Source organism: Cetorhinus maximus, chromosome 5 (genome assembly GCF_964194155.1).
Source record: "Cetorhinus maximus chromosome 5, sCetMax3.hap1.1, whole genome shotgun sequence".
Classification (NCBI taxonomy): domain Eukaryota; kingdom Metazoa; phylum Chordata; class Chondrichthyes; order Lamniformes; family Cetorhinidae; genus Cetorhinus; species Cetorhinus maximus.
Window position 1 is genome coordinate 78544604 of NC_135883.1, and position 124470 is coordinate 78669073.

The 124470-nt window shown below is 43.7% G+C and overlaps 1 protein-coding gene and 1 long non-coding RNA gene across 3 annotated transcripts; one reads left to right on the forward strand and one right to left on the reverse strand.

Moving 5' to 3' along the window:
• Window positions 1–58036: 58036 nt before the first annotated feature.
• LOC144680748 (uncharacterized) lies at window positions 58037–63233 on the reverse strand. Its single transcript, XR_013576619.1, has 4 exons — window positions 63173–63233; window positions 60631–60730; window positions 60268–60421; window positions 58037–58952 (listed from the first exon to the last, which is right to left on the reverse strand). It is a non-coding gene; the product is annotated as an uncharacterized LOC144680748 (long non-coding RNA).
• Window positions 62666–121333, forward strand: LOC144680747 (syntaxin-7-like). Of its 2 annotated transcripts, none has more exons than XM_078542084.1 (10): window positions 62666–62771; window positions 82600–82818; window positions 88597–88666; window positions 93186–93276; window positions 93904–94041; window positions 106804–106847; window positions 108879–108972; window positions 111633–111705; window positions 119596–119678; window positions 120404–121333. In XM_078542084.1, exons 2-10 carry the CDS (start codon window positions 82707–82709, stop codon window positions 120497–120499), a joined length of 801 nt encoding a protein of 266 aa, XP_078398210.1. In that variant the 5' UTR covers window positions 62666–62771; window positions 82600–82706; the 3' UTR covers window positions 120500–121333. The 2 variants fall into 2 exon arrangements, with proteins under 2 accessions (XP_078398210.1, XP_078398209.1); XM_078542083.1 differs by having other exon boundaries at window positions 62710–62749; window positions 82595–82818.
• The last annotated feature ends 3137 nt before the right edge of the window (window positions 121334–124470 follow it).

A 124470-nucleotide genomic window follows, 5' to 3' on the forward strand; every position in this document is an offset into this window, starting at 1 on the left:
TTCCCAACTGATGCTGCTTTGAGAGAAGAGGAAGGGATATACAAATAGACAAGTTACCTGACTCTGCCAGCGCTTTTTCCAGCTGTGTTTTGTGTGTCGATTACCCCCACCTTGTAATGTATGGCTGTCCCCTCCTCCTCCTCCATTATCTGCTGCAGGGCTGCCCTCCCTTTCCCCAGCTGTGCCACTTTCTGCCCCGACTTTGCAATCTCCTTTTGCGTGTTTCCACAGCACAAGAAGGTCAAGAGCAACGGTAGAGATGCCTAACAGCCATGCGGGAGTTTATGAATCTAGCCATGGAAGCTGAGTTACAGATTATTGATTGCTGAAATCTCCCCCTCTCTCCCAGAGCAGACACCATGTGAACACTGCTCCCAATGCAGCCTACTCTACATTGGAGAGACCAAACACAACTGGGTGACCGCTTTGCGGAACACCTTTGGTCTGTCTGCAAGCATGACCCAGACTTTCCTGTCGCTTGCCATTTCAAAACACCGTCCTGTTCTCATACCCACATGTCCGTCCTTGGCCTGCTGCAATGTGCCAGTGAAGCCCAACGCAAACTGGAGGAACAGCACCTCATCTTCTGATTAGGCACTTTACAGCCTTCCGGACTTAACACTGAGTTCAACAACTTCAGACCATGAACTCTCTCCTCCATCCTCATCCCCTTTTTTCAATATTCATTTTTATTTTTTATCCACTTATTTTTATTTATTTTCATTTTTATTCGTTGTTTTATCCCCACCTTTTATCCTATTTTCGATCTTTTTTCCCACCACCGTCCCCTCCCCCCACCCCAACCCATCCCCGCTGGGGTCATCTGTCACTTGTTCATGTTGTTCTTTTCAGAGTGCTTACCCTTGTCCTGCTATTATCACATTCTGCTTTCTGACCTTAACGCCACCATCAGCACCTCCTTTAGCTAGTACCACTATCATTAACACCCCTTTGCCCTTTTGTCTATGACATCTTTTGCAATCTCTCCTTTGCCCCCACCTATCGCTGGCTTTCTATCCAGCTTCACCTGCTCCACTCCCCCCCCCTCCCCCCTCCTTAAACGGTATAAATTTCATCACATTTTTACTTCTCTTTAGCTCTGAAGAAGAGTCATACGGAATGAAACATTAGCTCTGTTTTTCTCTCCACAGATGCTGTTTGAACTGCTGAGCTTTTCCAGCATTTTCTGTTTTTGTTTCAGATTTCCAGCATCCGCCTAATTTTGCTTTTACCATGTCTGACAGCACCTGTGAAGAGGAAGGCAGAGTTAACGTTTCGAGTCTGTATGACTCTTCATCAGAACTAAAAAGAAATAGAAATGAGGTGAAATATAAGCTGTTTGAGGGGGGGGTGCGTGGAACAGGTGGAGCTGGATAGAAGGCCAGTGATAGGTGGAGGCAAAGAAGAGATTGCCAAAGGTGTCATAGACAAAAAGATAAAGGGGTGTTGACGGTGGTGATATTAGCTAAGGAATGTGCTAGTGGTGACATTAAGGGTAGAAAGCAGAACGAGCAAGTGACAGAAGGCCCTAGTGGAGGTGGGGTAGGAGGAAGGGATCGAAATAGGCTAAAAGGTGGAGATAAAACAATGGATAGAAATAAATTTAAAAATAATAATAGAAATAGGTGGGAAAAGAAAATTATATTAAAAAATTATAAATTATTTGAAAAAAGAGGGGATCGGAAAGGGGGTGGGGATGGAGGAGAGAGTAAGTGCTGGAAGGGTGGAAATTGGAAGCAAAATTAATAAATTTTTCCAGGTCCAGACGCGAGCATGAAGCGGCACCGAAGCTCCTTTCAGGTGAAGCAGCATTTCACTTGCACTTCCCTCAATTTAGTCTACTGCATTCACTGCTCCCAATGCGGTCTCCTCTACATTGGAAAGGCCAAACGCAGACCGGATGACCGCTTTGCAGAACACCTTCGGTCTGTCTGCAAGCGTGACCCAGACCTCCCTGTCGCTTGCCATTTCAACACACCACCCTGCTCTCATGCCCACATGTCCGTCCTTGGCCTGCTGCAATATTCCAGTGAAGCTCAACGCAGACTGGAGGAACAGCACCTCATCTTCCGACTAGGCACTTTACAGCCTGCCGGACTTAACATTGAGTTCAACAACTTCAGATCATGGACTCTTTCCTCCATCCTCACCCCCTTTCCGATCCCCCCCTTTTTCTAATAATTTATAAAATTTTTAAATATATTTTTCTTTTCCCACCTATTTCTATTATTTTTAAATTTATTTCCATCCATTGTTTTATCTCCACCTTTTAGTCTATTTCGATCCCTTCCCCCTACCCCACCCCCACTAGGGCCAACTGTCACTTGCTCGTTCTGCTTTCTACCCTTAATGTCACCATTAGCACATTCCTTAGCTAATATCACCACCTTCAACACCTCTTTGTCCTTTTGTCTATGACATCTTTTGGTTATCACTGGCCTTCTATCCAGCTCTACCCGTCCCACCCCCCTCAACCAGCTTATATTTCACCTCATTTCTATTTTTCTTTAGTTCTGATGAAGAATCATACGGACTCGAAATGTTAACTGTGTTCCTCTCCGTAGATGCTGTCAGACCTGCTGAGTTTTTCCAGCTATTTTTGTTTTTGTTTCAGATTTCCAGCATCCGCAGTATTTTGCCTTTATTTTTGCTTTTACCATGTTACTTGCAGGCTGCAGATTCAAACTGCCCACCTCTGCTGAATGACATCCACAGTGGCCAATCAGATGCAAGATTTGCTGAGATCTGGCCAATCATCATGATGCAGGGGCGGGAGCTCCGATTTCCAGGTTTGGGGGCGGGGTCGAGAGGCGCGAGGCGAGGGAGCACGGTTATCAAACTCAACAAAGTCAAGCGCTGAGCTTCATGTTAGACCCTGGCTTCTCTCCGCGCCTACGCCACTTACCCCGGCCTCCCGCCCACTTCTCCCCGGCTCACCATGTGTCTCCCACCCCTTGCCGGCCACTGCAACCCCTCTGGCTCTGCCGCTTCCCCCGGCTCTCTTCCCGCTTCGCCCGCGACCGGGTGCCGCCAGGCCTCAGGCCTCTCATCAGTCGCACCCCTGAGTGAGTGAGGATGAGTTGAGTCAGTGTGTGAGCGAGTGAGGCTGAGTGAAGCTGTGAGGGTGAGTTAGTGTGAGTGAGTGAGTTGTGGGTGAGTGAATAGTGAGTGACGGTGAATGCAAGAGTGAGGGTAAGTGCAAGGAGTGAGTGTGAGGGGGAGAGAGTGGGTGTGAGGGGGAGAGAGTGGGTGAGGGTGCACAGATGCAGCAGGCCCATCAAGGCGACATTTCAGTGCGTGCTGGGGGCATCGCCACCTTCACCTTTTCCTCTGCCACCTCAATGTCTTCCTCTCCGCCGCCTCCACCTCTTTCTTTCCATCGATCTTGTCACGACTTTCCATATTAACCAGCTTTCAGTAACATTAAGCAGAGGTGCTGGTCACTAGCTGCTTGCTTTCCCAATGCTGAATAGCCCTTTTCACCAGTACCATTCCCATAGACTCGAGGCTGATCAGGTGCCCAAAACTCACATTTATATCAGAGATATAGGGACACATGAGAGTCCCGGTGTGGCTCTATTGGGGCACAGGCAATACTCGACTTCAGCCAGTCCCAAGTTGAAGCTCCCTGTAAATCAGAACAGGACGTAGCCTAAAGTCGACTGACAATATTGGGAGCGAAATGCTTTCTGGTTGGTTTATGGTTGGTCTTGTTGACCGTAGATAGATGCCGGTTATTCTGGTTAAAATATGACCTGATTACAGTTGTCTTTCCTTCTGGGAAACCAGCCTATGATTAAGTGAGCAGCAAAGACTGGGAAGGTTAAGTTTTGAAGGTAAGTTCCATGGCCCGTAGCGCAAGGTCGCAAGAGCAGTGGGGCCCAGGCGGGCTGGAGTGGAGCACAAGGCAGCCAGAGCAGGGCCCAGTCAAGAGTTTGAGGGGAGAGATAGTTTAGGGGTGGTGCAGGGAGGGGGGGAAAAGTGAGGTGCTTGGGGGAGAGATTGCTGGGAGAGAGAATGATTCACGTTAATTCCTTGGCTGTGATGGCCTGAGGATGTGAAACACGGTATAGCGTTTATATTCACTGCTGGCAGCTTTGCATGGAATTTACAACACACAAACAGGCCATTTGACCCACCCCATCTACGCTGGTGTTTATGTTCCACACAAGCCTCCTCCCACCCTTCTTGATCACACCTTTAGCTTCTTTCTTCCTCAGTGTGTTTATCGACTTCCTTGAATGTCGCTATACTAGAATCATAGAATGGTTACAACACAGGAGGCCATTCAGCACATTGTTTCTGTGCCAGGTCTCTGCAACAGCAACTCAGCTAGACCCGTTTCTCAGCCTTTACTCTGCAGCCCTGTAAAATCTTTGACTCAGATAATTATCCAGTTCCCTTTAGAAAACCGCAGTTGAATATCTCCACTCACTCTCAGGCAGTCCAGATCCAAACCACACGTTGCATAAAGAAGTTTTTCCTCATGTCGCCTCTGGTTCTTTTGTTATTCACCTTAGGGTTCTCAACCTTCTGCCAATGGGAACAGTTTCTCCCCATTTATTTTATCCAGACCCTTCATGATTTTGAACAGGTCCAAACAAATCTCCTTTCAACCTTCTCTCCTCCAAGGAGAACAGCCCCAGCTTTGCCAATCTATCTAAGTAACTGAAGCCATCCTCAGAACCATTCTTGAAAATTTTTCTAAAACCTTCACATCCTTCCTGTTGAGGCTGAACCAGTGATTTATGAAGTTTCTTAACTCACTTGCTTTTGTACTCTATGCCCCTATTTATAAAACCCAGAATTCAGTATAATTTTTTAACCGCTTTCACAACCTGCCCTGCGACCTTCAATGGTTATTCACATATACACCCAGGTCCCTCTGCACCTGTATTCCCTTTACAATTGTACCCTTTATTTTATGTCACCTCTCCTCGTTGTTCTGACCAAAACGTATCACTTCACACTTCTCTACATTAAATTTCATCTGCCAAGTGTCATGCCCATTCCACCAGCCTGTCTATATCCTTTTGAAGTCTATTATTATCCTCCTCACAGATCACAATACTTCCAAGTCTTGCATCATCTTCAAATTTTGAAATTGTGTCCTGTACACCCAGGTTATTAATATAAATCAAGTAAAACAGTATTCCCTCTAAATACTATCTTCCAATCAGAATTAAGTAAAGCTTTCTGTAATTCATTATTTTATTAGGCTTGAATTAAATAACTAAACTGTTTTATAATGAAGTTCTAGCGATGCTAAAGACTAGTGATTCCAAATACCACACGATTCAAAATAAAATGCCTACCAGTATTAATATTTTTCACTTAAAAAGCATAGTTTACTGACTTTTGGGGTCTCAACCGATTAACACATAGGAAAACAATGTAATAGATTTAGAAATGACATGGCCAATACATTTTCTTAGAACTCCTGCGCCTCAATAATTGCCACTACACCACTGCTCCAGTTGACTTCAGATAAATATTGACTGATTGAAATAATGTTTTAATTTATTTCCAGTTAAAAAAAATCTCTGCTGTAGTCATCATAAAAGTAATAAGATCTTACTAATTACAGTTTGAAAATTGTATTTTATTTTAATTTGACATGTGAGGAGACAAATTGTTCAGAGTCATATCAAGAACCTTTTCTTCTATGACTAGCATTGCTACAGAGTGACAGTGGAACTCCGGAGTCAGGTCTGGTGCATTTATAACTTTGTATAGTGTCAAGGCTGAATGTAAAAAGTGATCATTGGACATCCATAGCACTCCTTGAGTTCTGTCAGAGCTTAACTACAAGCACTGAGTGTGTGGGTGCTCTGAAGAATTATTTCAAAGTATTTAAAATCCAATAAATTGGAACAAAGCTACAGACGCTTGGGTGAAACCTATACTGTATTGGGCAGTTTCAGACCATTAGCTGCATCTTAAATACATCATCATGTTAGTAATAGTTAAACCTTTTTATAAGCTCCCTCAATGACCCACTTGCTGGAGTTTACACAATGATTAGATGGATCACATGGACCAACATCTTGCAAATATGATATTTGAATACATTTGTCTCAGCTATGACCAAATCACCTGAACTGGGTATTATAAATGAACCTTGAATCATATCCACTGAGCGAGTGACTATAGGATTCATAGCATCTGGCAAATAGTCATATTGAATTGTACTCAATGCGCCTTTTCACAGGAGTCAATTTCCAATACGGGAGGTTTTAGCACTAGATCGAGATTACTGCAAACTCGTTTTATGAATTATCTCACTCCTATCTCAAGATTTTACTGAAAAAAGAAAATGAATTCAGCACAACTGCAGGATATGGGGGCCATACAATATTGCTTTGAATTTGTCAACGATTCCTGACAACAGGTTGACAGCAGTTCCTGTAGCATTATACACCCTCTTTGTAGTTATCATAATAATTGCAATTTTAGGCAACATGCTGGTGGTGATTTCAATCTTATAGTTTAAGAAACTACAGACACCCACTAATTTTCTTGTTCTTTCACTTGCTATAACTGATTTTCTAGTGGGGCTGATAGTTTTGCCCTATAGTATGATTAGTTCTGTTGACAAATATTATTTTGGAGATATATTTTGTAAAACCCATTCAGGTCTGGACATGGTGCTGACAATGACATCTATTCATCATCTGTGTTTTATTGCCAGTGACCGTTACAGTGCTAAAAACAAAAAGCTAAAAGCTACTGCGGATGCTGGAAATCCAAAACAAAAACAGAATTACCTGGAAACAACCGTTACAGTGCTGTGTGTGAACCTTTACACTACTTTTCACTCCACCTGCAATTGATATATTTGTTACATTTAGCTGGGCATTTTCTACAGTTTATGGATTTGCTTTAATTTTCTCACATGCTAATGTGCATGGAATAGAGGATTATATCAGTGCCATTTCTTGTCATTGATGCTGTGTGCTCATATTTAATAAATTATGGGGCCATCTGGATCCATTGTTTTTGTTCCTGTTTCAGTTATTGTGTATAAATATATATATATATATACCTCAAGATATTTTTTGTAGCAAGACAGCATGCCCGAGCAATTGGAAATATAATGCACAGAATAAATTCAAAATAGCAAAATATTACAGGGAGTTCCAACAAAAAAGAATGCAAGACTGCTGTAAAACTGGGGGTTGTAATCGGAGTCTTCATTTTCTGCTGGTTGCCATTTTTCATAATTGTGATTGTTGATCCTTACATTGATCTTCCCATACCACCTGCTGTATTTGAAATGTTTGTATGGTTTGGTTAGTTTAATCCTACTTGCAATCCAATGCTTTATGCCTTTTTCCCCCTGTTTTCGCAAAGTATTAAAAATGATAATTTCTTGTAAGATATCTGAAGATGAGTCTCTAATGATGAATATGTCCCCAGAATAATCCCATTTTACAAAAATAAGGATTGTTTTGTGACAACAATGAGCTGCATACCCAATGATTGCAATTATAGTTTGCTATTCTTAGAAAGATATATTTAATACATCTGACTGTAAACCTGTGATTGTTATCATTAATTCTGTCCAATGTCACGACTCACTGGGGATAGTGCGCTGCAATATCAAGCCTCACTGCTCCCTGAGCCGTGACAAATGTGAAAAAAGTTTGATCAACCCACCTAATTGTTTAATTTAGGAATACAACAGAATACAAGCACCAGGTTTGTAAACTTAATAAGTAAATAACTGTGTATTGAACAAATTGTCTTTAACCAGTGGCAAAAGAAATATGAACTGCTAATTTCTAAATCTATAACCTAAACTCTACCCCTTTTTAAATCCCTATACACACACATGCAAGACACACAAAAACATAGATTTTAAGGGTGGGATAGAACAGTTAAGTAGCGCCAATTCTGGAGTACAGGATTCGATGGGTTGAACTTCATCGATATTTTCCAAATTCCCTTCAGTTCTTTGTTGATGTCACAAGGTGGTCTTCCAGAACTTTCAGTCTTTAGTTCACTGATTGAGCACTTGCCTTTCAATGTCTCTAACGGTAATTTTCCCCTTTGCCTCTTGGCAGGGGTTTCAGAGAGAAAGAGCAGGTTATAGAGATATGAGGAGAAAAAGTCAGCGAGCTATTATTGTGGAAATACTGGAATCTTATATACACAGGAGAAGAGGCTTATGGTCTTTTTCCTTTCAGGCTAGGAGCTATTCTGCTGCACTGCTCTCACACAAACCCTGGTCACCTAGTCAGGAGCCAATTAAAGCGTTGTTACCAGGCAGTTCACCATTAGACCAGGCTCCTCCGTGGTACCATACTGTCTTTCATGGCACACACTGTTCCAGGACAGCATTAACTTTTTAAAAATTAAAATGTTTTGACAGCACTTTTACTATGTCTTTGTTCATGTGACAATCCTATGTGGGGACACGTTTTTCACATTCTCAAAATCTTTATTCTTGATTTTGCAATTCTTCAGCTCCCTGAGGCAGCTCTCTGCCTTCAGGGAGCTTTCAGTGCGTGCTCCCCTGCGCATGTGCAGGCTTTTATGCTCGCACTCCTCCCGCCCCCACCCTGGCAGCGCTGAGCTTCTCAGTGCATCTTTCATGCTGGCTGGCCATTAATTGGCCATCCAGTGTGAAATTGCAGTCAGGGGCCAATCGTGGGCGGTGGACCATTTCCCAGCCGTTCCCGGGCCTACCTGACAACCCAAAATCCTGCCCAATGGCCTGAATTTTCAGCTCAGTGGGCAGGCCCAATCTGCGGGCCTGGGATCGGCAAGGAAATGGACTAAGGCCAGCCAGCGTGAAATCCACACTGAAAAGCTCAGTGCTGCTGGGGTGGGGGCAGGAAGAGGGTGGGCGATGATGTCAACACGGGCGCGGGCCAGTGCTGACAGAAAGCTCCCTGATGGCCTGCCTCAGGGAGCTGAAGACCTGAAACAGCAAAAATAAAGGTTTCAAAAGCTGAAAAAAAGCGTCCATGGGCCATAATCAGTCACCTGAAAATTTATCTTCTGAAAATGATGTTCACTGAAATTTATTTATATTTTAATTCATCACAGAAATCTCATCCCAACTGTGGATGAGTTTGGTTGAAAAATGCAAAGGCCGTCTGGCCGATTTGCCCTTCAGCCATAAATGGGCTTAATTGCCCCCTTAATTGTCAGCAGGTGCGCTTCCAACTTTTGTGCATACCCACCGACCAAAATAGCGCACGAGCACGAGATGACATCAGGATGCTCGCCCGCGTTTGCATCCCACCACAGCAGATGGTGAAATTTAAATTCAATAAAAAATCTGGAATTAAAAATCTAATGATGACCATGAAACCATTGCTGATTGTCAGAAAAACCCATCTGGTTCAATAATGCCCTTTAGGGAAGGAAACCTGCCATCCTTAACTGGTCTGGCCTACATGTGACTCCAGATCCACAGCAATGTGGTTGACTCTTAACTGCCCTCTGAAGTGGCCTAGCAAGCCTCTAAGTTGTATCAAACCACTAAAAAGAATGGAGCCGGACGGACCACCTGGCATTGACCTAGTCACCAGAAATGACAACAGCGACTGTGGCCCTGCTACTAATCGAGCTGGATGAGTCCTAAAGGACATAGCTACTAGACTGGATCTGTGGCCTCAGGTGAGGGAACCAACAAGAGGGAGAAACATACTTGACCTCATCCTCACCAAACTGCCTGCCCCAGATTCATCTCTCCATGACAGTATCAATAGGACTGGCCACTGCACAGTCCTTGTGGAGATGAAGTCCCATCTTCACATTAAGGATACTCTCCATCGTGTGTGGCACCACCACCGTGCTAAATGGAATAGGTTCAACCAGATCTAGCACCTCAAGACTAGCCAGCCATGAGGCGCTGTGGGCCATCATCAGCAGCAGAATTGTACTCAGCCATAATCAGTAACCCAATGGCCCGGCATTTCCCCCACTCTATCATGACCACCAAGCGAGGGCATCAACCCTGGTTCAATGAAGAGTGCAGGAGGGATGAAGGAGCAGCACCAGGCATATCTAAAAACGAGGTGTCAACTTGGTGAATTTGCAAAGCAGGACGACTTGCGTGCCAAACAGCAGAAGCAGAAAGTATTAGACAGAGCTAAGCAATTCCACAACCAACAGATCATATCTAAGCCCTGGAGTCCTGCCACATCCAGTCGTAGATCATGGTGGACAATTAAATAACTAACTGGAGGAGAAGGCTCCACAATTATCCCCATTCTCAATGATGGGGGAGCCCAGCACATCAGCGCAAAAGATAAGGCGGAAGTATTCGCAACAATCTTCAGCTAGAAGTGCTGAGTGGATGATCCATCTCTGCCTCTTCCAGAGGTCCCCAACATCACAGATGCCAGACTTCAAACAATTTGATTCACTCCACGTGACATCAAGAAATGGCTGAAGGCACTGAATGCTGCAAAGGCTATGGGCCCTGACAGCATTCTGGCAATTATACTGAAGACTCGTGCTCCAGAACTTGCAACGCCCCAAGCCAGACTGCTCCAGTACAGCTACAACTCTGGCATCTGCCCAGCTATGTGGAAAATTGCCCAGGTATGTCCTGTACACAAAAAGTAGGACAAATCCAACCCAGCCAATTACCGCCACATCAGTCTACTCTCAATTGTCAGTAAAGTAATGGAAGAAACATAGAAACTAGGAGCAGGAGTAGGCCATTCAGCCCTTTGAGCCTGCTCCACCATTCAATATGATCATAGCTGATCCTCTATCTCAATGTCATATTCCTGCTTTCTCTCCATACCTCTTGATGCCCCTAATGTCCAAAAATTTATCAATTTCTTTCTTGAATATACTCAGTGATCCCATCTCCACAACCTTCCATGGTAGAGAATTCCACAGGTTGACCAGCCTCTGAGTGAAGAAATCTTGCCTCATCTCAGTCCATAATGGCCTGCCCTGTAACCTGAGACTGTGGCCCTGGTTCTAGGCTCCCCAATCAGGGGAAAACACCCTCCCTGTATCCAGCCTGCCTAGCCCTGTTAGAATTTTATACATTTCAATCAGATCTCCTCTCATTCTTCTAAACTCTAGTGAATACAGGCCCAGTCGAACCAATCTCTCCTTATACGACAGTCCTGCCATCCCCGGTATCAGCCTAGTGAACCTTCGCTGCACTCCCTCTATGGCAAGTATATCCTTTCTTAGGTAGGGGGACCAAAACTGCACGCAATACTCCAGGTGTGGTCTCACCAAGGCCCCTTATAATTACGGTAAGACATCCCTACTTCTGAACTCAAATCCTTTTGCAATGAAGGCCAACATACTGTTTGCCTTCCTAATTGCTTGCTGCACCTACCTGTTTACTTTCATTGACTGGTGTACAAGAACACTCAGATCCCTTTGTACATCCAAATTTCCCATTATATCACCATTTAAATAATACTCTGCCTTTCTGTTTTTCACACCAAAGCATATAACTTCACATTTATCCATGTTATACTGCATCTGCCATGTGATTGCCCACACACACAACTGGCCTATATTGCCCTGAGCTCGCCTTGCATCCTCCTCACAACTCACCACCCCTCCCAGTTTTGTGTCTTCAGTAAACTTGGAAATTTTGCTTTTGGTTTCCTCATCCAAGTCATTTATATATATCGTGAATAGCTGGGGCCCAAGCACTGATCCCTGCGGTACATCACTAGTCACCACCTGCCACCCAAAAAAAAACATTTATTCCCACTCTCTGTTTCCGGTCTCTCCACCAATTCTCAATCTATGCCAGTATATTACCTCCGATCCCATGTGCTTTAAATTTGCCCACTAGCCTGTTTTGTGGGACCTTATCAAAAGCATTCTTGAAATCTAAATACACCACATCCACTGGTTCTCCCTTATCTATTCTATGAGTTACATCCTCAAAAAGCTCCAGTAGATTAGTTAAGCATAATTTCCCTTTCATAAACCCATGCTGACTTGTCTAATCCCATTAATGCTTTCCAAGTGTTCTGTTACCACATCTTTTATAATAGACTCTAGCATTTTCCCCACTACTGAGGTTAGGCTTACTAGTCTGTACTTGTCTGTTTTGCTCTCCATCTTTTTTTTTAAATAGTGGGGTTACATTTGCCACCCTCCAATCTATAGGAACTGCTCCAGAGTCTATAGAATTTTGGAAGATGACCACCAATGCATCTAACATTTCCAGCACCACTTCCTTTAGTGCTCTGGGACGTAGATTATCAGGCCCTGGGGATGTTTCAGCCTTTAACCCCATTAATTTCTCTAGCAATATTTTTTTACTAACACTGATTTTCTTCAATTCCACCCTCTCACTAGACCCTTGGTTCCCTAACATTTCTTGGAAATAATTTGTGTCCCCTCTTGTGAAGACAGAACCAAAATATGTGTTCAATTCTTCTGCCATTTCTTTCTGCCTATTATAATTTCCCCCATTTCTGACTGTAAGGGACCTACATTTGTCTTTGCCAATCTTTTTATCTTCACATATTTATAGTAGCTCTTACAGTCAGTTTTTATGTTCCCTACAAGTTTACTCTCATACTCCATTTTCCCCTTCTTGATCAATCTTTTTGTCCAGTTTGCTGAATTCTAAACTGTTCCCAATCCTCAGGCTTGCTGCTTTTCTGGCAATTTTATATGTCACCTCTTTGGATCTAATACTATCCCTAATTTCTTTTGTAATCCATGGTTGAGCCACTTTTCATGTTTTATTTTTGCGCCAGACAGGAATAAATAATTGTTGTAATTCGTGTATACGTTCCTTAAATATTAGCCATTGCCTATCCACCGTAAACCCTTTTAGTAAGGTTCCCCAATCCATCATTGTCAACTTGTGCCTCAAACCCTTGTAGTTCCCTTTATTTAGATACAGGACCCTAGTTTCGGATTCAACTTCTTCACCCTCCATCTTAATGCACAATTCTATTATTTTATGGTTGCTCTTCCCCAACGGTCCCTGCACAACAAGATTGTTAGTTAACCCTTTCTCATTGCACAATACCCAGTCTAGGATAGCCTGCTCTCTAGTTGGTTCCTCAACGCATTGGTCTAAAAAACCATCACGTACACACTCCAGGAAATCCTCCTGCACAGTATTCTATATGTAGATTAAAGTCACCCATGATTACAGTTGTACCCTTATTGCATGCATCTCTAATTTCCTGTTTAATGCCTTCCCTTACATCTCCTTTACTGTTTGGGGGCCTATATAAAATATCTACCAATGTTTTCTGCCCCCTGGTGTTTCTTATCTCCACCCAAACAGATTCCACATCTTGATTTTCCGAGCCAATATCCTTCCTCACTATTGCATTGATTTCCTCCTTTACTAACTTACCCCATCTCCTTTCCGTATTTGTCTGTCCTTCCTAAATATTGAATACACCTGGATGTTCAATTTTTATCCTTGGTCACCCTGCAGCCATGTGTCCATAATTGCAACTATATCAGAACCATTTATATCTATTTGCGCTGTTAATTCATCTACCTTATTGTGAATGCTTCGCATCTTAAGATACAATGCCTTTAGACTTTTCTTTTTAACCTTGTTAGTCATCTTAGCTTTATTTTATACTATGATCCAGTTTGTTTCCCCACCTTGTTTTTTCTGCCTTCCACTTAAGCTTCTTACTTTTCTGTCTTTCATTTTTATCCTCGTTTTCCCCCTCCTCTGTCTCCCTGCTCAGGTTCCCATCCCCCTGCCATTCTAGTTTAAGCCCTCGCCAACAGGACTAGCAAACACCACCCCTGCATCGCCCCCCCCCACCTCCACCCCCAAAGGACATTGGTCCTGGTCCTGCCCAGATGCAACCCATCCTGTTTGTACTGGTCTCACCTTCCCCAGAACCAGTCCCACTGTCCCAGGAATCTGAATCCCTCCCCTCCACACCATTTTTTTCAGCCATGTATTCATCCAATATATCCTGTTATTTCTACTCTTGCTAGCACATGGCACTGGTAGTAATCCTGAGATTATTACCTTTGAAGTCCTACTTTTAATTTACATCCTAATTCCCTATATTCAGCTTGTAGGGCCTCATCCCTTTATTTACCTATGTTGGTACCAATATGTACCATGACCACTGGCTGTTCGCCTTCTCCCTTCAGAATGCCCTCTGAGACATCCTTGACCCTGGCACCAGAGAGGCAACATACCATCCTGGAGTCTCTTTTGTGGCTGCAGAAATGCCCATTTGTTCCCCTTACTATTGAGTCCCCTATCACTATAGCCCTGCCACTCTTCTTCCTCCCCTCTTGTGCAGCAGAGCTACCCATGATGCCATGGACTTGGTTCCTGCTGCTTTCCCCCGAGAAGTTGTCTTCCAGAATCCAAAACAATATATCTGTTAGAGAGGGGGATGCCACAGGGGACTCCTGTACTACCTGCCTCCCTCTACTCTGCCTGGTGGTCACCCATCCCCTTTCTGCCTGTTCAGTCTTTACCTGTGGTGTGACCACCTCACTGAATGTGCTGTCCATGATAATCTCAGCATCACGGATGCTCCACAGTGAACCCACCCCCAGCTCTAGCTCCGAAATGTGGTTAGCCCATAGCTGCAGCTGGACACACTTCCTGCACACATGGTTGCCAGAGACACTGGAAATGTCCATGGCTTCCCACATAGTGCAGGAGGGGCATATTGCAGATCCAAGCTCTGCTGCCATGACTTCCCTTTAGATTAAGTTCGTTAGTTACTCACTTTAAAGAATACTAACTACGCTAGGGGCCTTATTCCATTCCAAACACTCCCACTACAGTCCAAAGTCCCCACCTTATTTTGTTTAATCCAATGGATTGCAACAGTTTATTTAGTAGATAAAGTAGTAGCAGAAGTACTCACCTGACCCTACTTACCAATCAGCTGCCTCCCCTGCATCGTGTCACTTTTTGAATCGTGACATCACTTCGAACTCCACCGCTTGAAGGTCCTGAGGGTTCACCTTTCCTCTCCAGTCTTGGCCTGTTTATCATGCCCTTTTATGCCGCTCTCGCTGGCCTCTCCTCTCCGGTCTCAGCCTCTGTTTTTTGCACCTTTTTAATACCACTCTCACTGGCCTCTCCAATCTAAAACTCACCTTCTTCCAACCCTAACAGCAACTTTTAGTTAATTGCAGAATTAAAGAAAGACTAGACTTTAGATAGAATTTAACCCTTAATTTAGCCCTTAAACTCCCTCAGTCACCAATCTCCAACTGAAGCTCTCTACTGCAGCCAAACACAGCATTCCTGCGCCCTTGTTCTCCCTTTTAGGTTGACCAGCAGGCACTCACTCTGCGGACCCCAAAGGGCCACCCCTGACACCAGAGAACCACCAATCTTCTGTTACACCTGCGTCACACCACTCTTGGAAGCAGGCACCAGCGCAGACACCAGCACCTCGGTGGGCATTAGTTTGGCAGCTAGTATCTCGGTGCACATTCGCTTGAGGTTCAGGCAGAGGCAGAGAGTGCCCAGGGGGCCATCAGTCAGAGGACCGCTGGGAACCAGGACAATGCTCAGCTGAAGGCTGATGATGAGCCTCTGGAGTCATCCATTAGGCGGTAGATGCTGGATGTCCAGGAAGATTTGCGGAAGGATCTGGCAGAGATCCATGAGGGTATGCATGACTTGGTCTCCGTTTTGGAGGAGTCCATGTGGAGCATCAGCTCTGCGTTGACCCTCATGGTGGAGCGCACTGCCTCCTCCATTAAGAGAGTGGTGACTCTCATGGAGAGGCAACTCCAACAACAAAATTAGGGATTCCTGAGGTTGCGCTCAGACCTGCAAGCCCTCACACAGACACTGACCACAAGTGATCAGTGCCAGTGTGAGAGATAGATGAGACACCCAGTATCCCAGCTAGGTGCCCGTCCATCACTGATGAGCAGGGAGGTCCAGAGCAACCTTACATTGGTGCACGAGCTGCTTGTCATCTCTGTGGTGCTCTGGATGATGGTGGCAGCTCCTGTGCCCCTCTGCCAATGACGATGGCATCTGATGAGGCTGTGATGACTGGGGAGATGCCAGTCATGGCACTGGCCACTCCCTCTCAGGTTGGGCCAGCACACTGGCCAGAGGATGACCGCCAGATAGCGTGTGACCACAGGATGCCAACAAGGCCAACAAGACAGCACAGTCAGCAGGCTGTCTTCAATGCCTGTGCCAGCAATGGGGGCACCAAGATGTAGCACTCGGAAACGTAAATTAAAGGCACCATGAGCATAAGAGGGACAGGTCACGGGTGATTTTATGTTCATTTATGTTTACTTTATCTTTACTGGTCTGGGAATGAAAGCCAGAGAAGTTTATGTAAATAGTTTGGAATTGTCAAAATGAGATAAATTTTGTTTCTGTCACCATGGCCTGAGTATGCTTCACCTTTTTATTTTATTGATGCAGGGTGCATCAATATGTAATACTGGGCTTACGTGGCTCTGAACTTTATCGCACAGGCACTGAGTGTTCTTTGTGTTCAAATGAAAGGGTCCTTTCAGACATCCGGGATGGAGATGGCAGCCCTGGCATGGAGTTGAAGCTGGTCTTTGGTAGCCTAGCTGAAGGAGCATTGGATCGAGGCTTCCATAGTGTTCCTGCCTCCCTAGAGGTTACCAAGATCTGCCTCCACGCCCTCAGCATTCTCCTCACCGTGCTCCTCTTCTGACTCACTACTGGGCTCATCCTCTGTGGCCTGTGCAGCTGCATCAAGATCCTCTTCCTCCAGTAGGCCCCCTTTGCCTGTGCCAGATTGTGGAGGGTGCAGCACGCAACCACGAAGAGTGACACCTGCTCTCGAGAGTATTGTAGTGCACCCCTGAATGGTCCAGGCATCGGAAGCGCATCTTGAGAAGACCTATGGTCCTCTCTATCACCGCCCTTGTGGAAGCATGACTCATATGGTAGCTTTTCTCTGCCTTTGTTCTTGGGTGGCAGAGAGGCGTCATAAGCCACCTCTTCAACGGATAAGCCTTGTCATCCAGAAGCCATCTATCCACTCGGGCTGGAGCACTGAAGAGCCTTGGCACCTGGGAGTGTCACAGGATGTAAGAATCGTGGCAGCTGCCTGGGTACCTTGCACAGACTTGCAGAATCTGAGTCTTGTGGTCACACACTATCTGCATGTTCATGGAGTGGAAGCCCTTCCTGTTGATGAAGGCACCCGGCTGCCCCACTGGTGCCTTGATGGCCACATGTGTGCAGTCAATGGCACCCTGGACACGGGGGAACCCAGCAATCGCTGCAAAGCCTCTGGCTCGCTCAGCATGGCTGGCCTCGTCCATATGGTAAAGGGTAAAGGTCAGTACCCGCCTGAACAGAGCTTATGTCACCAGTTTGACGCAACTGTGGGCAGCTGATTGGGAGACTCCCCACTGACCCCTGAAACGTCTGATATGTGGAAGGGTCTACATGGTCTGAATCCTCCGGGAGCCTTGCAGATACCAAGGAACCCTGAAATGAAGCCTGGAAATGCTAACAATGAAGACCCGAACAGAGATGAAGCTGCCAAGTACCGATAAGTCACCAGCAGCCACTAGCCACTAGATACCAAACTGCTCACTACTCACACTGGCAATGATGCTGACCCTTTTTATCCTGCCCTTGAATGAGGTTTTTGAAAATGTCGGATGGCCGCCTGCTCGTTTTGCACATGCGACAAGAATGAAATCGCACGGGCAACGAAAAATCAACGTCAATTGGACTGTTAATGGCCTTAAGTGACCTATTAATTATTGGTGGGTGCGGCTCTGGCACCTGCGCGTGCCCACTGAGTGGAGTATCGCATGAGTGAGTGATGATGTCAGGACGTTCGCCTGACGTCATCGTGCACTATTTTACTCCCAATCGGGTTGGGCGCGTGCCCACCCGCGGGACGTAAAATCCTGCCCAGAAGTTGCTATCAGTGAGTCTACGATCCTCCATACTATGCGCTGTCAAGGTTCCCGCAAATTACTATCTCCCTTGGAATCATGAATTGAAGAGAACTTCTGCTTCTTCTTTTGCTTTGATTTGTCAACACCACAGACTAATATCTGTATTCCACCAACATTTATATTGATAGCACTAGTTAAATCAGACATGACCTGCTGAGATGGTAGTCCTAATAATGTAAACTTTTAAATGGAAATAATCTAAAGATGGGTCTTGAAGATTTCAAGTGATGGGCCTGTGACTATTTCCATTGGCAGCTTGTTCCATTGTGGGATTGTCCTTGGGAAGAAAGGTTGTTGATATTGGAAACAAATGGTCTTTGTAGTTTGTGTGGACGGCTGCCACGATTTTTGACACTGCGAGAGGGCACCAGGCACTTGTTTCTGTCAATTCCCAACAGTCCGTTCCATATTTTATAGAACAAGGTCAGTCTATTTTTCTCCCTCCTTTGTTGTTGTGATTCCATTCCAAATCTCTGATTGAGGACATGAGACACTGGTGTATTTCTGTTATATTTTACTTTGGGGTCGCTTTGCTTGTGAACCAGTTGCACGCTTATCTCTTGGCAGGTGAGTCGATTACAATAAACTGCAGATGCAGAGACCAATATGAAATGAAGCACATACTATTTATTTACACAGACACCAGAGCATTAACATGACCAACCAGACCCTACTCTAGACTAACATGGTAGTCTACGCTACACAGCTATTGGGTCTTGCAGTCACGTGATCAATCTGCTCACATTCTCTTAAAGATGTATTACACCTTAGATTACCACATCCCTCCACTTTTACTTGAAAGTACATTTTACAATATATTAGCTAGTTACAAAAATGAACTATTTACAAATTCAGTTTCTGAGGAGGCTTTTTCAAATGCCAACCTCCATAGTTCTATGACTTCTGATGATTTATCTGAGGCCTCCTTCTCAGGAGTTATCTGTCCACTAGGCTCCCTAGTAGGAACCTGTAAGTTTGCCTCTTCGACTCTCTCAGGCCCAATGGGTTCTACAGGTACTTCCAAAGCAGGAGGAGTTCCTTCTACCTGTGGTGTAGGCTCCAACAGGAATGTTTGGCTCACCTTTTCTCATGGATCTGTTTCCTTTTCCCTGAGGTGATCTACATGTCTCCTGATTTACATGTCTGCTGACCTTCAACCGATATATACAGTAGGACAGGGGTCCTGTCACTGCACTGACTTCACCTGATAGCCATTTGGGCCCATCTCCAAAGTTCTTTGCAAAAACTGCTTCTCCTACAGTGAAGTTTCTTTCACAACTGTGGTAATTCTGTTCATTTTTCTGGGTCTCCTGACTTCTCTCTACCCTCCCCTCTAAATTTGGCCTTATGAGGCTCAACCATGTCCTGAGACGTCTCTTCATTAATAACTCTGCGAGGGCAATAGCTGAGCAGGGAGTGTGATAGCTTCGTCGCTATAAAGTCCTCCTCTAGTTTTTTCATTCCGTCCTTGAAGATCTGGACTGAACTCTCGGCCAACCCATTGGATGCAGGGTGGTATGGCGAGGTCTTGACATGTGTTATGCCATTTTGAATTGTAAATCTTCGGAATTGCCCGCTAGTGAATGCCATTCCATTATCAAACACTATATCTCTGGTAAACCGTGTATTGCAAAATTCTGATGCAATCTGTCTATGGTGGCAGCAGTTGTGGGCGATCACACCTCGTATACATCCATCTATTTGGAGTGAGCGTCGATAATTAAGAGGAACATTGTGCCCAAAAAGGGTCCCACATAATCAATGTGGAGGCGGACCCATGGCCTTCCTGGCCATTCCCAGGCATGCAGTGGAGCAGAAGGCAATTTCTGCACCTGCTGGCACTGCATGCAGCTCTTGACCATGTTTTCAATTTCAATGTCCATCCCTGGCCACCATAAGTAGCTGCGTGCCAACTATTTAATTCTGGAAATGCCAGGGTGAGCGATATGCAATTCTATCAATAATAGTTGTCATCCTCTGGGAGGCACAATGACTTTCGCTCCCCGCAGTAAGATGCTATCCTGGCAGGTGAGCTCGAATTTCCTATTAAAGCAAGGCTTCATTTCGTCCGACTTTGGCTCGTTAGACCATCCCTGCAATACTTGTTCCCTGACGTGAAACAAAACTGGATCGTAGTCTATCCATTCTCGGATCTGTTTGGCATTCACTGGTGATAAATCCAGAAAGTTTAATAACAAGACAAGTTCTTGAGGAATTGGGATGTTCACATTACTGTCCTTTAGAGGTAATCAGCTCAATGGCATTGGCAATCTGGCTTCCTGGCTGATGGATAAAAGTTTATTTGTTAGCAGCTAGAATCAGTGCCCACCTTTGGATGCATGCCAAGGCAATTGGGGGTATTGCCTTATCTTCCTCAAACAAGCCGAGTAGTGGCTTGTGATCAGATGCGATGGTGAAGTGGCGACCATGGATGTATTGGTGGAATTTCTTAAAGCCAAATACAATGGATAAGCTTTCTTTCTCCATTTGTCATTATCTTCGTTCTGTCACACTGAGTGTTCTTAAGATGTTGACAATGGGCCATTTGGAGCCATCTGCCATCCAGTGGGAGAGTTCTGCCCCTACTCCATAAGGGGATGCATCGCAGGTTAAAATCAATTCTTTCTTTGGGTGGAAATGTACCAACAGGGCCGATGAATGTAGTAACTGCTTTACTGCTGTAAAGGCCTCTGGTTGTGGCGCTAGCCAAGTCCACTTGTGGTTTTTCTTGAGTAACCTGTATAATGGAGCCAGTACTGTCAACAAATTTGGGTGAAGACGAATGTATTGGTTAACCATTCTCAAGAAGGACTTGAGTTCTGTGGCGTTTTTCGGGGCTGGTGCTTCACAAATAGCTCTTATCTTGTCTTCTAATGGGTGAAGGCCCTGCAAGTTGACCCTATGACCCAGGTAAAACACTTCTTTTGCTTGGGAGATACATTTTACCCTTTTCAAGTGTAATCCAGCTTGTGAAAAACATTTCAATACCTCTTCCAAGTTAGCCAGGTGTTCTTCATCAGTTAGTCCTGTTATCATGACATCATCGAGATAAACCATCACATGGGGTAGAGATTGGAGCAAATTTTCCAATGTCCTTTGGAAAATGGCACAAGCCAATGAGGCTCCAAAGGGCAACCTGGTATACTGGTATAACCCCCTTGGTGTGTTGGTAGTCACAAAATCCTGAGAGGCCTTTTCTAGCTTGTCTTGCTGGTAAGTGTGGCTTATGTTGAGTTTCGTATAAACAGTTCCCCCTGCCAGCTTGGAGTACAATTCATCAATTTTCAGTATAGGGTGACTATCTAGTCTGGCCACTTTGTTAATGGTCAACTTGCAGTCCCTGCATATTCACACACTCTGGTCAGGCTTTAGTACTGGAACTATGGGTGCTGCCCATTCGGAAAATTGTACAGGTTGTAAGACTCCCAACCTTTCCAACCTGTCCAATTCAATATCCACTTTTTCTCGTAATGCAGAGGGGACTGGCCTCGCCTTCAAATATCTGGGGGTTGCTCCAGGACCCACGTGGATTTTAGTTTGCAGCCCCTGAATCTCCCCGAGTTCTTCCCTGAACACAGGCATTCTGTGTAATTCTGTAATAATTCTTGCAGATCTTTCATTCTGAGTTGAAAAATCTCAGTTTACAGCAACTTTATTTCCTTAAACCAGTTCTGGCCAAGTAGAGCTGGACCCTCCCCTGCCACCACTATCAGGGGTAGGTTAGCAGACTGGCTTCTATATTCTATATTGTACTGGAACCTTGCCTTTTACTCGTATGTTTTTGCCAGTATGTGTCTTTAGTCTGGCATCTGAGTTCTGCAGCTTTAGCGAGTGGCCTTCTCCATTCAGATACTTAAATGTGTGTTCCGCTATGACTGTCGTGGATGAGCCTCTATCCACCTCCATTCGAAGGAGTTTTCTGTTGACTTCTACTGTCACATAGATTGGCTCTGTTTAACCCATTTTTAAGCTGTGCAGTGAGTAAATATCTGACTGTTTTTTCTGGTTCCTCCATTATATAAATTTCACGACTTCTGCCTTTTTGTTTGAAATTTTCCCTCAATCTCTCTTTACAATGTCACATAATGTGCCCATTGCGATGACAGTAGAAACATTCGGTTCTTTTAAATTGTCATGCGTTTGTAGGCTGTCTGGTTCCAAGTCTGCTATTATGAATGTGGTTTTTATCTGTTAAGCCGTTGCTTTTTTCTGCTCTGTTAGTGGCAGCTGCTTCCTGCCTTGGCGTGGAGCCCTGTACTTCCACACCATTTCTAGCCGGTGCCTCCCTCCCAACGTGAAGAACGGCGCCATTTTGTGCTCCCTTGATTGCTTCTGAATCCCTCTCTGCGCTCTCCATTGCGAGCGCCAACTCCAGCGCCTTGCTGAAGTCTAAATTCATTTCTGACAACAACCTTTTTCGAATGGCGACTTCGTCAATCCCATACACTAATCAGTCTCTTAACATGTCATTGACTGACGTACTGAACACACAGTGCTCTGTCAGTTGATTTAAGTCTGCTACATAGGAAGTGACTGTCTCTCCAGGGGTGCGACACCTCAAATTGAATTTAAAATGCTGTATTGTTACCAAGGGTTTTGGCTGAAAGTAGCTTTTCACAACATTTACCAACTCATCAAAGCTCTTGGAATCTGGGGCGTTGGGTGCCATTAGACTACGAATTAGGCCGTTTATTTTACTGCCACATGTTGACAAGAGGATCACCCGGTCTCTTCTCCTCCCCCAATATGTCATTGGCCAAAAAGAAAAACGTTCAGTATAATGTGACCAGTCATCGGTGGTCTGATCAAACGGTTTGACGCAGCCAAATTGTTGTGGCATACTAGAGAGAGATAGCTTCAACGACTATTGTGAGGGCTGTACTCACAATTGACCTGCAAGGCACGGCTGGCTCACTACAGTTGAATTTTTGCAGCTTTCCTTAGTGTCGTCGACTAGTCATGTTTTGCCTTGTCGCCAGTTATGTTCTACTACAGGGTTGCTTTGCTTGCAAACCGGTTGCATGCTTATCTGTCCGCAGGTGAGTTGATTACAATATACTGCAGACGCAGAGACCAATATGAAATTAAGCACATACTATTTATTTACACAAACAACAGAGCACTAACATGGTGTGTGCTTCTCCAACCAGAATTGTTATGTTCTTGAGTTTTCCCTGATGTGTAAACCACACAGTCATCTACAAATAGCCACACCCTGTTTTTTTAATTTGTTGGGAGGGAAGTTCATTTATGTATGTCCTAACACAGTTCACTGAGGCACTGTGGAGAGGACATCTCCAGGAAAGGATGATTCCCCATCACACACCACTCCCTGTCTTCTGCTGGTTCGGAAGCCCTGTTAAGACCTGGATCCAAGTTAATAATGTCACCCTGATTCCATAGTGGTGAAGTTGGAATGAGAGATTTTTTATAATTCATTCATGGGATGCAGGCTTTGCTGGCCGGGCCAGCATTTGTTGCCCATCCCTAGTTACCCTTGAGAAGGTGGTGCTGAACTACCTTCTTGAACCACTGCAGTCCATGTGGTGTTGCTACACCCACGGCGCTGTTAGGAAGCGAGTCTCAGGATTTTGACCCAGCAACAGAGAAGGAATGGCGATATATTTCCAAGTCAGGATAGTCAGTAGCTTGGAGGGGAACTTCCAAGTGGTGGTGTTCCCATCTATCTGCTGCCCTTTTCCTTCTAGATGGTAGTGGTCTTGGGTTTGGAAGGTGCTGTGTCAGGAACCTCAGTGAATTCCTGCAGTGCATCTTGTGTATAGTACACTCTGCTGCTACTGTGCATCGGTGATGGACGGAGTGAATGTTGGTGGATGTGGTGCCAATCAAGTAGGCTGCTTTGTCCTGGATGGTGTCAAGCTCCTTGATTGTTGTGGGAGTTGCACTCATCCAGGCAAGTGGAGAGTATTCCATCACACTCCTGACTTGTGCCTTGAAGATGGTGAACAGGCATTGGAGAGTCAGGAGGTAAGTTACTCATCGCAGGATTCCTAGCCTCTGACCTGCTCTTGTAGCCACAGTATTTATATGGTTAATCCAGTTCAGTTTTTGGTCAAGGGTAACCCCCAGGATGTTGGATTTGTCTTGCTTTTTGTATACAGGACATATCATTGGTGGGTAGCTGCCCGTGTTGTAGTTGTACTGGAACAGCTTGGCTATGGGCAAAAGTCTTCAGTACCATTGCTGGAATGTTGTCATGAGGAAATTAGTTGAAGTATTTTGAGAAATCCAGTATTGCCATCTCTTACAGGCTTGAAGCTAGGTCGTTAATAATCTGCAAAGGCTGTGCTTTGGTAGATATTTTCGACTGAAAACCATGCTGACTATCTACCAGCATATTGTGGCCTTCAAAGTGCTTCATGGCATGAGAATGAACAATATGTTCAAGTAATGTGCAAATGACGCTGGTGTGCGGTACCAGTCTGTCATTTTCTGGTTGACTTATATTCCCTTTTTTGAATACGCCACAGACGTTAGCTTGTGTACAATGATCTGGTAAGTAGCCGGTGTTGATTCACTCTTGAAAGAGATTGGTCAACATTGGAGCCAGTTCCTTAGCTGCTAACTTTAAGATCCAGGAAGGGATTTCATCTGGACCCAGAGCTTTATTTGAATTTATTTCTTGCAATAATTTCAAAACATTCGCTTTACTTATAATGAGGTTTTGTCCGGTAAGTAGTCACTGTCTCAGTTGGGTATGTGTGTTAAATCTTCCCTGAAAAACACGCTGGAAAATTGATCAGTTACTGCTTCTGCTTTACCTTTAGGATCATATATAACTCTATTATCTATTTTGATATCTAAAACTCACACTTCCTCCTTTTTGATTTTCTTAATAAATGACCGGAAGTTCTTTGGACTTTCCTTAACAGAGGTTGCTGAGATACGCAGGCTGGAATTTTCCAGCCCCGTTGGCGTCAGGCATCATGGAGGCCTGGGGGGGCAATATGGTGAGATGGCCAAAAATTGGTTTTATGCTGTCGTGAAAGCAGTTTGCAATTGCGCACTCCAGCCATCATTGGCAGGCCGCGTTTCCTGCCACTGCAGGTCAGCAACGTCATTTTAATACATTTACATCTAATTATAAGCCCTGCTCACCAGAATCATGGCAGCCCAGACTGACTGAAGGAAATACTCAAGCACATGCCAGGTTGGGGGGATGGAGTTGGGGGGGTGGGGTGTGGTGGGACCGGCGAGGGAAGCGGCGGTGAGGGAAGCAGCCACGCACTTGGAAAAGCTTGTCAAAAGTGAGCGTTCTTCCGCAGCTGAGACCGTTCAGCTGCAGCTCCATTGACATGCTTGGAGTCGCACCTTTGAAGCTTTTCTGCTACTCAAACAACGCAAAAGCATGAAAGTGTCACCAAATTCTCCAGAACTTTTCACCCCTCAGGCGCAGACTGCAAATTAATGTGCATTTTAGGGGCAGCAAAGCAATTGGCCGACTAGGCAAGTTCTAGAATCCCTTTACGAAAGCTGGCCATGGCGCAGTTACTGGTGGAGGTGCTCATAGCCCCTTGCAATGCTTTTTTCAAGGTTTGGACCAGTATCCATTATGGTTCAGGCTAACAGTGCAGCCTTGCAGTACGGGTTAGGAGAATGTCTGCGCCTGAGCTGAGAGCACAGCAGGCAGTCTAATGGCTGAAGCTGCTGCCAACCGGTCAAGTGGAGTGGGACGGAGGTGAGTGGGATTTCGGACAGCCAATGAGCGCACTAACACTGGCCATCAAAGTAGTAGCCAGCACTCTCCTGCATGCATGAAAGGGTCTTCAGACATAACCAAGAGAAGTTCTTAGTACACCCAAGCTAACCCATGCATCTCTCTCTTTGATCCTGCAGGAGAACACCAGGATCATTGAGCCTTTAACGGTATTCCTTATGGTTTACAGAGACCAGAGAAGAAGAAGAAGAGTGCGGTGGAGGCACCTGGCTTGGTGAAGGGAGGAACGCCTCCCTCAAGATGAAGGGGCGGCAGGGCCTGCTGCGCACTCAGCTGAAGATCCACAGAGAACCGTTGCTCGTAGTTGGCTCACTAGACCCAGGGTCTATAGGTGACACCGGTCATTCCTCCAGATGACTATGAACCAGTGTCACCAAAGACTGCGCATGTCTAGGGAACTGGTCGGGCACGTATCACACCTGCTGCCATCCTACCAGTGTTGACCTCAGTGCATTGGCATGCCAGCACCTCATCATCACCTCATAGTGAAGGTGGACCGACTCCTCCATTGTGCCTTACAATCGGAGGAGCGCAGTGGACATCACTCCCTGATGCTCCTGAGCTTGCCTTTGCAGCTCCAGCAACTTGAGGTATGACTGAATCCAGAGGCTCGGACTCAGCAGATTTCTGGTCTCCAGCAGTCCTCTGAGTCCCAGAAGCTTGCTAAGTCCCTGCTGCCAACTGCCGTGGATCAGACAATCTGGTGAGCACATCGCACTCTGACCCTAAGGTTACTGTAGAACTAGGTCCCACCGAGGCATTTGGAGGGTGTGGGTGAGTGCTGTGACGGGTCTTCACTTAGGGTGTCATCAGATTCTTCTTCCAAGGTGCCTTCGGGGCTTGAGTCGAAGACCTGGCTCATGGACACCCTCGGCTGATTTCCAGATGTGCCTGCGAAAACAAGTAGAGATAATTAGTGCATGACAGGGGACTGCAGAACAGGGGAACTGACTCACAGCATGGTTGTCTGAAGGATTTTGCGCTGCTGGATCCTCACTTGGTTGAGCATCGCTGACTTCACCGTCAGCACAGGAACGGTCCAAATCATCGCTGGCCTGCTGGATGACTCCATTTTCAAAGTCTGTGAGGACCTTGATTTCAGACATTCCTCCACCAGTCTGCGACCTCTCCCTTTTGTTTTGTGCCAGCTGGTCCTGCATGAATACAGATGGAGAGAGTGTAAGCAGGATGCCTGTCAGGCCAGATGATAAGGATGCTTGGCATGTGTAGGTGGTGAATTGAGAAGTTCTAACCTACGGGTTATGCTGTGAGATGCCCACTTCAACAAAATCTGGGCTGCACGGTATATGGATGAGGACATGATCCTCAGGGCACATGAAGGTGTGTATGAGAGAGTGATTGGTGATGTACCTTGAACTGGCAGTGAGTGAGGGCCCTATGGATGTGTGATGGGTTTGTGCATGTGTAAGTTGAGAGTGATGAGAAGAGTGACTTACCCTGGCGGAACAGAGAAAATCATTCATCCTCTTTCGGCATTGGGTAGCTGTCCTCATTTGCAGGGCGTTGGCGCTGACCACCACTGCCACTGCCTCCCATGCTGGATTGGTGACCTTGCTTGCTGGTCTTTGCCCAGAGCGGGGTTAGAGGACTTCATGGCGGGCCTCTACTGCATCCAGCAGGCATCCGATGGAGGCGTCGCTAAGTTTGGGGGCAGCATGTTTCTTCCCTCTGGCAGCCATGACTTTGCAGCAGCTTCCGATGTCTTAGTGAGTTCTAGCTCTGTGCAGGGACAGCCTTTAAATGTGGCGCCAGGATTACTGAAGGCCTGAGGTGACCCGAGGTGTTTCCCGGGAATGCATTATTAATGAGGCAGTTCGCACCAGGAATGGGACGATATGGTGTGAAAAGCCGCCATTGTGGCCTGTGGGTAAATCGTTCTTTTTCCCACCCACTACTGCACTTTGTGCAAATCTGGGATGATTCAGCCCTCAAAATCATAACCGTTCCTTGCTTTGTTGAGAGCTCTCTTCACTTTCCTCTGGCAGGTTTTGAATTCTTTCCAGTCCTCCTTGTCCCTGGACTTCTTAGCCTTGTTTTCAAGACACTGTTTTTTTTCTGCATCGCCTACGGTGTTCTCTGTAGAACCATGGGAGGTTTCTCCTGTTGGATGAAAACTTGGATGGTACATATTTACCTATGGCTTCTGTCAAGGCATTTTTCAGTTTGTCCCATTTTTTTTGCACTGACAACAAAATCAAATTAATAATTCCTCCCTTCTTGGCCTTTTCTCTAATGAAGCTTTTCTTCTTGACTTTTTCTTATATTTGCCAAAGAGGTGCAGGTCACGCACAATGACTGTGTGATCACTCATCCCTGGTTCTACATTCTTGTGAAAAGACTCGTACTGTTGGTGAGCTCGAGGTCCAGGAGATTATTCCCTTTTGTTGGTTTTTCAACCGGCTGCTTCACTCCGCTATCAGCAGTTACATCTAAGAAATCGTTTGTGGTCTTTCCACAAGCATAGTGATTTGGGATAGTGTTCTCTTTCCTCCTCAGTCCTTCCTCTGTTTCCTTCTCAATCCATAAATCTCATTGGCTAAGGAGATAGACTGTTGGTCCTGCCGTTCACCAAGGTTCAAAATGTTGCATTGTCTTTGCCATCTTCCTGTCAGTTTGCACTTCAGCAATTTGCAGGGATTTTTTTTTAATGAATGGAGAAGTTCTAACCTATTGGGGTACGCTGTGAGATGCCCACTCCAGCAAAATCTGGGCTACAAAGTATGTGGATTTTCAGAAGCTGTTTGATGAGGTGTCTTCACTTGAAACTTAATAGAATCTAGGATGGGGAGATTTCTTTCTGTATTTAATTCTAATTACAATGATGCACCATGCAGCCATTAAACAGTTTATCTTCATGACCACTTAACCCTTAGACTTTCAATGGCCTTTTTAATATTTTATCACACAGAGTGAGCTCAAATATCACTAATATTATTATAATGGGGCTGATCTTTTGGTCAGCATCGATGCAGAGGTGCACGCTGCTGACCACATTGGAAACTGCAGCCTCACCTTTCCATGGCTGGAGCAGTCACAACTTTCTCTCCCAGCTGCAGGACACAGCAATCAACAAAGGGAACAAGGGCTTGTGGGGTGATGATTACGTGCCACGGTCATGCTCTGTTTAGCGTCATTGGAGGAAGGAATGGCCCTTAAGGTCCAGCAGAAGCTGAATATGAAAAGCTTTTTTCTCATACAAAATAGTCAAAATAGAATTGCTGAACATTCACCCATTCCATCCCCCCCACCCTCCACCTCCCTGATCCATTCCCCCACCTCCCCAGACACCACACACCACTTCCCCCTCCCACCTCATCATCGGATCCACCCCAAACAAAAGACTATTCCCCATCGGTATCAGGGATTTGACCCCTCCCCACGGGATCTGACCCTAACCCCTCCTCTGGTTGGGGATCTGACCCTCCAGTATCAGTGGTTTAACTCCAACACATTCTAACCTGTCCCCTGGGATTGGGGATCTGACCTGTCCCCAGGATTGAGTTATAAATGGAATAAGTGTGACCAATCGAAACAAATGTATCAAAATTATTAGAGTGCTGAAATTGTTCTGTGGAAAAATAGTAATGTTTATGGTGAAAACCAGACAGTAGATCATAGAGACTCCTATTACTATTTCCAATTTTTAGAAGCCTTGTGTTCTTTCTTATGAAAAATGTATGTATTCTCTTCCTCTTTACGCTGGGTTTTCATTGTCATGTTTCCAATTACTAAAGCATGTTTTCTTGCCACAAGAAAGATGTTGATGTAAATAATTAAAATGGTAAAAATGGGGCCAAGAAATCCAAGCAGTGGATTCAAATGCCCCCACTGCTTGTTAAATATCAGCACACAGCTGCCCCTTTATTCCTTGCATAATAATGTCAGAAAAAAACTGAAGTAAAACCAAATAAATGAAATAAAGGCAAAATTTCAGGCAGTGTGATTTGGATAAAGTAGAGCAAAGGAACACACAGCATAATAACAGTCAACTTTGATAGACCATTTTACACTGAGCCTGACTGATCTCGCCATTGCCCTCATGTTGCCTGGGGAGATGGGGGATGGGTGAAAGAAAGAAAGCAGCCATGTTGTCTGCTCCTGGTCACTATCCAGTGTCCCTGCTGGAAACCGAGGGTGTGTGACAGTCAAGTGAGGAAAAAGAACCCTCATCTGATCCCCCCCACATAGGAGAATAGCAGACTGGCACTCACCGTAGAACAGTCTCTAACTGAGGAGCCAGCCCCTTCAGCAAAGGAGGAGAGGGTGTTGGAGGAAATCATGTTTCCTTTTCCTGTTTTACAGAAGGATTGCATCGTATTACACCAGAGAATACAAAGAGAACAGACACCGCAGATAGATCCTGACCATCACCCAAGGAACAACTGCACAACTGTGGGAAGACATCCAATCCCTTTGGAGCATTACTCAACATAGAGAAGGTTGGGCAGTGAAACCATCATCTGAAAATCTGTCAGGTCGGGGAGCTTTGACATTTCATCAGATCTGAAACTGGTCAGCGGTGTGGAGCCTTCCACCAGAACCAACCTTTCCGAAGGTTCAGCTGTGGGCAATCGGTCAGGGTGAGGCTGGGAAGAAGCGTGAGTGGGCTCCAAGTATGGTGAAAGCTTCAATCATTCATTGAGCTTCATGAGCCACTGGCTCATTGCTACAGGAAGGGGTTGTTGAAGTGTGAGGTGTGTGAGGAGGACTCCACAGGCTCATAGGATCTCCTAACACACAAGGTGCATCTGTTGTACTACTATTAATACAACGGCAGCCACATGGAAGAGAAATCATTCAATTGTGAGGTGTGTGACCGAGATTGGAAATGTTGTCAACTGTGGCGGGGATAGTTTTGAACTTCAAAAGGACAGAGACGTGTTGGCGGATTGGGCAGACAAGTGGCAGATGAAGTTCAATGCAGAGAAGTGTGAGGCAATTTGTTTTGGCAGGAAAGATATGGTAAGACAATATAAAATAAAGGAAGAGCCTCAAAAGGAGGTGCAGAAACAAGGGACCTCGATTTATACGCACATAGGTCATTGACAATGGCAGGGCATGTTGAGAAAGCAGTTAGTATAGCATCTTAGGCTTTATTAATAGGAGCATTGTGTACAAGAGTAAGGAGGTCATGTTAAACTTGTATAAGGCACTAGTTAGGCCTCATTTGGAGTACTGCATCCAGTTCTGGGTGCCATACTTGAGGAAGGGTGTGAAGGCATTGGAGAGAGTACAGAGGAGATTCGCAAGAATGATTCACGAATGAAGAACTGCAGCTATGAGGATAGATTGGAGAGGTTGGGACTGTTTTCCTTGGAGAAAAGAAAGCTAAGAGAAAACTTGATAGAGGTATTCAAGATCCTGATGGGTATGGACAAGGTAAATAGTGAGAAACTGTTCCCACTCATGGGAGGATCAAGAACTAGAGGACACAGGTTCAAAATAATTGGCAAAAGGGGTAAATGTGATGTGAGGAAAACATTTTTCACTCAGGGGATGGTTTGGGGTCTGGAACAAACTTCCTGAAAGGGTGGTGGAGTCAGGTTCAATCGAGGTATTCAAAAGGGAATTGGATTGCTACCTGAAAAGAGGGAATGTGCAAGGTTACGGGGATAAGGCAGGGGAATGGGACTAGGTGGAATGCTCTTTCGGAGAGCCAGTGCAGACTTGATGGGCCAAATGGCCTCCTTCTGCACTGTAAAGATACTGTGATACTGTGAACTGCAATAAAACACACGTGGTAAATTGATGATAATGTCAAAATGATATCTAAACTTGAACGAATTTTACACAAAAAATCCCCAACATACGAAAGAGATACAACAGATTTAACCAAGCCGTAAGGCAACACAATAAGGCCCACTAGAAAACCAGTAACAGTCATCAAAAGAATGAAAAAATTGTGGGAGTTTGGGGTTGTTTGAAATGTAAAATTGAAATAATCACTCTCAAGTTTCCAAAGACTGTAATTAATGTAGCAGTTGCAAAGAAGAAATATATTGCTGAATGGGCTACTGTTGATCTAATAATGGTAGGAATAATATATGGCAGGAAGTTTTGACAAATTCAAAGCAGAACTTTACATCTTCAAAAGTGTCTGGATGTGCTGAATTCATTTCATTTACTCTTCTCAGATTTATCTGTTCCACTGGGATGAGATAGAAGAGATTCCTGTGGAAAATGTACCAAGCCAAAGTTAAATTCAAAAATTGTGAAGCCCACAATGTTTCAACACATCCTGTGGCTGAAACAACAATTTGTAATTATGTGGTCTCTTTAACGTAGATAAACATCCCAATCTATTTGACACAGGCATAAACAAAAGAATGGGATTTAAAACACCGGGGGCGGAATTTGCTGAGCCTGCTGACTGAGGTCATGATAGGTGGCCTACACAGAAAATATGGCGCAACCTGTTTCACAATGGCTTGAAGGCAGGTCGTGATCGTCCGCTCAGCCCGCCAGTGTTTCCCACCATCGGATGGTGAGGAGCTAATTTTAATATATTAGCATATAATTAAAAGGCCATCCCGCCAGGCTCTTGGAATCCCGCCGTATCATCCGTCCACGTCGGCGGGAAAGCACGCCAACATGTTTCATAACAGCACGCAGACGGCTTTCACTTTGGAGGAACTGAGGTGAGTGAGCAGCAGCATTCTCCACAGCTCGCTTGTTGTTTACAGGCCTCAGGGGCGCCGAGGGCAGGGGCAATTGATGCCCGCCCCCGGAGGCAACTGCTAAGGCGGGGGGGTGTCTGTGGACACATATTGGCCAACCTTGGAGGTGACCATAACAGTCGGAGGTGGGATGGTGGGGTGGGGCAAGTGCTGCCCTGGTGCTACATCCCACATGCAGTCAATCAAGGCGGGGTCAGGGTTAGCGAGGGAAGCGGCCATGCGTTAGGGATACCTGCATAAACTGACCATGCTTCTGCAACTGAGAGAGATCAGACGCAGCCACAGTGATATGATTGGGGTGGAGTTCCTAGTCTGTCCGCCCATGCAAGCAACCTGGCGGCACCAATGGGCCATCAAGCGCTCCATACCTCACCCCTCCACCAGTCCCCCAGCCCACCGGCACAGACATTGAGTCCGCCACCACTTTATTGGACCGCGGAGCAGTTGGACTGCACACGTTGTACAATCTCCTCGCCAACACTGGCCATGTAACAGTCACTGCTGGAGGCGCTCACAGCCCCTTGTGATCTCAGCATCCCGGTTTGGATCAATGTCCCCCATGTCACAGGCTGACAAGGCAGCCATGCAGCGCACTCATCTCTGGCCATCCGAGGGATGACCAGCACTCTACGGGAAGCATTAAGGGCGGTCACACAGGGCCAGGAAAGGTGTTAAGTACAGCCATGATAACCAGGTCTCTCTCTCTCTCTCTTTCGTGCTGCAGGAGGACCACGTCAGGATGATGGATCCTGGTGACCTATTTGTGTCCCTGATGGGTTACAGAGACCATAGAAGACAGAGGAGAGAGTGACTGAGGCTCCTGGCTGCACAAAGAGAGGAACAGAACCTCATGAAGAAGGGGCAGCAGGGGCTCCCGCACACGCTGCCCAGGAGCGACAGTGAGTCGTGGCTGGTCGGCGCCTAGTGACACCCAGGACCTATAGATGCCGCCTGCCATTCCTGCAGATGACTGAGAACCAGTGTTGCCAACAACTGTGCATGTCTAGGGAGCTGGTGGCTCACATCTGCCACTTACTGCAGGACTTGGCGTCAAGGAGACATGGAGGGTATCCACTGCCAGTGGCTGTGCAAGTGACCAGAGCGCTCAATTTCTATGCCAGTGGCTCCTTTCAGGGCTCCTCCGTGGGATTTCACAATCCACCACCCACAAATGCATCCATGTGGTCACGGATGCCATCTTCTCCATGGCACACAACTTTGTACATTTCACCTGGGACCGGGACAGCCAGGATGCAAGGGCCATTGGATTTGCTCTGATCTCAGGATTCCCACAGGTGCAGGGTATGATTGGCTGCACTCATGTGGCGCTCAGGTCTCCATCGCTACACTCAGGGGGACTTCATCAACCACGAGGGCTTCCAGACACTGAACATGCAGCTGGTATGTGACCACCAGAAACGCTTCCTACAGGTGTGCGCACGGTTTACAGGGAGTATGCATGACGCCTACATCCTGAGTCACTTGCAGATCCCTACAGTCTTCCAAGGTCCACAGTGGCTGCAGGGTTGGCTCCTTGGGGACAAGGGCTACCCGCAGAGGCCGTGGCTGATGACACCCATGCGGCAGCCTCAGACTGCAGCAGAGTGAAGTTATAATGAGGCTCATGCTGCAGCTCACAACTTGTTGGAGCAGACCATCACGATGCTGAAGATGCGGTTCCGGTGCCTGGACCGATCTGGTGGAGCCCTGCAATACAGTCTGCAGAGGGTGTCATGCATCGTCGTCGTCTGCTGCGCCCTTTACAACCTGGCGCTGCGACGGGGAGATGAGCTGGCTGAGGAGGAGATGGAGGAGCTGGAGTTCTCTTTGGATGAAGATGACGCCCACAGGGATGAGGGTCGGGGGTCCTCGGGGGTGACCACGAAGGGGATGATTCTCTCGCACTGGCTAGACAAGGCAGGTATGCTCAGGAGGCCCCAGTAGTGCCAGATTTATGGAGGATGATGATGACATGCAATGAGGTGTCCCCATAGATCCTTACGTCGCAGTTGTGAACGTTTGACTCCAGTCTGGCTTATCTCAGCGCCAATATCCTTTGTGAGAATGCTCCTGCCATACAGACACAGTGGAGGCCCTAATAGTCACTCGATCGCCGGAGGATGATGATAACATGCAGTGAGGACACTCCATAGATATTCATATTGACTGTGAGGATGGCTCCTTCCTGTCTGGCCGAGGGCAGCTCGCTTGCACTTCATGATCAGGGCCATCTCAGAGACGCAGCCATGAAACTTTAGATGTATCTGGTGCTGTGTTCGCCTTCAGCACCTCAGCCCTTCAGGAGCTAGTGCACAGCATCACTGGTCGCAGATGCTGGTGTGATGGGGGCCAGCCTCACCTTAAAGGTGTTGAGAGCACACAGAGAGTATCAGAGAACTCTGTGTTGCCTGCCCACAACATTCTGGCAGCAATGACCAGCACTGCCGAGGTGCAGGCATCACTAATGTTTCCAGGGAGTGAGAGGCTGGACCATCACTGTGGTCTGAAGGCTGCACAAAGCACAGGGAAGAGGCCCTGGACTGAGACACCTGCCTTTTATCTTGTGCAGGAAGGTTTCACATCTGAGTGACACGAACACTGCTCATCAGAACAAGGAGCCACAGGCAGGGAGACATTCTTAGGAGTTTATTGACAATAGTGAACAGTATGTACAAGTGATCAACACGTGTGGCCAGGCTGTGCAACTACTTTTACTTAACTTTCCTAACCCTGCCGCTGCATCTTGGTGCTTCCCAGACATCCACAGCAGAGGTGGAGGCAGCATGCTGACTGTGACACTCTGTCTGTGATGACTTTGGCAGGCGTCATTTGGAGGGCTGAGATTCGGAGGGCCCCGGCCTGCTTTTGGGGTCCTGCTGAGTGGCAGTGGCACCCTCCTCAGCCTGTGAAGCTGGATCTGCAGAAGTCACAGGAAGAAGGGATTTGGATGGGCCGGTCCCTCCCAGTGTCATCTGGGTGGATGGGTCCGGAGTGTGCACCTGCTGATCCTCCTCCCTATGGGTGCCTGAGGGCCCCTGGCTAACTCTGTGAGCGGAAAGGGTAGCTGGAGTGAGATTGAACTGCCCAGCACCCCTCTCATCTACACACTGCTGGAGGCCAACTATGGCATCAGCGATGGAGTTAAGCCTGCAGCAGTGCAGGAGTGACATCCTGGACCAAGATCTCCATGGCGGTCTCCATCCTGCCAGTGTTGACTTCAGTGCATTGTAATGCCGGCGCTATCACCTCAGCCTGAAAACAGACAGAGTCCTCCATCATGCCTTGCAATCTGAGCAGTGCAGCAGACATCCCTTCCTGTTGTTCCCTAGCTTGCCTTTGCAGCTCCAGAAACTGTGACATGACCGAGTCCAGAGGCTTGTCAACTGACTTGGACTCAGCAATGTTCTGGCCTCCAGCAGTCCTCTGAGTGCCGGACACCTAGGAAGTCCCTGCCTCCACCTGCTGTGGATCAGAAAATGTGATGTGCACACCAGATTGTGATCCTGAGATTACTCTGAAGCTAGATCCCACTAAGGTGTGTGTCTCTGTGCTGGTGGAGGGTATGGGTGAACACTGTGACAGGACTTCAGGGAGGGTGCCTTCAGATTCCTCTTGAGAGGTTTCTTTGGAGCTTGTTTGGAGGCCCTGGGTCATGCATTTGTACTCTGTGGCCCTATTTATAAAACCCAGGATTCAGTATAATTTATTAACTGCTTTCCCAACTTTCCCTGCCACCTTCAATGATTTATGCACATATTTATGCACCCAGGTCCTTCTGCTCCTGCATTCCCTTTAGAACTGTACCCTTTATTTTATGTTACCTCTCTTCATTGTTCTGATCTTCACACTTCTATACATTAAATTTCATCTGTCATATGTCTGCCCATTCCACCAACCTGTCTATATCCTCCTGAAGTCTATCACTATCCTCCTCACAGTTCATAATACTTCCAAGCCTTGCTTCATCTGCAAATTTTGAAATAGTGCCCTGTACTACTGTACACCCAGGTCCAGGCTGTTCATATAAATCAAGAAAAGCAGTCGCCCCTATATATACCATCCCTCAGTCAGAAGTAAGTAGTTTTCTGTAATTCATATTTTTAAGAGCCTTGAATTAAATAATTAAACTGTTGCATAATTAAATTCTAGCTATGCTCGAGACTACTGATTCAAAATACCATATGGTTCAAAATAAGATACCTACCAGCACTTAATATTTTTCACTTAAAAAGCATAGCTTTACTGTCGGCTGTTTGACAGATGTACCTGCAAAAGCAAGAGGTGATAATTAGTGCATGGCAGTAGCCTGTGAAAGAGGACACATCACTCACGGCATGGTTGCCTGATGGATGTTGCACTGCTGGATCATTACTTGGTAGAGGAGCGCCGACCTCACCGTCAACACAGGACCGGTCCTGGTCATCGCCGGCCAGCTGGATGGCTCTGTTTTCAAGTTCTGTCAGAACTTTGATCTCCGGTATCCCTCCACCTGTCTGTGACCTTTCCCTCCTGTTGTGAGCCAGTTTATCCTGCATGGATAGAGATGGGGAGAGTGTATCAGGACGCCTGCTGGGCCAGACGATAAGTATGCCTGGCATGTGTGGGTGGTGAGTGGTCCCATGGTTGGGCTGAGGACAATGACGCTGTGTGTGAAAGAGTGTATGGTGATGTCCCTTGCACTGGCAGTGAGTGGATGTGTGATGGGTTTGCGAGTGTGTGAGTTGGGAGTGATGAAAAGAGTGACTTACCCTGGTGGAACGGAGGAGATCATTCATCCTTTTGCGGCACTGGGTGACTGTCCTCCTCTGTAGAGTGTTCTCGCTGACCACAGCTGCCACTGCCTCCCAAGCCAGGTTGGTGACATTGCTGCCCATCCTGTGGCCAGATCAGAGGTAGAGCACATCCTGGCGGGCCTCTACAGCATCCAGCAGGCGCTGAAGGGACCCGTCATTGAAGCTGGGGGCTGCAGTCTTTTTGCCTTTGCTGGCCATGTCTCCTGGGCAGCGGTGGTGATGAGAGCTTTGCTGGTGGCTGCCTCTTAAAGATGGCGGCCGGCATGATGCAACAGTGGGGTGATGGCGAGTGGGTGAATGAGAGCCTGCCCACCATGGAAACACGTGTTTCACGGGAGTGAATATATAATGAGGCAGGCTCGGGAAGATACGGCGTGATACACCATTTTCATCAGCGGGTAGGACTCCATTTTATCCGCCCGCTACCACACTTCATGCAATTCTGGGAATATTACACCCATTGTTTTGGTGAAGCTTTTCATCTTGCATTCAACAGGACAATTCCATATGAGAAGAGAGTGATGATTGATCAGCAAGTGGACTCTGATTGGTAGAGGCATTGCCACGGAGAATGTACCAGTTGATGGTGACTGATAATTAATTGCCAAGCATTGTTTGAAATTTAAACTAGGCAGCTTGATTCTGATTGGTTGAGACATTGACCTGGGGAATGAACCAGCTAATGTCTGTCACTTATTTTGTTTAGCTGAAACAAGTGTAATGTGTGTAGGGTGGGAGGCTGACATTGCAACGATAGTGGTAGAAGGGGCGGCGTGAGTGGTTGATGGGGACTTGGAGGCAGACACTGACCCTGGGGTGGGAAGGACAATGTCAGGGAAGTCATTGTGGATGGGGGAGGAATTTTCAGGAAGGTAGGGAATGTGCATGTTCACCTGGCTATCCTGGACAGAAATGGATTCTGGTTGGTAGAAGGTGATGTCAGGGGAATCAACATTGATGGTGGAAAGGATATGGATGACTGGGGGAGGGGAAAGGACGGGGGAGCTGAGAAGAAATTTAACGACTACCATGACAATGAAAGTGAGCGGAGCCTCATGTTGGACGGGCACAGTTACTGCTTGGGAGTGCGATCAGTGGGTGGGCAAAGGTGCAGGTCAGCTTAGATGGACAATGGCTATCACTTATTTTGTTTAGCTGAAACAGGCGCAATGTGTGTACATGTTCTTTCTGTCTGCAAAGAACATGGCACTGTGTATGCAGCTTTCAGCACACATAAATGGTCCAACACCGTGAGCCCAAATGAAAATCTTAAATTGGTTGTCAGAGTAATTTTTTCAAACAATGCTTGGCAGTTAACTGTCAGACACCATCAACTGGTGCATTCTCCATGGCAATGCCTCTACAAATCACAGTACACTTGCCAACCAATCAGCACTCTCTATTCATACAGTTTAAATATGTTGTTTCACCTGATATTGGTATTCTCTTGCAAATTATCCTGATGAGTGCAAGGCGAAAAGCTTTGACAAAAATTGTCTGTTTTTTCAGCAATACTCAAGTTCTTTATTGCCCAGTGACTATTTGTATACCCTGTACATTACTCATAGTACAGTGCTTTAGATGTGTCTCATTGTTCCTATTACACACAAGTTTAATTTTCCTGAATAAAGACACATGCTGTCGAAGATTTACATCTTGCACACATCAGGACAGATTCAGAAGAATACCAACTGTAAAGGGAACAACAATTTATATTGCATGAGAAGAGTGCTGATTCGTTGGCAAGTAGACTCTGATTGGTGGAGGTGTTTCAATGGAAAAATCAGCACCCTCTTCAGCACTCTCTATCTCGCTCTCTCTCTCTCTGTCTACACTTTCTTCCCATGCGGTATAAATCATTGTACCCTTTACAATTGGTATCCTTGTAAATCTGTCCTGATGAATGCAAGATGAAAAGTTTCAACATTATGTCTCTTTTACAGCAATACTCAAGTTCTGTACTACCAAATGACTAAATTTAATTTGATTTGCTTTCTTCATCCATGCTGATCAATTTCACCTAACCAAAGACAAGCATACATGCAAAATAGTGCACTGGAATAAAAAAACAATTGCATAGTACATTTCTGATACATATCCCACATAGTGATAATAGCATTTGGTTAGACAAACAAAACATACTCAATAATTCTATGCACTAGAATAATATTAATGCAACTCCTCTACAACCAGTAGAAGCCACACTGCCTAAGTAATTTTGATTTTGTATTTATGCATTTCACCTGACCTATGTATGCTATAGTAGATAGCTGAATGTTCTCTCTTACAACAGGATCACATAGATAGAAAACAGAATGGAGTTTTGGTAAGAACTAGTGATGATAATCATGACAAAATACATGTTCAAATAGCTGTTACTTGCAAGAACTGTAAACCTAAGTAATCATATTGAAAAAAACATTTATTATATTCCATACTTTATAAAGCTGAATACAAATGTTTAGTAAGTTAAGAACAGAAGAAACCTACAATGAATTGTAGCGTATTTTCACTGAATTTGTAATTCAATGCAAGATTTTTTTTTAAATTAAGAACCATATTGTTTTTCTGCCCTGAAGGGAACCATCTAGGACTTAAGCTCTAGAATTCTATCTCTAATCATCTCTCCACCTCCATCTCCTTCTTTAAGACTCTGCTTAAATTGACCTTTTTTGATTAACCTTTCAGGCACGCCTCCAAATATTTCTTTTTTTGTCTTAATGCCATTTTTCATCTGCTAACAAAGGAATTTTCCTAGGCCATCGGAAGCAGATTTGGGGGGATAGACATGGTGGGAAATTCCTGAAAACTTATGCTAACATTCCCCAGGGCGGGAGTGAGGGAGAGCAGGAAACCCCCTTGGATCTGTCAGGAAGTGATTAAGAAGTCATTGAGGTTGTTAAGAAGCCAATTACTATCTGTTTTAACCCTAAATCTTGGATTTCCCATGGGGCCTGTTTCACAACCTGTCAGCAACTTGTCAGGATCACTGAAATGAGTGCACAGTGGGGAAGAAATTCTTCAGTGAAACTGATAAGCTGGGGGAGGGCTTCAATCAGTTACATTGAAGAACTTCAGCCTTGGCCAGATGAGAGTCTGCTGCTCTCAGCACTTCTTCTCTCAGAGAGTGCTTTCATTGCTTGACAGGTGGCTGCCAACTGTTTGGAAGACACTTTACCTATCTAGCACTTCACTCACCTTCAGCTGCAGCTCCCTGCTGCCTTCACTGCCTCCCTGCATGGGAGCAACTTATGCAGCAACACCTTCTACTTCCACTGAGGGGAAAGAGCAGAGACCACATCACCACCAATAGCAGCAGAAGCAACAACTACAGCAGCACCAGCTGCCTTCTCCTCAATCACATGCCTCTCCACAGGACATATGGATGAACACTGAGATCCAACTGGAAGGAGGTAAGACCCCCAACGCAAGGTCTACAGGCAGAGGAGCAGCTCTCCAGATATATCTGAGCACTAGTGTCTCAGGAGGTTCAGGCTATCATGCCTAGTCACTGCTGACATCCGCAGCCTCCTGGAACAAGATCTCCTTCTCCCTGCAGCAGGTGGGCACACATTGCCACTGGTGAACAAAGTGCCTGGCACTGGAGAGTCGACTCCCTCCCCATTCACCCAGGTCTCTATCTCTCACCAAGGGCTGAATTTTCTGGCTGGCAGGGGGGCAGAGCGGGACTGGTCGCAGGCTGGTGCGGACCCAATCACCGCCCGCGATCGTGTCCACGCTGCCATTTTGCGCAGTTTGGCCAATTAAGGCCCGCTCAGCGTGAATCGTGGCTCCCGAGGACAGTGGGAATGGGCGGGCGGCGGCAGGTCTGCAAAGACCACCGGGGCCAATGGCGACCCGGCAGCCTGTTTTAAAAAGCTGCCGGAGCCTTTCAAAGGCTGCGAGTCATGACCAGTGGAAGGGCTCCCCAGAGCGCTGCTGGTGAGCAGGGCAGGTAGGAAGGTAGGGTAGGGCAGGGGGGCATTGTGCCCCTCGTTTCTCCAATGATTGCCTTCCTGCCCTCCTTGAGGAGGTGTCAGCACGGCGGGAGGTCCTGGTACCCCAGGATGGGAGGAGGAGGCCCCCCACCCCCCCCCCCCCCCCCTACCCCGCCACCGACATGAACAAACATGCCTGAGAGGTGGCGGAGGTGGTGAGCTCCCGCGACATGGTGCAGCGCACCTGGATCCAGTGCCGCAAGCGCTTCAACGACCTGTTGTGATCAGGAGGGTGAGTATCATGTTGACATTGGTCGCTTAACCCAACAGGTAGGCTTTCCCCCTGGTGGCCCCACCCACCTATCCCCACCCCGCAAGTCAGAGTGTAATGACTGCATTGAATCATTGACAGCATGTGTCCTTCGCTGGGTGGGCCAGCAGATATTGCCCATGCTGAGGTCACCCTGAGAGGGTGGTGAAGGGATGGGTTTTGCCCCCGCAGCATGTGGTACACTGAGTCCCACATTACTGTTTTGGGGGCAACCTGGAGGAGCTGCACCTAGGTGCAGTGCTGGAGCTCTAGGACATGTCAGTCAAGGTGATGACATGCTGGGAGGGGAGCTTCAAGGTGGCGAGGCACCGATCAATCTGCGGTCCTCTATGTTCCACGTGCTTGCACCTCCTTGATATGGAAGGTTAGAATGTGTGGTGCCTGGTTTGATGTAGGCAGCATTTGGCCAAGGGGGTGAGGGGGTGGGGAATAGGCCTGGCATCTTTGTGTGAGAGCTCAGCAGCAGCGGGGTGAGAAGACACTGGAGCCCTGCAATGTCCCACTCTGGTTGGGGGTAGGCTGTCTGTGAAGAGAGTCCAGGTACAATTAGCACTAATCAATGCTCTTCTCTCCTTTTCAGGAGAAGAATGCACATAATGCCGCCAAGCGGGTGAGGACTGGTGGCAGCCTGGCGCCGATTCTCAGCCGTTTTGAGCAGGAGGCCCTAGATTTGGAGTGGCGCCATTCACCCAGGTCCACTGGTGTCGGTAAGGCTGGGGTGCCACGAGCAGGTATGTTTGACCAGCAGTGAGGTCACCATCAGTGTCCCAGCAGCCATGACAGTGCTGAATGTTCAGTGATTGAAGTTTGCAACATGGCTTGACCATTGCTTATGGAAGGATGAGCGCATAATGATCCGGGGGACAGGGATACACATTGATATTGTCTCCACGTTAACTGATCCAGTGTCCTTGTTCTTCCTTTCAGCATCAGCGGAGCAGGGCCAGGATGAGGAGCAGCAGAGGTCCCCTCTCACACCTGAGGGCCCTGAAGTCTCACCAGTGTCACACCATCTCTGCCAGGCAGGCACCAGCACAGATACTAGCGCCTCGGTGGGAATTAGAACATCAGCTTGTGTCTCAGGGCACAGTGGTGAGGGCACTTCACCATCACTGGAGGAGTTGGCAGAGAGTGCCCATGGTGCCTGCAGTCAAAGGACTGCAGGTGACCAGCACATGCTCAGTCGGTACCTGATGATGTGCCTCTGGAGTCGTCCGCGATGCAGCAGGCACAGGAAATGGAGCCGGGTGTGCGGGAGCATCTGGGGGTGATACATGAGGCTATGCTTGGCTTGGTGTCCGTGGTGGAGGAGTCTACGCGGACTCTATCGCTGAAGCAATGAGCCACATGTCCGAGCGCCATGCGTCCTCGATGGAGAAAGCGGCGACTCTCGTGGAGAGGCTCCTCCAGGAGACCCATCAGGGCTTCCTGGGGATGCGCTATGACCAGCAAGCCCTCACATCGGCATTGACCTCAGCTGGTCAGTGCCAGTGTGGAAGATGGTCTGGACACCAAGTTTCCCAGCTAGGTGCCCATCCATCCACGGTGAGCAGGGAGGTCCGAAGCTACCTCATGTCGGCGCAGCAGCTGCCTGCTGCCTCTGCCATCTCTGCGGGCTCCTCTCAGGGCGCTCTGGATGAGGACGGCAGCTCCTCTGCCCTTCTGCCAGTGACCATTGCATCCGCTGAGGCTGCGACGACTGGGCAGATGCCAGCTGTGGCATCCAGGTGGGGCCAGTTTAGGCTCCACGGGCCAGAGGACGACCACCAAGGTCATCGAGGCCAACAGGACAGCAGAATGAGCAGGCTGTCTCAGATGCCACTCCCAGTGAGCAGTCAGCACCAAGACGTAGCACCCGAAAACGTAAATATAAGGCACCTTAGGCACACCACGGTTTTATCACTGGTGCCTGCAGCCCAGGCTTGTCCTGGAGGTCCATATGTGGTGTTCTAGCTGAAGGTTCATTGGATTAAAGCCTCCCGGGTTTCCCTGCCTCCCTGGAGTATGCCCGGGTCAGTGTCTACCCTCTCAGCATTTCCCTGTGTGTGCCCATCCTCAGACTCACTGCTGGACTCATCACGTACATCCGCAGCCACTACGTCGACATCTTGATCATCCACAGCGTCCCCCCTTCCCAGCGCAAGATTGGGGAGAGCACAGCATGCAACCACTACCACCGAGACGCGATCTGAGGGGTATTGGAGTGCGCCCCCTGAGCGGTCCAGGCATCGGAAGCGCATCTTGAGAAGACCGATGGTTCTCTCCACCACAGCCCTTGTGGAGGCGTGGCTCCTATTGTACCGCTGCTCAGCTTCTGTTCTTGGATGGCGGAGAGGCATCATGAGCCACCTTTGGAGGGGATAGCTCTTGTCACCCAGCAGCCATCCATCCAGCCGGGCTGGAGCACTGAAGAGCCCCGGCACCTGGGAGTGTCTGAGGATGTAGGCGTCGTGGGAGCTGCCTGGGTACCTTGCACAGACTTGTAGAATCTGCATCCTGTGATCACACACTATCTGCATGTTCATGGAATGGAAGGCCTTCCTGTACACGAAGGCACCGGGCTCACCTGCTGGCGCCTTGATGGCCACATGTGTACAGTCTATAGCACCCCGGACACGGGGGAAGCCAGCAATGGCCGCGAAGCCTCTGGCTCGCTCTGTCTGGCTTGCCTGGTCCCAACGGGAGTGGATGAAGGTCAATGCCCACCTGAACAGAGCGTCTGTAACCTGCTTGACACAAGTGTGGACAGCTGATTGGGAGACACCGCAAAGATCACCCACCAACCCCTGGAAGGAGCCAGAGGCATAGATGTTGAGAGCATCTGTGGCCTTTAGAGCCACTGGCATGGGGTGTCTGCCCACACAGTTAGTGGAGATCTCAGGCCCAATCATCTGACAGATAAAGGTGACTGTCTCCCTTGAGAGACGGAGCCTCCTTCGGCACTGCACCTCAGACATATTGAAGTAGCTGCTTCACTGCCTGTATATCCTGGCAGCAAGGTAGTGGCGTCTGCTGCAGCCGCTTCCGCCTTGGACTACCTCTTAGCCCTGCACCCCTTGTGCCTACGTCTGACCTCCAAAAGGTGGCATCCCTGGAGGCTGAATGTGCACTCCTGGCCTCCTCCCCCTTCTAGCCCTCCCTTCCTCCTCAGAGGAGGTGCCTCCAGTGGAGAGTTCAGCTCCCATTCCCAGGCTATGGGAAGGCTTCCTGAAACATGCAGGCCCAAAAAAGGTTCCTCACTGCAGAGTGCTGACCTGAAGGTTGTGAGTCCAGACCAAGCAGCTGGTATGCGTTTTGAAGTATTGCAGATCACACAGGCAAGTTGCGGTAACTTTGAAACATCAATATTTGACAGAGCACACTTGTGACCTTACTGAGCCCTCTTATTCTGTTCATGGATGAGGTTTATACAAAAGTGTCCAACCCGCTTGCCCGTTGCGCCCGTGCGCCGACCCGAAGATTGCATGGGCGCCGAAAAATCGTAGTCGATTGGAGCGTCAAGGGCCTTAAGTGGCCCGTTAATTAATGGCAGGCTCGCTTCGGAGAGCATCACGCGCCCGCCCAATGAAATATCGCAATGGCGCGCGGTAATGTTGGTACGCTCGCCCAACGTCACCGCGCACATTTTACGCGCACGCATGCGGGGCCTACCGCCGCACGCCCACGGGAAAATTCTGTCCCAAGTTGTGTGCTCTCCTCTCCTGCAAGGAAAGAAATCAGAGAGCTGTGAGCGATCCTGATGGTTTGTGTGCAGAGGAGTGATGGACACCATTTGTGAAGGGTGACTGTGAGGCATGGTTTCGAGGGGGTAATAGGCTGAGGGTAAGTGTGGGAATTAGCTGTTCAGATGTAAATGTGAGGTGCCTGGAGAGAGGGGAGTGTGTGGAACTGCAAGGTGTGTTGTTCTGAGGAGTGCTGTGCAGGAGAATGCTGGGAATGTATGGGGCTTGGCATCTGAAATTGTTATAGCACTGAAGTGTCAAGCCTTCCTGAGGTCCTAGATCCTCTTGGTGCACGGTGTCCAGGTGGGAGGAAGCACACTCCTGCTGCTGACTTCCTCGGCCACTTCAATGCAAGCATGTTTGGTTAGAGATGTTGTCTTCTGCCTCTCGTCTTTGGGAGAGCTCGCCTTACTGCAACCCCTCAGATCCTGCAGCTGAACTGCCAGGTATGAGTGAAAGACTTGTGGGGCAGCCATTCCAGAACTCCTCTCCATTCCTGTTGTTGCTGCATCCTCAAAAGTCCAGTTCAACTTTTTTGAAACAAGCGCCGGTCCCTTTAATTAGAAATCCTTCCTGTGATAGAATGGACATGTTATCCTATCCTCCCTCTCTAATTGGTCAGGGGCCCAGAGGTGGGTATTATTAGTTGGGTCTGGTAAGAACAATTGTTGGACGTGTTGCTCAAGGAGTCAGTTTCCAAACCCAAAAATGGTCCGCCATTGTGCCAGGAACTAAATTGGTCAGATTCCACCCTGTGCTTCTGCAAAGTTTCTTGTGATGTTTTCAATGATAAAGACTAAATAAATACAAGTTATTGTTTTTTTTTGTAGGGACACACCTTTATATGTTTCTAATCTGCCTTACATACTTAATTTGTTACAATTAAACAATAAATACAGCAAACGGTTTGTAACTGTGATCCACACAGAAACTCATATTTTCACCTCCTCCGGGACTTTTTGACCAAAACTATGATACACAGACAGCACATTGCACTACAGGTGACCAGTATTGAAATTTATTGGCTGGAATTTTCCAGCCTCATTGTGGTGGGAGCCGGCGCGGGAGATTCAGCGGCCCAGCCAAAAGTCCACTGACTTACGGCGAGACTGGACTATCTCGGTGGTGGATAGGGCCGGAAAATCCCGCCCATAGAATTTTCATATAGGATCACTTGTCTTGATAATAAATAATTGCATATTTATAATCCATCACACTTTTCTATATTAACATTTAGATTCTGAATGATTCTAAAATTAACAGTTCATATTCAGTTCAGATATTATTTCATATAAATTAATCACAGGGCCTTAGATCATCTTTTTACATAAGCTACAGAAAATTATTTTGTTGTTTCCAAGTTTTTCTTTTAAGATATTAAATTGTAAAATCTAAGACTGTAATTTGTTTTTCATGATTTTTTCAATTTGCCTGGTTCTATTTCTTCTCGAATATATTTTACCTCTTTAAATTCCATGTGGTCGCATTCCCTGTTTTTCAGATTTTGTGACTACTTAACTCCATCTCCAATTTTCTGCTTCATTCAATCTCATTTATTTCTCACACCAATCCTCAAAATCTGAGACAAGAGACAAAAGGCAAGCTACCTGCTAATATCATAACAAAATCCCAAATCTCCAGACTCCATCAATGGCTGAAGTTTGGATCAGTTTGTTTCGTAATGACTGAGGTAACAGATCACAACAGGAGACACATGAAGCTGTTGGGGAAACAGGGGACAGATCCTGCTCAAATTTGAACTTCAACCATTTATGGATTCTGTAGGGCTTGGATTTTGATGTTACAGGAGAGGTTGACTTACTGTGGGAGAAAGAAATAAAGTCAGCCTACAAACAGTCAAATGCAGAGTAGAACAGAAATTGTAAGTCATGAGCATATTGAAACTCAGCTGGGCTGGGTAGAGGGAAGGTGGTTGCGAGCTGACCTTGTGGCCTCTGCAAGTAGACTATGCGTCACCCAAGAATGACACTGCGAATGAGCCGCAGTGAGGGAATGCACCAGGGATGGAAAGTGTACTCCTTGTGGCAAGTTTGTAACTTTTTAATGAATTATTATTGAATGAATAAAGTATTTATTATGTGATAAATTGTACTTCTAGCAGCATATAATGGGGTCAAACTGTCATAGTTGTAGAAAATGATTTGTCTTTAAGGGATTTATTGGTTCTTGGTGTGATATTTTATTGGTAGCTTTTGCAGCAGTGCACTTTATTGAAGGGAAAAAAAAGTGTTATCAAAATCATGATTTGGATTGGTTATTTTATAAGCAACAAGAAACGTTCACCCTTTCACACATGCACATAGACACCTCAGTCTCACTTATGTTAGATGCAAAGATTTTAATTAGATAATAAGTGGTGACTTAATCAATCTTACCATTTTAGTAACTTTTTATCATTTGGTTCCTATCCATCAAGATGTGGCTCACCAAAACCTTCTGAAGACTAATTAGGGGTGGGTAATAAATGCTGGCCCTGCCAGTGACACTCACATTCCAAGAATGAAGAAGAAACAGGTGATATTATGGAGGTGGGCTTTGTGATGCAGACATATGGGGTCAAATTTTCAAAGTAGGGTTGGAAACCCGAATTCCAGATGAATTACAGACCCTCACCCTCCATCATTGATGCAACGCTCTTTTTAAATGTACATCAGCTGATTGGGCAGGAGACGAGCTAGACGCACAATGAGTGATGCTGAGCGTCTTCAGAAGGCAGGAGCTGCCACTCTGGCACCAGGTTGCAAAGACAGATGGCAGCCAAGATGGGCCCTGCTTCTGCCTTGCCGAAGACAGCAGGTAGCTCCTCAGAGAGCCAGCAGCATAAAGGCATGAGACAGAAGGTAACCAAGCAAAACTGAGGTAACGCATACATTCCAACATAGGAGAGCCCAATAATTTTAAACATTAAAAAAAACTTTCACCTTACCCTGCAGTGACCTAGACAGCTGAGCACTAACATGTATCAGACTGTTTGGGTTCACCAAAATCTTCACTGAAAATTCCCCCTTGCCCTCCCTGGCCAATTACAAGTTCCGAAGGGAGCAGGAACTTCTTGGGCCGTTAATTGGAAGTGAGCGGATTCCCCATTCCCTATTGCCACACCCGCACACCGCCACCCTCACCGCCCTTATTTTAAAAATTGCAAACTGTCCAGCAGGCATTGGGATCCAGAATCAAACTCCAGGACTGCATTTTTTAAATTGGCCTGCATCCGGTCCCGACCCAGCTGGCAATTGAAAATCTGGCTCATGGGGTCAGAAGCTCAGCTTGTGGTCTGTTAGAAAAACAAAGAACTTGCATTTATACAGAGCCTATCAGAACCCCATGATGTCCCAAAACGTTTCACTGCCAATTTAGTACTTTTGTAGTACAATTTTTGTACTAATTTAGGGAAACAACATAGCCAATCTGTTAACGTGTTCAAAAGACAAGGCTGAATTTTTTTGCAGCCATCTTCAGCTGGAGTGCCAAGTAGATACTCCTTCTCAGCCGCCTCCTGAGATTCCATCATCACAGATGCCAATCTCCAGCCAATTCAGCTTACTCCATGTAACGTTAACAGCTCTCCTCTGCTGAGTCAAGAATCACAAACATTTGATGGAAAAAGACATGAGAACTGTCTGATTTCTTGGAATTTTCAAAATGCATGTGAGATTTTTAAGGAATATTAAACTTCAAGGAATTGCTCACAAAATGACCAGGTGCATTGAACTTTCATTCACAATCGGAAGCAGGAGGTGATGGTAAATTGAAAATACTATAGTTCGAGGTCCTAGCCATAAGAGTTCTGTGGTCATCTGCTGACAGTTATCACTGTTCAACAATTCATGATAACTTGCAGGTGAGTATTCCTTCAATAATAACACAATATTTTCTGATGTAGCAAATTATGTGAATGGGTGATGATTAGAAAGGACAGCATTCAGGAAATGGAATGTGGATTTTAATATTGATCAGCAAATGTAAGGTAATGCATATTGCAAAAGTCAGAAGACATAAACATGAAAAAATGGCGTCCTTTTGTATCTAACGCTGGACAGGGGAAAAGGTCTGAATGTATTTCTTGATCGCTCACCAAAATCTTTATCACAGGAACACTACTACGAATGCTAACCATATCCTAGACTATGCTTCAACAATAGTCCACTATAAATTGATAATTGTTTTAAAGTTGCATGAATACAAATGGATTTGAAACCTTCACCACTGCCCAAAGGGAACAGAGGAGAGGGTATTAGGGGGTCATAAAGACTTCCTGATGTGTTTTATAGTAAAAAAAATCCAGGTGGTGAAGGATATAACTGTAACCTATTTACTCACCTTAATAAGCATTTATCTACACAGTTACAGATTACAAACAAGGACTTCTTAACCCAACAACCACAGTTTAAGACAATGCCTATTTATAGGGGCACAAACAAATCCCTAATTAATGCCCACCACTTGCCAACAATTAAACACAATTAGTATAAAATTAATAACTTGTTCTCATAATTTTACTCTTGCCCTGGAAAAGCAGGGCCTGATTTAAATCACAAAGTCCTATCCCAATAATGCCACTGGGATGCACATGCTATTTAAACTGGTCAAACCAGGGGCACAGTCTAAAACCTACCAGTGAAACCTAGTGGCAGGCAGCATTATAGTGATAGGACGACCAAATAATTGTATTTATTTTACTTCCTAAAGATTACCTATGGGTCAGCAGGAGCAAGAGTGCTTCTCCTAAACCCACAGGAATACATTGGCCTACCCTGCTCAAAGATTGTGAACTTTACAAATTCTGCCCCTTCCTCACTCGTGTAGTGTTTTAGTGTTTTGAAAACTACTATGGCTGGAATTTTCTGCCCCCGTTGGCATCGGGTGTCATGGCGGGTGTGAGCGGGCAATATGGCGAGAAGGCCAAATATCGATTTTACGCTGTCCTGAAACCAGTTTGCAATTGTCCACTCTGCCCATCATAGCGGGCTGCCTTTCCCGCTGTCGAAAGTTGGGAACCTAATTTCAATGCACTTACATCTCATCATCTTGCCTGCTTGCCGGAATCATCCCCACGTCAAGTTTACCGCCCACGTCGGCGGGAAAACACACCAGCCCAGAACACAGCTGGACAAGCATGACGTGTAGAAGTTGGGACTTACTGTTAGGGCCTTGCTCACATCGCGGATGTCCCAGAAGCAGAAGATGCTGGAGCGCTACAGCTATGGGACCCTGGAGAAACACGTGCATCACATGCTGGGTGGATTCTCCTGGACATGGCTCTGCTGCGAAGCAGCTCACGGAAGATGGAAAGTCTCCGTTGATGCCTCGGTTCTGCTTCAGGACATCACGTTCTTGGTCATGGGCTGCTATGGATGGTTGGAGAGGTGAGGGGAGAGGAAGCTATGAGTGGGAAAGGAAGGTGTACCGGGGGGTTGGGAGAGGAAGGTCTAGGTTTGACTGGGAGAGAAAGGTGTACCGGTCGCGGGGGGTGCTGATGAGGGGATGGGGGGGAGGGGCGGTGAGGTTGGGAGTGGGAGCAACTTAGGTGTCAGGGGTGGGTGAGGTTGGGAGAGGGGAAACGAAGGTGTTGGGGGGATGAAGATGGGAAGGGGGAGGGAGGATGGGGGGAGGAGGATAAAATGGGGGCGAATGCGGCAACTGGAGAAGTAGGTGTGAAGGGGGAGGAAGGTGTAAGGACAGGAGTTCAGAAGGGGGAAGGAGTTCAGGGGGAGGAAGAAGTCCAGGAGAAGGAAGGAGTCCAGTGGGAAGGTAAGGAGCTCAAAGTGGGGAAGATATCTAGAGGGAGGAAGGAGTTCGGAGGGGTCAAGGAGTCCGGGGGGGGAAGGAGCCCAGGGGGAGGAGAGAGTAAGGGTGGAGGAGGGAGTAATGGGGGGAATGTACAGGTGAACATGCAAGGGAGGGGTCTGTGGAGTCAATGACTGCCTCCTGGGGAGTGAACTGAGGGTGGGTATAGTAGGAGGGAATGGTGAGAATGAGAGAGGGCAGAGTGAGCCGGTACAGTGGAAGGCTGAGGGTGCGATGGTAGCGGTAGAAGAGATGGCATGGGTGGTTGGTGGGGACTCGGAGGCAGACACATACCCTGGGGCGTGAAGGAGAAGGTCAGGGTGATCAATGTGGATGGGGGAGGAATTCTCTGGAAGGTAGAGAATGTGCACGTTCACCTGGGCATCCTGGACAGAAAAGGGTTCTGGTTGGTAGGCGATGGTGGGGAGATGGAAGGCAATGCCAGGGTGGTCAACAGTGATGGGGGAAGGACATGGATGACTGGGGGAGGGGAAAGGACAGGGGAGCTAAGAAAAAACTTAATGACTATCATGACTGTCAAAATCGAAAGGGAGCAGAGCCTCATGTTGGATGGGCACAGGTGCTGCATGGGAGTGTGATCAGTGGGTGGGTGGAGGTGCAGGTCAGCTCAGGTGGACAACTGAAAGCGAACCCCAGCAAGCAGCATTGAAAATACTCAGGACATTGAGATTAGTGTGACGGAGGACAGCTCCATGTGCGTGGGAAAATGCTTGCATGAGTCTCCAAAAGGCCCTGCCACACACACAGATTTCTCCCTCCAGAATCACTCATGGTCCAGCTGCATGCAGCTGGACAATAGTTGGGGGGGGCGGGGGTGGTGGGGAGGTTACGATGCAGTGGGACGACTCGTTAAGCCTGTCAATGAAGCTGAAAGACACCATTACACATTATTCAGTGAGAGTGATTATATTTTCAGATAGGAAAGTGACAAAATTTGTTCACCTATGTAACTACTTGTGATCAGAAATTCTTAACTTTTCTGTGCCTAACACTTTTTCTAAGTGCTGCCCTGACATCCACAGGACAGGTAGAGACAGCCTGTGTAATGGTTGGCCCTGTTGCCACTGATGACTTCGGCATGCACCCTCTGGAGAGTCGAGGCCTTCAGGGCCCCGGCTTGCTTTGGCTGTCCTCCTGTGGGCTAGCTGCTCCCTCTGTCATGACAGAGGATGAGGTTTAGGTGGGTCATAGGCAAATGGGTCTCAGAGGGAGAGGACAGCTTCCAGGATTCCTGAGTGGATGACCCTCCTCCTCCCTTTGGGTGCCCCGGCCTGACTCCTTGAGGAGTCGTCAAGATGCCCTGTTTCCCTCTTGCGTTGCTACTGCAGGAACTCACCCATGGCTACCGTGATGGAGTGCAGGTCTGTGCACCTCTCCATTTTCTACTGGAACAGGGTATCCATTGCATTCGCCATCCCCCCATGGAGACCTCCATACGTGTACATGTGAGTACCACTTCATCAGAGAGTAGCTGAAAACACTCTTCCAACTCGCATGGTAGTCAATTGAGGGCTTCCAGCAGCTCAGCGAGATGTTCCCCAACCTTCTTCTGACTCTTCACGATGAGTTGGAAGGCTGAATCCAGAGCCTCATCATCTGACTCAGACCTGACAGATGCTTCTTCCCCAGTGTCCTCAGATTGCCGAGGAGCTCGACTGATCCTGCCTCCTCCTGCTGTAGACATGTGTCTGTGCGGTGACCATCAGATTGTGAATGTAAGCCTGTTCTAGATCTAGTTTCCAGTCTGTGCACTGTTAGAGGGTGTGGGTAAGCGCTGTGACGGGTCTTCCAGGCTGCTTATTTCCAGCTCTTTGGTGGAGGAGGTGTCCTCTTGGCTGGAGGTGAGGACCCGGATGGAGCTGAGAGACTGGCTGGCTGAGGGTATCGGTCACTTGGCAGAGCTCCCTGTGAACCAAAGTAGAGATAATTAGTGCATGGCAGCAAAGTCAAAAGCAGGGGAGAGAGCACTCACCGTTGCATTGAGAGAGGGATGATGTGGTTCAGGATCCTTACCATTGCCGCAGGCATGGTCCATGTCTTCACTAGTCAGCACGATGGCACACTCCTTAAAGAGAATGAGGGGTCTAATGTGGGCCACTCCACCCTTGGCCTGGGATCTCTCCCTGCTGTTGTGAGCCAGCTTCTCCTGTATTGAAACAGATGGAGAGAGTGTGAGCAGGACGCATGGCACTGCGTGGAATGTTTGTGTAGTGAGTGGAGACATGGACGGGATGAGGACACAAGCTCCAGAGGACATGAGCCTGATGGAGATGTGAGAGTGTGTGTGAGAGTTAGTGGTGTTGTCCCTTGAGGTATGAGATCCCTGTGGATGTGTGATGGGTTTGTGAGTGTGTGAGTTGCGAGTGATGAGGTGGTTGACTTACCCTGGCAGAACGGATGAGAGCATTCATCCTCTTCCTGCATTGGATGGCTGACCTCCTCTGTGCTCTGGTGGTGCTGACCACCATTGCCACTGTCTCCCAGCTGGATTAGTGACTCTGGTGGAACTGCTGCAGCCAGAACGGGGGTAGAGGACATCGTGGCAGACTTCCACTGGCTCCAGCAGGCATCCCAGAAAGGCATCACTAAATTTGGGGGCTGCCACATTCTTTGCTTTCGGGGCAATCTATTGTCTGGAGCAGTCCTGGTCTATAGACATGAAGTATGCATGCACTCTGGTGTGCGGTCGCACTGAGGTCATGGCGTGGTGGCCAAATCTAAGCCCGCCCACCAGAGAACCGGCATTTTTCCCATGAATGCATTATTAATGAGGAGGGACACACCGTGAATGGGACAATATGATGTGAAAAGCCATCATCGTGGCCAGCAGGTGAAACATCCTTTTCCCCGCCCACTACCGCACTTAGTGCAAACCTGGGACGATTGCGCCCTATGTTTATTTTGTTCACTTGGAGCCACCATACACAGTTGTATCAGCAGAGGGAGTCTGCTAGAGTCTGCAGGAGAAGTTTTATAAAGAAAACCATTATGCCCGTCCAATTTTAATTCTGAATTTCTCTGGCCGTTTTGGTCCCAAGAACTTCACAACTCACCTAACCATTGCCTGGGTCAAACCTGCTTCCAGCTTGCTGATTTTAAAAAGACCAGTGCAAAAGGTCATGGAAACTTGAGTTGCTCTGATATTAAATTTTGCCTAGGCAAAGTCTTGAATGCCTCCTCCCACCTGTTGGCTTTGGGCATGGGTGGGGTGGGGAAGTTGATTCAGGGCATTCAAATGAAGCCTAGGATTTGACAGAGTAATTTACTGACATTCATGTTGCCATGCAAATTGTCATCATTGCATTAATGTGCATGCTTTACTTCATCTTCCAACCTCACAGGGCTACATTTTTGCTAATACTGCATCACAGGTATAGTAGTTTAAAAGTTATGCTACTGATTTCTGGCCTCTTGCATATCCCTGATTTTTATTGCTCCATTGTTGGCAACCAAGTCAATGCTTAGAGCCAATGCTTTGGAATTCCCTCGCCAAACCTCTCTGCCTTTCTGTCCTCCTTAAAATCTATAGTCAGGAGTTTCTGCTTGATTACTCCAGTTTTTTGGTGCAATTCAGTCAAAATTGGTGTACCCTGTGCAAGAGATCGTGGAATTTTAAGCACAATTTAACATCGATGCAATTCAAGTTTTCACGATCTTTTACATTGATTTTAAAATCATCACGCTGAAAGCAGACCTGCCTTATCAAATTTACTATGTTGCCAGGGTGAATTAATTGTCATGAGTTCACACTAATTAGCTCTATACTACCCATATCTGAAAATATTATTCCAACCGGGTGTGGAGGAGTGAGCTGGCTCCCCTTCTATTCAGCCCCCTTAGTTGGTTACGACAAAGGTTTTAACATTGCCTTTTCCAATCCAAATGTATTTTATTTATTAATAAGGAGACAATCAAGCCAGGTTGTCCTGAGTCGAAGAAAGAGCAAGATTTTTAGTTACTGAACCAGAAAGAAAATAAAGACACAATGACACACACACACAGATATTAGAAGTAAGAAAGTTAGAGTCCAATAAAAGTTAAAAGAATATACAATTAAGTCCTTTGCTTGTCTTTTATATGTAGATTGTTGAACATTGTGCCCATTTGAGTTAGTTGGTTCCTGTAGAATTCTGGAGTTGACTAGGTTCAAATCTGCACTTTGTTGAAGATAATCTGTTAGCTTCAGTGAGAGAGAGGGAGATCTTTCCTGTTTTTTTCCAGCAGTGGTTTTAGCTGACTATGATGTTTCCTTTTCCTCCTGCTGATTCTGCTTGGAAGAACCAGTTTTTAAAAACTGTCTGTATATTCCCAGAAAGGAATTTGATTAGCATGTTGTGCAATCATTGTTGCAGACTAAGTAATCCCATTTTTCGACCTTTTCATCTGTGAAACCTTTGACACCTTTAAAAGTATACGTCAACAGGAGATGGGGTTACTTTGTCCTCCACAGGAGTTTTGAATGTCTGATGAGTATATGGCTGGTTAGAAGTTCCCATTGCCTTGATAGAACTACAGCTGATCAAAGTGCAGCGCTTTGCGTTTTTAATGCCTTCCTTTCAAGAGTGCCCCTGTTTAAAGTGGACCTTGACAGCCTCCCAGGTATGAAATTCCATGTAATAGGACTGCAGTGCAATTCATATAGAAACTTTCCAGAGAAGTGGTCAACTTTACAGTATCAGATCAGATGACTCATGGCAACCATTTTTTGACTTGTGTCTTTTCTTGTACTTTTCTAAAAGCAGGTGTTCTTTAAACAATTTGTGGTTAGTTAGTGAACATGTAGGTAGCTCTCACTCAGTCAGTTTCATGTCATCGTGACAGTATTAATCACATACATTTCTGTAATACTTGTCACAGCAAAATGAAGAGTAAAATTTTACAGCGAAAAAATGTTAGAGTTATTTTGATCAATACAAAATAATTCTAAATTTTATGTGGATGTATTTCTGATTTCATTTAGATCAACCATGGAAGATCTTTCAATGGGTGAAGTTTTTATGCTTAATCCTTAATGTGACATTTTCTAATCGATCACTTACTTCTATATCAGCAAACTGGGACAGTACCTTGTTCTCTTAAAGTTAAATGAGATTGTGCTTCAGTTTCTAGTTGTACTTGAATATTGACTCAGCCACCTCACAAGGAAACATAAAGTCACATGTATCACATACCTGGATATCACATGCTGGGTTGAATCAACAATATCAGGTTGCACAAGCCACAACCTGAAAACATTTTGCAAGGATATCTCACAGTCAATATATTGACCATGTGTTAAAACACTAAAAAAAAACTGTTTCAGAATAGCCACTGTTATATATTAAAGGTTAATTTATATGGTGATAATAAAATCATTATGTGTTTAAAAACAACTTGAAATCCAATGCTAGTGTGGTTTGATTGTATTTTTCAGGTGCATGCCATCAATAAGTTAGTTCTGTTAGAATTTACACTATATGTTTGTGCTTGAATTTTTGTTTCTTCAAGTGGTGTCTGGTCTTTAATTATTTTCAAAACCAGATGACAAAATTGCCAACAATAGATGCAGAAATGAGGTTTGATACATAAAATTGATTCTTCTGAAGAGTATCAACCTCCCAATCCTGGACATGTTTCCTAAGAACTATAGTATTTTAGTTGTACAATTTAGAAAGGAGGACAAAACAAATAGAAGATAAGCCTAAGAATTGTGCAAAAGTATTAGCACTGATCTTGGTACCAAGGAGAGTCTAATCTGTTTATTTCGAAAGTAGCAGAAACAATACTTTAGAAGGCTTGCAATCATAATATAGCATGCAGCGCCTACTTAGCAAATACTAATTTACCAGTTTGATCAATTTAACTAGCTGCTTTAGGAAAATTTTACCTATGAATGGATGATTAGTTAATATTAGTATATAATGAATATGATCTATTGTCACACTGGATGTATTAAAATCATCAATACACAGCATACAATGAAATGAATCATTTTTGCATTTTGGTTTATGCTATTGCTATTATCTCTGCTTCTTGCATGTACAAGATTTTTCTTCACAATAATACAGTAATGCCATTGTTTCATAAACCTGTAGCAGTTTCTGTTCTCAAGTAGTACAAAGGTGTATTTATCACACAAATCATGGATTTGTAAAACACATATATCTTTCTTTTATAATTCTCTTCATGGCACATTCTTCTCAGCTAATTGGACAAACTAAATATTTGCTCCCAGATCTCTGCCATAGCTGCTCTGTAAATCAGCGATAGCCAGTGTGGATAGTGAATTGCTTTCTAATTTTTCCTGTTTCTGTGGGGCAATCTGTTTTTAGCCTCTATTTAGTGTATCCCTGCAGTGCAATGTTAGCGATTGCGAACACACCATGTAGCAAACAGCAGATGTAAACCCGTATAGGGTTTAGAGAAGGTGGTGGCATAGCAGAGAGTTCTTGTGGCACCGTGGTAATGTCCCTACCTCTGAGCCAGATCAAGTCCCGCTTCAGGACTTGATGGCCATGGAAGGTGCATTCATAATGTGGCCAAACAGGTTGATATTCAACTTGTAAATCCTTCCAATATGCCTGATAGCAGGCGGTAAGAGCAGGAGAGTTTCCTGGTCAGCCAAACTGCAGAAGGCAGTGGCAAACCTCTGCAGTACTTTGCCAAGCATAACCTGCATGATTATGGATGATCAATACAATGGAAGTCCATGGTTCCAAGATCTGTCAACACCATTCCTGACCCAGAGTAAAGAGCAAATGCAGAAGATCCAAGAGGCAATGGATGGGGTGATGGACTATCTGTGTCACAACACCCCCCTTAACTGGCTAGTGGGGCCCTTTATCCCACAGCTGACTGAAAATCAGGAGGCTCAGGTCAACTTGAAATGAAGCAATCTGAGGTGTCCCAATAGATTTGGGTTTTCCTTCCATATCATGGACATTTATTGAATTGTATATTTGTTTCTCCAATTATCTCTGGGTATGAATATATTCTCTTATTCTCTTAGGACATGGTACCTGGGGGAGGAGGTGGCATAGCGGTACTTTCACTGGACTAGTAAGCCAGAGGCCCAGGCTAATGCACTGGGACATGGAATTTGAAGTCAATTAATGAATCTGGAATTTAAAACTAGTCACAGTAATGCTGACCATAAAACTATCATTGATTGTTGTAAAAACCCAACTAATGCCCTTTAGGGAAGGAAATTTGCCATCTTTACCTGGTCTAGCCTACATGTAATTCCAGATTCACAGTAACGTGGTTGGCTTTTAACTATCTTATGAGGTAGCAAGCTACTCACTAAGAATGAGTAACACATCCTGGCCTTGCTAGTGACATAAACATCACATGCAAGAACATGCTTTATTAAGAGAGCAGCTAATAAAGCATATAATATCCTGGACTTTATTAATAGGGGCACAGAGGACAAGAGCAGGGAGTTTATGCTGAATTCATATAAGACACTCGTTAGACCTCAGCTGGAATATTGTGTACAGTCCTGGGCATCATATTATAGGAAGGATGTGAACACATTGGAGAGAGTGCAGAAGAGGTTTACAAGGATGGTTCCAAGGATGAGAAACTTTAGCTATAGGATAGATTGGAGAGGTTGGGACTGTTCTCCTTGGAGAGAAGAAGGCTAAGAGGAGATTTGATAGAGATGTTCAAAATCATGAGGTGGCTGGACAGAGTAGATAGAGAGAAGCTGTTCCCACTCGTAAAAGGATCAAGAATGAGAGGGCACAGATTTAAAGTGATTTGAAAAGAAGCAAGTGTGACATGAGAAAAAACTTTTTCACACAACAAATGGTTCGGGTCTGGAATGCATTGCCTGGAAGTGTGGTGGAGGCAGCTTCAATCGAGGCATTCAAGAGGACATTAGATAATTATTTGAAAAGAAACAATGTACAAGGGTATGGGAAAAGGCAGGGCAATGGCACTAGGTCATAATGCTCATTTGGAGAGCTGGTGCAGACATGATGAGCCAAATAGCCTCCTTCTGTGCCATTAAGATTCTGTGATTCTGTGAACAAAGAAAAAAAAATCTCTCAACCTGCTGCACAGGTTATTAAAACTTCAACACATTATGACATTATACAATAATATAACTTACAATTTTTTATCATTTCCCTCCAAAATTTTCTATCACCTAATACTGTGTGTTCATCTGTGTAAATGTAAAATATATTAAGTATGTGCTGCGTAGAACTGAATTAATGCATCTGGAGCATGTAGGCAATAGCAAAACTTATAGTCGTTTGTAGTATAGAACTTGAGTATTGCTGAAAAAGAGACATGTCTAATCCTTTCATCTTGCACTCATCAGGGCACTTTGCAAGAATACCAATATAAGGGGAAAACAACAATTTATACTGTATGTGAAGAGTGTATACATGTTCTTTCTGTCTGCAAAATACAGGTCCCTGTATATCAATATATGTAGCTTCCAGTACATGCAAATGCTGCACACTGCTTGCCTGACTGACAATCTTAAATTGGTTGTCAGCGTAATTCTTAGCACACTGAGGATTATTTAACAAATATTGTCCAATCGCAGAATCACATCTAATGTTGGACACTGTGTTTTGAGCTTTGCAAGCACGGGCTGGTTGGGTACTGTATTTTGCAGACAGAAAGAACATGTACATACTCTTCACATACAGTATAAATTGTTGTTTTCCCCTTATATTGGTATTCTTGCAAAGTGTCCTGATGAGTGCAAGATGAAAAGATTAGACATGTCTCTTTTTCAGCAACACTCAAGTTCAATACTACAAACGACTATAAGTTTTGCTATTGCCTACATGCTCCAGATGCATTAATTCAGTTCTACACAGCACACACTGGTTGGGTACGGTCTGTACCCTGCCCGTTGTGAACAGCAGCTGGGACATGCTGTTTGAAAGAATTCACCAGTCTTTGGGATGTACAGCCTCACACTGTGGCATCACACTGCCACTGAAATTAATATACTACATTACTCATTTGTGTGACAGGCCGAATGTCTTTTTGGCTTGACAGCAGAATCCTGTTGGTGGAGAATACCACTCGTGTTGCTACTGTATAGTAGCAGTGAAGTTAGCTTCATCTGTTGCTCAAATGTTTGAGATACCTTGCCTCAGGCCCATTCATGAGTTTGCGTGATATACAGCTCGAAATGATCTGATCAGGGTAGCCATTATCCTGCTGTATGCCTTTGTTGCGCACTATTACAGCATCAAGCTTTCATGGTTAGCAAATGACTCAGGCCCTATTTACAAGGTTGCCGATAAGACCAATCTTATAGCATGTAGAACTGTAAGGATCCCAACACATTTGGTCTTATCGGCAGTACTCACTGAGGTTTGTATTGGCAGTACTCACTGAGCTGTGTATCTGTCATGGTGGAGAATGCACAGGAGTCATATGATGGTGTATCCTCAGAGTACCAAACCTCCAGGGAGGAGTCCTCAGCCTCCTCCCATAGCAGGTCTGCTGTCACCCTTGAAGGACCTGTGAGAAGTGAAAGATATGAGTTAGTGCTGACACAGGTAAAGAGTTCAAACTTGACAAAATATGTACTATGACATTTTAGTTAGCAGTGACATTAATTTAACATGAGTGACTGTTAAATGCTAAGTGGCAGCATGTGACATCTAAAGCAATAATCAGGACTGTGGGCCATCCCCATCTCTCCATCGCCAATACTTAGTGTGTGTCACCTTATCACCCTTCAAGGTCTCCTCCTCCAATTCTGTCAGGGTGGTTATGGCTGCAGGTCCACTCCGTTCTCTGCCTCTCCCTGAGGTTGTGCGCTCACTTCTGCAATGAAAGAAAACAGAGAGTTATGAGTGTGAGAGGTGAAATGTGTGGAGACGGAAGAGTGAGAACATTTGTGGAGGCTGACTGTGAAGGTTGGGTGTGAGATAGCAGTATGAAGAGGGTGAGTGTCAGTGTTGGCTGTTCAGATGGAGATTTGAAACAGTGCCTGGAGAGAAAAGAATGTGTGGAGCTGCAAGGTGTGTCAGTCAGAGGAGTGCTGTGCAGGAGAATGCTAGGGAGATCAGAGAGTGACGACTAATCCCTGACCTAATGAGGCCATTAAACCTTTTTTGAAACTATATCCAGGTCCGGGGCACCACACTCCTGCTGGTAACATCCTCGGCTACTTCCAGCCACACTTGTTTCATCAGTGTGACTGATCTCTTCCTTCCATCCTGAGGAATTAACATCTTGGTATGGGCCCTCACCACGTCCAGCATAACCTACAGGGGAAGAGCCAGAGAAACAGTGGGTAGCCTTCTTGCATCTTCCTTCCATTGCTGTAAAGGTTGTCTGCAGACATTCTGACCCCTATTGAGGATCCCTTTAAATAGAAAACCTTCCCTTGACAGAGTGCAGGTACTCTGATGACTTGCATGCCTGTGCTCTGTCATTGTTTGGAAAACCCAGAAGTGGGATGTTAATGCCGTGGTGGAGTTAGACAGCCACATCAAAGGCCACTGATATAAACAAATGTGTTCCTGACCTGCTGCCACTCTTCCTCACAACACTTGGATATTATACAACCCATAACTTCCATCCTTGTCCTCGCCATAATTCTTCTCTCCTCCCCCAACCTTGCTTCTGCTCCCATCTGCAACCTCTGGCTTTGCTCCAAGAATCCAGTGTAGTACAAGGAGGAACATGAAACAGAATGGCAAGTTACACACTTCATGCAGTGAGTCACAAAGAGCCCAAAATTAAGTTTATGTTGCCAATATACAAATAGGACAGACAGAGGTTTATGGATTATCACAGATTCATGACCTCAACTATTTCATGTGTCAGCTGTGGTTCAGTTCATAGTACTCTTTGGGGGGAGGTGGTGGCATAATGGTGTTGTCACTAACTAGTATTCCAGAGACCCAGGGTAATGCTTTGGGGACCTGGGTTCAAATCACACCATGGTAGGTGGTGAAATTTGAATTCAATAAAAAGCTGGAATGAAAGGCAACCATGAAACCATTGCTGATTGTTGTAAAAACCCATCTGGTTCAATAATGCCCTTTAGGAAGGAAACCTGCTGTCCTTACCTGGTCTGGCCTACATGTGATTCCAGACCCACAGCAATGTGGTTGACTCTTAAATGCCCTCTAAACAGCAATTAGGGATAGGCAAGCAAGTGATGCCCACATCCCATGAACACATTAAAAAAATCTTGCCTCTAAGTCACAATGTTCTGGGTTCAAGTCCCACTTCAGGACAAAAATCAAGGCGGACACTCCATGCATTACTGAGGGAGTGCTGACATTTGGCCGAGATGTTAAAACTGAGGACTCATTTACCTCTGGTTGAAGATCGCATAGCACCATCTTGAAGAACTGAAGTTACCCTTGATGTCCTAGCCTATATTTATCCCTCAGTCAACATCACAAAGGAAGATCCCAAGGTCTTAAACATTGCTGTTTGCGGAAGATTGCTGTGTGCAAAATTAGGCGCTGCATTTTCTTCATTACAACAACGACTTCAAAAATACTTCATTGGCTGTCAAGTACTTTGAGACATTCAATGGTTGTGAAAAGCCCTACATAAATGCACGTCTTTCTTTTACTCAAATTGTGTCGAGCTTAAAAAAAGATACTGCTGCTTTCTAAGGTCTCACACTATCTTTATAATTGGGAATTATTCCCCTCTTTCTGCTGCAGCAAAACCAGTGCCAACCTGTGCACGTGCCAGGCACGCTCGCGCAGTGACGTGAGAGACGACCAGGTAACTGGGGTGAGGAGGCGGGGCCTCGGGGGTCAGAGGGCGAGAAGGGGTGGGGCTCGGAGGGCGAGACGGAGCAGCCAGGGAGCGGGGCTGAGGGTCCGGGCCCGAGCAGGTATCAATCGCCGCCGTGGCTTCCGCGCTGTCTCTCGTCGTCCTGCGCTTTTGCCGCTTTTAGCTAAGCCCCGGGCCCTGAGGGATCATCTTGAACTGAGTCCGGGCCCCGGCTTCAGCTGGGAACGGCCGACACTGGACTGCAGTCACTGGGCTCCCTACCCCAATCCGGGGAGGGGGAGGCTCTACCCCACCCCATTCCCTCATCTCCCTGTAGTTTACACAAAGCTGTCCCAGCTGGTGCATTTCCGAGGGAGGGAAATTCCAAATCTTTCCAATGGGAAATGATTTGAAGGGTGTTTAATGGGTGTCTCTCGGTGGAGGAGCTGATCCTTCCAGGTAGAGTAGTCGGACGGTCGCGGGTTTGATTCTCCACTCTGTGCTGAGTTAACTCATCGTAACCTGGGTGGCAGTGGCAGTTTTCCCAATTATTCCAGTTTTGACCCTGTCCTCCAACTTTCACGGGTTTGTGTTTGTGTGTGACCACAGGGCTGGGATTTCAGCCTCTGCTTATTTCAGTGCACAGGAAGTAATTGGCCAGGAGCACGCCCCAACCTGTCTTTCATAACCCTGCCTGTTGCCAGCTACTGCCAAATTTTCCTGTGAAGATGATTTCTTTAGCGAAGGACAGTAGGTGACAGGTGTATGTGGAAGGTATCTCAGGGAGAAATTAAAACCTTTGTGTCACCTGTGGCCCAGTTGGTAGAGCTTTCACCTCTGAGTCAGATGGTTTTGGCTTAAATCTCACTCCAGAGCTTTAGCACAAAAATCAAGGTTGACATTCCAGTGCAGTATTGAGGGAATGCTGTACTCTTTCAGATAAGACTTAAACAGAGGTTTGACATTGGGTTGACCTTAAAAAATCCCATGGCACTATCTTGAAGTGCAGGGGAGTTATCTTTTTTCATATTCATTTATGGGATGTGGGTGTCGCTGGCTAGGCCAGCATTTATTGCCCATCCCTAATTGGCCTTGAGAAGGTGGTGGTGTGCTGCCGCCTTGAACCTAATGTTCATGCCAATATTTATATCTCAATCTAAGTCTCCAAAACATATTATGTGGTTATTATTGCACTGTTGTTTGTGGGAGCTTGCTGTGTGCAAATTGGTTTCCTACTTTACAGCAGTGATTGCACTTCAAAAGTACTTACAATTGCCTTGTGATGTTCTGAGGTCATTGAAGGTGCTATACAAGTCTTTCTTTTTGGGAGAGGAAAACATGAAAATAAATGAATTTATTTCTTGGTGGGGCAGTGGGGGAGAGGAGGAGGGTGGAGAGAGGTAGTAGAACATTATCTTGTGGTTCTGTTTTATTAAATTCTGGACAGTAACTTGTTGGTACATTCAAACTGATATTTCTAATAGTGAGGCGTCATAAACCAGAATTGAGTTGCAAGGATGTTATTATATCCTGCACAGTGGGAAAACACTGAACTAAATTGTTAGTGAAGTTCGAGCGTCTTACAATGAAATTCTTGATTGGATTACAACATTGAATCTCATTCCAAATGTTATACTTTTTCTTTAGATTTATTTCTCTTTACACTGTGTCTCAGCCCCATAATTTCAATAGAAGATGCATGACAACTGAAACCTGAATACTGGAAGCAATAGTGCTGTTAGCTACAGTTTCTGTGAATTGTGATTGCTAAATTTTTCCTTTGTGTCTAAGGCACTTGTCTTTATTTTTGGTAGTTTGCTAAGATTTTTGGTTTACTTTATAAAGATTGTGCATTAATGATTGTCATAAAGGTATAAAAATTATATATTTCAAGTATTGCATCTTGTGATCAGTCTGTTGACTGACTGAAATTGACACAATTGAATTTGGCATGCTTCTTTGAACTTAACAATCTCCAGTAGTGGGTGTATTCTCCATATACACAATTACAGATAAGTTCACTGACCACTTGTTTCAAAAAATGGCATCAGTTTCATTTGGCAATCTATCATAGATGCTTGAAATTAACTTGTGTACATTATCTATTTTTAAAATGGGCATCTTACTAACATTTAAAATAGCTTCTTTAAATGACATTCTTAAACTGGCTGGTTTATAAGAGTCATTTGGGCTATGTGCCTCTAATGAGTCAAAGGTGGAGCATGTGTTGTGAAATCTTATAAAGGTTGTAGGTATTCCAAGCTGTGTACTAGTCTTTGGTCGAGCCCGGAGAGTGAGACTGTAAAGTGTTTTGCAAAAGTCTTGCCATTTATTTCAAGGGAAGTTAATGATTTAAATTAAATTCCACTACTGACTAATCTTTAAATGGTTTGAGGAACTGGCACTAACAATATTTGATACGACTGGCATTTGTGTATTTGCAATAGTTTGAAACGCTGAGGGCTCTATATAGGGACATAAATCACTGAGCATAAGGCAACACTAAATTTAAATTCATACAATATAAACCTTGTATCTGTCCAAATTTGCTGTTGTCAACAACCCTACTGATGCCACATTTTTCGTCTAGCTTTTCTCAAATTTTCCCATAGTAAATGACTATGTCCATATATTCAGTTTGCCTATATTGATTGGCTCTTGTCACAATATAATTGGTGGCTATAACTAATAGGTGGCTCTGCATATTGGAATACAAGCTCTGGCCGTTGAGTTACACTGCATTTTTTTGAAAGTTTTCAGAGATTAATTTCCTTTCTTAAGTGCATACTACTTATATTCTTTGGTACATAATTTGTGAGAGAATGTAACCATTTTGTTTGCATATTTCCGTTTTTTGCATGTTGCTATCCATTTTTAAAATCCATCCTTCTCTAAGCTATTACAAAAGTAAAATACTGCAGATGCTGGCAATCTGAGATAAAATCAAAAAATGCTGGAAATACTCAGTAGTTCAGGCAGCATCTGTAGAGAGAGAAACAGAGTTAGCATTTCAGTTTGATGACCTGTCATCAAATGTTCTGATGGAAAGTTGATTAAGCGAGTTGTTGAAAGAGGCTGCCAAAAAGATTTGGTCAGAAAATTATTCTTTTGCAGACAAATGAGTGACTACCTGGAAAGAATGATGTTAGAGCTACGATGTAGACTTATTGCTAGTCAAGAAAAAAGTTTTTTCAGTATTAATTAGCAAAGGCCTTTGGGTGAATTCTTAGAGCATGGAAGTATGTACGAAAAGAGTGTTTGTCAGGAGGACTGGGAGCTGCTTAGGATATATGTGCATAACAGTATAATGTTACATTCTGATGGGCAATACCCTAGTGTGAGGCAAACTAACTTGAAGCATTTTGGTGTATAAATTTAACACTGCTGTTTTAATAGATACTATGCACTTACTGTAAGGGTTGGGCAAGACATGTTTTTTGTGGGGAGAGGGGAATGACCATGTAGTGCAAGGAGGTGTACTAGAGATATAAAGCAAACTTGTTTCTGGTTGGTTCCCCTTTTCAGCATCATGTGAAAGTATGTTTTCCCCAAACACTGACTTTAGGGTGAAATTGACAACTGAGAAAAGCCATGTAAGGGGAAAAAATGCACACTCCGAATTGCAGTTGATTAGGCAGATCATGTTTGTAATTTGTCTAAAACAGCCACCTTTCCTGTTTATTATGGACATGCCTTTCTGTGACCACCACACATTCACATATTTTGTAGCAACTGCTGTTTCAACGCCTGTCTGCTTGAGGGATTTGATCACTGCAGAAGGAAGTATACCAGCTTCCTCTTTTTTTCAAACCTGTTCCTTAAAACTGAGTTGTTTTGAAGAAATGCAAAAAAAGCCTTACCACAGTGAAAAACCAAGGGAAAATAAAACCTAAGTTTTTTAGATTTCATTTACTGTCAGTTTTTACGGAGCTGCAGTTCTGCAAAAGTGAAATTAATGGATAAATCTGTGAGAGCTTATCTTTTTTTATTCGTTCACAGGATGTGGGCGTCACTGGCTAGGTCAGCAATTGTTACCCATCCCTAATTGCCCTTGAGAAGGTGGTGGTGAGCTGCCTTCTTGAACCGCTGCAGTCCATGTGGTGTAGGTACACCCACAGTGCTGTTAGGAAGGGAGTTCCAGGATTTTGACCCAGTGACAGTGAAGGAACGGCGATATATTTTCAAGTCACGATGTGTGGCTCAGAGGGGAACTTGGAGGTGGTGGTGTCCCCCTCTATCTGCTGCTCTTGTCCTTCTAGATGGTGGTGGTTGTGGGTTTGGAAGGTGCTGTCTAAGGAGCCTTGGTGAATTCCTGCACTGCATCTTGTAGGTGGCATACACTGCTACCACTGTGCTGGTGGTAGAGGAAGTGAATGTTTGTGGGTATGGTGCCAATCAAGCGGGCCGCTTTGTCCTGGATGGTGTCAAGCTTCAAGTGTTGTTGGAGCTGCGCTTGTGAAGGCAAGCGGAGAGTATTCTGTCTCATTCCTGACTTGTGCCCTGTAGATAGTGGACAGGCTTTGGGGAGTCAGGAGGTGAGTTACTCGCCGCAGGGTTTCTACCCTCTGACCTGCTCTTTAGCACAGTATTTAAATGGCTAGCCTGGTTTAGTTTCTGGTCCATGGTAACTCCTAGGATGTTGATAGTGGGGGATTCAGTGATGATAATGCCATTGAATGTCAAGAGACAATGGTTAGATTCTCTCTTGTTGGAGATGGTCATTGCCTGGCACTTGTGTGGTGTCATGAAAGTATAATAATTTTCACAATAGTTTTCTGGTTAATTGTGAAATAGGTTTAATGGAGTAAGTATAGTTGGGTCTGTCTGTATGTGATTTAATTACATTTGGAGTCAAATAGCCGGCAAACTTTTTCTCATCAAAAGAATCTAGGTGCTTGACATGCTAATGAGTAAACATGGATGCTGGCTTAGCATGTAAGGCGTGAAAAGAATTTGCATTTTCAGGTAAATGAAGAGAGATTTGGATTTTAAAGGGATCACAGTCTGTTTACAACTAGCCAGATAAGCAAGGCTAAAGAATGTGTTTATTTTTTTGAAAGGTTACTGACAAATAATAGCAACATGAAAGTTTTTATATTGTGAGGAAGAAGCATTTTCAAAGACATATGAAACAATAGAATTTACATATTAAAAAGAATGTAACATATATAAAGGAGAATGGGGCTGTGTCAGGAGAAGGCCATGTGAGATCTAACAGAAGTGTGTGAAATAGCCTTAATGAAGCCTCCAGTATTTGTGCCTAACTCTGCTGTCTACTGAAGCTGGAGAAAGGCCATTTGGAATTCCACTGGTTCAGGATATTGTTAATTTGCTGGATCTGTTTAAAATCTAAAATCTATTTTTGGACTGTTGCCTTAAATAGGCTCTAACTGGGAGTCAAGTTTATTAGGAATTTTAGGAATTATTATAGTAGTACTCGTAGTCTTATGTATGTGCTTGACATCTTCTATTTTGTTGATAAATATTTTAATTTAACTTTTGAGCTTATTACTTCTGAATTCAGTGCATGCATCTTGAAATAAATACAAATTGCAAAACCATTGTGATAGTGCTACCCAGTTTCCCTTGTGGAGTTAGAATGCCTGGCACACATCTGCTGCATCATAATAATGGCACGAATGTTACTTGCCACTTGTCAGCCCAAGCCTGGATACTGTCCAGATCTTGCTGCATTTGGACAAGGGCTGTTTCAGTATCTGAGGAGTTGTGAATGGTGCTAAACATTGTGCAATCATCAGCGAACATCACCATTTCTGACCTTATGATGGAAGGAAGGTCATTGATGAAGCAGCTGAAGTTGGTTGGGTCGAGGACACTACCCTGAGGAACTTCTGCAGTGATGTCCTGGAACTGAGATGACTGACCTCCAACAACCACAACCATCTTCCTTTGTGCTAGGTATGACTCCAGCCAGCGGAGAGTTTTCACCCTGATTCCCATTGACTCCAGTTTTGCTAGGGCTCCTTGATGCCGCACTTGGTCAAATGCTGCCTTGATGTCAAGGGCAGTCACTCTCACCTCACCTCTGGAGTTTAACTTTTTTATCCATGTTTGAACCAAGGCTGTAATGAGGTTAGGAGCTGAGTGGTCCTGTTGGAACCCAAACTGAGCAGTAGTGAACAGGTTATTGCTAAGCAAGTGCCGCTTGATAGCACTGTTGGTGACTGCTTCCATCATTTACTGATGATCAAGAGTAGACTGATGGGACGGTATTTGGTCGGGTTGGACTTGCCCTGTTTTTGTGTATAGGACATACCTGGGCAATTTTCCACATTGCTGGGTAGATGCCAGTGTTGTAGCTTGGTTAGGGACACGCAAGTTCTGGAGCACAAGCCTTCAGTACTATTGCTGGAATATTGTCTGGGTCCATAGCCTTAGCTGTATCCAGTGACTTCCGCCATTTCTTGATATCACGTGGAGTGAATCGAATTGGCTGAAGATTAGCATCTGTGATGCTGAGGAGCTCCGGAGGAGGCAGGGATGAATCATCCACTCGGCACTTCTGGCTGAATATTGTAGCAAATGCATCAGCCTTATCTTTTGTACTGCTGTGCTGGGCTCCATCATCATTGAGAATGGGGATATTTGTGGATTCTGCTCCTCCAGTGAGCAGTTTAGTTGTCCACCATTCATGACTGGATGCGCAGAGCTTTGCCACTGATGATATGTGGGCAGCTATTCTGTTTCTTAAGATGGCGTTTTACGCTGTGCTTGTCAACTATTTAAGTATTGCCTTGTGTGACTCAGAAGCCCCACTCTGGCATGATTGTATTTGCTGCAGAGGAAGACTGGACTGTGAAGGTGCACGATTCACTAGTCTTTGTTTTCTCTGGGCCCTCTTCTCAGCCAGCTGAAATTTTTGTTTCTGCTCACCTGTTCCAATGCCCTTCCAAACTGTCAGCCTCCAGGGGTCATGCTCTTCAGTGACTATCTCCCAGCTGTTGGTGGCAACATCGGCCATCTGCATATCTCACTTGCAGGTGTCCTCATAGTGGAGGTATAGATATTGAGGTTGTGACCCAGTGGTCCATTCACTGTACAGAAAGTTTTTGGATGGATGACGTCTATACATATACCCAATGAATGTGGCTGAGCCATATGGCTTTTTAACCTTTGAAATAATCATGACAAACTGCAGCGACTTAGTTTGTGACGAAAGCATTGACCCTTTTCAATACAGCTGTTAATTGTTTGTGATTGTCTCTAATTCATTCCTTGTTAGATTAATTTATCTTAAGTTTCTCAGAGGCATATTTGTATTGTCTGTTTGCTATAGAAAAGAACATGGGGTGAAATGTAAACTGGCAGCTACGTTTGCTCCTTATCCTCCAGGCAGTGGAAGTCATAATTACTACTTTAACCTGAACTTGCATTCACCACCATGCAGTACGGTGCTCATATTTTCTTCCTTCTCTTCTTCCAAAAATAAACTTGGTTGGATCAAAACGCCAGTTTATTCTTTTTAATTTTTGCTATATTATTCTATAGAGGCTTCTGCCAACATAGAACACAATGTTGACCATAAGAAATTCAAAGTTAACCATGAATATCATCCTCATCAAATGACTAGACTTGTGCATATTGTAGACTTAACCACTGGTTCTTTTTGTCACTACCATATGACCTGACCATTAAAAAGCTGTGACAGGCATTTTGAGGGACAGGTAATCCAAACCGCAAGGCGGAGAATAGTTCTTTAAGAGAAAAGGTCAGTGAAGGTGAAAAAGCACTAGTTGATAATTTCACCGAAAAAAAGTCAACATGATTACAGAATGGAAAATTATTTTGCTAAAATGGTTGATTCACGCTCAAAATGGCTGACTTCACTCCCAACATATTTCTAATTATGTCAAATGACTGATTCAAGCAACATAAATTAATTCCTGAATGCAGGGTGTTAACTGCAGAACAACCTTGGTCAAGAATGTTCCAGTAGCACTTTCTTTGAAATAGGGGACCAGTAGTTACTTAACTCTTTGGATACAATCACAAACCTTTTTTGGCCCTCCAACATTAAAGGTAACAGACGGTGCCTGACCTGCTGAGCATTTCCAGCATTTTCTGTTTTTATTTCCGATTTCCAGCATCGGCAGTATTTTGCTTTTGTACCCCTATTTGAATTGATATATATATATATATATATATATATATTCCATATATTTGGGCTAATATATCAAACCACACCATTTTCTGTGTGTGAATCTCATTTCTACCAAGAAAGTGAAAGAAGTCAAACTGATATAGATAGATGTGCTATTTTTGTCACCGTCAAGAGTAGAGGGGCTGGTAGCATTAACACAGCTGCATGGATGGTCTCACTGTTCCTATCTCACATGCTCTCTTCAAGCTGAAGTCTCCTTTTATTCTCCTCAGTATTTTCCTCATAAAACTATCCTTTTAGGCTTACCTTTATGTAATTTTACTGGTTTGAATATTTCCCTTGTGTTCTAATCAAAGTTGAGTAATACTCCATGATGTGGTCTGATCAGGGTGATGGTACAATATTAGTACTTTTAATAAGTTATTGGATCAATTTGTAGCACTACTGCCTCTGAATTAGAAGGTTGATGTTTCAGGTTCCACTGAAGACTTGACGTCATGTGCTCTTGCAACACAGAGTACTGGAGAAACTTGAGGAATTAAAATCCGACAAATCCATGGGACCTGATGGCCTACAACCTATGGTTCTAAAAAAGATAACTGCAGAGATAGTGGATTCTCTGGCTGCGATTTTCCAAAATTCCCTAGATTCGGCAATGATCCCGGCAGATCGGAAGTTTCCAAATTCAAGAAATGGGGGGGGAGGGGAGAGAGAAAACCAGGAACTACAGGCCAGTTAGCCTAACACCAGTCATCAGGAAAGTGCTGGAATCTATTATCAATGAAGTCTTAACAATGTCTTTAGAAAATTATAGTGTGATCAGGCAAAGTCAACATGATTTTAAAAAGGGAAATCAAATTTGATGAATTGAAGTATTTTTCAGGATGTAACTAGTAGGGTAGATGTAGGGAAACATTATAGGTAGTATACCTGGATTTCCAAAAGACATTTGATAATGTGAACACAAAAGGTTAGTAGGCAAGAAGTGCTCATGGACTTGGGGGTAATAGCATGGATAGAGGAATGGCTAACCTATTGGAAGCAAAGAGTAGGCAGAAATAGGGCATTCTCAAGTTGACAGACTGTGACTAGTGGAGTGCCACTAGGATCATGCTGGGACCTCAGCTATTTACAAAGAGACAAAGTAATGTATCTAAGTTTGCTGACAATACAATAGGTGAAAATGTAAATTGTGAGGAGGACACCGAGCCTGCAAAGTGATATAGGCAGGTTAAATGAGTGGGCACTAAGGTGGCAGGTGGAGTATATTGTGTGGATGTGTGAGGTTATTGACTTTGGCTGTAAAGAATAAAAGGCAGAATGTATTTTTAAAAGGGCTGAAACTTGTAAATATTGATATTCAGAGAGCCTTGGGTGTTCTCATGCAAGGAACTCAAAGTTAGCATGCAGGTACAGCAAACAAATTATTGCAAGAGGATTGGAGTATTTTTTAAAAATTCATTCATGGGATGTGGGCTTCGCTGGCATTTATTGCCCATCCCTAGTTGTCCTTGAGAAGGTGGTGGTGAGCTGCCCTCTTGAATTGCTGCAGTCCATGTGATGTAGATACACCCACAGTACTGTTAGGAAGGGAGTTCTAGGATTTTGACCCAGTAACATAAAGAAACAAAGAAGTCTTGCTACAATTGTACAGAGCTTTGGTGAGACCGTACCTGGAGTACTGTGTGCAGTTTTGACCCCCTTATGTAAAGAAGCATATGCTTGCTTTGGAGTCAGTACAGCAAAGGTTCACTAGTTTGGTACCTGGGATGAGGGTTGCCCTATGATGAGAGGCTGAGAAAATTGGGCTTACATTCTCTGAAGTTTAGAAGGATGAGAGGTGATCTCATTGAAACATGCAAGATTCTGAAGGGGCTTGACAGGGTAGACGCTGAGAGGTTCTTTCCAGTGGCTGGGGAATGTAGAATATGGGGGCACAGTCTCAGGATTGTGAACCTTTGGAATTCTCTACACCAGGGGGTATTGAATGCTTTATCGTTGGCTATATATATAAGGCTGTGATAGATTTGTTTTGTTCTCTCAGGGAATCGAGGGATATGGGAAGTGGTTGGGAAAGTGGAGTTGAAGCCCGAGATCAGCCATGGTCGTATTGAATGCTGAAGCAAGCTTGATAGGCCATTTGATCTACTACTCCTCCTATCTCTTGTATTCTTTTGCTAACCTACAGCACCAAAGACAATTTGATAAATTCTTCCTTCCACAAATGCTGCATGCGCTGTGGAGTATCTACAGCCCTTTCTGTTTTTGTTCCTGATGTTACAAACATGAGGTTTATAAGATTGTTATGTTTTGTGTCTGTGTCCTTAACTTTGGGTAAAATGAAGGGAGCCATGTGACATGTTCTGAAGTCTGCCTGACAACAGGCCTGTGTGAGGGGGCTGTTAAAGATTAAAGGAAGGTCCAGATCATTTTGCTGGGAAGAAGGTTATACGGTATTCTTGGAGACAATGGCAACAACATTTGTGTTTACAGTGGTTAGACTGCTAGCTTTCAAATTCCCATGAAGGTGTCGACAATGTCAGGTTGTAAGCAGTTATGCTTTAAATTACCCATTTAATTACAAGATAGAATAGAAATTGGGTCAAAAAGATAGCTAATTAGCATTTCTACCTGGATACAAGGTTAATATGATTTGCGTTCCCATGGAGATGGGCTTTGAAAGTGGAAGGGTTTCTAAGGTACCCCTGAAAACTTAGACACAAGCAGTCTGTTAGGACCTGGGAGAGGGAGAGCAGCTATAAGCAGCAAGACGCTGTGGTTCACCGTGCAGGTATGTGCATGGAAGCTCACACTTAGATTGAAAAAACACAAATTGATGAGTTAAAATGAGGCTAGAAGATTTGCCTAGCTTGCCTTAGAGAAACAATCTCTGGGGGAGAAAAACCTCACTATGAAAGACAGTTCTGAGATTAAGATACCTGGGTGAGAAAGGAAGAAGAGCAGAAGTAAACCCGGGGGAGCGAAGAATCACTTTGGACTGGTTCTGGGAGAATTGAAAGCTACTTAATGGACAGTGTAAATTATATATGTTTAACCAATAGTGCTTCTAGTCTTTTGTTACAGTAAAAACCTTAAAACATTAATAGCTGAAAGGATAACATGATAAGATTTAACTGGAAGTTTGGATTTCTTTTTAAAACTTATTGGATCTTTATGGAGATTGTGACACTAATCATTCATTCTTTGGGCTCCAGCCTCATGGGCTTCTGTATTTGTTTGCATAATGGTGATTGTGCTTCAAAGGTAGTTCATTGATTTGTACGGAAATTTGTAATGCCTGGAGCATGTAGGCTGGTGGTATATAACCTGCTTTCGTCTGACCTAGCAGTATAATTAAGCAACAAAAACAACCTTATAACCCCCCCCCCCCCCCCCCCCCAAACTTCTCTCCCCCCACCCCACCCACCTTAAACCAGCTTATATTTCACCCCTGTCCTAACTTTACTCAGTTCTGCTGAAAGGTCATGAGGACTCGAAACGTCAACTCTTTTCTTCTCCGCCGATGCTGCCAGACCTGCTGAGTTTTTCCAGGTAATTCTGTTTTTGTTTTGGATTTCCAGCATCCGCAGTAGTTTTTTGTTTTTATCTGTGTTTAATTGACTGCCACTCCCCTTCAAGAAATGCCTACCTTGAAGAAGTGCTGCTCTGCTCTCTGACAGGATTTCCGCCTGTCTCTTCTGCCTTGTTCACCTTCATTGCTTTCCATTTCTCTCCTGGTGTTTGACAAGATGTTTACTAAAACCCGCTTTCACAGCCATATTTCCTTTCTCAGTGACGGTCTCCGTCTCCGACTCACCCCACGTGGATTTCAACTGAAATTCCATCCCTCTTGTTTCGAACCCACCCAGGATTACAGGTATCTCCGGGACATAAAACGTTTCTCGGATTGCTGTTCCCGTCGCATTCTGAGATCCACAGTCAGTGCCATGCGCCGCTATATGAACACACTCGACCTCTCCCTCCAGCAGCACCGCCGCACCCTTTTTCAAAGCTGTGCGTGCCCCCAGTTTCATTTTATTCTTCGTCTCATCCGACGCCTCAACAAGAAACTTTTTCTCTTTCTCTCAAGTGCTAAGGAACACAAGCTCCAACAACTCATCGACACCAACACCCATCTGGGACCCTCCACCCCTGCTTGTCCCTCCGTCCCCACCCCATCTTCCAATCCCAGCCCCAGCCGCGTATTCACTATACCCCCTGACCTTCCCCTCTCCGATGCTGAACGTTCAGTGCTCAGCAAAGGACTTAGTTTCATACCCTTACGCTCTCATCTCAATGAATTTCGGGATCGGCACGGTGCTGAACTCTTCTTCCGCCGTCTTCGTCTCCGAGCTCACTTCTTTGGGCAGGAGTCCTCTCCACGTTCAACGGATCCTTTTACCCACCTCCAATATTCTCCCTCCACCTAGACCCCTCCCTCTGGATTCTTACCTTCTCTTGATCTTTTCATTGAGAACTGTCGGCGTGACATTAGTCGTCTCAATTTCTCTGCTCCTCTCACCCATTCTAATCTGTCTCTCTCTGAACTTACTGCACTCCGTTCTCTCAGGTCCAACCCCAACATTGTCATCAAACCCGCTGACAAGGGTGGTGCTGTTGTTGTCTGGCGCAATGACCTCTACCTTGCGGAGGCTGAGCGTCAACTTGCGGACACTTCCTCCTACCTCTCCCTGGACCATGACCCCACCACTGAACATCAAGCCATTGTTTCCAGGACTGTCACTGACCTCATCTCCTCTGGAGATCTTCCTCCCACAGCTTCCAACCTGATAGTCGCCCAACCTCGGATGGCCCGCTTCTACCTCCTACCCAAAATCCACAAACAGAACTGCCACGGCAGACCGATCGTGTCAGCCTGTTCCTGCCCCACGGAACTCATTTCTCGTTATCTTGACTCCCTTCTCTCTCCCCTTGTCCAGTCCCTTCCCACCTACATCCGTAATTCCTCTGACACCTTACGTCACATCAACAATTTCCAGTTCCCTGGCCCCAACCGCTTCCTCTTCACCATGGACGTCCAATCCCTCTACACCTCCATCCCCCACCAGGATGGTCTGAGCGCCCTTAGCTTCTTCCTTGAACAGAGGCCCGAACAATCCCCATCCACCACTACTCTCCTCCGTCTAGCTGAACTTGTTCTCACACTGAACAATTTCTCCTTTAACTCCTCTCACTTCCTCCAAATAAAAGGTGTGGCTATGGGTAGCCGCATGGGCCCCAGCTATGCCTGTCTCTTTATGGGGTATGTGGAACATTCCTTGTTCCAGTCCTACTCCAGCCCCCTCCCACAACTCTTTCTCCGGCACATCGATGATTACTTCGGTGCTGCTTCATGCTCTCGTCGGGACCTGGAAAAATTTATTAATTTTGCTTCCAATCTCCACCCCTCCATCATTTTCACATGGTCCATCTCTGACACTTCCCTTCCCTTCCTTGACTTCTCTGTCTCAATTTCTGATGATAGACTGTCCACCAATATCCATTACAAGCCTACCGACTCTCACAGCTACCTCGACTACAGCTCCTCACACCCCGCTTCCTGTAAGGACTCCACCCCATTCTCTCAGTTCCTTCGCCTCCGTCGCATCTGTTCTGATGATGCTACCTTCAAAAACAGTTCCTCTGACATGTCCTCCTTCTTCCTTAACCTAGGTTTTCCACCCACGGTCGTTGACAGGGCCCTCAACCGCGTCCGGCCCATCTCCCGCGCATCCGCCCTCACGCCTTCTCCTCCCTCCCAGAAACATGATAGGGTCCCCCTTGTCCTCACTTATCACCCCACCAGCCTCCGCATTCAAAGGATCATCCTCCGTCATTTTCGCCAACTCCAGCATGATGCCACCACCAAACACATCTTCCCTTCACCCCCCCTGGCGGCATTCCGTAGGGATCGTTCCCTCCGGGACACCCTGGTCCACTCCTCCATCACCCCCTACTCCTCAGCCCCCACCTATGGCACCTCCCCATGCCCACGCAGAAGATGCAACACCTGCCCCTTCACTTCCTCTCTCCTCACCGTCCAAGGGTCCAAACACTCCTTTCAAGTGAAGCAGCATTTCACTTGCATTTCCCCTAACTTAGTCTACTGCATTCGTTGTTCTCAATGCGGTCTCCTCTACATTGGAGAGACTAAACGCAAACTGGGCGACCGCTTTGCAGAACACAATATGTCAGCCCTACACCATGAGCTTTTACTTTCTGCAATAGCCTTTGATGTGGCACTTTCTCAAATGCCTTCTGGAAATCTAAGTACAGTACATCCACTGGTTCCCCTTTATCCACAACTCATGTGACTCCTTCAAAGAGCTCCAATAAATTGGTTAAACGTGATTTTCCTTTTACAAAACCATGTTGACTCTGCCTGATAAAAGCAGCCTCCTGAAAATTTTTTAGAAAATTGAATTATCTTTGGTCACTCCTCCCTGGTGTGTTCCTTGTTGCTCGTAGCAAACCTTTTTGGCAGAGGATGCTGCATTCTTCTCCAAGCCTGTCCATCACTTACACAGATTTATTTTTTAACCAGAATACCCCTCCCAGCTTGCTGGCTATCTGCAAGAAAGACCCAAACCTCCCTGTCGCTTGCCATTTTAACACTCCACCCTGCTCTCTTGCCCACATGCCTGTCCTTGGCTTGTTGCATTGTTCCAGTGAAGCCCAATGCAAACTGGAGGAACAGCACCTCATCTTCCAACTAGGCACTTTACAACCTTCCGGACTGAATATTGAATTCAACAACTTGAGATCTTGAACTCCCTCCCCCATCCCCACCCCCTTTCCGTTTCTTCCCCCTCCCTTTTGTTTTTTCCAATAATTTATATAGATCTTTCTTTTCCCACCTATTTCCATTATTTTTAAATCTATAACTGTAATGCCCTGTCAGTCTTTCCACCCCACCACCACTAGAGCTGTACCTTGAGTGTCCTGCCATCTATTCTTAATTAGCACATTCTCTTAGATAATATCACCACCTTTAACACCTCTTTGTTCCTTTGTCTGTGACATCTTTTGATTATCTGCTCCTATCACTGCTTGCTTGTCCCTACAACCACCCCCCCGCCCCAACTTCTCTCCCCCCCCCCCCCCCCCCCACCCCCGACCTTAAACCAGCTTATATTTCACCCCTCTTCTAACTTTACTCAGTTCTGCTGAAGGGTCATGAGGACTCGAAACGTCAATTCTTTTCCTCTCCGCCGATGCTGCCAGACCTGCTGAATTTTTCCAGGTAATTCTGTTTTTGTTTAGTATAATTAAGCATTCTGTTTTGATTCTGCTCCACAGTAGTTTGATTTATTTTTGAGTGCAGTATCTAGTATCTCACTCGCATCCCTTTCTGCTTTGCCTCTAACTATTTGTGCATTGTCTAATTCAAAGTGTACTTGTATTCACTTTTCCTGCCAACATTAGGATCTTGTAGTTATGTAAATTTTAATCAACCCCTTCTGTTGGTCTTGAGCTGTTTCAACTGCTCCTCTGTTTAATATCATTTGAAAACTTGACCAGTTTACATTTTTCTGTATAGTACTCATTAGCAGAAACCCTGCGTATTCATTATCCACTGGCGATGAAGTGTTCTGCAACATCCATTCATACGTATGGGGGCAATAAAATTGGAAATTGTGTACCTACACCACATGCAGCGGTTCAATAAGGCAGCTCACCACCACCTTCTCAAGGACAACTAGGGATGGGCAATAAATGCTGGCCCAGCCAGTGAAGGCCACATCCTGTTAATGAATTTAAAAAAATTAGGAACAGGAGTAATCTCAATACTGAATTCTTTGGCATTCCACTGGTATGCTGACATCAGTCCTCTAACAATTAATTGTTTTTTCTTCAGCCAATCCCATATCAATTTTTTTATTTATTCATTCGTAGGATCTGAGCGTCACTGGCTAGGCCAGCATTTATTGCCCATTCTTCAAGAAAAAAATAAGGAGATTTGTCAGACATTCGTTACCTGCCAAAGTTACATTGGTTATTATTTATTAGATTATTTTGATTCAGATGCTTCATTTGCCCCAATTGACTCGTTTTCGACACCTGTTTTGCTCGGTGATTGTTTTGAGGTAGTTGGTCATAGCAAAGTTTATTAATGTTTGTGAAGTAACCTATTCTGAGAAGCCTCTCCAAAGGACGATGTATTTTTATTGATTTTGTAGAAGTACATCTTCGTGTCTGAAATATGGTCCAGCGGTTTGTACATAAAAATAATACTGCTTTTATTTTTTTATAAAAGTTTACTCTGAGAGTGAGACACTTAATGGGCGTTTCATTGATTCAGGGTATGCTAAATTGTGATGTATGCAGTTTTTTGAAGTATTATGCTCATAAATATAGTATATACAAAACTGTATGCTAAATGGATGTTCTTTGACATTGTTAGGATGAATTTATGTTCCCTCATCTTTTGCTTAGTTTTTTTTTACTTTATGATTCTGATTTTCATGTTTCGTCTCATTTTGAGGGTTGGTGCAGTCCTCATATCCAATTGCATGCTGTTGTATACTTTCCATTTTGCCTTGCCACCCTCTATGTTCCATACATCAGGGCCTGAACATGCTCTAGGCTTCTATCTCACTTTTCCACAGTGGCTTACTATTGTTGGCACTTCCCACTTATTGAGTCACTTCAATCTGTCCCATCTTAGCTCACTCTCTGTTTTATTCCTTCCTCCTCGATGTGCATGTTCTTGTTGGCTCTCCACATCTGTCAGCGCCCACACCCCACCCCGTCTTCCCCCGCCCATAGTTATTCTCTGAACCTGTTGCTTGCACCTCTTGCTTTCCTCCCTGATCAGATTCCTCAGTGCTTCAACTTCCCTTGCTGCTTCTGTCTGTCCTTGTGTTGCATTTATGCGCATACGAACATACAAATTAGGCGCAGGAGTAGTCCCCTCGAGCCTCCTACGTCATTCAATAAGATCATGGCTGATCTGAATATAACCTCAACCCCACATTCCTACCTACCTCAATAATCTTTCACCCCCTTGTTAATCAAGAATCTATCTAGCTCTGCCTTAAAAATATTCAAAGACTTGGCTTTCACTACCTTTTGAGGAAGAGAGTTCCAAAGACACTTAACCCTCAAAGAAAAAATTTTTCCTCACCTCTTTCTTAAATGAGCAACCCCTTATATTTAAACAGTGACCTCTGTACATTTAAAATCAATTCCCCTCACAATAAATGATAACATTTTATTAGCTTTCCTAATTACCTGCTGTACCTGCATACTAACCTTTTGTGAATCATGCACTAGGACACCCAGATCCCTCTGAACCTCAGAGCTCTGCAATCTCTCACCATTTAGATTATGAGCTTTTGTATTCTTCCTGCCAAAATGAACAATTTCACATTTGCCCACATTATACCCCATTTTGTCAAGACCATTGCCCCCTCACTTAACCTATATGTCACTTTGTAGCCTCCTTACGTCCTCTTCACAATTTACTTTCCTATCTATCTTTGTGTTGTCAGCAAATTTAGCCACCATTCTTTTGGTCTCTTCATCCAAGTCATTTATATAAATTGTGAAAAGCTGAGGCCCCAGCACTGATCCCTGTGGCACACCACTTGTCACATCCTGCCAACTAGAAAAAGACCCATTTATGCCAACTCTCTGCTCCCTGTTAGCTAGCCAATCTTCTATCCATGCCAATATGTCAACCCTACACCATGAGCTTTTACTTTCTGCAATAGCCTTTGATGTGGCACTTTCTCAAATGCCTTCTGGAAATCTAAGTACAGTACATCCACTGGTCCCCCTTTATCCACAACTCATGTGACTCCTTCAAAGAGCTCCAATAAATTGGTTAAACGTGATTTTCCTTTTACAAAATCATGTTGACTCTGCCTGATAAAAGCAGCCTCCTGAAAATTTTTTAGAAAATTGAATTATCTTTGGTCACAGGTGCTTACTCCTCCCTGGTGTGTTCCTTGTTGCTCGTAGCAAACCTTTTTGGCAGAGGATGCTGCATTCTTCTCCAAGCCTATCCATCACTTACACAGATTTATTTTTTAACCAGAATACCCCTCCCAGCTTGCTGGCTATTTTGCTGATACTCTTTCGAGTTATCAACAGTCACAGATTGCAACTCTTTCCGAGTACAATCACAGTTCTTGGTTTCCGGGAGTGGGACATGAACCCACAACCCTCTGATTCAAAGGCGAGGGTGCTATGAACTGAGCCACAGCTGACACCTCCTATTTTGCTGATACTCTTTCGAGTTATCAACAGTCACAGATTGCAACTCTTTCCGAGTACAATCACAGTTCTTGGTTTCCGGGAGTGGGACATGAACCCACAACCCTCTGATTCAAAGGCGAGGGTGCTATGAACTGAGCCACAGCTGACACCTCCTATTTTGCTGATGTTGCAGCACACAGCTAGGAGAGTAATCAGTGTTTGGGGGTGGTGCCTTCTCTCTTGAAGGTTTTTGCATGCTTCAGTTAGCCCTTAGGCTTCCAAATCTAGACCCCATTGCTCCTTTGGTTAAAGTTTCCACTATTCTGGTTTGCTGCCTGAATTTGTGATGTTAGATGGGATGCTCATTATACTGTTGGCAGAGCATCTGCAGGCTATCTGAGCATGTTTTATTTTTTGCCAAGTTTCATACCCGTTCCTACCCCCACTGAATTTATGCTTCCATTCCTATTTCTGACTCCCCCATTCCCCCCATTATACCACTGAGACCTTTGGTTTTTTGCCAAGTTTAAATAAAAGCCTCTGATGAAAGCAGTCTATTTGTATGCAAAGAGAAACTTTCAAATGACTTATCAGTAGCCATCTGACGTTCAACTGATTTGGCCACTGTTAATTAGAAGACCAGCCAGTTAATTTTGTTGTATTTTCTGTACTAGTAAATGGTATAATTCCTAGCCTGACCTTACAGTCTGAAATACTGTCAGAAATGCAATGCAATTGATAAATTTAAAGGAAATGGACCAGTTGTGGCCTTTAGCCAAAAGTTGGGGAGTATGGATGTTTTAATGATAAGGCACCGAATTTCATCTCTAATTCTCAATTTGGCAAGTTTCTGATACTTTCTGGGATACCTGAACTGATTTCTGTAAGAAGTGTGCATTCTGCAACATCAGGCTATCTGTCCCACAGGAGTCTCTTATGTGCACAATAGTTATTCTCTTTCAATTATTTATTGCATTTATATAGCACCTTTCATGACTTCAGGGTGTCCCAAAGCAATTGAGAGTGAAGTGCTTTTGAAGTTTCATCACTTATAGTGTAGGGGTAAGCGTGGCATCCAATTTTCACAAAGTGAGGTCTTACAAACTGCATTGAGGTAAATGACTAGATTGTTGGTTTTTAGTGGTGCTGATTGAGGTGCATGCTAGGTTCTAGCAAGAATGCTAGAAGAGCGCCCCAGTTTTTCAGTTTCTTCCACAAGATTCTAAATGGGTAGATGGAGTCTCAGTGTAAAGTCTCATTCAAAATACTGTACCTCTGACTAGTGCAATATTAGTACTGCACTGAAGGGTTGACCTAGATTGTGGTTGAGTTTATGGAGTGGGATTTCAACCTACAATTGAGGTGAATGTTATCACTGAGCCTAGGCTAATGCCCAAGGGTGTGGGACAGATCAAAAATACATGCAGATGAATTATGGGAGATGTTAACTTTTTGAAAGCGTTTTCTTCATTTTCACCACCCCCTGGGTAAAGAAGTTTCTCCTGAATTTTTTATTGGGTTTATTATATTTATCACCCCTGGTTTTGAATTCCCTACAAGTGGATAGTGGATACTCTATTAAATCCTTTTCAGATTTTTTGTTAATATATAAATATTACTTCAGCTTGTTTTCTAGGTGCCAGAAATAATCCACACGGGAAGGTTTTTTGAACTTCTGATGCTGGTCAACTGAAAATCTCGCTGGAGTTTTATTTAAACTGTTAACCAGCCATGTCTTATGGAAAAAATGAAGATGATAAATTGGGAGAAACGGATCTATCTTCAGAGGCACACCAACTTGCTCAAGTTATAAGTTCCAACATCCAGAAGATTGCACAAAATTGTAAGTTACAAAATATCTTCCTTTCTAGTAGACAACTAATTAATTTGCAAACGCAAATTTACTATTATAACCTAGCAAGAATAAAGAAACAGACTATGTTATAGGTGGTTGGTAGTATGGATCTTGAATGTTGCTGAAAAGAGAGACACATTGCTGAAGCTTTTCATCCTGCACTCATCAGGACAAACTCAAGAATGCCAAATTTCAAACAATCACAACAATTTATGTGATAAGAGACAAGGGCAATGATTGGTTGGCAAGTTGACTCTGGCCAAGATGTTGCCATGAAGAAAGCAAAAAGGAACTATAGACTCCTTTGGGGGACCCTGGACAAAATACACATAAAGGACTAGTTAACAAAATTGAGGCTTATGAAATAGGAGGGTCAGTGCCCAATTAGATATTCAAAAATTGGCTTAAGGATAGAAAACAGCGAGTTGCAAAAAGGAACTATAGACTCCTTTGGGGGACCCTGGACAAAATACACATAGTTAACAAAATTGAGGCTTATGGAATAGGAGGGTCAGTGCCCAACCAGATATTCAAAAATTGGCTTAAGGATAGAAAACAGCGAGTCATGGTAGATGGTAGTTCTTTGGACTGGACACTGGTAGATAATGGTGCTCCTCAAGGAACACTGCTTTTTTTTTTGCTATATGTAAATGACTTGGATCTTGGAATACAGAGTAACATTTCAAAATTTGTCCATCATACCAAACTTGCAGTATTCTAGTTGGGGCCTTGCCAGAGCTTTTTTATAAAGGCTCAGCATAACTGCCTTGCTTTTGCATTCAATGCCTATATTTATGAAGCTCAAATATAACTGTGCTTTGCTAACCACTTTCTCACAATGCCTTTCCGCCTTCAAAGATTTGATGTACATGCATCCCCTGCCCGCCACCCCCGCCCTGCCCCTCTGTTTCTGCACACTCCTGTGCCATTAAGTTTATACTGCATCTTCCTAACCCTTCTGCCAAATGCATCAACTTACACTTCTCTGCATTAAATTCTGTCTGCCACTTGTCTGCCCAGTCTGCTGATCTACCTATGTCTTGGCACAGGTGATTGGTATCATCCTCACTGTTTGTTGATCCTCCAGGTTTGGTATTATCAGCAATTTTTAAAAATTTTACTCCAGATTCTAGTCATTTATATTTAACGCAACATTGTTCCTAGCACTGACCCTTGGGGAACACAACTTTCTACCACCCTCCAGTCCAAAAAACAACCATCTACCATGACTCGCTGCTTTCTGTCCTGAAGCCAAATTTTTTTCACCTAATTGGACACTGATTTACCTATCCCATAAGCTTCGATTTTGGAAACCAGTATTTTATGTGGTACTTTGTCAAATGCTTTCTCAAAACCCATAGGACAACATCCACTGCATTCCCTTTATCAACCTTCTCTGCTGCATCAACAGTTCAATTAGATTAGTTAGCCATGATCTGCCTTTTACAAATCCATGCTAGTTTTCCTTAAATTACTGAAACCTCTCCAAGATGATTTTTTTCACTAATTATAAATTTCAAAACCTCACCCACCACTGATGTTAAGCTAGCTGGCCTGTAGTTATTAGGACTGTCCTTGCGTTCTCTTTTTTTGAATAAGTGTGTTTTCAAGGATGGGGGCCGTTTTAGTTGAAAGATTAGGCTGGAAAGGCTGGTGGTGTTCTCCTTGGAAAAAACAAGATTATGGGGAGATTTGATAGAGGTGTACAAGATTATGACAGGCTTGGGTAAAGGAGGCAAGGAAAAATTCTTCCCATTAACTGAATGTACAAGGGCAAGGGGGTACATTTAAGATTTTGGCCAAGAGATGCAGGGGAATCTGAGGAAGAACTTTTTTATGCAACGCGGTAATGATCTGGAACTCGCTGCCCATGAGGGTGGTGGAATCGGAAGCTGTCAGTGATTTTGAAAGGAAATTGTATGGGTATTTGAAGGAAGTAAACTTGCAGGGCTACAGCGATTGAGCTGGGGAGTGGAACTGATTGGATTGCTGTGGCATGGACTTGATGGGTTGAATGGCTGCCTTTTGTACTGTATATTACTGTGGACTCTGACAGTTTTCTGAGGGCTCTGAGCTTTGAATGCTTGTATTCCTGACTTGCTTTGCATATGCAGTCTGTACAAGATGATTAAATTCATAGATATCAAGTTGGAGGGAGGGGGGGATTGTACTAGGGAGGTTGACAAAAAATCGTTTTTCATGGGTCTGTAAATTTGCCGCTGGGTTAAGAGAACTGGATTTATCAGTGTAAGTGCCAAGGCACAGATTCTGAATTAAAATGATGCCAGCACAAAAGTAGTGCAAATACAGTTTGTATTTACTTAGTGCCTTTAGTGTTCCAAGACATTTTCGGAATTGGAGAAAAATGTATGCCAAGCTAAAGAAAAAAATATTAGAAGGGGCAACCAAAAGCTTGCGTTAGGAAGTGGGTATTAGGGAGGGTCTTGAGAATGAAGAAATGTGGCAGGTTTGAGTTAATTAAGGATAACTAGCATGGGTTTGTAAAAGGCAGATCATAAAATGACTGAAATCACAGCTGCTCCAATGCAAGGAAGTATTTTGGCTATGGCAAAATACTTTGGCCACATGCATTAATTTTAGTAAAATGCCTTGCACACAGTATAGATAATGACCAGCTTATTCTACAGCAGTGTACTTTTTGAATATAATTTGTTTAAAGGAAACCTTCAATTCCTGGTTATTGAATTAATTGTAATTTATTCCCATTAGTGATAAAACTTGTTTTTTTTTGCCTTTGGCTTCACACAAAATTAGGCATATCATGTCATAGAATTTAATCTGTATAAAATGCCTCATATTCCAATGTAGTATATTTGTTGCCTTAATTTTTTTTAAACACTCTTTGTGATCCTTCTGGTCTATATATAGTTCTGTGACTAAAAAGTTCAGTTAGTGATTTATCCCTAAGTCTCTGCCAGTGCTTATAAAACTAGCTGAAAGGGGTGCATAAGAATGGACTAGGGTGTTTTTACTCTCTCTTTAGATTATTTGTCTCCATGGACATCCTTGTAGTATATAGATGAACTTGGAGTTGGTGTGAAGTGTTTTCTGGCCCACATCAATGCAAATGTGGCAGTGTCACTCAAGTCAGGTTGATGATCTGGCTGAGCACCTTGGGTGGAGAAATGCAAGATCACCTTCAGTTAGTTGGTGTTTGTATCTGCATAGTTTCAGTAACTTGTACAATGTCTTATACAAGGTGTGTACATGAGAAGAAATAACAATTTTTACTTAAGTGCATGGTAATTTATTGGTGTGGTGCCAGATTAACAGCCCAAAGGTCACGTCCGTATTTCTGCCTGTCGAAAAGTATGAAAATAAATTAGTAAAACTGGTAATTTGTGGATTTAGATGAAAAATATGTCATAATAGATGACAGATTATAGTTTTTTTTAAAAAGCAATTGGTTCATTAATGTTCTGCAGAAAAGAGATTGGACCTCCCATCTGGTCAGGCAGGCCTACATATGACTGTAGCTCTATGCTATTTAATTGACTTAGTGACCTATGGCAACTAGGGATGGTCATGCTGTGCCATTCTTGCTGACATCCTATGAAGAAAGTAACGTTTTTATAAAAAGGCTGAAAGCTTTATTAACACACTAGGTGTTGGATGCACTCGTGGAAAGTTTAAGTTGACATTAACAATTCACAGCAGTTCAGCATCTTGTATATTTTTGTTCATACCACCAGAGGGCGGTAATAGTATAAACTTTGCAATTACAATTACAAAATGTTGCAGCGACAAAGAAAATGTTAGAAATCTGAAGTTTATGTTCTGGAAATGTGCAACAGATTTATCAGTTCCCAAGAAGAGAAAAGAGAGGTTAACAGTTGTAGGTAGAAATCCTTTGTCAAGAGGTGGTCGTCATATTGTATCTTTGCACTCTGCCCCTCCGTGATACCATACATACCTTGGCTTTATCGTTGTATTTGGTAAGGTCAGTAGCATTACAGGACACGGACTGAAGTTTGCAGCAGAACAGATTGCTTGATCAGCCTTGGACTATCAATAATCTGCCTTTTGCCTAGCCATTTTACAGACATGCGCAAAAGTTAAAATGTGCATGTGTAAGTAAACATGACTAATAAAATCACAGATTGAGCAGCGTTGATTACTAATGTTTAAATTTATTAATCAATACAATTTTACACACCTTGATTTTCAATCAATTTGATAATGTGTTAGGCAGCATTGTCTTCTGATGACTTGTCTGATGTGTAAGATTGGATGTCTAGGATGTGACTGGCATATTGCAAGCTATCTTAATTAGACCCTTCTATACTGAAAGCAGATGGTCATTGACTGAAGAAATTTGGCGCAATGGGTACTAGCAGGTATGAGCCCAGATGTGCGAACATGTGCGCATATATAGTGACTATTGTTTACCACTTTGGGCTATAAAGAGGCAAACAGTTGTTGCTGAAATTTTGCAGTCCAACTGGAGAAACCCCTATTTGGGGTATGGTTTGTCGTTACTTTACAACCAGCGGTGTTCAGAAGTTCCTGTTCTCTACTGTCCTCCTAGCAAGTGATTATACAAATGTTTCTTAATGTCAAACAAACAACCAGTAACTATCCTTTTTCGGGAAAGGAGGCGAGCTTGATTTCTGGAATTGAACTGACTGGTATACAAATAGTTGCTTAGTAGTACAGAACTTGAGAATTACCCAAAAAAAAAGAGAGATGCTGTTGAAGCTTTTAGTTTTGCACTTATCAGGACAGATGCAAGAATGCCAAAATTCAAAGGGAGTAACAATTGAGATGGGTGCAGATTGGTTAGCAAGCTGACTCTGATTTGTTGAGGTGTTTCTGTTGAGAATGCTGGGACCCATCCTTTTTTGAATTAAACAGAAGCATGGGGGCACAATAGTTCCCTGGTGCATTCTCTATGGCAATGCCTCAAACCAGTCAGAGTTGACTTGCCAACCAATCAGCACCCTTTTCTCATGCAGTATAAATTGTTAACAAAACAAAAACAGAATTACCTGGAAAAACTCAGCAGGTCTGGCAGCATCGGCGGAGAAGAAATCAGTTAACGTTTCGAGCCTTCATGGCCCTTCGGCAGAACTGAAGCATAGTTAGGAGAAGGGAGAAATATAAACTAGTTTAAGGTGGGGGGCGGGGGGGGGGGAAGAGAGAAGTTGAGGGTGTGGTGATTGTGGAGATAAGCAAGCAGTGATAGGAGCAGATAATCCAAAGATGTCACAGACAAAAGGGTCAAAGAGGTGTTGAAGGTGGTGATATTTGTCTAAGAAAAGTGCTAATTAAGAATGGAAGACAGGATACTCAAGGTACAGCTCTAGTGAAATTGTTGTTGTCTTTAAATTTTGGCATTTTTTGCATCTGTCCTGATGTTGCAAAACCAAAAGCTTCGACAACAAATCTCTCTCTTTCAGCAATGCTCCTGAACTGACTGGCTTCAAGATGACCTGCCTTGCAATGTGAGGTCAGAACTATATTGATCTTATGGTGAAATCGATAATCTTATGCCTGAACCAGGCAAATCTACAGTATTTTCAGGGTGACTGACACTATTAGGTTAGCCAGCTTGGCTTTTTAATGAGACTTGGAGGAGTGAACCTGCAACTCACACTAGACCAGTAAATCATCGTCAATTGGTTGTATCTGTCGATTCTTTGTACCTCCTGTACAATTAGTTGGCCTTCAAGATTATCATTTGCTGGAAATTGTTTATTTTGTCTTAAATATCTTAATTCAATATTTGATAACTTTTCACTTCAGCTGCAGAAATCCAGAAGATTTTAAGCTACTTTGGAAAACCTCAGGATAATGTAGAACTTCGACAGACGCTGTGAGTATTATGCATAAGTATAAAGTCTAGATTCTTTAATCAGAGCAATGAAAATTAAGAGATCAGAAAGAGGTATTCATAATTGAGGAGTTTTGACTAGTAAATTTGGAAAAGTTATTTCCATTGGCTGGTGAGTTGATAACACGAGGGCAAAGATTTAGGATAGTCAAAATAAGGAAGGTATGTGGTTAGAATTTTTTTAAAGTTCAAACTTGGAGTGACTTCCCAAAAACTGGAAGCAGAGAATCCATGGCAGCTATTAAAAGAGAAGTGGACACATTTTTGAAAAAGATAAGTTGAGAAGGGCAGGGGTATGGACTAATTAGCTCTAAGAAAACCGCCTAGTCCAGACATAATGGGTCATTGACCCCTTTCTGTGTTATATCATTCTGAGACATAATTGAGAATGGTAATATCCTATAAGGGAATATTAAGAAGACTAGGCCTACATTCCCTGGATCTTAGAAGAATGAAAGGTGATCTAATTGAAGCATATACAATTGTTAAGGGGTTTGACAGGGTAAATGCTGAGAAAATGTTACCCTGACTAGGAAGTCTAGAACACAACACAGCCTCAGACCTAAAGTGTCAGCCATTTAAGGCTGAGATGAAGAGAAATTTCTTCACTGTGTTGTGAATCTTTGGAATTCTCTACCCCAGGGAGCTGTGGATACTAAATTGCTGAGCATATTCTGGGATATGGGAATATGCAGGAAAGTAGAGTTCCTAAAAGATCAACCATGATCTTGCTGAATGGCAGAGCAGAATAGAAGCCTGCTTTTATTTTTTATACCCTTAAGCATAACAAACTTGGATTTTAACTTTCTTTTTAACTTTCTTTTAAAAAGTGGACTTTTATTTTTTCAATGTACTTTCAGGTTGTGACTTTGTTGTAATGGTCATGCTCCTGTAACGTTGCTTCATCGTTCTTTTGTATATAATCATGATATAGAACACACTTCAATACCATTCCTGACATGTAGTGCCATTGGTTTATCCTTCCAGGACAGGGTTTACTTTCCTTACTAAAATCTGAAAGGGAACTGAAGGTTGTAATCTAAGTAACATTGTGTTTCAGGTGACTTTTACAAACTACTCAGTTTTAACATTATTTATATATTGATCCTTTGAGTTCCTACCTATAATTCCTTTTATATCATAAATATTTCTATTTTAAATACTTCACAGAAATATTTCTGTATCGGCGAACCTTGACATTGCTCTGGAGTTCTCAACATTGACTTTGGAACCCATTAAGTCTCATGGCTTTGAGTGAAACACTGCTAACAATTATTACCTGTCATTGCCCCCTCCTTAGCCACTACCCCTCTTGCCTCTCCTGTCCCACCCTTCCAAATGAATAATCAGTGCTCTCGAACACTACTTGGAAGAAGCCATAAGGGAAGCAAGGCCACACAACTGAAACACTCGAGTGCACTGTATCAGTGACAAAGCTGGCCAGGTCCTGACGACACAGTTGCTAGACTGAAGCCTGCATTGGATAGTGAGGGAACTGACATAAAGGGATAACCTGATCGGTCTCGTTCTTGCTGACATGTCTGCCCATGATAGCTTAGGCATTACACAGACCTTGTGGAGACAGTCTGACCATCACAGTGAAGATACCCTTCAGCATGTAGTGAAACAGACTTAGAATACATCTAGCAACCCAAACCTGAGACACTGCATGTCTTTAGCAGCAGCAGAATTATAGACCACCACTACCTGTTAACCGCATAACCTGGATCATCATTCAATTTGCCTGCATCAACTTTGGTTCACTGGGAAGTGTGGAAGGGTGTGGCAGGAGAAACACCAATCATACTTTAAAATGAGGTCGCACAAAACACATGGCTAACCTGATGCTAAGCACAAAAAGTAACATGTTGTTATAGATATTAATTGATCCCAAAATCAATGAGAACAGAGTTCTCTAGCCCTCTCATACCATTCAAGAATGGTTGTGAACTGGCAGATTACTAAAGGCTGCACATGTCTTTCCACCATCAATCATTGTGGAGCCCAACACGTGATTACAGGATGAAAGGCTAAAGTGTCCTCCCAAAATATTGCTGCTGGTATTTGATTTACTCAATGTGACATTAGGCAGTGGCTCAGTGCACTGGATACACTAAAAGACAATGCATCCTGGTAACATTACTGGCCATAGCACTGAAGACATGTTCAACAGAATAGACACCCCTCAAACTAAGCAAGTCTAGTGCAGCCATGATGCGAACATTTACCAGACCATGTAGAAAATTCTCAGATTATTTTATTTACTCAGGTACGGGCAGGACCAGCATTTATTGCCCATCCCATACTGCCTTTTAGAAGACGGTGGTAAGTTGCCCCCTTGAATACAACTAAATGGCTTACTAGGGCAGCTAAGAATCTGGAGTCACACATGGTCCAAACTGGGTGAGGACATGTGACAGGACCAGGTAGGTTTATATGAAAATCTGGTTGTCTCATGGTCATCGCTATTGATACAAGCTGCTTGTTCTAATTCCAGATTGATTTAATTAATTGAATTTAAATTTCCTAGCTACCCTGGTGAGATTTGAACTCCTATCTCCAGATCATTTGTTCAAACCTCTGGATTACTAATTCAGTAACGCAACATGATACTACTGTACCTTTTTGTACCTGCTTTCCACATATATCAGAGCAAGTCTAAATAAATTAACATTGAATCAGCCTTCTTCCTATCACCAGCAAAGCAATAGAAGTCTGTAGAACAATCCGCCAATAGCGTGCTCCCTTCCTTATTTTGACTATCCTAAATCTTTGCCCTCGTGTTATTAAACTCACCAACCAGATCTTGTCACGCCCCTGGACCAGACAATTGGGTTTACTGCACAGACTATCCATTCCTTATTACACAGGCATGTGAACTTGATATAGGGATGTCTGATTAATAATTTTTATTGATGAACGCTAATGCAGCTCATGACCTGATACAAATATTACTAGAAGGGAACTCATGGGGTTTGTAAACTGTGTATTCCAGACTACTCACGCTAGCCCTATATAAGAGTAGCTGGAAGTGCTCCATTGTGCCAAACTTTTAATATGGTTAATAATGCAAGCATTCCTTCTATGTGCAGTTTATATGTATGGCTCTATCAATGTATGGACCTCCTAAACACATGCTGATTATTGTTATCATTTGTTTATTGATCTTTGGACATTCTCCATTCATGAACAATTGCATTTGCCCTGGATGACCTTTATTTACATATTTCTCTCCGATATTTACTATGGAGAGCCCAATTTTCCTTTCACTCTTTCTGGTTTCTCAGACATGCTGGTACTGTTGAGCAATTAAAATTCCACATTTGCACAATCCCACACCTGACAGCTAGTCCCTGCATCTCTGTATCCAGAGATTAATTTATTTCTGTTTAACACATATGGCTATTATAATGTAACCCCATATAATGCTAGCTATTCCAGTTGGTTTACCTACTCTTACCGAGACATGGATATAGGAGCTAACTGTCAAAAGGAGAAGTGAGAGCAGCTGCCCTTGTCATCAAGACAGCATTGAACTGAGTTTGTCACCAACCAAAGCTTGAGGTCAATGGGAAAATCCTCCAGTGGCTGAAGTTGCAATGGATGCACAGGAAGAGGGTTATTAGCTCAAGGCATTGCTTCAGGAGTTCCTCAAGCTGGGATCTTTTGTTCAATCATCAACTGCTTTACCAGTGATGTTGGTTCTTTTGTATGGTCAAGAATGGAGCTGTTCACTGATCCCTGAGTGCTTGGCTCATTTCGCAGCTCCCTGATAATGAAGCTTAGGCCAAGATGCAACAGGTCTTGAATGACAGAGGCTTGGTCTGACAAGTAGCAAGTAACGCTTAAACTATAAATGCTAGCCAATGAGCAGTTGAAGCTTCCACCCTGACATTCAACGTTCAAGCTCAACACCATCCTGGATTGCGTATTTTGCTTGATTGACATCCCTGTCAATGAATTCACCTATGCTTTAAGGCTGCAGGATGTTCTGGTGTAACTTGAAGTTACATTGAAAGTACCTCCAAGCCCATGACTTTATAGCAACAAGAAAGACAAGAGCAGCAATATCAGGAACGCTATCACCTCTAAGGTTCACCTGGTATTCTGACTTGGAAGTAAGCTTCTGTTCCTTCAACATTGATGAGAAAGAATCCTAGAATTCCATACCTATTGTCATTATGAGTAGCACAAGAATTTGCAGCAGTTCAGGAAGAAGGTCCATCAGCCTTGCTATCGATAAGCAATAAATGTAACCTTGCTAGCATAGCCCAAATCTAGAGAACAAACTGAAAATTATTGGGTGTACACACTTGAATATACAGTGCAGCTTTAGATCTAGCTATGCAATCAGTGAATGTTGATATGCAGTACCAATGTTTCTCTGTTATGTTTCTCTAACCGATTTTGATAGGACTGTCAAAAACTATGTGCTGTCGACAATTGCTGCTGACCCTTGCTACATTGTTAATTTGTGTTAAATGGTTTCTTCCAATCCTAGTCAGCAGAAGCAGCAGCTAGTCAACCATCTTGCTAAAGAAACTGAGAGGAACATAAAGGAATTTGGATCACTAAAATATGCTCATGAACAGGTAAGAGGTTATTCACCGCATGGATGTATCGAACTCTCCCTTGACCCTTATTGAGGACATTCTATCTATGAATTCATAGCCATTAACTAGAAAATAAACTCCACAACCAAGACTACAATCTTTGAAAATTAATGAACATTAATTATAAAACATTGCAGTTTTATTAACTTAATTTCAATATTTGTAAGTAAAAGCATTTTAAGAGGAATTTTAAAATATTTCTGGAGAAGGGTCACACAGATTTGAAACCTTAACTCCGTTTCTCGCTCCACAGATGCTGTTAGACCTGCTGAGTTTTTCTAGCATTTTCTGTTTGTTTGATTTCCAGCATCCACAGTATTTTGCTTTTAAAATATTTGAGTTTACTTAGATTTAAATATATATTTAAACATGTATTTAAATAATAGTGAAAAAGGCTTTGTGTCCATTATCTCTCCGTAGTAATTTTGTGGATGTGACTATTGCCTTGAAGCACTTTAAATTGCAAATACAAATTAATTTCACCATCAATGTCTCAGTTTCTGTGTAAACTACAACTCATTTACAAAATGAACTGTATCATTTAGGACCACCATGACTATTTTGAAATGTGCCTTCATTTTTAGTACACGCTATTTTTATTTGCAGCGACAAAGAAAGCTAATGAAAGATCGTTTAGTAGCAGAATTCACTACAGCATTGACCAATTTCCAAAGAATCCAACGAGAAGCTGCTGAAAAGGAAAAAGAATTTGTAGCAAGAGTACGTGCTGGATCACGCCTGTCTGTAAGTATTCAGTATATATTAGCACTAATTTAAGGAAAGGACCAAGCAGACTGCTTGATTGGCACCCCCTCCACAAATTTAAACATTCACTCTCTCCACTACTTACCCACAGTGGCAGCAATGTGTACCATGTATAAGATTTGCTGTATCAACTTACCAAGCCCACTCTACCACCTAGAAGGACAAGGGCACCAGACGCATGGGAACACCACTGCTGCAAGTTCCCCTCCAAGCTGCACATCATCCTGACTTGGACCTATATTGCCATTCCTTGACTATCTCCAGATCAAAATCTCAGAACTCCCTTCCTAACAGCAATGTGTGTGTACCTGCATCAGCAAAAGGAATTTTCATTTCATTTGGAATCTTCTATTGGTCATTCTTCAGCATCTTGCTCATTCAAAAACCAGTACAACAGCTGCATCATCATTTGAAAATATTGTCTAACTTATTGTGACATTAGCCTCAAAGATAGGAAATAGCTGGCCTGAACAGGAAATGCTTGTTGCACAGTGGGTGAAATTTTGCAAGTCTTTGAGCTCGGTTTTATAATTTTGAACTTTTTGACAAGATTTAGTAACTCAATTTGTTAAATAATTGCAGCAAGCTAATAATGCTGTTTCTAAGCTTGTGTTCTAGTAGATCTGAGGTTTTTCTTTTACATTTCACATTTTTAATCTTGAGGCCTGACTAGACTGTTGAGCTTCCTGCCCCTGTTCAAACGATGTTTGCAAGTTCTGTACTCAATTACCTTGTGCCTTACCAACTTTTTTTTTAACATCACTCCCTGATAACGTCATTGCCTGGAAATAACGTAAAATACTGCTGTCATTTTTATTCTGGCGACTGATGAAGTTTCCTTATTGATGGCTTATCTTGCCCATCTCTTCCCCACCAAGTCAAATCTCTCCCCTGGTCTGCTCCTTAAACCATGTCTTTCTCCTTCTCTAGTTTCTGTCCTGTCCCTTCTCATCCCCTCTCTGAATTCATTCCACCTGCTTTCTGCTTTCTTGAAGCCATTCTCAATGAACTGCTAACTGTGCCTAACTTCCTTTACTGGAAGTCAGGCTAGCTGACATTGTGAATAGTTTCCTCTACTTAGATACTATCCTCATACCTTTCCATACTGTAATTATTACCTTCCCTTTTACAAAAAGCCTATTCTTGATTCTGTCCTGGTAAACTACTGACCAATGTGTGCTGTAAACTGTATTGCAGCCTGAAAGTCCCCATGTGGTCAGGACCCTTTAAGCTACTGTGCATGCATGGACGCACAAAGAATGTTAAAATACACTTAAATAAATTGCCGATGCACTACAAAAAAATATTAGAAGGAAACTTGCTACTCACCCATCTCCAATTCTCTATGACTCTATTGGACCTAGTGCTGAAAATGGGATTAGAATAGTTAGGTACTTGTTTGATCGGCGCAGACTCGATGGGCCGAAGGGCCTTTTTATGTGCTGTAGACCTCGAAGACTCTGACTCTAATTCCCGTTTCCTATCCAAGGTTGTGGAACGTGTAGCATATCCTATATTCATACTCATCCTTTTTACAGCCTCCAAGTTTGAATGTCTCCAATCATGTTTTCACCCTTTACCAAAGCACCAAAAAGGCGCTAACCAGTTTTATATGACATCCTCTTTGACTGGTGCTTTTCTCCTCATCTTTTTCAACTTTTGTTCAGCCTTTGACATGGTCAACTACACCATCCTCGCCGTAATGTCTCTCCTCTGTTGGCCAACTCAATGGGACTATCCTTATTTGGTTCCGCGCTCACTTAGCCCTTGCATCTAGACTATATCCGGCAAGGGCTGCTTCATCTCTGAAATTATCAAGTTCTATTCTCGGGGACCCTCCAACCTTCCGCCAAACTTCTTCCTCATCTGCATAGTGCCATTTGGCAATATCATCCACCAAGTGTGGGGTCAATTTTCTCATGTATACTGACAATACCCAGCTTTAGTTCTCCACAATCAGTCTTGACCGTTCCACTATCTCTAATGTCTGACTATTTGTCAGACATCCAGTCTTGGGTGAAATGTAGTTTCCTTCAGCTAAACTTGTTAAGACAAAAATTTTATTTTTCCTATGTAAAGTGCCCTATAGAAGTACAAGTTATTTCATCCAGACCTTTTAAACTACTAGGAAAGGTCCAACTACCATAAAGAATTGCTAGTCGTGACTTGCAAACTACACGTGTAGTTTGTTGGCTGTGCTGCTATAATTTATGAATGATGCAGTGGATTCCACAGGATGGCTAGCCTTGTAATTGAAACTAATTCTTGAAATGGTTCTGTAATGAGAATATAAGTGAGTATGTGAATTTAATGTTGGTTTTGAAGTGCTGTTTGCTTTCTTGGCTTAAAATCCAAGTCACCCAGTAAAAATGTGCTGTATACCAAAATGATAATTTTCCACCTAGTCAGTTAAGTTTGCACAATGTTAATGCATGTATTTTAATCAATAGTTTTGTAACTTGCTAGAATCTAGCTAATCTATAAATTTTGGTGACCATACAAAAAGAATGCAAGCTTTTGGAGAAAGTGCAAAGGAGGCCAGCTGGAATGATACCAAAGGAGTTTATTTATGGAGGTATGCTTCAGTGGTTAGGGCTATTTGAAGGAATGAGCTTGGAGGGGATCAATATTCCCTGTAAGCTGTGCAGCAACCTGTAAATTAGCATGCGCAAGTCTGCCCCCTTAATGCACGTGCATAGCCATGCAGAAAGACTTAAAGGGGGCCATGCACTTAAATAAATCACCCGCACACTCCCTAAGAATTAAAGAATACATTGGAGGGGTTATGATTTTTTTCAAATGAAGAGCGATCATAAATCATGCTGTATAAGCTATTTAAGATGGATAATGAGGGCAGATATGTAGACAGAATGATGTTAGATGCAGAGAATTATTAATTTTCATAAGGAGCATTTACCTCTGGAACAAACTACTGAAATGTACACTCTGTATGAATTTGTGGTCTTTTTAGAAGGGTCAAGTTCCTGAAAGAAAGAAGGTATTTCCAGTTACATACAAACATGTGAATATACAAATTAGGAGCAGAAGTAGGCCACTCGGCCCTTCGAGCCTGCTCTGCCAATTAATAAGATCATGGCTGAACTGATTGTAGCCTCAACCCCACATTCCCCGATAACCTTTCATCCCCTAGTTAATTAAGAATCTATCTAGCTCTGCCTTAAAATATTCAAAGACTCTGCTTCCACTGCCTTTTGAGGAAGAGAGTTCCAAAGACTCAAGACCACCTGAGAGAGAAAATTTCCCCTCGTCTTGTCTTAAATGAGTGACCCCTTATTTTTAAACAGTGATCTCTAGTTCTAGGTTCTCCCACTAGTGGAAACATCTTCTCCACATCCACTCTGTCAAGACCCCTCAGGATCTTAAAGGTTTCAATTAATTTGCCTCTTACTCTTCTAAACTCCAGTGGATACAAGCCTAACCTGTTCAACCGTTTCTCATAAGACAACCCACCCATTCCTACTATTAGCCTAGCAACCCTTCTCTGAACTGCTAACGCATTTTACATATTTCCTTAAATAAGGAGACCAATACTGTTCACAGTACTCCAGATGTGGTCTCACCAGTGCCCTGTACAACTGAAGCATAATCTCTATACTTTTGTAGTTAATTCCTTTCACAATAAACAATAACATTATGATTGGCTTTCCTAATTACTTGCTGTACCTGCATATGAGCCTTTTGTGATTTATGCACTAGGACAACCAGATCCCTTTGAATCTCAGAGCTCTGCAGTTTCTGACCATTTAGATAACAAGCTTTTTTATTCTTCCTGCCAAAATGGACAATTTCACATTTGCCCACATTATGCTCCATTTGCCGGATCTTTGCCCACTCACTTAACCTATCTATGTCACTTTGTAGCCTCCTTATGTCCTCTTCACAATTTACTTCCCTACCTATCTTTGTCTCGTCAGCAAATTTAGCAACCATTCCTTCGATCCCTTCATCCAAGTCATTGATATAAATTCTAAAACGTTGAGGCCCCAGCACTGATCCCTGTGACACACCACTCGTCACATCCTGCCAACCAGAAAAAGACACTCTGCATTCTGTTAGCTAGCCAATCTTCTATCCATGCCAATATGTTACTCCTTACACCATGAGCTTTAATTTTCTACAATAACCTTTGATGTGGCACCTTATCAAATGCCTTCTGGAAATTTTGAGGAAAAGAGTTATTAGTTACTTGATTGCTTTAAGGAGTTGGAGAGAAATTTGAGTTTTATTGGCTTATTCAGGTGTTTTTTTTCTTGCCTCTTCCAGAAGATTGTGTGGTTAGGGTACATCGGTTGTGTCTTTGGTTGAATCATTGTCATGGCATGGTGGACATGATGGCTGCTTCCTGCCATTTTCAAGCGTTAATTGGTACTGAGTTTTTAAGGCATATTATGTAGCGGATTTTTGGCAGCTGTTACCTTGGATTGCAGAATGGATTGCCCACCCATTGTAGTGGTGTTGGTATGTCTGGGAAACTGATAGGAAATGCATTGGTTCGTCAATTGGAACGTACAGGAACAGTCAGTATTCTGAAGCACGTATCATAATTGTTGTGCTGCCAAGTTGTTGTATCTTAATTATAAGTGCAGTATGAATGAACTAATTAACTGGTCCTATCCCTCAAACATTTAGATAATGAGTTTTCTCACCTCCTGTTAGGGTGCATGCAACTTTTTGCTGGTGCTAAAGACTGTTTTAAAAACAGCATCAAGAGGCAAAGTGGAAAATCTTAATGGCTTCCCTGAGGTGATTGTGCACTTCTGTCTTGTTTACAGTAATGATGCCCAGGTCCAGCTGCTTGGAGACTTTGTTCAAATAAAAACCTCAAACTTCAACCTAAGTAGTTGATGAATGTATACAAGTGTATTGTAATGGATATTTAGGTTTCTCAAATGTTTCCTTTGTAAAATTAGCATTGATATTATCTTAGACCCCAGAAATTTTATTTAACACCCCTTGGCCACATATTAAAACCAGATGAAAACTCAGCTAAGAATTCAAATTTACTTCAGTTTGAATCCTGAACTGATTACAGTTAATTTATAGGTCCATTCACAGAGCAGGGCTGATCCCGTCAGAATTTCTGAGGCCAAACTAATTTGAATAGTTTCATTGAGCTCATTGTCCATATTGGGCTTGATGCTGGGAACTTACTGGGTGAGTTGGTGACAAAAAATCTCATGAACTTTGGGGAAAATTTGGTGGGGTGGGGGGTGTGCAGAAAAAGTTGTTAAAAGGCTGTGCATTTTAAAAGGAAAATGACTGGAAAAGCCCACTGACTGGCACAGTGTGAAGGCCGAAACATGAGTCTGGGAAATAATGAGCCATACAGTATTCGACTTCCTGGTTAAAAGCTTTTGAAGCGGAGTTGCTACAGCACGCGAAGAGTGTAACAGGGTGGGTGCTGTCCTGTTTGCTCCTCTAAGGTATGTCCCGCACAGGAGAACAGCATGTGTGGTAGAAGCTGGCTACCGAGCTCAACGTTTTGGAATTATCCTGGGAACAGATGTGGCACTTTTTAAAGAAGCTGCTAGCATAAGCCAATCTTAGCGTTCCAAGCATATTATGCAGATATGCGTGCTGTACTGTGCTCTCAGTAATCTGCTGCAACTTTTAGTCTGTTCTTATCATTACTCTCTAAAAATTGGTGGCTATGCATATCTATGGGCCATGTATTTATAGCTGTAACTTAACATTTTCAAAGGGCTTCACTACACAGACTAGCTGTATGGAATTATATGACGCCAGAATGGTTTATAGCTTCACATCTGTCATTGTGCGTGGGCTTTTTCAGCTTGCATTGCATCATGGTTATGCTGTTTACATGACAAGATTGCACCTAATACAAAAAGACAACCCAAACTGGAGGAAGGCTCAGAAATTGCCCTTGTGCAAGAATCCCATTTTGTCTGAAAGACCAATAAAAGAATGAGAGAAAGTGAAGGTGAAGCCTCATTCCCACAAGGCTGTACTCTTAAAACTTAGTTTTCCTATCTTGACCCTTATCTCACTTCCACACAGCCAAACTCAAAACCACAAAATCAACATGCAGAGCTAGAATCTTGACAGAATAGCTCTATTAGAAAGTATCACTTTGAGCCATCATTGTGATATTTTTCTCTCATAAACTTGCTGGGATTGTGAGTGGAAAAGGGCAGCACATTTGTCCCCCTCCCCAGTCTGTTCAAGAAGCTACACCTATCGCGGAAGAGATAGTTTGAAATAGTAGTACTAACATGAGACATTGGTGAGGAGGTACAAACGATAATGTCAGCAAAGGAGTGGGAACCTGCTAGCTGTTATGACACAGCAGTTAGTAAAGGCTGAGTTGTTTAAATCATAAAGTATGTTTGAGATGCAACTCTGAATTCAGGAATAAAACCACCGAACCTCAAGAGGTTTTTATATAAAACTAAATTAAATATTATTAATTTAACAACAAATTAAACACTTTTCCATGTCTACTAATTACTACCATAATAACTTTTAAACCAATCCCCAAATTAATCACTCCCAGGTAAATCTTCACCAAGGCAACAATAACCCATGGACTTTAAACAGACACCAGGCAAAGCACATTTGACCTTACAAATTCAAAATGAGGTTCCTTTCAATTTGTTTCCTTTGCAGACAGTGTGGGCGTACAGCCTGGTTAGATCTTAAATGCCTCTGACTCACACACAAACTTATACCTAGTTTTTCCCTTTGAATGTAAATTTTCCATTGTATTACTAGGTTTTTTAATTTTACCTTTCCTAACAATAATATCCTTTTATTTCACCAATTTTGTTAGTAATATAAACACATTGCTTGGCATCTCCCAGCTAGGTGCAAGATTTTACCCATTCTTTTGAATGGTTTATTCAACAAATGTAAATTACACTTTACCTTTTTAACTTCCTTACGTTTATCTAATTAACATCTCAAAACTACTATGCATCAAAGCATCCAGACTAGCTGGCTTTAATCCAATTAAGACACACCGAGATGCTCACAGACACAGACTCTACTACATTTCCAATTTAAAAATAATTTCCAAGAACATTATAAACATCAATATCTCTTCATGACACTAGCAATGACTTCCTGTAATTTTGAGAAATGTAGCAGTGTGGTGATATTCACAAACTGTCAGACTGCTGTTGAGAGTCACTAGGAAATGAGATGAAATATGCTTAAGGAGGAGGAGTGTGAAATATTGAATCTGATAAACATAGGAAGAGAGGAAGTATTAAGGGGGATTAGTGTCCTTGAAAGTGGGTAAATCACCAGGGCTGGATGAAATGTACCCCAGGCTGTTAAAAGAAGCCAGGGAGGGCATAGCAGAAGATCTGAACATCATTTTCCAATCCTCACTGGATGCAGGCGAGGTGCTGGAGGATTGGAGGACTGCTAACGCCATACCTTTGTTTGGAGTCAGGGATAGATGGAATAATTACAGGCCAATCAGTCTAACCTCAGTACTGAGCAAATTAATGGAATAAATTCTGAGACGACACACAATAAACTGTCACTTAGAAATGCATGGAGTAATCAAGACGGTCAGCATGGGTTTAAGGGAAAATCATGTCTGACTAAGTTAACTTTTTTGAGGACGTAATAAGAAGAATTGATGAGAGTAGTGCAGTTGATGTTGCCTACATGGATTTTAGCAAGGCGTTTGATAAGGTCCCAAATGGCAGACTGGTTTTTAAAAAAAAAAAAGCTGGATACAAAATTGGCGCAACGGCAGGAAACAAAGGGTAACAGCTGACTGGTAACAGTTTTGTGACTGGAAGGCTATTTCCAGAGGGGTTCCACAGGGCTCAGCACTAGGTCCCCTGCTTTTTGTGGTATAAATGATTTGGACTTCAATGCAGGGGGCATGATCAAGAAGTTTGCAGACAACGCAAATATTGGCCGTGTGGTTGATAGGAGGATTGCTGTAGGCTCAGGAAGATTTCAATGGACTGGTCAGGTGGGTAGAAAAGTGGCAAATGGAATTCAGCCCGAGAAGTGTGAGGTGATGCATTTGGGGAGGTCAAACAAGGCAAAGGAATACACAATAAATGGGAGGATACTGAGAGACTTAGAGAAAGTGAGGAACTTTGGATGCATGTCCGCAGATCCTTGAAGGTAGCAGGATAGGTCAATAAGGTGGTTAAGGAGGAATAATATGGAATACTTTCTTTATTAGCTGAGGCATAGAGTATACGAGCAGGGAGGTTATGTTGGAACTACGTAAAACACAAGTTAGAGGACACAGCTTGAGTACTGCGTGTAGTTCTGGTCACTTCATTACAGAAAGAATGTAATTGCACTAGAGAGGGTACAGAAAAGATTTATGTGAATGTTGCCAGGACTGGAAAATTGCAACTGAGGAAAGATTGGATAGGTTGGGGTTGTTTTTCTTGGAACAGAGGAGGCTGATTTGATTGAGGTGTATCAGGTTGTGAGGGGCCTGGATAGAGTGGATAGGAAGGACCTATTTCCCTTTGCAGAGAGGTCAGTGACTAGAGGGCATAGATTTAAAGTGATTTATAGAAGGATTTGAGGAGAAATGAGAATTCTTTTCACCCAGATGGTGGTAGGGTCTGGAACTCGCTGCCTAAAAGGATAGTAGAGGCACAACTCATTTGAAAGGTGCCTGGAAATGCCGTAACCTCCAAGGCTATGGCTGAAGTGCTGGAAAATGTGATTAGGCTGGCTGGTTGTTTTTTGACCTCTGCAGACATGATTGGCCACCTCCTGTGCTGTAACTTTGTGTCTTCTAAATTTTCTAAATATCTGAAAAGGAGGAACGTGCAGAAATATGGGAAGAGGGCTGGAAGTGGCAGCATGTGAATTGCTCCTTAGGAGAGCCAGCACAGGCATAATGGGCTGAATGGCCTTATGAGCTATAATGATTCTATGCTGATTTATGCATCAATTGGTTGTTTCATATATCTGTGAGCAGCTGATAGAAGGCAGGTCAAATCAAAAAACAGTTCCATACTTGGGTAACCTTGCCTTCTGCTGACTGTGCCAGTCTTAAGATGCACACTGATTGCAGATGCCCTTTCAAATGGTGCAGCTCATTAATGGGCTGTGGGTTAGCAAAATAACCCAATTCCCAACAATTAAAATGCAGTATTCTTGATGTTACGGAGTTGTATAGCTAGAGATTAATTTAATTTAATTTAAATTTAAATAGTGGGGGGGAAGGGTTCACATGAGGGGGGATTTGGAAAGTTAAAGGGAAAGGACAAGGCAGGAGTGCAGGGTAACAGAGTATGATAGGAAGGGACAGAGCATACAAACATAAGAGTGCACCAGAAAATTTGGTCAGAGTAGGGAAAAATGGCTTTAGATGAACAAAAAACGTGGCGGGTTCGGGTGAAGGGAGAATTAAAATTCCTAAAATAAAAGTTGAGGCAATAGGAAAGTATATTGATGAGGGTAAAGATGAGCTGAATGTGACAGGAAATAGTAATAATGCACCAGAGATTAAGGTACATGCAGGGAATAGTATTAAAGAAAAGTAAAATTGAAGTCACTTTAGCTGAATATGTGGAGCATCTGTTATAAGATAGATGAACAAATAAAGGTAAATGGCTTAAGTTTTAAAAATTCATTCGTGGGGTGTGGGCTTTGCTGGCTGAGCCAGCATTTATTACCCATTCCTTATTGCCCTTGAGAAGGTGGTGGTGAGTGCCTTCTTGAACGTCTGCAGTCCCTGTGGTGTAGGTACACCTACAGTGCTGTTAGGAAGGGAGTTCCAGGATTTTGACCCAGTGACACTGAAGGAATGACTATCTCTTTCCAAGTCAGGATTTTTAGTGGCTTGGAGGGGATCTTCTAGGTGCTGGTGTTCCCATGTGTCTGCTGCCCTAGTCTTTCTAGATGGTAGTGGTCGGAGGTTTGGAAGGTGCTGTCGAAGGAGCCTTGGTGAATTGCTGCAATGCATCTTGTAGACAGTACGCACTGCTGAGATTGTGCTTCAGTAGTGGAGGGAGTGAGTGTTCGTGGATGTGGTGCCAATCAAGCGGGCCGCTTTGTCCTGGACGGTGTCAAGCTTCTTGAGTGAATGTTACCTGCCAATTGTCAGCCCAAGCCTGGATATTGTCCAGGCCCTGTGCATTTGGACATGAACTGCTTCAGCACCTGATTCTTCTCAGATGGTGCTGAACATTATGCAATCATCAGCGAACATCCACTTCTGACCTTACGATGGAAGGAAGAGCATTGATGAAGTAACTGAGGATGGTTGGGCTGAGGACACTACCCCAGGGACTCCTGCAGTGATGTCTTGAAACTGAGATGATTGACCTCCAACAACCACAACCACCTTCCTTTGTGCTATGTATGACTCCAACCAGTGGCGCGTTTTCCCCCTGATTCCCATTGACTCTAGTTTTGCGAGGGCTCCTTGATGTCACACTCTGTCAAATGTTGCATTGATGTCCAGGGCAGTCGCTCACCTCACCTCTGGAGTTCAACACTTTTGTCCATGTTTGAACCAAGGCTGTAAGGAGGTGAGTGACCCTGGCAGAACTCAAACTAAGCATCAGTGAGCAGGTTACTGCTAAGCAAATGCCGCATGATTGCACTGTTGGTGACCCCTTCCATCACTTAACTGATGATCGAGAGTAGACTCGGGCGGTAATTTGCCAGTTTGGATTTCTACTTTTTGAATACAGGACATACCTGGACAATTTTCCACATTGCCGGGTAGATGCCAGCGACATAAATCTAATTGCTAATACAGAGACACGGTCACAAGATGACCAAGGTTGCAAAATAAATATTCTAGGATACACAACATTTCAAAAAGACAGAACAGAAAAGGGGGAACAGTAGCCCTGATAAAGGATGACATGAGGACATTAGTGAGAAAAGATCTTGGCTCAGAAGATTAGGAAGGTGAATCAGTATGGGTGGGGATAGGAATAGCAGAGGTCAGAGAACACTGGTGGGAGTGATTTTTAAGCTCCTGCAAAGTAGTTTTACTTTTGACAGAGCATAAAACAAAAACATTATTGAAGCTTGTAACAAAGGCAATGTAATAGTTGGGGAGTTTGATCCTCATATAGGCTGGATCAATCAAATCGGTAAAGGTGGTCTGGAATATGAGCTTGTAGAATATTTTTGTGACACTTTCCTGGAAAAATATGTTGTGGAACCAACTAGAGGTAAAACTATTTAGATCTATATTATACAAAGAGACAAGGTTAATAAGCAATGTCATAATAAAAGATCCATTGGGAAATAGTGATCATAATACAATTGAATTCCACATTAAGTTTGAAAACGACATACTCCAATCACAAGCAAGAATCTTACCTAGGTATGAGGGGAGAGCTGGCTAAGGTTTATTGTAAATTGATTGAAAGGTGCTGTTGTAAATAAACAGTGAGAAGCATTTAAAGAATAAATTCAGAATGTTCAACAAAAATACATTCCGTTGAAAAACAAAATCTTGGTGAGAAAGATCCATCCGTGGCTTACTAAGGAGATTAAGGATGTATTAGTTTAAAGGGCTTATAATGTTGAAAGGAATAGCAGTAAGTCTGAGGTGTGGGAATGTCTTAGAAACCAGAAAAGGACCACCAAAAATTTGATGAGGGAAAAAACAGAATTTGGGAAAACTAGCCAGGAGTATAAAAACAGATTGAGTTTTTACAAGTATATGAAAAGGAAGGGGGTAGCTAATGTTGGTCCTTTAAAAGCAGAGGCGAGTGAAATTATCATGGGAAATGAGGAAATGGCAGAGACACATATTTTGTCTGTTTTCACAGTAGATGACGCAAGTTGCATACCCAAAGAGGCTAACTAAGGGGCTAATAAGAGTGAAGAAACTAAGCTAATTAATATCAGCAAAATATTGGAGAAACTGAAAGAACTAAAATCCGACAAAGCTCCAGGACCTGATTGTCTATGTTGTAGGGCTTTGAAAGAGATAACTATAGGTATGATGGATGCGCTGGCTATGATTTTCAAAATTCGCTAGATTCTGGAATGGTCTCAACAGATTAGAAGTTAGCAAATGTAACACTACTATTCAAGAAAGGAGGGATGGAGAAAACCGACGAACTACAGGCCAGTTATCCTGACATCAGTCATCAGGAAAATGCTGGAATCTATTAAGGAAGTCTTAATGAGGCATGTGGAAAAGCATAGTATGATAAGAACAAGTCAGCATGATTTCATAAAGGGAAATTCTGTTTTACAAATTGTTTACAGTTTTTTTGAGGATGTAACTAGTGGGATAGATACAAGGGAACCAGTAGATGTGGTACACTTGGATTCCCAAAAGGCATTCGATAAGGTGCCACATGAAAGGTTAATATGCACAATAAGGGATCATGGATTTAGGGGTAATATATCAGCATGGATAGAGGATTGGTTAATGGATGGGGAGTATGGATAAAAATGGGGCATTTTTAAGCTGTCAGGCTGTGACTAGTGGAGTGCCACAAGGATCAGTATTGTGGCCTCAACTAGCAAAATCCAATCATGTTTACAGAACATTTTTTATGCATTTGTAATGAAGAAGGGAAATAAAAAGCTGTAAATGTTAAAAATTGGAAAAATACAAAACGCTTGAATTACATAATAGATTAGCTATGTAAAAGAAAGAATAGATTAATATTATGTGGGAATTGATATCTGATTTGTTTAATCCTAGTTCAAAGCTTTTACACTTTGAAGGGTAAATCCAATTATTTTTCATTCTTTACTTAGAATTTTTTTATTCTTTCCTAGACAAATGATAGCCAAAGAGATGGAAATCTCGTGTCACTTGAAAGGTAAGGAAAATAGATTGTACACCGAATGTCTGCTCCCCAGCAAAAAAAGGTTTAAATATACAACTCACTACAAATAAGTGGAGCAGTAAATGTACACTATTGTTTTAACACTTGGCTCAATATTGATTCCGCAGAAAGTGCATTCCTTATATTCTATTTCAGAAAGAAGAAATTGATTTATATATTTCCTCAGCATATCCAAAAGTACTTCCCAACCAAAGTTTTTTTTGTAGGATAATTACTTTTGTAGGTAAACCCAGTAGCTAATTTATATACAGCAAGGTCCCAAAAAAATGGCAAATAGGCATAACACTCCTTTTGAAGTATGGGAACTACATTCACCTGTAAGAAATCAGTCTGGACACCACCCCCTAAAAAATTTTGTTAAATCCTTCAAAATGAAGTCCATTCTTCACACATCTTACCCTTGACCAAGTACCCTATGTATAATTTCTGTACCAGCCATTGGTGGATGTGCTGTCACATTTGTTGGTAGGCAGGTTTGTAGCCAATTTATATATAAAAAGATCCCACCAATAGTAAATGAGATGAATAATCAGAAAATCGTTGGAGTGACCGTGTGGAATGTTGGTCAGCAAACAAGGATAGCTCCCTATTGTTCTTTGAATTTAAAAAAATCATTTATGGGAAGTGGCTGGGCCAGCTTTTATTGCCTATCCCTAAATCCCTTGAGAAGGTGGTGGTGAGCTGCCTTCTTGAACCGCTGCAGTCCATGTGCTATAGGTACACCCACAGTGCTGTTAGGGAGGGAGTTGCAGGGTTTTGTCCCAGTGATAGTGAAGTAACGGCGATATATTTCCAAGTCAGGATGGTGAGTGGCTTGGAAGAGAACTTCCAGGTGGCATACGATCTTTTATCTCTGCTCATTCAAGCAGAAGTGTCATTAGTTTAGTGCCTCATCTGAAAGGCAGCAAATGACTGCGGCACTTCCTCAATATTGCAGTGAAGGGTCAACCTAGATTTATGTACTCTTGCCCTGGAGTGGGGTTCAAACTCTCAACCTTCTGTTTCAACAAGAGTGCTACCACTGATTCAGGTAACATTTAATGCTTGTTTGAGTTTGTTCACACTGAACTCTCTATACAGTTATTTTAGAAACTGAATTCTAAGATCATCTTAGGCTTAATACCTGGAGGAGTGTGAGTTGATAAAGAAGCTGGAAAGTGGGTTAAGGGAAAGAGAACAAACTTGCAAAAGATAAATATATCTTAGCCAATTAATTTAAAAACCCATTTTCCGTCAACAGAACAATGTGCGTCACATCACTAGATGTAGGAAAAGTGTGTGTTGATCCTAGAGCTTGTTTTTATAGTTTACAAAAATGTTTATATTGTTAGAAAAGTCAGCATTCCATCCCCACCCCCTTTCCGATCCCCCTTTTTTCCAATAATTTATATAGATTTTTCTTTTCCCACCTATTTCCATTATTTTTAAATGTATTTCCATCCATTGTTTTATCTTTACCTTTTAGCCTATTTCGATCCCTTCCCCCCACCCCACTCCCACTAGGGCTATCTGTACCTTGCCCGTCCTGCTTTCTGCCCTTAATGTCACCTATTAGCACATTCATTAGATAATATCACCACCTTCAACACCTCTTTGTCCTTTTGTCTATGACATCTTTTGGTTATCTCCACCTATCACTGGCCCTCTATCCAAATCTACTTGTCCCCCCCACCCCACCTTAAACCAGCTTATATTTCACCCCTTTTCTATTTTTCCTTAGTTCTGTTGAAGAGTCATACTGACTCGAAACGTTAACTGTGTTCCTCTCCGCAGATGCTGTCAGACCTGCTGAGTTTTTCCAGGTATTTTTATTTTTGTTTTGGATTTCCAGCATCCGCAGTTTTTTGCTTTTGTCTCAGCATTAAATAACTTCCACATGTCAGCATGAGGGACTTGAATGGATATGAGAGGAAGTATCTTTCATATTCATAAAATTGAAATGTTTAGACAATAAAATCAAGTAATCTTGTCTCAGCACTAACAGTTGGTTTCAATGTTAAATAGTCAGGATCAGTTTCAAGATCAAGTAGAAGATGGAATTACAGTAGAGGAGTTGGAGCTCATCAAAGAGCGAGAGTCTGCTATTAAGCAGCTGGAGGTACGTATTTATCAAAACTGTACATTTCATAATGTTTTGTATTCTTTCGCCACACCTTCAGGAATGATTTTTCATTCACCATGGGGCATTTGTTCAGTAGTGGAACACAGGAAAAGCGGTAAGCCATTTAGTCCCTTGAGCCTGTCCTGCTGTGAGATCATGGCTGATCTGCCACTGAACTCCATATACTGTTCATTTCTCTTTTGGCAAAAAAAGAACTATTAACCTCAGTTTTAAAAATTCTCATTTGATTTAGCTTCATTTGCTGTTTGCAGAAGATAAACTCTAAACTTCCCCAACGAGTGGAAATGGTTTCTATCTACCTCCCCTGTTCCCTTTAATATCTTGAAACCTTCAATCAAACTACCCCTTAACCTCAAAAATTCCAGGGAATGCTACCCTATTTGTTTGCTCCTTCTAGCTTAACCCTCAGAGTCCAGGTATCAGCCTACTAAGACTATTAGCATCTCTACTGGAAGCTTGGCTAGTCATGCCAAGGTGACCTGACAGTGTTTGGAAATGCTGAAAACTAAGTAGTTTTTGTGATGAAACTGGAACTTGTTATAAATTTACAGAAAATTGGTGGATTTTGCAACTGACACACACATACCTTTATGTATAGGCTAGAGCCATGACAACTAGTTATCACCAATAAACTGCCAATTTTATTTTAATTAAATATAAAAAGCCAGCAGCAATCTTACTGAACCCAATTTGTGCATGTCTCCTTCCAAAACAGGAAGGATAGAGTTCCCAGCCCTAATCCTGGTTTCCCCGCACACAACCCGGCCTGTCTCCTGCTTCCTCTCCAACCTGCTGCCGAGATTATGGTGAGTGCACTCAGCAGCTGCTCCTTGAAATTCTCACACATCTTTTCTGGCTCCAAACATTGCCCGAATGTGAGATTGGGCCACTGTAAACAAACTGGTCGGGCAAACGCAACACTTGCAATGAATGCAGCCACCGCCTGGTTTCTGAAGTGAGAACCGCCGTGCAGGTGTAAGGCAGGTACCGCCTCTTTGTTAGGCACAGCCCTGCAGTTCTGGTTGGTACAGGGCTGGATAACCCAAAGTTTATTGTAGACCTTTTGCTCTTTAGGGGTAAAAAACTGGTTCTGTATCACGTTAAATAATTTTTTTAAACACCTTTCACTGATTCTATCATTTTACCCATTCAGGTTTGCCTAATTTACTATGAGCAGTCTTTGACTCATCCCATTAAAGTCAACTTTACCTAAACCTAGAATCTTGTAGCTGTTTGTTTCCCTTTTCAAACACCATATTTAACTTGATCTTAATATAATTGCTATTAAATAAATATTCATGTACCATTAAGCTGTTAATTATTGTTAATCATTACCCATTAAAACTAATATGACCTGCCCCTCGTTGGTTCTAGGAAGCTACCCAGGATACACTCAAGAAATTCCATGTCTTTCTGACATGTGCTTGTCTGCTTGTCCCAATCTATATGAAAGTCTTCCAAATTTGTTCCAACTATCACTGCAATAGAAACCTCTGGCCTTGAGGCTGTGATTATCATATCTAATACTAATGGTTTCAAATGCAGTGGATGACCTTGGATTAAGGGAAGAAATGTCAACTTAACGTCTTTGCTAAAATGCTCAGACTAACTACCCTGCAGTAGCTAATGATAGTAGTTATCATTACTAGCTGTCTCCATAATGTACCGAGATTCAGTCTCCAAGTGTAATTATAAATGTTATTCTCTTTAATCCCTCTCTACAGTCTGTAATAAATAGAGTTTGAAAATGTCCGATGCAGTTTTTCTCATCTTTGGTCAAGTGAATAAATTCTAAATCCCTAAGGGTCTTGCAGATCATAAAATCCAGAGTAGGAAACTTGAGTAGTTTGTTCAGCTCCTTGGGCCTGCTCCATCATGTATGATTATTCTATCACTTGGCTTTCCTCTCATGCCATCTGTTTATCTTCCATGAAAATAACTAGTTTCTTTTCTATTCCTCCATTGGGAGAATAAATCAAGTAATGGTGTTAAATATATTTCTTCAAGAACCTGTTACCAACTAGGCTGCAAATTGTTTGATATTCCAAATGAATAAGTAACCTGGTTTTGAAGCCATGTTTTAAAATTAATAGGGTTATAGGTTAACAGATTTCTTTCAGAAAATAATTTTTTTTATACATGAGTTGTGGAAATAGCACTTAATCATAAGGTGATGAGTATAAACCCCTGGAAGAAGTGTCAAATTTTCTATACCTGACCACCCTCGCTTCACTGAAAGCATGTGATAACTATAGTCTGAGGAATAGTATATTCAAAGCAAGTTATCTTAATTTATTTTTGTGTAGATATCTCAGGCAGAGGGAGTTCCAGGTCAGGGAAAGGTGGGAGTTGAGAAATTTGACAAAGATATCATAGATAGAGGGACTGTTAATAACTGTGTTAAAGACTAAAGAAGGTGCTGATAGTGGCATAAAGCTAAGATAGCAGAATGTGTTAATAGCAGAACAAGGGTCAGCACTCTGGAAGCAAGACATAAAAACAAGTGGCAGATGGTCCTGTGAGGTGGGGAGCGGGGAGGGGGGTGGGGGCGGAGGAGGTTGGGGGTAAAGGATTTAACAATAATGAATGAATGAATAAATAAATAATTATCTTGACTAAATTTCTGTTCATTTCAGTCTGATATCCTGGACATTAATGAAATATTTAAAGACTTGGGAATGATGATTCATGAGCAAGGAGACCTGGTTGGTAAGCATTTTGTGTTCCAATAGTGCCCTTGGCAATGCTCTGTTATACAGCTTTGGAGTCAGATACAGCAATTTTAAACCTGTTGAGTGACAGTATCTTCTATCAGAAATTTTGAGATGAATTAATAATTTGTAGGCTTACCAGAAGCTAATCAAATGAGTAACTGTGTTTTGTTGTGCACTCTTTCAGAGTAGTATTTAAAGATTTTCTTCCTGTTTTGTAAATTACTGCATTTAATTGATGTAATCCAGGTTTTTTCCCTAATAATGTCAAGTCAAGGTTAAACCTGTTGTAATTTTGGTTCGAAGATTGGCCTTTTTGTATTGCCTCAACTGTGTATCTTAAATACAACTTCTGTTAGATACATTTTGCTTGAACCATCCTTGTGGTTTCTGTCCTTATTGTGCATGAATATTGCACTGTATTTGCACTTGTAGCCGCATAAATATAGAGCAAGAATCCTAGGATAGGTCTGATAAAATAGGTTGGCTCTGACTGGCAGAACTCTCTGTATTCACTGCAATATTTCATGGTTCAATTTGCAGTATTATATTGCATGAATGCCTGAGCAAGTGGAATGATGTATTGAATTTAAAGAAAGCAGAAGCAACAAGTATAACTTGGCAGGTATGAATTTGGAGGTGCTCAAGGTAGTTTGGGCATAACAGGTGTAAAGGTGAGATTCAGTTACTGAAAACTACTGGATGATTTGGCCTATTGACATTGGGCGGTATTTTCCCAAATTTGCACTAAGTACGGTAGCGGGCAGGCAAAATGGTATTCCACCTGCCAAAGGTGATGGCGGGTTTTCAGGCCTTATCGCCCCGAGCCGACCCCATTACCTATGCATTCCTGGGAAACACGCCGTTTCCATGGCGGGTGGGCGAATGAAAGCCATCACTCCGCTGTTGCATCACGTTGGGCGCCATGTTTAAAAGGCAGCTGCCAGCACAGCGCTCATCGCCACCAGCTTCCCACTGCTGCCCGGGAGCATGGGAAGTGGTGTCAGCGGTGGTCAGCGCCACTGCCCTGCAAAAGAGGGTAGTGACCCAGTGCCAAAAGAAGATGAATGATGATCTCTGTTCCACCAGCGTATGTCACTTTTCTCATCACTCTCTGCTCTCTCACTCTCAAACTCATCACAGATCCACAGGACCCTCACATACTGCCAGTTCAAGGGACATCACCATTCACTCTCATATTCACTCACTGTCCTCATCCCGTCCATGGGATCACTCACCACCCACGCAAGCCAGGCACACTTATCATCTGGCCTGGCAGGCATCCTGCTTACTCTTTTTCCATCTCTATCCATGCAGGACAAGCTGGCACACAACGAGAGAAAGATCGCAGACCGCTGGCGGAATGCACGAAATCAAGGTCCTCACGGACTTTGAAAACAGAGCTATCCAGCTGGCCAGTGAGATTCAGGACCGGTCCTGTGCTCTTGATGAGATCAGCGCTGCTCTACCAAGTGAGGACCCAGCAGTGCAATATCCACCAGACAACCAAGCTGTTAGTGATGTGTCCTGTTTCACAGGCCACTGCCATGCACTAATTATCTCTCCTTGCTCTCACAGGCACATCTGGGAAACAGCTGACAGAGCCCATGACCCAGGGTCTCCAATCAAGCCCCGAAGAAATCTCTGAAAAGGAATCTGAAGGCATGCTCCCTGAAGTTCCGTCACGGCGCTCACCCACACCCTCTGCCAGCACAATGATACACAACTCGGTAGGACCTAGCTTTAGAGTACCCCGGGATCACAATCTGGTGAGGACATCACACTTTCTGATCCACAGCAGGTGGCCGCAGGGACTTCCCAGGTATCCGGCACTCAGAGGACCAATGAAGGCCAGAACGTTGCTGAGTCCGAGTCAGATGACGAGCCTCTGAACTCAGTCATGTCACAGTTGCTAGAGCTGCAAGGGCAAGCTCGGGAACACCAGGGAGGGATGTCCGCTGCACTCCTCAGATTGCAAGGCACAGTGGAGGAGCTCGTCTGCCTTCAGGCTGAGGTGATAGCACTGGCAACACACCGAGGTCAACACTGGTAGGATGGCGGCCGCCATGGAGACCTTGGTCCAGGACCTCACTCCTGTATTGCTGCGTGGGCTCAACTCCATCGCTGTTGCCAGAGTTGGCCTCCAGCTGTGTGTACAAGAGAGGGGTGCTGGGCAGTTTGATCTCACTCCAAGTATCCCTGCTTGTCAAGGAGTCAGCTTGGGTCCCCCGGGCACCCATAGGGAGGAGGATCAGCAGGTACATGCTCTGGGCCCATCCATCCAGGTGACTCCGAGAATGTCCAACCAATCCGACTCCCCTCTTCCTGTGACCTCAGCAGCTCCAGTTCCACGGGCCAAGGGGGTGCCATTGCCGTGCAGCAGGACCCCGAAAGCAGTCTGGGGCCCACCAAGTCTCGGCTCTCAGGAGGACGCTCGCCAAAGTCATCACAGACAGGGCGTCACAGTCAGCAGGCTGCCTCCACCTCCACTGTCAATGCCCGGAGAGCAGCGAGACAGGGTTAGGACAGTTAAGGAGAATGAGTTGCACAGCCTGGGCATGGGTGTTAATCACTTGTACAAACTGTTCACGATTGTCAATAAACTCCAAGAATGTCTCCCTGCCTATGGCTCCTTGTTCTGATGAGCAGTGTTCTTGTCACTCATATGTGAAACCTTTCTGCACAAGATAAAGGCAGGTGTCTCAGTCTGGGGCCTCTTCCCTGTACTCTGTGAAGCTTTCAGACTAAAGTGATGGCCCAGCCTCTCACTCCCTGGAAACATTACTGATGCCTGCACCTTGACTGTGCTTGTCATTTCTGCCGGTACGTAGTGGGCAGGCGTCACAGAGTTCTCTCATTCTCTCGATGTGCTTTCAGCACCTTTTAAGGAGGGTTCTGTCCCCCATCTCTAGCATCTGTGACCACTGTTGCAGTGCTCCAGCTCCTGAAGAGCTGAGGTGCTGAAGGCGGACAAAGCATCAGAACTTCTAAAGTTTTATGGCTGCGTCTCTGTGATATGACCCTTATCATGGAGAGCAAGCGAGCTACCCTCGGCCAGACAGGAGTCAGACATACTCAAAGGCAAGTGAAGATTTATGGAGTGTCCTCAATGTATGTTGTTGTTATTCTCCTGCAATCGAGCGATTATTAGGGCCTCCACTGTATCACCAAGAAAGCCGCCCGAGTGATCATTGAGAAATACTACACCCGCCTTGGCAATGACTTCCACACCAACAAGAGGGTCTGCGAGGAGATTGCCATCATCCCCAGCGAGAAACTTCGCAACTCCGAAAGCAGGCTGGGGCCCACCATGACAAGAGCATTCTCTGAGGGTATTGGCGCTGCCATAAGCCAGACTGGAGTCAAATGTTCACAGATGCAATGTGAGGATCTATGGGGACACCTCACTGCATGTCGTCATCCTCCACAAATCTAGCAGCTATGAGGGCCTCCCAAGTGCACCTGCCTCATCTAGCCAGTGCGAGGGCCTCATCTCCGTCATCATTGCCTCCGAGGACCCCCTCACCCTCATACCCATCGGCGTCCTCCTCATCGAGGAGACCTGCAGCTCTTCCTCAGCCAGCTTGCCTCCCCGTTGGAGCATTAGAGGTTGTAAAGGGCGCAGCAAACGACAACGATGCGTGACATTCCCTACAGGCTATATTGCAGGGCTCCACCAGCCCAGTCCAGGCACCGGAACCTCAACTTCAGCATCCCAATGGTCTGCTCCACCAAGTTGCGAGCTGCAGCATGAGCCTCATTATATCGTCGCTCTGCTGCAGTCTGAGGCCACCGCATGGGTGTTATCAGCCATGGCCTCTGCGGGTAACCCTTGGCCCCAAGGAGCCAACCCTGCAGCTTCTGTGGACCCTGGAAGACTCCAGGGATCTGTGACCAACTCCACACTCCCTGGAAACCATGCACACACCTGCAGGATGCGTTTCTGGTGGTCACGTACCAGCTGCACATTCAATGAGTGGAATCCCTTGCGTTTAATGTATTCCACCGTGTAGTGTGGAGACCTGAACGCCACATGGGTGTAGTCAATCGTACCCTGCACCTGTGGGAATCCCGAGATCCAGGAGAATCCAATGGCCCTTGCATCCTGGCTGCCCTGGGAGAAATGCCACAACGTTGTGTGCCCTCGAAGCTGGCATCCATGACCTCATGGATGCATTTGTGGGTGGCAGCTTGTGAGATACCACAGAAGTCACCTGTAGAGCTCTGAAAGGAACCACTGGCATAGAAATTGAGCGCCACGGTCACTTTTACGGTTACTGGCAGTCGATGCCATCCATGTCCCCTTGGCGCCAAGTCCTGCAGTAAGTGGCTGATGTGAGTAACCAGGTCCCTGGACATTCGCAGTCATCAGCGACACTGGTTCTCGGTCGTCTGCAGGAATGACAGGCAGCATCTATACACCTTGGGTGTCACTAGGTGCTGACCAGCCACGGCTCGCTGTCGCTTCTGGGCAGTGTGTGCGGGAGCGCCAGCAGCCCCTTCTTCCTGAGGTTGCTGCTCCTCCCTTTGCATAGCCTTGAGCCTCGGTCGCTCTTCCCTCTCTTTACTTCACTCTCCGTAGGCATACAGCTAGGTCACCAGGCTCCATGCTCCTGATGTGGTCCTCCTGTGGCATGAAAGAGAGAGGGAGAGATTCATGGTTAGCATGGGTGTACTTAGCACCTTTCCTGGCCCTGTGTGATGGCCCCTTAATGCTTCCCGGAGAGTGCTGGCCACCCCTCGGATGGCCAGAGATGAGTATGCTGCATGGCTGCCCTGTCAGCCTGGGACATGGGGGAGACTGCTCCTATCCTAGTTGCTGAGATTGTTAGGGGCTGAGTGCCTTCAGCAGTGACTGCTTCGTGGCCAGCGTTGGTGAGGAGAGATTGTACAACGTGTGCAGTCCAGCTACTCTGCGGTCTAATAAAGTGGTGGCGGACTTGCAGTCTGTGCCTTGTCGGGGAGGTGGTTGGTGGTGTTTGGTGTCACTTTGCCTCCCTATTGCTTGCGTGGGGGAGCAGCCTAGGAGCCCGACCCCAATCATATCACTGTGGCTGCACCTGAACTATCTCACCTGCAGAGGAATGGTCAGTTTATACAGGTGTCCCTATTGTGTGGCTACTTCCCTTGTGCACTCTGCCCCCCACCTTGATTTCTTGTGCGTGGGATCCAACGCCAGGGCAGCAGTTGCACCCCCCCCCCCCCTCCCCGCCCAAGACAACAGTCGCCTCCGTAGCAGGGTGGTGCTTTATCCTGGCCCCCTGGCGCCCCTGCAGCCTGCCAAACAACAGGTAACCCTGGTGAGCGCTGCAGAACGATGCTGTTAACTCACCTCAGTTTCCCCCAAAGTGAAAGCTGCCAAGTGTGCGTCACCTGCGTGCTGTTGTGAAACACGTCAATGTACTTTCCCGCCGATGTGGACGGACGATCCAACAGGGGTCCAAGATCCTGGTGGGATGGTCTTTTAATGAAATGCTGATGTATTATAAAAAGCTCCCCGCCAACCATTGGTGGGAAACGCGGCCCGCCATTAGCAGGCAGAGCGGACGATCATGACCTGCCTTCCCGCCGTGAAACCAATCGTGCCATATGTCTGCGCACATCTCCTATCACACCCGCCACCAGCGGGCACAGAAAATTCTGCCCTAAGTCTAACTCTCAAACATCCAGATCATGAAAGTTGAATTCTTCTTTTGTTCAGTGTGTAAATTCTAAAAGGCAACTATCATCACATTGGAGGAAGGCCAAATTAGCCTAAGGACACTGTCCTTTTAAGAAATTGCATTCATGTGTGTTCAAGTTTTAAGTATTACTTTCTAAAACAGTTGATAAAGTGCTCTGCATGTGATAAATCAGTTGAGCCATCTTTAGTTCACAGTTGTCTACCTCAGTTATTTCAGTTATGATTAGCTTTACTTCAAACTTTGTTTGATGTCCGTTCCTTCCAATGCCATTAGAATCTGGACCTAGCACAACTTCAGAGGCTCCCCTAAAATGTGAATGCCCATTGGCTCTTGTTGACTTCTCCATCAGTAACTTATTTCCCAAAGTTGTACTCCATCCCTATTGCCTTTTAGTGGAGGCGGGGCTCCACCAAAGTTTTCCTTTCCAGGAGAGACTTTTGCCTTGTATTCAGACTGCAGCAATTTTAATTCCCAGGAAATTCTATCTTTGTACATTTGATAGGATCCCCAGCTAAGGACAATGCGGTCAGCACCATTATCATCAATCACTATTATAGATACAGAGTGGTTCTTAAGCCTCATGTTTTTTGCAAAAAGATTTAGTGCTCACTTTGAATACATTCTTCTGATCCTAAATGTCAATTGACAGAAGTTGGTGCTTTTGTTGGAGCTATTGTGTATATTGTAGTAGTCATAATGAATTTGCTGGATTGATCTCGGAACAAAAAACTGAATTCTTGCTGATAGTATGCAGCAAGTTGCTGAAATCAGCTGAGTATCTTCGGCTTTCACAGCCCATACGTTGGGTTTCTTAAACTATGTACAGCGTTCCACAGCAGGGTGCCACAGCGCGCACACTGTATGTACCCAGAGCTTTTGGCAAAAACAGAAACATAACAAGTGACTATTAGGTCATATTCAAACTTATGATTATGCTGGTTAAAGAAAAATTGATGTCAAGGGAACAGAGGGGAAATCCTGGGATTTAACACTATCTTCATTGGGTTGTTAACACCAGTGAGTATTGAATTAGCAGATAGCACTATGGAGGCTTCATTATTTTAGGCTGATGATCCCCATAATGAATTGAATGCGTATTTGTCGGTGCCCTTTGGTATTCTACAGTAATGAGTGAAATTGGTGACTGCTGCACAAGTTGTGCAGTCTATATTCAATCAGTTTAAGATTACAATGCATTTAGTGAACTTCACATGTAAACTTCATTTAACACTTCCCTCCATCTGTTCACTAACTGTTCTTGGTTGGTCTTTGTATTTTTTGGCAAAGAAGTACCTTGACCCTAACCTAAAGGCAAATTACAATCAAGTTGCTGCTATCTAGATTGGCTTAAATATGAAACGTATCGATTTGAGTGATCTTTTGCCCTGGACTTGTACGTGGTTGTTATTTAAGAGTTTGTAAATTTTAAATTGGGCCGTATTTTGCACACTGACCTGTCACTTTGTGCTAGTTGACCGCTAGGTTGACTTTGTTAATTTAGTTGATCATTTCATCTGTGTTTCTTTGGGGGGATGTGCACGGAGATGATCCAAAAAAAGTCATTCTCTCTGTTTTGGAATGTCCTCTAAATCTTCTCACTGAATTTGTGTTAGAATACTTGGGCACATCTGAAACTGTAGTTGTAATCATATAAACAAAACAAATTTAAGTTCTGTCCGCCTCTAACTTCAAAGATTACAAAGCTTTATCTCCGGGTGTGATGTCCGGTAGAGGCAAAGGCGGGAAAGGTCTCGGTAAAGGGGGTGCGAAACGGCACCGGAAAGTCCTTCGAGATAATATCCAGGGAATCACTAAACCTGCCATTCGCCACCTCGCTCGTCGTGGGGGCGTTAAGCGCATCTCCGGCCTCATTTACGAGGAAATTCGCGGGGTTCTCAAGGTTTTCTTGGAAAATATCATCCGAGACTCGGTCACCTACACGGAACATGCTAAACGCAAGACTGTTACCGCCATGGATGTGGTCTATGCTCTGAAACGCCAAGGCCGAACTCTGTATGGGTTCGGTGGTTGAGAACTTAACAAAAACATTTCTAACTTCAAAGGTAACTCCTTGCCCATCGAGAAATTTGTGATGTCCAAAGGATATGAAAGGCTCTGTATAGATGTAGGATATTTCTTTCTGTATATATGAAAACTTCTTTTTGTTTGAGTGATAATTTCAATGTTCCTATATGTTTCTGTAGATAGCATAGAAGCCAATGTGGAAACTGCTGAAGTACATGTTCATCAAGCAAACCAACAACTTAGCAGAGCAGCTGATTACCAGGTATGGTGCATTTTTTGGAAAATTTAATGGGTAAATAGCGAAGTGCATGAGATATTTTAAAATAGCCATAAAAGTTTGGTTTTCGTTCTCATTGTTCTTACCCTCTGCTCACTCACTTTCATTTGGCTGCTGGTCAAACAATGTCTTGATTTTAAAATTCTCATCCTTTTTTCAAATTTGTCCATGACCACCTCCCTACTTCTGTAATCTCCTTCAGCCCCACAACCCTCTGAGATATCTTTGCTCCTCTAATTATGATCTCTTCTGCATCCCCAATTTTAATTGCTCCACCACTGGTGACCATGCCTTCAGTTGCCTAGGCCCCCAGCTCAGCAATTTCCTCCCTACATCTCTCCAGCTCTACCTCACCTTTCTCTTTTAAGACACTCCTTAAAACCTACATCTTTGGCTAAGCTTTTTGTGCTAAGCTGACCTAATATCTCCTTATGTGACTTGGTGTCACACTTTGCTTTATAATGTCCCTATGAAGTGTCTTTGGGCGTTTCATTACTTGAAAGGTGCTATATAAATATGTTACTGTTGTAATTAACTTCAGAACTATTAAATTGTATTGCTGAATTATTATTTAATCATCATGCAAAGTTAACTGTAGAGTGCTGTCTTTCTATCATACTTGAGATCTACCTATTGATGGACTTGTTTCTTTTTGTTTCTCTCCATTATATTTAGAAATAATTTGATGTACTTTGTTTTCTTTCCCACAGCGGAAATCTCGTAAGAAGATGTGCATCTTAATCGTGGTATTGGTAGTCTTATCTGTGATAGTGGGAGTCATTATCTGGGCATCTGTGAGGCAATGAATTCAGAAGATTTAGCATAAGACATTGCACTCGAATGCTGGCGTAACATTAAACATCAATAGAGTTGGGATTATTTACTGAAGCCCAAAACATATTCAAACAAATAATTTAGAAAATTAAACTATCCAAAGTGTGCTTTCTAGCAATGTGTAATAGAACATGTAATTTATAATTTAAAATGCCATGCTTCGCAAATTCAAGTGTCACTGTTTTAATAATATACAATGTTAAGTTCCTTAATGTTTGGGACAAAATGACTTATGAATTTTTTTTCTGTGCCAGGTTGCCACATCTTAATCTTCAAGCTCTGCTGACTATTGTAGATTTATTTTAGTTTGACCTAATTTCCAGACAAAAAGCATTCCATTTGGTAGAAATGTGTCTGAACCAATGCTGAAATTGATTTTTCAGTTTTGCATTAAAATGGTGCCAGTTTAACCTTATCTTTTTTGCTCCGTTGTTGACAGCTTTGGTTTTGTGCCTGCAGTTAATAATCACTAAATGAAGTAACAATGCACTTAGTCATATTAACAGTATACAACTAGACTTCTTACTTAAAATTAACTTGCAATTGTCTGGTGTTTGCAATATTTGCACTGAATGGAACTAGTCTGACTTTGTACCACGTACACCCCTTTGTATTGTGTGTAATCTTAATGAACAATATGGAAAGGCCTATATTTATATTCCTAGGGGATGCATTACACATTTTAATACAAGTTGTGCCATTTTGAGATTGTATGCTTGCATATGGTTTTTCAGATTTGGATTAAAATTAGACTGAACTGTATAACAAAATGCAAATTTGCTGCTTAAATAAACTATTTGTCAATATTATTGTGTTATCATGGCTGTCGAACTTTAGGCAATGTATCAGTTGGTACATTTTGTAAGCCACAAATGTTATTTGAGAGGTTCTATGTAAACACCAATGAAAGTTTTTTTTTATTAACTTGAATATTTAAATTCAAGCGGCATGCCTCATTGGTTAGACAGCTATGGCAAAGAAATTTGTGTGGATGGAAAGGGGAAAGAATTGTTATCAAATGCAAGCTAATCAATAAGCAGAAGACAACTGAATTTATTTAGGTTATTTGCACTTGCAGTAATGATCACATTAAGTTACCTGTTATTTTTCTAGCGTGGCAGAAAGCTCGCATATTACTGAAACACTGTTCCCAGTTTTTCTCACTTTTGCTGTAATGTTAAGGTTGTGTTCAGAAATATCCTGTTTTAACTATATATACATATCTAATAAATACTGATAATCATCTTTAACAGAAATTAGATCACAGTCTTTTTGCAGTGTTTGACAATAGCATACATGAGGTCATTGCCCTAATGAATGACCAGTTTCCATAAAAATTGGGATCTTGTAACATTTAAGCAAAGGGGTTTGGGGTGAGAGAGGATTTCTATTGTCAGTATCTTGGTTCCAAAAAATCTTAACTACCGTCAAATGTACTAGGTAAAAAATAGGCTACCACCTAAGAAACAGATTCTGGACCCCTGCCCCAGAATATATATATCTGCCCTTAAAATTTATTGAATAATATTTGGTATCCTCTGGCAATCTGCAAAGCCTGGAAACAACCTTCACTGAATCAAAATGCAAGTTGTTCAGGATGCTGTTTCAGCTGAGTCTCTTGATACTGTAGTCTCTGTGGTATTGAGATTCTGCTTTGATCAAAGGCTATTTATAGGGTGATGAATGTGATGTCTGTCCAATGGTTCTAGCTATTTTACTCATTAACTGCAACCTTTAGATGTAGAATACCATTGGAGGATCATGAACATAGGGCAAGGTGGCTTAACAGTTTAATGGTGCATACTGCTTGTGATATGATAGAAGCTAGGAAATATTTTCACTTTACATGGAAAGATCAAAACAGTTCATTGATCATTCATGGCTGAATAATAAGTCCATCTATATATTTTTTAAATATCAGGGATCAAATTTTAATCAAAAAGTCAGTTGTTCCCCTAGGATGGAATAGATCCAATAGATTTATCTTTCTCTTTGTAATTTTGAAGTGTTAAGTTATGATCTGTAGTAGTTTATTTGTATACACTATTCTCATTTTTGACAGCTCAGATTGACAGGAAAATATCCAGATTTCAGTTTTCCATTATGTTCTACAACAGTAGCAAAGTATGAAAACAAACAATTGATTTCTTAGAGTTGTTACAGTATTGGGTATTGAGTTGGTAAATGTATGACGTGGTAAAACTAAAAAAGGGTTACGTCTCAGACTATCAACCTTTTAAGGCCTGGTGAAAGGTAAAATCTGTTTCCAATGTACTGACCATCCTCGAGGTACAGCTGGTTATCATGTATGGAAAGAAGTTGGCCCTGCTAACTTCATATTTGCTGCAAAGTCATCTGTTATGATCCTATTAGGGACAGTTAACTTTTAAAGAAGAAATTTGAACCTCAGTAATTAGCCAACAGAACTATACCACAAGATTTCACATTTTTTAACAAAAAAATTTGATTGCATATATAAAGAGGAATTAAACAAAGCTAGCATTACTAACATAACACTATAGCTTATAAAGACATATGCTGTGAACTCAGTTCTACTTTGTACCGCCACTTCCCCCCCCCGCACCAACAACTCCAAGAGTTCTCTTAGCAAAATCTTGAAGCTTCGTTCACTTTTCCTGGGATCAACTCACAGCCCTCTGGAATTTACTTAAATTCTCCTTAGTATTTCAGCTATTCCTCAAGGTACACATTATATTAGCATCCTTCCATTAGCCTTTGGCTAAGTGATCCTCTAATTTTCTTTAAAGCCTCACGACTGTGGACTCTTCAGCTCTTTGCCCTGGCTTTGGACGTACATAGACTTTTTTTTTCCCAGCCTCCACCCACAGCTTCTGTATAGTTTTTTCTAAACTAACTATTGAAGTTGATCTGTGAGGGTTACTGTAGATTTCTTCCACTAGCTGCAAGGTAGAGCAAATCTTTCACTTGCTTTTCCCTCACAAACCTCGAACTGAATTGCTTGCATCTGTCAGCAAGCACACACACAAATTAAACCAAATAACTTTCTAACCAAGGCTTCACCCTGAATCACTCATTTCTAGGGCAACATGACACACACAGCCTATTTCCAAGTAGAAATGTAGATTTTTTTTAAATTCCAAAGTTTTCCTTGATTCTGGAAAACCATATGAAAAACCTATACTGTATTTCTAACAAAGATAGGAGTTGAAGAGTCATGAGCACTCGAAACGTCAACTCTTTTCTTCTCCGCCGATGCTGCCAGACCTGCTGAGTTTTTCCAGGTAATTCTGTTTTTGTTAAAGATAGGACAAAGCTTCCCAGACTTATTGGCGCCATTATGAAGCTGATAGCAAGCTCCTTGTGTTTTATGATCTTGCCTTTCTAGCTCTGACCTCTTAAATAAACATGGCTCCAACCTTTTGATTGCTGATTGCCTTAGGTTTGTTTGCCACTTGCCTTGCATTGAAAAGTTCCAATTCCCAAACCAAAAGTTATATTCCTAAAACTAAAAGCTATATCCTAAAATGTATGAATAATGAGCCAGATTTTCACAACACATCAGATATTCATACTAGTACGCAAAGGTCAGTCACAGCATGTCGATTAATTATCTTGTCATTAGAGGAAAATCCACTTTTATTTTTAAGATGAGAAACTAAGTGCAGCGATGAATAATTCTCTGGGAAAGTTTCAAGGGTGTTGACAGATAAACAACCCTGATGGTTGTGAGCCTGTGAGGAAATACAACATCATTGCAGCTGGCCATCAGCTTGACTCTAGAGCAAATTAGTAAAAACAATATTTGAATTGAGTCTTTCCCCTGGGTCGTATCACAGTCCAGAACGGAGGACAATCAAGCAAAGTTGACGCCAGCCCAAAGGTAATAAGAGGGGTGACTTGAAGCTTCCTCAGTATTGGGTTTTAAGAAAGGCCTTAAAGAAGGAAAGAGAGGCATAGATCT

What these genes read in the sequence shown, in the direction of transcription:
- LOC144680747 (XM_078542084.1), top strand. Translation starts at nt 82,707, where the DNA reads ATGTCTTATGGAAAAAATGAAGATGATAAATTGGGAGAAACGGATCTA. An exon ending in AATCTCGTGTCACTTGAAAG is followed by an intron (nt 106,848 to 108,878) that starts GTAAGGAAAATA and finishes AATGTTAAATAG; the next exon opens with TCAGGATCAGTTTCAAGATC. An exon ending in CTGCTATTAAGCAGCTGGAG is followed by an intron (nt 108,973 to 111,632) that starts GTACGTATTTAT and finishes TGTTCATTTCAG; the next exon opens with TCTGATATCCTGGACATTAA.